This window comes from Coregonus lavaretus (assembly GCF_964263955.1).
Source record: "Coregonus lavaretus genome assembly, chromosome: 22".
NCBI lineage: Eukaryota > Metazoa > Chordata > Actinopteri > Salmoniformes > Salmonidae > Coregonus > Coregonus lavaretus.
This window is the reverse complement of record NC_140009.1, coordinates 3,975,813-4,119,991: the sequence shown is the minus strand read 5'-3', so window position 1 is coordinate 4,119,991 and position 144,179 is coordinate 3,975,813. Positions and strand designations below refer to the sequence as shown.

Here is a 144,179-nt window from a genome sequence, read left to right as displayed (position 1 = left end):
CCTAGCGTACGAGTACCAAGTGTTACCACGGCCTGTGGAGGTAGTTCAATGCTCAGGGTTTACATCCCAAGGTACACAGGTATTGTCACCTGACTGTGTCCAAGGAATGCACACGAGCACTGGCAAGATGGCGATCCCTGAAATTCCTTTCAGGAGGGATACACCTGGGCAGAGTCCATTGGAGGGAACTGGTTCAAACAGATGCCTCCTTGACAGGCTGGGGACCAATATTGAGGGAGAGGGCAGCCAGCGGGACATGGAGCCCCAGCTGGTCCAAACTCCACATCAACATGCTGGAGTTGAGAGCAGTCTGGTCAAATTTCTCCCACAACTGCGGGATGAACATGTGCTGGTGCAGACAGACAGCACCACAGTGGTAGAGGACATAAACCACCAAGGGGGTCTGGGTTCCATCCGCCTCCACCAGATGGCACACACCCTTCTGCTGTGGTCACAGAAGAATCTGGCCTCAATAAGCGCTGTACACCTCCCAGGGATCCTGAACACTGCAGCGGACATGCTGTCTAGGGAACACTCCGGAAGGGGAGTGGCGACTACATCCCTGAATAGTCGCATGTGGGGATTCTTTGGGGAAGCGAAGGTGGATCTGATTGCATCAGAGAGGAACACACAGTGCCCCCCTGGCCCACGAGTGGCCGAGGATGCCCTGGCCCACGAGTTGCAGAGGAAGAGGCTATACGCCTTCCCCCCCTGATCTCGAATCAAGGAAGCGGGCCACCAGGTTATTCTGATTGCCCCGAGATGGCCGAGACGCCACTGGTTCAGCACAATACTGTCACTCCTAGCGGGGACAGCATTGAACTACCTCGGAGGCCAGACCTATTGTCACAGGCAGAGGGCACATCCGAATCTCTCCCGCTTACAGCTGTGGGCCTGGCCGCTGAACAGCGAAAATGGTCTGGTTTAGATCTTAAGCCCTCTGTTGTTAACATCTTACAGAGTGCCAGGGCCCCGTCCACCACGTCAACCTATGACACGAGTTGGTGCGTGTTCTGCCAGTGGTGTGGGGAGCAGAGGGTTGCTCCAGAATCTTGAGGCATAAAAACTGTGCTCCAGTTCTTGAGGTCTTTGTTTGATGCTGGCAGGGCTGCATCCACACTTAAGGTGTACGCAGCAGCCATTTCAGCATGTCATGATGAAGAGCAGGATGGTCCGCTTGGCAGCCATCCGCTCATGGCAAGGTCTCTTAAGGGAGTCCGTCGATTATGCCCCTCGAGAGCCCTCTAAGTTCCCAAAATGGGATTTGGATCTGGTTCTTGGAGTACTATCCAGACATCCCTTCGAACCATTAGACGCTATAGACTGGAAACATCTCTCTCTTAAGACTGTGTTTCTGAGGGGGCGGAGCTAGCATGTTGGAGTGAACGGCTGTGTGTGAGAGGCTCCCGCAACTTTTTTTGCGAAAAAATCTAACCGAACTTACTTTATTGCACTTGTTACAACAAACTTTTCTTTCTAATACAATATTGTAACTTTCTATGTGAAAATACCGAGTAATAAGCGACCAAAGGACAATAAATCCACATCAGAGGCCTACTCCCCACCAAACAACGAGACAAACATGGCGGAAGGCACAGGTAACAACGTGACACTTACAGAACTTACCCGGGCTTTGGGAGAACTACGTGTTGCTATAGCGGAGGATCTTAAGGCTACTATTGCTGAACTGGACACTAAAATCGAGAGCACCATTCGAACGGTCGCTTCGCAGGGCCAGAGTATTGTGGACCTTGAGAAAGCTTCTGAATTCAACGCTGGTAGGATCGACGAGTTAGAGAAGCTATGCACGTCATTGCAGGATAATGTGCAGAGGCTTTCTGTGAAAGTGGTCGACCTGGAGGGCAGATCCAGGCGTCAGAACCTCCGCGTTGTGGGTCTGGCAGAAGGGGTGGAGGCGGGCTCTCGCCCCACCGACTTCTTCGCCAAGCTACTGAAGGATGCAATGGGACCGGATGTTTTGGCGTCGGATCCCCTACTGGACCGTGCACATCGCACCCTTGTCCAGACGTCGGTTCTCTTGTAGCCTCGGTAAGAGTCTCGAGGAAGTGATGCTACGCACCAAGGCATTTATAGGGGGTTGGGGAACGTGCATCACACCCCGCGGCATGGAATTACTCTGATATGAATATCTCGTCTCATCCTGCCGCCAGGCGTAAGGATATCCCATTGAGTGACTAGCATAGTCCCTAGCTCATAGAACCTTCGTTCTCTTTTCACATCCTCATTCCTCAGGAGCCCTTCTACGTGTCTGAGGAGAAGAATGTCCCCTGCAAGTGGAGTTCCCCAGAGGCCATCAGCCACGGTCGTTTCTCCAACAGGTCAGATGTCTTGTCCTTTGGGGTTCAGAGCCACGGTCGTTTCTCCAACAGGTCAGATGTCTTGTCCTTTGGGGTTCAGAGCCACGGTCGTTTCTCCAACAGGTCAGATGTCTGGTCCTTTGGGGATCAGCTCTACGAGATGCTATGGTGGGGACCCATATCCAGGTATGTCATGATCACCCAGTGGTTCTCAAACCTCTCCGTGTTCTAGCCCTCATCTAGCTCACCTGATTCACCTATTCAAGGGCTTGGATGATTAGTTGACAAGTTAAATCAGGTGTTCTAGAATAGTTCAAATACATGGAACGGCTGGTGGTTTCCGAGGAGAGGTTTGAAAAGCCTGAAGACCCGACGATGAATTGCATAGAATTCTACGTCGGGCAGAAATGAACGTTTGGATCAGGAAAGTTTCCTCTCACGACCGTTAAGGCACTTTGTGACAACTAGTGATGTAAAAAGGGCTTATTAAATACATTTCATTGGTTGATTCATTGATCTTATAGCTTTTCTCTGTGATCCAGGCTACAGCGACATCATTGCTTGCTACAGGATGCCGGCTCCAGATAAATGTCCAGACTTCCTCTACAAACTCATGCCGACCTGTTGGAGTGACAACACTGTAGACAGACCGGACTTCAAGGAAACTCAGGCCCAAACTGGAAAAAGTCAACCGCTCTGAGCTTGAACAGTGACCGTTACCCTAACCCTAACCCTGGCCTGCAGTGAATATCCCTGGCCAAAGGAGGGCAGCAGAGTCATAGTCTCTCAGAGAAAAGCTAGCGTGGGGATGAAGGAACCGGTGGATGGGTAGCCTGGCATGTCCAATACGGTATGTACTGTAGCCAACTCTCTTAAACACATAGCTCTGACTGTTCTCTGGTTGTTGGAAACTCAAGTTTGACTTAAATGTGTTTCCGTTGACAATCCTGAGGCACCATTCAACATATAAGTACTCATAATCAGGGTTTTAATCAGTTACAGATGTAGGATCTTAAATTGGAGGCAGTTTATTATGTGGATTATAATTAATGGCCATTTTTGTAGGGATTGATACATTTTTCGTTAGGGCAAATCAAGTCTGAAATTTCAAAATTGAAATGACAAACTTTAGAAGCCTTTTTAAAACTGTTCATCTCTGTACAGGGAAACCTCAACAGTCCATGAGGACGTGTCAACACAGAGAAAGAGAGAGAAAATAAAGATTCCCATGCCAATAAAGCCCTTTGAATTGAATTGAGAGAGGGAGAACTGAACATTTATTTTTATTTATTTTATTTCACCTTTATTTAACCAGGTAGGCCAGTTGAGAACAAGTTCTCATTTTCAACTGAGACCTGGCCAAGATAAAGCAAAGCAGTGCGATAAAAAACAACAACACAGAGTTACATATGGGGTAAAACAAAACATAAAGTCAAAAAAATACAACAGAAAATATATATACAGTGTGTGCAAATGTAGTAAGTTATGGAGGTAAGGCAATAAATAGGCCATAGTGCAACAGAAAACCTGCTCTCCTGCTCTGCCCACCTACCTCTACGTATCTCTCGCTCGCTCCCTCACCTTTTCAATGAGGGTCACATGCCTAGAGTAATACCAGTCTAAATGACTACGTGACCAATGTGCTGACTCTCAGCCATGAAGATAAACACTTGTATATTTTTGATGTCATGTCCATAAATATTTCCATCTTTCTCCGCTAAAGTTGACTTCCTGTTGAACTTTAACCCCATCTCAAATCTTACCGGCTCTGACTTTCTCTCTTTTCACAAACACCTGCTTTCTGTCTTTATTGTTGCTACAGAAAGAGAGAGGGAGGGATGTCTTTAAACATACTTCAGCAGGGGTCTACTCCCCTCCCTCCCTCTCTCTCTCCCTCCCTCCCTCAGAGAGTGCAAGCCAAGAAGCCCTACAAAAAGGTCAAGACAGGGGGAGGAGGGGTGTGAGGAGGAGGAGGAGACGGCAAGGCGGCCTCCTCAGCCAAACGGAGAGCGGGTGTCTCTGTGCCGCTAGGAGCACATGAGGGCTGTTGATAATATAAAGTTGTAGTCTGTCTGGAGAGTTGACTGTGTGTGTGGGTTTCCCCTCCGTTCCACCAAGCCATCCACTACCCTGGGCTACCTTCCTGTGCTACGCTACGCTACGCTACGCTACGCTGACACTCTTGTTCCTGGTTCAGGTTCTAAGAGATATCAGACTGACCTAACGAAGCACTCACAACTCAACTGAGGACAGTTTTGAAGAAGGATATCAGACCTGGAAGGTGAGAGTTTTTTTTTATAATTTAAAAAAAGCCTGTAGAATGCCTTGAAGTAGTCTAACTAAGTGTTGGTTTATAGGGTCCTGATTGTTGCACCTATGACTTGTTAGAGTGGCTTTAGACTGAGGGAGCACCCAGGTATGGTGTAACACTACTCTGGGTTAGAAAGTATTTCATCATCAGCTACACTCTACATGCTACATGCTACATGCTACCTGGTTCCAGATCTGTTTGTGTTGCTCCTATAGTCGTTGTCAGGCCAAACAGATGCAAACAGAACTGGGACCAGGTTAGAAGAAGAGTCCTGCCTTCTATCCACTGTCCCCTCAGTGTTGACCAGGAGAGAGAGGTCACTATGATGGGTGAGAGAGAGAGAGGTCACGATGGTGGGTAAGAGAGAGAGGAGGCCACGATGGTGGGTAAGAGAGAGAGAGAGGTCACTTTGGTGGGTAAGAGAGAGAGATCACTATGCTTGGTAAGAGAGAGAAAGAGAGAGAGGTCACTATGGTGGGTAAGAGAGAGAAAGAGAGAGAGGTCACTATGCTGGGTAAGAGAGAGAGAGGTCACTTTGGTGGGTAAGAGAGAGATAGATAGGTCACTATGGTGGGTAAGAGAGAGATAGAGAGGTCACTATGGTGGGTAAGAGAAAGAGAGAGAGATCACTATGGTGGGTAAGAGAGAGATGACTATGGTGGGTAAGAGAGAGAGGTCATTATGGTGGGTAAGAGAGAGAGGTCATTATGGTGGGTAAGAGAGAGAGAGGTCACAATGGTGGGTAAGAGAGAGAGGTCATTATGGTGGGTAAGAGAGAGAGAGAGAGATCACTATGGTGGGTAAGAGAGAGATGAGAGGTCACTATGGTGGGTGAGAGAGAGGTCACTATGGTAGGTAAGAGAGAGAGAGGTCACAATGGTGGGTAAGAGAGAGAGGTCATTATGGTGGGTAAGAGAGAGAGAGAGAGATCACTATGGTGGGTAAGAGAGAGATGACTATGGTGGGTAATAGAGAGAGAGGTCATTATGGTGGGTAAGAGAGAGAGAGAGAGTTCACTATGGTGGGTAAGAGAGAGGGGTCACTATGGTGGGTAAGAGAGAGATAGAGAGGTCACAATGGTGGGTAAGAGAGAGAGTTCACTATGGTGGGTAAGAGAGAGAGGTCACTATGTTGGGTAAGAGAGCGAGGTCACTATGGTGGGTAAGAGAGAGAGAGGTCACAATGGTGGGTAAGAGAGAGAGAGGTCACTATGGTGGGTAAGAGAGAGAGGTCATTATGGTGGGTAAGAGAGAGATAGAGAGGTCACTATGGTGGGTAAGAGAGAGAGAGGTAACTATGGTGGGTAGCGAGGGGGTCTTTCAGCAGAATCACTCTGGACCTTGTTTCAGAAGGCCTCATCTCTACAGCAGGCAGAAGTAGGTCAAAGAAAGTGGGTGACTGGGTGTCAGAATGTGGGTGTCACTCAGAATTAAAACAAAGTAGCTGCCAATTACCCAGTAGCCCCTTGGGTTTGGACGACAGTCCTGCAGAAACACAGGGTCATAACATTATTATGTGTGAGAATGTCACAGCTGACAGCGACAGAAGGGAACTCAGACAGTGAACAACCTTATTTGTGTTGATAGCTGATGTCCCGAGACAGTGGAGCAGCCGGTTCCTCAATACATTCTCTCAGTTACATATTCAAAAACACACGAGGTAACACCGTGTGTGAGAATCTCACACCTGGCAGACATAACAAGGAGAGTTTAGAACTCACATGTGAAAAACACAATTGGTACTGCTGGGCAGCTGTACTGCAGTTATTGGGGCTGTGCAGCTGGCATGGAGCATGGAGCCTGCTGGCATGGAGCCTGCTGGCATGGAGCATGGAGCCTGCTGGCATGGAGCCTGCTGGCATGGAGCATGGAGCCTGCTGGCATGGAGCATGGAGCCTGCTGGCATGGAGCATGGAGCCTGCTGGCATGGAGCATGGAGCCTGCTGGCATGGAGCCTGCTGGCATGGAGCCTGCTGGCATGGAGCCTGGAGCCTGCTGGCATGGAGCATGGAGCCTGCTGGCATGGAGCATGGAGCCTGCTGGCATGGAGCATGGAGCCTGCTGGCATGGAGCATGGAGCCTGCTGGCATGGAGCATGGAGCCTGCTGGCATGGAGCATGGAGCCTGCTGGCATGGAGCCTGCTGGCATGGAGCATGGAGCCTGCTGGCATGGAGCATGGAGCCTTCTGGCATGGAGCATGGAGCCTGCTGGCATGGAGCATGGAGCCTGCTGGCATGGAGCCTGGAGCCTGCTGGCATGGAGCATGGAGCCTGCTGGCATGGAGCATGGAGCCTGCTGGCATGGAGCATGGAGCCTGCTGGCATGGAGCCTGCTGGCATGGAGCATGGAGCCTGCTGGCATGGAGCATGGAGCCTGCTGGCATGGAGCATGGAGCCTGCTGGCATGGAGTATGGAGCCTGCTGGCATGGAGTATGGAGCCTGCTGGCATGGAGCATGGAGCCTGCTGGCATGGAGTATGGAGCCTGCTGGCATGGAGCATGGAGCCTGCTGGCATGGAGTATGGAGCCTGCTGGCATGGAGCATGGAGCCTGCTGGCATGGAGCATGGAGCCTGCTGGCATGGAGCCTGCTGGCATGGAGCATGGAGCCTGCTGGCATGGAGCATGGAGCCTTCTGGCATGGAGCATGGAGCCTGCTGGCATGGAGCATGGAGCCTGCTGGCATGGAGCCTGGAGCCTGCTGGCATGGAGCATGGAGCCTGCTGGCATGGAGCATGGAGCCTGCTGGCATGGAGCATGGAGCCTGCTGGCATGGAGCCTGCTGGCATGGAGCATGGAGCCTGCTGGCATGGAGCATGGAGCCTGCTGGCATGGAGCATGGAGCCTGCTGGCATGGAGTATGGAGCCTGCTGGCATGGAGTATGGAGCCTGCTGGCATGGAGCATGGAGCCTGCTGGCATGGAGTATGGAGCCTGCTGGCATGGAGCATGGAGCCTGCTGGCATGGAGTATGGAGCCTGCTGGCATGGAGTATGGAGCCTGCTGGCATGGAGCATGGAGCCTGCTGGCATGGAGCATGGAGCCTGCTGGCATGGAGCATGGAGCCTGCTGGCATGGAGTATGGAGCCTGCTGGCATGGAGCATGGAGCCTGCTGGCATGGAGCATGGAGCCTGCTGGCATGGAGCATGGAGCCTGCTGGCATGGAGCATGGAGCCTGCTGGCATGGAGCCTGCTGGCATGGAGCATGGAGCCTGCTGGCATGGAGCATGGAGCCTGCTGGCATGGAGCATGGAGCCTGCTGGCATGGAGCATGGAGCCTGCTGGCATGGAGCATGGAGCCTGCTGGCATGGAGCCTGCTGGCATGGAGCATGGAGCCTGCTGGCATGGAGCATGGAGCCTGCTGGCATGGAGCCTGCTGGCATGGAGCAAGGAGCCTGCTGGCATGGAGCATGGAGCCTGCTGGCATGGAGCATGGAGCCTGCTGGCATGGAGCATGGAGCCTGCTGGCATGGAGCATGGAGCCTGCTGGCATGGAGCATGGAGCCTGCTGGCATGGAGCATGGAGCCTGCTGGCATGGAGCCTGCTGGCATGGAGCATGGAGCCTGCTGGCATGGAGCATGGAGCCTGCTGGCATGGAGCATGGAGCCTGCTGGCATGGAGCCTGCTGGCATGGAGCATGGAGCCTGCTGGCATGGAGCATGGAGCCTGCTGGCATGGAGCATGGAGCCTGCTGGCATGGAGCCTGCTGGCATGGAGCATGGAGCCTGCTGGCATGGAGCATGGAGCCTGCTCCTCCATACATCAGTGTAGGTGGGAGTGAAAGGCAGCTGTCTGCCATGCATGACCTGTGACCTACATATCCTTAAAACACATTGGCTTTATACAATTGTAACGCCCCACTTTCACTCTATCTCTGCATGTGTGCCGTGTGGGTTCCACAGCCCAGAGGGACTCTATGGAGGGGTGCAGATGAAGAAGATGAAGCTGTCTGCATGCCAAATGGCACCCTATTCACGTCATAGTGAACTACCCGCAGACATGTAACTAATAGCGATCTGATGGAAAATCCACTTTGAGTGTGAGAGAGAGGGGAGATTCATCAAATGAAAGTGCAAGAGGACTGTAGTTGTCACTATGGTTCCCTTACACACTCAGACTGTAGTTGTCTCCATGGTTCCCTTACACACTCAGACTGTAGTTGTCACTATGGTTCCCTTACACACTCAGACTGTAGTTGTCACCATGGTTCCCTTACACACTCAGACTGTAGTTGTCACCATGGTTCCCTTACACACTCAGACTGTAGTTGTCACCATGGTTCCCTTACACACTCAGACTGTAGTTGTCACCATGGTTCCCTTACACACTCAGACTGTAGTTGTCACCATGGTTCCCTACACACTCAGACTGTAGTTGTCACCATGGTTCCCTTGCACACTCAGACTGTAGTTGTCACCATGGTTCCCTTACACACTCAGACTGTAGTTGTCACCATGGTTCCCTACACACTCAGACTGTAGTTGTCACCATGGTTCCCTTACACACTCAGACTGTAGTTGTCACCATGGTTCCCTACACACTCAGACTGTAGTTGTCACCATGGTTCCCTTGCACACTCAGACTGTAGTTGTCACCATGGTTCCCTTACACACTCAGACTGTAGTTGTCACCATGGTTCCCTACACACTCAGACTGTAGTTGTCACTATGGTTCCCTTACACACTCAGACTGTAGTTGTCACCATGGTTCCCTTACACACTCAGACTGTAGTTATCACCATGGTTCCCTTACACACTCAGACTGTAGTTGTCACTATGGTTCCCTTACACACTCAGACTGTAGTTGTCACCATGGTTCCCTTACACACTCAGACTGTAGTTGTCACCATGGTTCCCTTACACACTCAGACTGTAGTTATCACCATGGTTCCCTTACACACTCAGACTGTAGTTATCACCATGGTTCCCTTGCACACTCAGACTGTAGTTATCACCATGGTTCCCTTACACACTCAGACTGTAGTTGTCACCATGGTTCCCTTACACACTCAGACTGTAGTTGTCACCATGGTTCCCTTACACACTCAGACTGTAGTTGTCACCATGGTTCCCTTACACACTCAGACTGTAGTTGTCACCATGGTTCCCTTGCACACTCAGACTGTAGTTGTCACCATGGTTCCCTTGCACACTCAGACTGTAGTTGTCACCATGGTTCCTGCATGGATGAGTTTGTCTGAACAGGAAGTGTGGTGTGGAGTGTATGGGGCATTATGAGCACTGAACCATGTGACTGTGCTGCCAGAAACAGGAAGTGTGGTGTGGAGTGTATGGGGCATTATGAGCACTGAACCATGTGACTGTGCTGCCAGAAACAGGAAGTGTGGTGTGGAGTGTATGGGGCATTATGAGCACTGAACCATGTGACTGTGCTGCCAGAAACAGGAAGTGTGGTGTGGAGTGTATGGGGCATTATGAGCACTGAACCATGTGACTGTGCTGCCAGAAACAGGAAGTGTGGTGTGGAGTGTATGGGGCATTATGAGCACTGAACCATGTGACTGTGCTGCCAGAAACAGGAAGTGTGGTGTGGGGTGTATGGGGCATTATGAGCACTGAACCATGTGACTGTGCTGCCAGAAACAGGAAGTGTGGTGTGGAGTGTATGGGGCATTATGAGCACTGAACCATGTGACTGTGCTGCCAGAAACAAACTCAGTTACACCTCACTATAGGGAGAACCACTCTCCTGGCAAACTCAGTTACACCTCACTATAGGGAGAACCACTCTCCTGGCACTAATCACTCAGGATGTACACCTCACTATAGGGAGAACCACTCTCCTGGCACTAATCACTCAGGATGTACACCTCACTATAGGGAGAACCACTCTCCTGGCACTAATCACTCAGGATGTACACCTCACTATAGGGAGAACCACTCTCCTGGCAAACTCAGTTACACCTCACTATAGGGAGAACCACTCTCCTGGCAAACTCAGTTACACCTCACTATAGGGAGAACCACTCTCCTGGCACTATAGGGAGAACCACTCTCCTGGCAAACTCAGTTACACCTCACTATAGGGAGAACCACTCTCCTGGCACTAATCACTCAGGATGTACACCTCACTATAGGGAGAACCACTCTCCTGGCACTAATCACTCAGGATGTACACCTCACTATAGGGAGAACCACTCTCCTGGCAAACTCAGTTACACCTCACTATAGGGAGAACCACTCTCCTGGCAAACTCAGTTACACCTCACTATAGGGAGAACCACTCTCCTGGCAAACTCAGTTACACCTCACTATAGGGAGAACCACTCTCCTGGCACTAATCACTCAGGATGTACACCTCACTATAGGGAGAACCACTCTCCTGGCACTAATCACTCAGGATGTACACCTCACTATAGGGAGAACCACTCTCCTGGCAAACTCAGTTACACCTCACTATAGGGAGAACCACTCTCCTGGCACTAATCACTCAGGATGTACACCTCACTATAGGGAGAACCACTCTCCTGGCACTAATCACTCAGGATGTACACCTCACTATAGGGAGAACCACTCTCCTGGCACTAATCACTCAGGATGTACACCTCACTATAGGGAGAACCACTCTCCTGGCACTAATCACTCAGGATGTACACCTCACTATAGGGAGAACCACTCTCCTGGCACTAATCACTCAGGATGTACACCTCACTATAGGGAGAACCACTCTCCTGGCACTAATCACTCAGGATGTACACCTCACTATAGGGAGAACCACTCTCCTGGCACTATAGGGAGAACCACTCTCCTGGCACTAATCACTCAGGATGTACACCTCACTATAGGGAGAACCACTCTCCTGGCACTATAGGGAGAACCACTCTCCTGGCACTAATCACTCAGGATGTACACCTCACTATAGGGAGAACCACTCTCCTGGCACTAATCACTCAGGATGTACACCTCACTATAGGGAGAACCACTCTCCTGGCACTAATCACTCAGGATGTACACCTCACTATAGGGAGAACCACTCTCCTGGCACTAATCACTCAGGATGTACACCTCACTATAGGGAGAACCACTCTCCTGGCACTAATCACTCAGGATGTACACCTCACTATAGGGAGAACCACTCTCCTGGCACTAATCACTCAGGATGTACACCTCACTATAGGGAGAACCACTCTCCTGGCAAACTCAGTTACACCTCACTATAGGGAGAACCACTCTCCTGGCACTAATCACTCAGGATGTACACCTCACTATAGGGAGAACCACTCTCCTGGCACTAATCACTCAGGATGTACACCTCACTATAGGGAGAACCACTCTCCTGGCAAACTCAGTTACACCTCACTATAGGGAGAACCACTCTCCTGGCAAACTCAGTTACACCTCACTATAGGGAGAACCACTCTCCTGGCAAACTCAGTTACACCTCACTATAGGGAGAACCACTCTCCTGGCAAACTCAGTTACACCTCACTATAGGGAGAACCACTCTCCTGGCAAACTCAGTTACACCTCACTATAGGGAGAACCACTCTCCTGGCAAACTCAGTTACACCTCACTATAGGGAGAACCACTCTCCTGGCAAACTCAGTTACACCTCACTATAGGGAGAACCACTCTCCTGGCAAACTCAGTTACACCTCACTATAGGGAGAACCACTCTCCTGGCACTATAGGGAGAACCACTCTCCTGGCAAACTCAGTTACACCTCACTATAGGGAGAACCACTCTCCTGGCACTAATCACTCAGGATGTACACCTCACTATAGGGAGAACCACTCTCCTGGCACTAATCACTCAGGATGTACACCTCACTATAGGGAGAACCACTCTCCTGGCAAACTCAGTTACACCTCACTATAGGGAGAACCACTCTCCTGGCACTAATCACTCAGGATGTACACCTCACTATAGGGAGAACCACTCTCCTGGCACTAATCACTCAGGATGTACACCTCACTATAGGGAGAACCACTCTCCTGGCACTAATCACTCAGGATGTACACCTCACTATAGGGAGAACCACTCTCCTGGCACTAATCACTCAGGATGTACACCTCACTATAGGGAGAACCACTCTCCTGGCACTAATCACTCAGGATGTACACCTCACTATAGGGAGAACCACTCTCCTGGCACTAATCACTCAGGATGTACACCTCACTATAGGGAGAACCACTCTCCTGGCACTATAGGGAGAACCACTCTCCTGGCACTAATCACTCAGGATGTACACCTCACTATAGGGAGAACCACTCTCCTGGCACTATAGGGAGAACCACTCTCCTGGCACTAATCACTCAGGATGTACACCTCACTATAGGGAGAACCACTCTCCTGGCACTAATCACTCAGGATGTACACCTCACTATAGGGAGAACCACTCTCCTGGCACTAATCACTCAGGATGTACACCTCACTATAGGGAGAACCACTCTCCTGGCACTAATCACTCAGGATGTACACCTCACTATAGGGAGAACCACTCTCCTGGCACTAATCACTCAGGATGTACACCTCACTATAGGGAGAACCACTCTCCTGGCAAACTCAGTTACACCTCACTATAGGGAGAACCACTCTCCTGGCAAACTCAGTTACACCTCACTATAGGGAGAACCACTCTCCTGGCACTAATCACTCAGGATGTACACCTCACTATAGGGAGAACCACTCTCCTGGCACTAATCACTCAGGATGTACACCTCACTATAGGGAGAACCACTCTCCTGGCACTAATCACTCAGGATGTACACCTCACTATAGGGAGAACCACTCTCCTGGCACTAATCACTCAGGATGTACACCTCACTATAGGGAGAACCACTCTCCTGGCACTAATCACTCAGGATGTACACCTCACTATAGGGAGAACCACTCTCCTGGCACTAATCACTCAGGATGTACACCTCACTATAGGGAGAACCACTCTCCTGGCACTAATCACTCAGGATGTACACCTCACTATAGGGAGAACCACTCTCCTGGCACTAATCACTCAGGATGTACACCTCACTATAGGGAGAACCACTCTCCTGGCACTAATCACTCAGGATGTACACCTCACTATAGGGAGAACCACTCTCCTGGCACTAATCACTCAGGATGTACACCTCACTATAGGGAGAACCACTCTCCTGGCACTAATCACTCAGGATGTACACCTCACTATAGGGAGAACCACTCTCCTGGCACTAATCACTCAGGATGTACACCTCACTATAGGGAGAACCACTCTCCTGGCACTAATCACTCAGGATGTACACCTCACTATAGGGAGAACCACTCTCCTGGCACTAATCACTCAGGATGTACACCTCACTATAGGGAGAACCACTCTCCTGGCACTAATCACTCAGGATGTACACCTCACTATAGGGAGAACCACTCTCCTGGCACTAATCACTCAGGATGTACACCTCACTATAGGGAGAACCACTCTCCTGGCACTAATCACTCAGGATGTACACCTCACTATAGGGAGAACCACTCTCCTGGCACTAATCACTCAGGATGTACACCTCACTATAGGGAGAACCACTCTCCTGGCACTAATCACTCAGGATGTACACCTCACTATAGGGAGAACCACTCTCCTGGCACTAATCACTCAGGATGTACACCTCACTATAGGGAGAACCACTCTCCTGGCACTAATCACTCAGGATGTACACCTCACTATAGGGAGAACCACTCTCCTGGCACTAATCACTCAGGATGTACACCTCACTATAGGGAGAACCACTCTCCTGGCACTAATCACTCAGGATGTACACCTCACTATAGGGAGAACCACTCTCCTGGCACTAATCACTCAGGATGTACACCTCACTATAGGGAGAACCACTCTCCTGGCACTAATCACTCAGGATGTACACCTCACTATAGGGAGAACCACTCTCCTGGCACTAATCACTCAGGATGTACACCTCACTATAGGGAGAACCACTCTCCTGGCACTAATCACTCAGGATGTACACCTCACTATAGGGAGAACCACTCTCCTGGCACTAATCACTCAGGATGTACACCTCACTATAGGGAGAACCACTCTCCTGGCACTAATCACTCAGGATGTACACCTCACTATAGGGAGAACCACTCTCCTGGCACTAATCACTCAGGATGTACACCTCACTATAGGGAGAACCACTCTCCTGGCACTAATCACTCAGGATGTACACCTCACTATAGGGAGAACCACTCTCCTGGCACTAATCACTCAGGATGTACACCTCACTATAGGGAGAACCACTCTCCTGGCACTAATCACTCAGGATGTACACCTCACTATAGGGAGAACCACTCTCCTGGCACTAATCACTCAGGATGTACAGTGTATTGTTCCTTTTGCCTCGTATAACCCCCCCCCCCCCCCCCCCCACCCCTCGCATCTGCAGCGTTTGTCAGACCATGAGACATCCCGAAAAATGGGTTTTCTCACGACAACGTCTGTAGCGTTCCGAACCATTTGCTCTGTGTGTGTCAGCCTCTCAACATCTCATAATGACAACATACATATGTGCATAATCATCAGATTATTTCATACTTATGAAGAAACGTACCTGCATTTTAATACAACGTGCCACAACTTGTGCAAGCCAGACACTGTTGAGCAACAAGAAAAATACTTTGTCAGGTAGTGCCTGTTTTTCTGAGCATCCAACAGAAAACAAATATTTTTGAAAGGTCCTATGATACACAGAGCAACTTTTATCTAGAGTCAATAAAGTTCTGCTTTTTTTAGCCGGAGGGCGGCTGGCTGATTCCAGACATGGAATCAAAGGAACACGCCACCCCCACGTTTTGGCGTATCATGCCTTTGTCTGGGAGATTAAACCTGGTTTAGTTGTGTGTTTGAGTTTCCATTGAGAGTTTACTCTCTGTTTCATTATCAAACCAGACCTTGAAGGTCAAGTGAGTTATGCAACAAGTCGAGGATACAGACGATTTTATTAGTGTATCAGTGAAGAGGTTAACATTACTGACAAATCTGTTGTATACTAGACAGCTTTACAGTTGATTTCCTCAATACTACAAAAACAATTTCAGCTCAGTGACTAAGGAGATTTTGGTTACTGGAACTGGGACCGAAACTATACAAGACTAGTTACTAGTTACTGGGACCGAAACTATACAAGACTAGTTACTAGGAACTGGGACCGACACTATACAAGACTAGTTACTAGGAACTGGGACCGACACTATACAAGACTAGTTACTAGGAACTGGGACCGACACTATACAAGACTAGTTACTAGGACCTGGGACCGACACTATACAAGACTAGTTACTAGGAACTGGGACCGACACTATACAAGACTAGTTACTAGGAACTGGGACCGACACTATACAAGACTAGTTACTAGGAACTGGGACCGACACTATACAAGACTAGTTACTAGGAACTGGGACCGACACTATACAAGACTAGTTACTAGTTACTGGGACCGACACTATACAAGACTAGTTACTAGTTACTGGGACCGACACTATACAAGACTAGTTACTAGGACCTGGGACCGACACTATACAAGACTAGTTACTAGGAACTGGGACCGACACTATACAAGACTAGTTACTAGTTACTGGGACCGACACTATACAAGACTAGTTACTAGGAACTGGGACCGACACTATACAAGACTAGTTACTAGGAACTGGGACCGACACTATACAAGACTAGTTACTAGGAACTGGGACCGACACTATACAAGACTAGTTACTAGGAACTGGGACCGACACTATACAAGACTAGTTACTAGGAACTGGGACCGACACTATACAAGACTAGTTACTAGGAACTGGGACCGACACTATACAAGACTAGTTACTAGGAACTGGGACCGACACTATACAAGACTAGTTACTAGGAACTGGGACCGACACTATACAAGACTAGTTACTAGGAACTGGGACCGACTATACAAGACTAGTTACTAGGAACTGGGACCGACACTATACAAGACTAGTTACTAGGAACTGGGACCGACACTAATACAAGACTAGTTGTCTTCAAATGTTGATATTTGGTTTCGTTGACAACCAAACACAATTCAATATCACTAAATATCATTACATTTGAAATCAACCAGAGCTTGAAACCCTAGACCTATTGTATTGTCTATTGTTAGTTGAATTCTGGGTTGAATTGAAACAACAGCTGTTGATGTCTTTGCAAATGCTAAATAGTCGTCCTAAATAACACCATTGATGATATCAGTGACAAAGTATGGTAACATTACATTTGCTTTGTTAAACCTACCCTTTGGAATGATTTCGATAGTAACAGTGAATCTGTTTAGTTTTTAAGTGGAGCTCTCTCAACAATCATTCTCATGATAGCACATCGGTAATAATCAGTAACAGATATCTTAGCTAAGCAGGGCTTGGATAAAACTCTGGATGGGAGAGTGAACGGTACCTGTAGATACATCAACTCTCCAGTAGGAGGTGCTACCCAGCCTATTGTTTTTTTCTTCTTCTGATAGTGGATATAACTTTGAAGATCTGACGTTTTAAATGTACAAATTCAACATATTTTATACATGTTGAAATTTGGTTACCATGATGACATAATCCTGTGGTTGAAATTTCACCCTCAAATCCAACGTATTTTCCACATAGATTCCACGTCACAATACGTTGAAACAATGTTGATTTCAACCAGTTTTTTGCCCAGTGGGATACCATTAATAGAACTCACAGTACCCTCAACAGCATCATTGGTTGTTTTACCTACTTTAGTTCAATGTTCTGATTGTCAACCTGGAGAAGAGCATCTGATAAATGACAAACGTACTGTAAAATTAAATAGCTGAAAACAGCAGCAGAGGTTGCTGTACTATTGGTTAAACAAACTGTTCCAGAATTCAGGATGTAAAATCCACGACTCTGTTTGTCCACGTCTAACCAGCCTGATCGCCCAATCTCTTTCTTTCTCTCTCGCTCTTTTTTTCAGGGAATTGAACTGTCGACCGGGCCCGAGGGGAAGCACCATGACTGGTGTTAACTCCCCCGCCTGCCTCCTGGCTCGCAACCAGTTCTATGGAAGTAAGGAGAAAGCCTATTTTTAAACCTTGACTTTGTAACTTTGTCTCGTCCATAAAGTAATTATTGAACTTGGACAAACAACTGGTGTGGTGTGTGTGTGTGTGTGTGTGTGTGTGTGTGTGTGTGTGTGTGTGTTTGATAGATGATGTGAAGAGTGACAGGAGGACACGTGTTAACTTAATGGAGAATTACTGTCAACCTATGCACTTTGTCTTTTGAACCATCGTGACAAATACTTAGAACAGGGTTTCTTTTATATTCTCCTGTTTTTTGTTTGATGAACATTTTGTTGGCTGAGCGGCAACTTCACTGTGGAACCACGTTATCAACACCTGGTCAAAAGAATAAATTACTCATTTGTGTTGACTGTAGTCTAGTTCATCTGCTATTTAAACAGTAACCTCTGATTCTGAGGATGAACTCCAAAAAACGTAACATTTCAGAGTTGGAGATGATTCAACCTTTTATTTTAACCAGGTTGTCCCATTGAAGTCAAAATAACTCATTTTCAAGGGAGACCTGGCCAAGAAGGCAGCTCAAGTAAAAACCAAAGCAGACATCGCTCTTCATCTGTCATTAATAATTTGATTACGCACACAACATTCAAATTCACCCTAAGTATGTCCATCCATCCAGCCTCGGCCTACAGTACATTCTAATCCCATCCAGCCTCGGCCTACAGTATATCCTATTCCCATCCAGCCTCGGCCTACAGTACATCCTAATCCCATCCAGCCTCGGCCTACAGTACATCCTAATCCCATCCATCCTCGGCCTACAGTACATCCTAATCCCATCCAGCCTCGGCCTACAGTACATCCTAATCCCATCCAGCCTCGGCCTACAGTACATCCTAATCCCATCCAGCCTCGGCCTACAGTACATCCTAATCCCATCCAGTCTCGGCCTACAGTACATCCTAATCCCATCCAGCCTCGGCCTACAGTACATCCTAATCCCATCCAGCCTCGGCCTACAGTACATTCTAATCCCATCCAGCCTCGGCCTACAGTACATCCTAATCCCATCCAGCCTCGGCCTACAGTACATCCTAATCCCATCCATCCAGTCTCGGCCTACAGTACATCCTAATCCCATCCATCCAGTCTCGGTTTACAGTACATCCTAACCCCATCCATCCAGTCTCGGCCTACAGTACATCCTAATCCCATCCATCCAGTCTCGGCCTATAGTACATCCTAATCCCATCCATCCAGTCTCGGCCTACAGTACATCCTAATCCCATTCATCCAGCCTCGGCCTACAGTACATCCTAATCCCATCCAGCCTCGGCCTACAGTACATCCTAATCCCATCCATCCAGTCTCGGCCTACAGTACATCCTAACCCCATCCATCCAGTCTCGGCCTACAGTACATCCTAACCCCATCCATCCAGTCTCGGCCTATAGTACATCCTAATCCCATCCATCCAGTCTCGGCCTACAGTACATCCTAATCCCATCCATCCAGTCTCGGCCTACAGTACATCCTAATCCCATTCATCCAGCCTCGGCCTACATCTTAACTCCATCCATCCAGCCTCGGCCTACATCTTAACCCCATAAATCCAGCCTCGGCCTACAGTACATCCTACAGCAAGTGCCTTGCTCAAGGGCACATCGACAGATTTTTTTTTTTTTTGTTCACCTAGTCGGCTCAGGGATTAGAACCAGCGACCTTTCGGTTACTGGCACAACGCTCTTACCCACTAAGCTACCTGCCGCCCCATAGGTATCTATGGTAGTCTTGGCTTGACATCCAGGTGTCTATGGGAGTCTTGGCTTGACATCCAGGTATCTATGGGAGTATTGGCTTGACATCCATGTATCCAAAGGAGTCTTGACTTGACATCCAGGTATGTTTTCAGTGCTAGATTAATTATCTGATCCTTTGATTGGGTCGATATGTCAGCTCATACTGCAAGAGCTGTGATAGGTTGGAGGACGTCCTCCTCAAGTTGTCATAATTACTGTGTATGGAAGGGGGTGAGAACCATGAGCCTCCTAGGTTTTGTATTGAAGTCAATGTACCCAGAGGAGGATGGAAACTAGCTGTCCTCCGGCTACACCATGGTCCATGGTGCTACCCCAGAGAGTGCTGTTGAGGCTGCTGAAGACCTTCATTGTTTAAATCAATTATTTGGTGACGTGAATATATTTAGTATAGTTTTATCTAAAAAGGATAACTTTTTTTTATTGTTTCACTATTTTTATGAAATTCACTGAGCAGGATGCTCCTCCCCTTCTTCCTCTGAGGAGCCTCCACTGCTGAAATCGTTGCTGTGAGCCAAACATGCCAGTCTGAAAGGCTTTACTACAGATTTCAGTCCAACACGCTCAAGTCTCAATCGGCTGAGAACAGGGCAGGTTTAGTGAAGGTCACTCACATACAGATCAGTGGCGAACCGTGACTATAGGACCTAGGCCTTCAGAGGGACCACAAATCTTCCAAAACATTGTATCAAACTCAAAAATCAAGAAAACATTAAACATAGCATCACTTCATGCATCATAACTTCTGTAGTCGGACCATTCTAGTTCTAGTGAAGGAGGAACAATGATTTTTGATGACATTATGAATTAATCAAATATAAAGCGTGAGCTGGCGCACAACCCAGAGAACATTATTTAGTGTAGAGGTGCTGATTAAAGGAGAATAAACTGTAAGCTATGAAACCAAATGAAGAGAGTCTCACTCTATGTATAAACTCCCAGTAATTTATTGGGTAAGAAACCACCAATGTTTCGGAATCACTGTGCCTTCTTCAGGGTTATGAATGAATCAATGAATCATTACGAATGAATCAAACGGGCCTGGCTGCGCTTCGGGCTGCCTCACACACAGAGACAGAACCGGCATGGACACAACATGACACTCAGCATAACATGATGTGACCAGCAAAACAAAAACACACTGTTTACACAACCTATGGTAGCCAACACCACTATCACACTATCACCAATAGCAACAACAGTGTCACTTCAAAGGTGGCAGGCTCATGGTGCTGAAAGGACAGCGACCATAATACCTGTGCACTCCATGGCGCTGAAGGAGAGACAGTTTTGGTCAAACACATAGACACTGGCTGATAGACAGTCGACAGCAGTCACACACTGCATCAAATAATGTTAAACAAGCACCCATTCACTCCAGTAGGCCCCATGAAATCAGAACAATATGAAATCACATCCATTTCATTTCCAAAATGAAATTAACAAACCAGCTATTACTTCCCATAGCAAATATATTCGTTCATCACACTAACCGGTGATCTAAAGTTACATTTTCAAAGAGATAGCGACCAGCAAGCGAGCTGCAACAAAAAACAGTGCCAGATGATGATAATTTGTAAACAAAAGTTGAAATAAGTTTAAAAGTTAATCTTGAAAAGGGTTATGCTAACAAATTAGCAACAACATCCACCTTGAAGTTGATATCAGCTGCTGCAGCCATCACCATTGCCACACTACTACAACACAAGCTAGCTAACATTGTCACACTACCACAACTCAAGCTAGCTAACATTGTGACACTACCACAACACAAGCTAGCTAACATTGTGACACTACCACAACACAAGCTAGCTAACATTGTCACACTACTACAACACAAGCTAGCTAACATTGTGACACTACCACAACACAAGCTAGCTAACATTGTGACACCACTACAACACAAGCTAGCTAACATTGTGACAGTAACACAACACAAGCTAGCTAACATTGTCACACTACCACAACACAAGTTAGCTAACATTGTGACACTACCACAACACAAGCTAGTGTTGATAATCACAAGTTTACTGGAGAACGGAGACCAAGTAGAGACTTTTGGACAAGGTGGATAATTGTATAATATAAGGCAGTTTATTCAGAGGTAAAGATATCTGAAATCGCGTGCACGGACCCGTTCGTCAACCTCGTAGGGAGATATCTGAGAGAGCGAGCCCCTAAACATTGTGTGCTGACATTTTATACAATAAAATAAAGTAGGTTGATTCTAGTAGTTCTGATCTTCTGATTGGTCCTGATGAGTTGGTCGAGGTCACCTCCATTGCATTGGCTCTGAGTCGGGTTCTCTGTCTTCAGATGTTCAGCCTAAGAGAAGGGGGTTTTTGTGTGTGTGTGCTTAACAATGATGATGTGTGTGTGTGTGTGTGTGTGCGTGTGTGTATGTGTGTGTGTGTGTGTGTGTGTGTGTATGTGTGTGTGTCTGTATGTGTGTGTATGTGTGTGTGTGTGTATGTGTGTATGTTTAACAATGATGATGTGTGTGTGTGTGTGTGTGTGTATGTGTGTGTGTGTGGGGGGGTGTGTGTGTGTATGTCCTCAGAGCAATAACTCGTGAGTTTGGGAGAACTGAGAGACCTATGGCGTGGGTGTTGTCCATGGCCACCTGCTGATAAGGCCGACAAGATAGAAGTCTTTGTGCATTGTATTAAATACAAAGGCCCAACACAAGATGGGTCATGCACAAGATTTTAGTCAGACCAAGCTATAACATTATATATTTACTACGACACTAGCTAACATTGTGACAGTAACACAACACAAGCTAGCTAACATTGTCACACTACCACAACACAAGCTAGCTAACATTGTCCCACTACTGATTATTCTCTCTTGTGCTCTCAGTAGTGGTCTCTAGGCCTAAAACCCTAAAACCCCACCCTTTGCAAGTCAAAATGTGATTGGTTCATTCCACTGTCACTCCAAAATGCTGCTCTAATACAGTTGAATCAGAGATTGAACAATGAAATAGCTAGGTTAGTTATAGCTTCTGAAGGACTAGCCAATGGCTGGCTGAGCTAGCTAGATTTGTCTACCCGGAGACCACCAAAGAAAGTCCTGATTGGATCTTTTTTCCTGATGAAATCAGAAGATGATTATTAAGATTATTGTAAAGATGAAATAGAAATTAAAACGACATTTAATTAAAAAAGACATACATTTTTATAAATCCTTAGGCCTTCTCTGAAGCCCTAGAAGGCCCTGACGGTTCCCCACTGATACAGATAGACTGAGCAACCAGGAATGTCTCTGAAAAGCCGCATGTGAATGTGCATATCTGAAATGTGATAAAGTTACTGTTTTATCTTCCGCCATAGACACAACAAGCCCTACAGAGAGTATAAAGCCTACTGCAGTCTATAGCCTCTCTGATTGGTTGACGCTACGACCCAAACAAAGCCAAGTAATGGTCTGGGTGACCATGTCAACACAACCAGGTGACTGAACCATCATATTCTCCATCCTACTCATTTAAGGATCACTCAGTGGTTCAACTAGGCTGGTGCTGTCTGTCTTGTACTTAGTATTGGCGCCTGTCATTTTCTACTGCTTGAGTATCGGCACCTCTTTTAGAATATTTGCTCTAGAATATGAACTTCAGTAAGCTAATATAAAAATGTGTAACCGGCACCTTTTACATTCCACTTCAGACACACAAGACATCACTTAAATTTGACCTTACTAACCACCCCTTCATATCCTCCTCAGGGTTCCCAGGAGCAGGGGGGATATCTAAAGGATGGTGGGTCAGTGGGGTTCTGGGGAGCCCCACACCCCGTCCAGTGCCCCCCAGCCCAGCGCCCCCCGTCCAGCGCCCCACACCCCGCACCGCCCCCGTCCAGTGCCCCCCATCCCAGCACCCCCCGTCCAGCGCCCCCGTCCAGCGCCCCATTCCAGCACCCCTGTCCAGCATCCCCTGTCCAGCGCCCCCCAGCCCAGCGCCCCCCGTCCAGCGCCCCATCCCAGCACCCCTGTCCAGCACCCCTGTCCAGCATCCCCTGTCCAGCGCCCCCCAGCCCAGCGCCCCCTGTCCAGCGCCCCCCCAGCCCAGCCAACAGAGTGGTCAAGTAGAGACACACCACCACACAGAGGGAAAGACTCCAAGAGGAAGATGAGGGAGAAGACATCTTCCATCTCTGTCTGTCCTCTCAGCACAGAAATATGGACTTGATCAAGCCAGTCAGTGTTGGACATGTTTTAAATTTTGCGTCACTCCCTACCCTGACTCCTGTTTTTGGAGGCAGAAGGAAGGGCGAGAAAAATAAGCAATTTCTGCAAGCGCTCTCTAAAACAGACGATAGGCTCTATTCAATCTCTATTCGCTGAAGCATTTCCGATTGCGTCGACATCTGCAGCGTTTACCGTGAATGCAGTCTCCGCTAACGCGGGAACATTGCCTTTAAATTTAAATAATGGCGTAACGAGGAACGTCCGCAATACGGATTGAAAAGGCCTCTGTGTATATTATTCCATACATTGACATAAGATATGAATTCAATCAAACACACAGCCCAGTTATACCCCACCCTCTTTTGTTAATTACCCCCTCCCATCTTTTCTTCCTTTCATAACTTGGCCACAGCCGGTCCTCCTCTCCACAGCCTGTCCTCCTCTCCACAGCCTGTCCTCCTCTCCACTTGGCCACAGCCTGTCCTCCTCTCCACAGCCTGTCCTCCTCTCCACAGCCTGTCCTCCTCTCCACTTGGCCACAGCCTGTCCTCCTCTCCACTTGGCCATAGCCTGTCCTCCTCTCCACAGCCTGTCCTCCTCTCCACAGCCTGTCCTCCTCTCCACTTGGCCACAGCCTGTCCTCCTCTCCACAGCCTGTCCTCCTCTCCACAGCCTGTCCTCCTCTCCACTTGGCCACAGCCTGTCCTCCTCTCCACAGCCTGTCCTCCTCTCCACAGCCTGTCCTCCTCTCCACAGCCTGTCCTCCTCTCCACAGCCTGTCCTCCTCTCCACTTGGCCACAGCCTGTCCTCCTCTGTGCAGCACAACATGTTCCTTTTTCTCCTGTTACTGGCTGGTTGCCAGGCAGCAATATGGGAACATTACTTCACACACACGAGTCAAATCCTACAGCCTCCTAGAGCCAAAAGCTATAGACATGACCCCAATAAGATCTGATTTCAGATCAGATTCACCAATCTCGTACAGCGGGCAACCTGTTGACATGAGACACAGATTCAGATGTGTTTACTGTAACACAACCAAAGGTTGGTGGTATTTCCTATCGGAGCAGCTGGGTAGTTGAATAAGATCAGCAGAAACCTGTTGCTGGGTGCAGAGCTAGAAGGACAGGCTGACAGGCAGCAGAAACCTGTTGCTGGGTGCAGAGCTAGAAGGACAGGCTGACAGGCAGCAGAAACCTGTTACTGGGTGCAGAGCTAGAAGGACAGGCTGACAGGCAGCAGAAACCTGTTACTGGGTGCAGAGCTAGAGGGACGGGCTGACCATGACTGACCCACCGCCAAACCGATCATGCTGGAGGATGTTGCAGGCAGCAGAACGTTCTCCACGGCGTCTCCAGACTCTGTCACGTCTGTCACATGCTCAGTGTGAACCTGCTTTCATCTGTGAAGAGCACAGGGTGCCAGTGGCGAATTTGCCAATCTTGGTGTTCTCTGGCAAATGCCAAACGTCCTGCACGGTGTTGGGCTGTAAGCACAACCCCCACCTGTGGACGTCGGGCCCTCATACCACCCTCAAACCTGTTACCGGGTGCAGAGCTAGAAGGACAGGCTGACAGGCAGCAGAAACCTGTTGCTGGGTGCAGAGCTAGAAGGACAGGCTGACAGGCAGCAGAAACCTGTTGCTGGGTGCAGAGCTAGAAGGACAGGCTGACAGGCAGCAGAAACCTGTTACTGGGTGCAGAGCTAGAAGGACAGGCTGACAGGCAGCAGAAACCTGTTACTGGGTGCAGAGCTAGAAGGACAGGCTGACAGGCAGCAGAAACTTGTTACTGGGTGCAGAGCTAGAAGGACAGGCTGACAGGCAGCAGAAACTTGTTACTGGGTGCAGAGCTAGAGGGACAGGCTGACAGGCAGCAGAAACCTGTTACTGGGTGCAGAGCTAGAAGGACAGGCTGACAGGCAGCAGAAACCTGTTACTGGGTGCAGAGCTAGAAGGACAGGCTGACAGGCAGCAGAAACCTGTTACTGGGTGCAGAGCTAGAAGGACAGGCTGACAGGCAGCAGAAACCTGTTGCTGGGTGCAGAGCTAGAAGGACAGGCTGACAGGCAGCAGAAACCTGTTACTGGGTGCAGAGCTAGAAGGACAGGCTGACAGGCAGCAGAAACCTGTTACTGGGTGCAGAGCTAGAAGGACAGGCTGACTCTCTCCCTCCCTTTCTCTCTCTCTGTGAGAAGGGCTTCCCCACCCACACACTCAACAACCCAGTGACCTGGAAAAACTGCTGCTCAGTCTAAAGATAAAAGTACTTCAGGAACATAAATGATCCCTGTATTTGTTTTTCCCTGGTCCCTTCTGTTTGGTTCCTGGGTAGCAGGGCATGACGCACTCACATAATCTAATGGCTTCAACTCTAGTATTGTAATCTATGGACCGACAATAGCACTTAGTTAGCGTCTGGTTCAATCCCCAAGACAGATCCGTCACTGTATTGACTGATATGTAAATGCTTTATGTATTCAGACGTTAACCTCTGTTGTATGTGTAGTTCGTAGATCGTAAAATAGTCTTTCATACTTCTATTGTATGCAACCATCCTCACTTGATTTCCCAAATAAAAACACAATCGAAAGATAATCTGCAGATCATCAGCGGTTTACCTTTCTTTGAGCTATAGAAATGCATCTTCCAGTATAAAATTGCAGAACGTTGGAGAAAGCGTTTCCCGACATTGTGAGACAAATGGAATGGTGTTTTTGGAGACCGTTATGATCCGAGCACCTTTTCTTGTATAATCTGTAGTAATGATCCTGTTACGGGTTAGGGTGAATCTATATACACTGCAAAAAAATAATAAAGGGAACACTTAAACAACACATCCTAGATCTGAATGAATGAAATAATCTTATTAAATATTTTTTTCTTTACATAGTTGAATGTGCTGACAATAAAATCACACAAAAATGATCAATGGAAATCAAATGTATCAACCCATGGAGGTCTGGATTTGGAGTCACCCTCAAAATTAAAGTGGAAAACCACACTACAGGCTGATCCAACTTTGATGTAATGTCCTTAAAACAAGTCAAAATGAGGTTCAGTAGTGTGTGTGGCCTCCACGTGCCTGTATGACCTCCCTACAACGCCTGGGCATGCTCCTGATGAGGTGGCGGATGGTCTCCTGAGGGATCTCCTCCCAGACCTGGACTAAAGCATCCGCCAACTCCTGGACAGTCTGTGGTGCAACGTGGCGTTGGTGGATGGAGCGAGACATGATGTCTCAGATGTGCTCAATTGGATTCAGGTCTGGGGAATGGGCGGGCCAGTCCATAGCATCAATGCCTTCCTCTTGCAGGAACTGCTGACACACTCCAGCCACATGAGGTCTAGCATTGTCTTGCATTAGGAGGAACCCAGGGCCAACCGCACCAGCATATGGTCTCACAAGGGGTCTGAGGATCTCATCTCGGTACCTAATGGCAGTCAGGCTACCTCTGGCGAGCACATGGAGGGCTGTGCGGCCCCCCAAAGAAATGCCACCCCACACCATGACTGACCCACCGCCAAACCGATCATGCTGGAGGATGTTGCAGACAGCAGAACATTCTCCACGGCGTCTCCAGACTCTGTCACATGTGCTCAGTGTGAACCTGCTTTCATCTGTGAAGAGCACAGGGTGCCAGTGGCGAATTTGCCAATCTTGGTGTTCTCTGGCAAATGCCAAACGTCCTGCACGGTGTTGGGCTGTAAGCACAACCCCCACCTGTGGACGTCGGGCCCTCATACCACCCTCATGGAATCTGTTTCTGACCGTTTGAGCAGACATGTGCACATTTGTGGCCTGCTGGAGGTCATTGTGGTCCTCTGTAGCTCAGCTGGTAGAGCACGGCGCTTGTAACGCCAAGGTAGTGGGTTCGATCCCCGGGACCACCCATACACACAAAAAAAAATGTATGCACGCATGACTGTAAGTCGCTTTGGATAAAAGCGTCTGCTAAATGGCATATTATTATTATTTTGCAGGGCTCCTCCTGCTCCTCCTTGCACAAAGGCGGAGGTAGCGGTCCTGCTGCTGGGTTGTTGCCCTCCTACGGCCTCCTCCACGTCTCCTGATGTACTGGCCTGTCTCCTGGTAGCGCCTCCATGCTCTGGACACTACGCTGACAGACACAGCAAACCTTCTTGCCACAGCTCGCATTGATGTGCCATCCTGGATGAGCTGCACTACCTGAACCACTTGTGTGGGTCGTAGACTCCGTCTCATGCTACCACTAGAGTGAAAGCACCGCCAGCATTCAATAGTGACCAAACCATCAGCCAGGAAGCATAGGAACTGAGAAGTGGTCTGTGGTCACCACCTGCAGAACCACTTCTTTATTGGGGGTGTCTTGCTAATTGCCTATAATTTCCACCTGTTGTCTATTCCATTTGCACAACAGCATGTGACATTTGTCAATCAGTGTTGCTTCCTAAGTGGACAGTTTGATTTCACAGAAGTGTGATTGACTTGGAGTTACATTGTGTTGTTTAAGTGTTCCCTTTATTTTTTTGAGCAGTGTACATTGCATTTAGGCGTAGGGAAAGTACAGAAGGGGACTGTCTCAAGAGTGCAAGAATGATTCCATAAAAAGGTAGCCATCGGTCTGGGTTATGATAAGGTCGAGTTGCTGTCCAACTGGCTAGTTTCTGTGGGAAGCGAGGAGATGGCTTTCAATGTCGTAGTTGGGGAGAGGAGTGAGGATAAGAGGATGCAGATAGCGGAATCATATCTCAAAAAGGAGAACAAGAGGCAGACAGCCATCTGACCCAACCTGGGTCATCCACTCCATGTACTGTAGATAAGATTGACTCTGTAGCACTACGCTATGCAGGGGAGGCCTCCTGTTGGGTGAATAAATAAATACATCTGGTTTGAGCTTTTCTCTGCGTCTGTATCGGGAGTACTGTACCGGAGTAGAACCTATCAGCGTCGGCGCAATATTGGGTCTTGACTCAAGAGAAACAGCGTAATGGAAATTCGGACAGTACGGTGCCTTGCAGCAGGAAGCCACCTCCACTAGACATACTTCTCACGTCGCTGTTAAATCTCACATGGCAGTTGGCTGTTCTGGATCGTCCTAAGCCTCCAGAAGAACCGTCACACAGCATGGCAGGAATGGACATCCCCATTTACTTACTCTACTTGGTAGAGGGATGGTCTGTTTCTAGCATTTCAGATCCATAACTGCCTAAAGGATCCATAAGTCACAGACAAGAAGGTAAGAGGATGCATGCATATCAATGGTCGGTTTCCAGTATTTATAATAATAATAATAATAAGCCATTTAGCAGACGCTTTTATCCAAAGCGACACAGTCATGTGCGCATAAATTTGCGTATGGGTGGTCCCGGGGATCGAACCCACTACCCTGGCGTTACAAGCGCCGTGCTCTACCAGCTGAGCTACAGAGGACCTCTGTTTCAGCATGACAGTCGGACACTTGAGTGCCCAGGTTTAATGTTGACTCTGTTTGGCATACGGAGATTGTTTTCAGTATTTTTTTCAGAGCGATAAATTCCTTTTGAAAGAAACAGAAAATGACAGACAAGTCCATAATTAGGCTGAGGCAACTTTTACTGGACATCTGCGATCACAGGGTGACAAAGTGACGAGGTTAACAAAAGTTGTGAGTGCGCCACGTTGTCACAGACAAGTACAAATGTAAAAAAAAAAAGGTAGTTTAAAACTTTATTTTTTATATATTTGTTCATAGATACAAAAAAACAGATACAAAAAAAAATAAAAAATTCATTGGCAGCCTGTCCTACTAAAAGACAAAACTAAAAGAGGGGTGTCTTCCAATATCCATACTACTTAGCATGAAGCAATATAACAGGCATGCATTCTATGTAGCTAATGTGGATAACGCATTACTTTTGACCAGAGCCCAATGGATCCTGGTCAAAAGTAGTGCACAAAGAAAAAAAAAAAATGGGGAACAGGGTGCCATTTGGAACAAATCCACAGTCAAGGGTTAAGGGGGTCTGTTCCAATATCTACACTAGCATACTACCTAGTATGAAGCGATGTAAACAGGCATACATTCTATGTAGTGTGCTAGTGCGGAGGACGGAACAGAGTCAAGTGTCTAGGGGACGGGGACGCAGCCTCCGTCTCCTAGCGTTTGTCCCCTCTCTCAGGAGGGGGGTGGACTCCCCGGCTGGGACCTCACGGCTTCGCTGCCGTCGCTGACCTGCCTCGTCATCGCCATCTCCCTGGCAACGCAGGTCACCTGGCCGTTGGTCACGGTCATGGCCGCCGCCCTGGAAGAGAGCGGAGGGAGAGGTTGAGTGTGAGAGGTCAGGTAATGAACGTCCCGTGTAGCTCAGACTTTAGCACTAGCAATGCAAAAGGTCTCCGGTTCAATTCCCAGGGATAGAGGAGAGGTTGAAGACAGGGAGGGGGGGGAGGAGAGGTTGAAGACAGGGAGGGGGGGGAGGAGAGGTTGAAGACAGGGAGGGGGGGGAGGAGAGGTTGAAGACAGGGAGGGGGGGAGGGAGAGGTTGAAGACAGGGAGGGGGGGAGGGAGAGGTTGAAGACAGGCAGGGGGGGGAGGAGAGGTTGAAGACAGGGAGGGGGGAGGAGAGGTTGAAGACAGGGAGGGAGGGAGGAGAGGTTGAAGACAGGGAGGGGGGGAGGAGAGGTTGAAGACAGGCAGGGAGGGGGGAGGAGAGGTTGAAGACAGGCAGGGAGGGGGGAGGAGAGGTTGAAGACAGGGAGGGGGGGAGGAGAGGTTGAAGACAGGGAGGGGGGAGGAGAGGTTGAAGACAGGGAGGGGGGGAGGAGAGGTTGAGTGTGAGGGCAAGGAAAACCAGGGTTGTATTCAGCAGGGTGCACCTTGCTTAATGTTGTAGATAGAACTGCCATGAGGATAATGACCTACTGTGTCAGAAAGCTGTCTGTCATAGTGACGGACCCTTGCTAGCTAACGTTAGCTTACTGAGGGAGAGCTGGGTGTTCTGCTTGGCTACGGGGAGATTCTCCTCTCACCGCGCTCTCCATTTGATGAAACTAAAAATCAAAACTTTAATAAAATTGAAACCCCAGGTTCTTAGTAACAATTTGATATGCAGCAACTGAGACTGCGACCGGTGATGACAAGCTGTGTCGAGCAAGTCTGCGTGGAGGGGACCGTTGCTTGGAGCCAGTCTCTCGTCGAGAGAGAAAAATAGGCGAAAAAAAATGACCAAAAAATGGGGGAGAAGTGATGGGAGGGAGGGAAGGAGAGGACCACTGGCTCATAAATGCCCTCAGCAAGCACTGCCAGTATACACACCAGGGTTTCCATTATGAAAATGTGGCACCGGACATTTGACCGGCAGCATTTTAAATTTACTGGACATTTGAGAAATCTACTGGATCATATGCATTGGGTGCATAACCTGATTAGGGCGTCCACCCACTGTGCTCAGAATGACAGAAATCACATTTAGATTATGGCAATTCATATTAACAGGATGCAACGATGTGCGGTCATTTTTTTAAAAACCGAATTCTGATGTGCACTTTGAACATGTTAGAATAACTGCACATTTACTTTCTCAGCCAACAAGACGAGTAACGAACAGCAAAATCATTAGCCTATGCGTAGGCGTGCCAGAGTGTAAAGTTTAGGACAGCAAATTTTCACCATAAAAATGCAACCTTTATAATAAAGCATTTTACATTTTAGTCATTTAGCAGACGCTCTTATCCAGAGCGACTTACAGTTAGTGAGTGCATAAATTTTTTCATACTGTAAATGTGTAATATTGCGATATGACGCTCTACTTCTCACTGACAGTCGCAAACTCAAAACCATCTACTTTGTATTTGCCGCGCGCTGCCCAAATGGTGTGCTCCGTCTTTCCTTCAGGACTTTAAGGCTTCGGAAAGCGAACGATCCTCTGGGGCCAAATCATGATTTAGTAGCCCATTTTGAATTATTTTTCTGCATGGCAATTTAATTCAATTTACTTAGGGAACGCTTAGCTTCCCCTTGCTTTGTGGATGAGCCGCCTATGAGCCAGTCAATCCACTATCCCCCATAGAGTACGTACACTTTCCTACTATTGGTCAGGTTGTCGTGAAAGAAACAGCCCAAACAGACTCTGGGACAGTTGTGGGAAGCTAGATCCCACAGTCATACAGCCAGTAAGCCTAGGATACATTAAATACAAACCTTAAAAAGTAAATGAATCAGATGCAACAGAGATCAGAACGTTTAGCTTAAAAAAAGGTTGATAAACTAGCATTTCTTAACACAGCAACGCACACAAGGTATTAGGCGGTATACTGTATTTACCAGGGTATTAGGCGGTATACTGTATTTACCAGGGTATTAGGCGGTATACTGTATTTACCAGGGTATTAGGCGGTATACTGTATTTACCAGGGTATTAGGCGGTATACTGTATTTACCAGGGTATTAGGCGGTATACTGTATTTACCAGGGTATTAGGCGGTATACTGTATTTACCAGGGTATTAGGCGGTATACTGTATTTACCAGGGTATTAGGCGGTATACTGTATTTACCAGGGTATTAGGCGGTATACTGTATTTACCAGGGTATTAGGCGGTATACTGTATTTACCAGGGTATTAGGCGGTATACTGTATTTACCAGGGTATTAGGCGGTATACTGTATTTACCAGGGTATTAGGCGGTATACTGTATTTACCAGGGTATTAGGCGGTATACTGTATTTACCAGGGTATTAGGCGGTATACTGTATTTACCAGGGTATTAGGCGGTATACTGTATTTACCAGGGTATTAGGCGGTATACTGTATTTACCAGGGTATTAGGCGGTATACTGTATTTACCAGGGTATTAGGCGGTATACTGTATTTACCAGGGTATTAGGCGGTATACTGTATTTACCAGGGTATTAGGCGGTATACTGTATTTACCAGGGTATTAGGCGGTATACTGTATTTACCAGGGTATTAGGCGGTATACTGTATTTACCAGGGTATTAGGCGGTATACTGTATTTACCAGGGTATTAGGCGGTATACTGTATTTACCAGGGTATTAGGCGGTATACTGTATTTACCAGGGTATTAGGCGGTATACTGTATTTACCAGGGTATTAGGCGGTATACTGTATTTACCAGGGTATTAGGCGGTATACTGTATTTACCAGGGTATTAGGCGGTATACTGTATTTACCAGGGTATTAGGCGGTATACTGTATTTACCAGGGTATTAGGCGGTATACTGTATTTACCAGGGTATTAGGCGGTATACTGTATTTACCAGGGTATTAGGCGGTATACTGTATTTACCAGGGTATTAGGCGGTATACTGTATTTACCAGGGTATTAGGCGGTATACTGTATTTACCAGGGTATTAGGCGGTATACTGTATTTACCAGGGTATTAGGCGGTATACTGTATTTACCAGGGTATTAGGCGGTATACTGTATTTACCAGGGTATTAGGCGGTATACTGTATTTACCAGGGTATTAGGCGGTATACTGTATTTACCAGGGTATTAGGCGGTATACTGTATTTACCAGGGTATTAGGCGGTATACTGTATTTACCAGGGTATTAGGCGGTATACTGTATTTACCAGGGTATTAGGCGGTATACTGTATTTACCAGGGTATTAGGCGGTATACTGTATTTACCAGGGTATTAGGCGGTATACTGTATTTACCAGGCTATTAGGCGGTATACTGTATTTACCAGGCTATTAGGAACTAGCCAGGGGATGGTTTTCCAATATTGTTTCAAAACTTAAATAAATATTTATATTTGTAGCTACTTTAAGTAAATCCCTGCAGTCAACTTGTGCAGTACATTAGGAGATAAAACAGAACGCGTTCTTCCTTTCACTGGTCACATTATGAAGCTTATTTACATTTTAGTCATTTAGCAGACGCTCTTATCCAGAGCGACTTACAGTTAGTGAGTGCATACATTTTCATACTGGCTGGCAGCTACACAAGTAAATGAGCTTACAATGAAAAAAGCAAGGTATTTCTTGCAAAACCGATGCATGGCCAATATATTTCTAATGTTTATCATAGAAAGAATGTAAGCAGCTACATTTCCTAATGTTTTGCCTAAAAGTAAAAAAATCTGGCATTTTACCAGAGAAGTGTTTTGAAGATGTTTCACAAGAGAAAGTCCAATCCCCCACATTTCTCCCAGTTACCCACTTCAACTTACTTCTGCTGGGCCTCCTCTGTCAGAGGGGTCATTCCTGGCTGGTTCTGCTTCCCAAAGAAAAAACTTGCCCACCAATGTCCCGAGTCTTGTTTGGGCAGACCTGAGAAACGGATTACAACTAGGTCAAATGCGAATCTATAAAACTACACAACGCCTCAACATCTGTCATTGCTTGTCACATACATACATAAATCCCATTCCTTACTAGTTTTGTGTGTATTGGGTATACGTTGTGAAATTGTTAGATATTACTGCACTGTCGGAGCTAGAAGCACAGGCATTTCGCTACACCTGCTATAACATCTGCTAAACACGTGTATGTGACAAATACAATTTGATTTGAGATCGACAGCACTCAGTATTTAGCGGACTGTGTACTTTGTGAGTGTGGTAGGTGGGACTAGGCACAAAGTGGGGCAGTCAGTGTAGAATTCTGACGTACCATAAAACCAAATGGAATAATACTGCTTGAATTTAGGATCATAATAATTACCGCTTTCAAACAGGTCATTGGTCCAACTAAGTGCCATGTCACATTTAAAACAACTGTAGTTCATAATGTCTAAATTAGTAAACATAAGACATCCAGGACCTCTATACCAGGCGGTGTCATAAGACATCCAGGACCTCTATACCAGGCGGTGTCAGAAGACATCCAGGACCTCTATACCAGGCGGTGTCAGAAGACATCCAGGACCTCTATACCAGGCGGTGTCAGAAGAAGGCCCAAAAAATGGTCAAAGACTCCCAGCCACCCTAGTCATAGACTGTTCTCTCTGCTACTGCACGACAAGCGGTACCGGAGCGCCAAGTCTAGGTCCAAAAGGCTTCCCAACAGCTTCTACTCCCAAGCCATAAGACTCCTGAACAGCTAATCAAATGGCTACCCGGACTATTTGCATTGCAAATCATCAACTGTTGCAGTTTAAGGTTGTAAGAGGACATTCATTGTTCAACTCAATTTCCTTTCCCCACCACACACACACGGTTGGCTATTACATTTACATTTTAGTCATTTAGCAGACGCTCTTATCCAGAGCGACTTACAGTTAGTGAATACATATATATATTTTTTATACTGGCCCCCCGTGGGAATCGAACCCACAACCCTGGCGTTGCAAACACCATGCTCTATCAACTGAGCTACATCCCTGCCGGCCATTCCCTCCCCTACCCTGGACGACGCTGGGCCAATTGTGCGCCGCCCATGAGTCTCCTGGTCGCGGCCGGCTGCGACAGAGCCTGGATTCGAACCAGGATCTCTAGTGGCACAGTTAGCACTGCGATGCAGTGCCTTAGACCACTGCCCCACTCAGGAGACCAACCAAGCACCCCATGGAAATGATGTGCATTTGACTTTATAATCATATCCTAGAATCACATAGCCAACTGTATACAATACAACTTCACTGTTCAAACTGGATGGGAAATTCATATTCTAGCAGTCTTGTGTTATTCCCAACCCCTCATGGACAAAGCCATTCATCACCAACAGGTGGCATCTTACATTACATAGCAGGGTGGTAACCTATTATGTGCCATATGATGACATCACAGTTCGTGAACTCCCAGTACCACCCCCTGGACACGGTCCCTTCCCCCCACCGTCGCCCATATGCTTGCTTTATGTACCTGGATGGTGTGGAATGACTTCCCCGCTGTACTCTGAACTCCCAGTACCACCCCAGGACACGGTCCCTTCCCCCCACCGTCGCCCATATGCTTGCTTTATGTACCTGGATGGTGTGGAATGACTTCCCCGCTGTACTCTGAACTCCCAGTACCACCCCAGGACACGGTCCCTTCCCCCCACCGTCGCCCATATGCTTGCTTTATGTACCTGGATGGTGTGGAATGACTTCCCCGCTGTACTCTGAACTCCCAGTACCACCCCAGGACACGGTCCCTTCCCCCCACCGTCGCCCATATGCTTGCTTTATGTACCTGGATGGTGTGGAATGACTTCCCCGCTGTACTCTGAACTCCCAGTACCACCCCTGGACACGGTCCCTTCCCCCCCCCGTCGCCCATATGCTTGCTTTATGTACCTGGATGGTGTGGAATGACTTCCCCGCTGTACTCTGAACTCCCAGTACCACCCCTGGACACGGTCCCTTCCCCCCACCGTCGCCCATATGCTTGCTTTATGTACCTGGATGGTGTGGAATGACTTCCCCGCTGTACTCTGAACTCCCAGTACCACCCCTGGACACGGTCCCTTCCCCCCCCCCGTCGCCCATATGCTTGCTTTATGTACCTGGATGGTGTGGAATGACTTCCCCGCTGTACTCTGAACTCCCAGTACCACCCCAGGACACGGTCCCTTCCCCCCACCGTCGCCCATATGCTTGCTTTATGTACCTGGATGGTGTGGAATGACTTCCCCGCTGTACTCTGAACTCCCAGTACCACCCCAGGACACGGTCCCTTCCCCCCACCGTCGCCCATATGCTTGCTTTATGTACCTGGATGGTGTGGAATGACTTCCCCGCTGTACTCTGAACTCCCACAGGAGCTGCTGCTGGAGGTGGAGCCGATGCGCCCTGGGGAAAGTTAACACAACAGGAATGGAAAAGGTCTCGTTCAACACGTTCAACACCCTCAACACAAGCCCACTCTCAGCCTAGGCTATCGTCACAGGATCAATCCACACTCCGGTCACTGTATCAGGATAGGACTGGACAATAAAAACGCATTCATGACCAAGAGGTGTGATCCCCAACAAGTTCACGTTGCTCTGTCTATCATCAGAAAATGTACTCTCCTGTTGGTCTGCGTCAAGACGCCGACACCAGAGAAGAGGAAAAAGGCTCCTAGTCAGACTCAGGAGACCTGCACGCCATCCACCGCTTCAGAGTACATTACTCGCTAACGTTCAGTCCCTGGACAATAAAGTAGACGAGCTCCGGGGCGAGGATCTCCTTTCAGAGAGACATCAGGGTCTGTAACATACTCGGTTTCACAGAATCATGGCTCTCTGGATATAGTATCCCCGTCCATTCAGCCGTCTGGGTTCTCCAGCCATCGCGCAGACAGGAATAAAGAACTCTCCGGGAAAAATAAAAGGTGGAGGTGTACGTTTCACGATTAACTACTCATGGCGTGATCGGTCATCGTCACGGCTGTGTATATCCCCCCCCCCAAGCAGACACTGCGACGGCTCTCGAGGAACTACACGGGACATTGCGCAAACTGGAAACCGCATATCCAGAGGCTGCATTTATTATAGCTGTGGTCTTTAATAAAGGAAAATGCTACCGAAGTTCCATCAACATCTCCTGTGCTACTCGCGCATCGAAAACAACCATTTCATACCTAGATTACATTGAGACACAAGCACATCTCTTTTTTATTTTAATTTGTGGGAATACTTGGGAACAGATTTCATACATTAAACACATTTTTGGATGAATTCCTTCCTGGTGATTGTGGTCCTCTGTAGCTCAATTGGTAGAGCATGGCGCTTGTGACGCCAGGGTAGTGGGTTCGATCCCCGGGACCACACATACGGAAAAATGCATGCGCACATGACTAAGTCGCTTCGGATAAAAGCGTCTGCTAAATGGCATATTACATTTTAGTCATTTAGCAGACGCTCTTATCCAGAGCGACTTACAGTTAGTGAATACATATTTTTTTATACTGCCCCCCCGTTGGAATCGAACCCACAACCCTGGCGTTACAAACGCCATGCTCTATCAACTGAGCTACATCCCTTCCGGCCATTCCCTCCCCTACCCTGGACGACGCTGGGCCAATTGTGCGCCGCCCATGAGTGTCCCGGTCGCGGCCGGCTGCGACAGAGCCTGGATTCGAACCAGGATCTCTAGTGGCACAGCTAGCACTGCGATGCAGTGCCTTAGACCACTGCGCCACTCGGGAGTACTCCACTCATATTAATTATTATTAAATTGTACAGTTTGACAAAACTAAAATCCCTTCCAAAAATGTTTGGGGGGCCCAAAGACTACAAAATAAAGATTTTGTATTTTATTTTATCACCTAGTAGGCCAGTTTTGTTGGCGGCCCCTGGTCTAGGCAGTAGACATGGCAACAAATGCACTGCAGAGATAAGATAACCCATTCACCTCACAAGGCCCCTCTCTGCCCAATACAAGAGAGTATGAAAATGTATTCCCTCACTAACTAAGTCGCTCTGGATAAGAGTGTCTGCTAAATGACTAAAATGTAAATGTAAGAGAATACACTAGTCAGTTGCACAACTGAATGCATTCAACCGAAATGTGTCTTCCGCATTTAAATGAACCCAACCCTCTGAATGAGTACAGTCAAGAGATCCGACTAGCCCGAGTTCCAGATCTGTTTGTGCTGTCTTGCCAACTCCTTGCATTGTCATATTTGGTGTGACTGACAGAATTGTTGGCAAGATAGCACAAACAGATCTGGGACTCAAGCTAGGTTTATCAGAGGACATTAAGAGGGCTTGAGAAAACAAACGACTGTTGAAGGCTGAAGTGAATTATGATGGAGCTCGATTGAGTTAGGGCCTGAGGGCTAAGTTTGTAAAGACATGCCCCGGCCCGAGAGCTACTCACTTCGGTAGTAGTCATGGGTAGCCACAAGAGAACCGCCTGCGTTGATCGCTGCCATTCTCCCGACCTTGTTGAATCGTGCGTTAGATAGAAACCCTGGAAGAACGGGAGACATTTGGACATAGCCAGACATTAATTGCACACGTTTTTGGCAATGATTTAGCTCCTATTAAGTTCTTCAGAATGCATGGCTGGCTAAGTGCATACAGTAACAAGCAATAAGTAACTTCTCACACTTAGCTAAAATGATCAATATTGGAGGCAATCATTACTGGCAAGGCTGCCTCAAAATGTTTAGTAAATAGGCCACTATCTGTTCTGTGACTTTTAGGCATCCAATACTACTAGACACAAATGACAATTTCTCACTAATGTGGGGGTGCTAAACCTAGGGACCAAGGGCCATTCGATTTAAGCCTAACCCATGATTTCAATCAACAGCGGTACATAACTACGTTAGCTAACGTTAGATAGCTACAATTTCCCCATTCTTAAAAATGTGAATGAAAATGACAAAGTCGGGTTTAGAAAAATTACAGAACATCATTTGGTGGGTCTGTTGCTGAAGAAAAAGCCAACTCGACTACCTAACGTTAGCTAGAAGAACATGATGTCCATTTGGGACGAAAGGCCAAAAAAAAAATGACATTCTCGGGTAAAATGTCAAAAGGAAATCTTGCAACGTTGGCAAACAATAACATGAAAATGAGCGTAGTTGAAAACAAATTACATACAAAAAAATTTTCGTCTGGAAGATTGAAATCACGATGACTTCGTGCCGTTGTCATACAAAAGCAAAATGTCCAAAACAACAACCACATATTCTCCGAGCATCACTAGCATTAGCTAGCTAACTTAGCATCGCTGCATTCTCCATCTTCAAACTGCCATTTCGAGCGGATCTCACCTTTTTGTTACCCAGCGACGTGCTGATGTTAAACAGCACCCAACTCAATCGGCGAGGCTGGTAGGGGAGTTAACGCTAGGCGACGGGGCCCATTTGAAAATAAATTGTGGGTAAATAAAACCCTCTAACGACCTGCCACAGTCAGCTTTGTCTGCAGTAAATGTTTTACCGGAATGAAGGATTGGGGAGCGGTTTTATACTAGGTGACAGCGCTGGTGAGACTAGGCGGGACTTGATCGTCGATCGTGCACGACGTGCAGTGGGTTGACTGAATTTGTTTGCTCAGAAAATTTGAGCCAACTAGATCTCTGTGACAAACTATTTATAAAGTATAGTAAATAAATAAATATGTATCTGTCAACAGCTATCACATTATTAATACGTTTTGTTTTATGAACATCTGCTTTAGAAACGTTTAGGTACGTTTAGGTCTCCAATATATTACTACTTCCCTGGTGGTCTAGTGGTTAGGATTCGGCGCTCTCACCGCCGCGGCCCGGGTTCGATTCCCGGTCAGGGAACAACTGTTTTATCAATAGGCTAAGGAAGAAACTTAGTGGGGTGTTAATGTCTACAGCTTTTATAGCCCTTCTAGCTGTAACGGGTATGTTCAGTGGGTTTAGGGTATAAATGGAGAACATTCATTGTTCGGCTACATTAAGGTCTGTGAATTGTATGGTATTTATTTAGGCTTTGTGCGGATTGGCATTTGGTACTGTAACAGCTCAAGACATGTAACTTACCCTTAGCTTTAAAACAAATATATTATAGGTCACCACAAAAGCGCCCAAGGAAACAATTTACACCCATATATTACCAAAGTAATGAATTATCTGTGGGAATGGCTCGTTTTGGTCTCTGGGTGTTACAATAAGACCCGAGAAACTGCAACGTGTTAGTTACAAATACTATTTCCGCTACTTTCACATTGAAATCGGCCAGGGTTCCCCAACCCGAATTTGGCCCAGGGGTGATTTTATTTGGCCCCCAACTTTTACGCGCAAAAACATTTATAATAAAACATTTGTGTGTTTTAATTTTCATTCGCTGACATCAAAGACTGTAAAAACACCAGGAAATCAGCCCCAAGTGATTTTAATTTTGGAAATCTGTCCCAAAGTATTCCCAAGCATAAAATATGTATGCCTATGAGATCGTATAGAAATGTAAGACAGGTTTCTAATTAAATTATGTTTTAGTCACTACACTACATGACCAAAAGTATGTGGACACCGTCGGACTGCCAGATGGTGAAGCGTGATTCATCACTCCAGAGAACACGTTTCCACTGCTCCAGAGTCCAATGGTAGCTAGTTAGACCACTCTTGCGCATGGTGATTTTAGGCTTTTGTGCGGCTGCTCCGCAATGAAAACCCATTTCATGAAGCTCCCGACGAACAGTTCTTGTGCTGACGTTGCTTCCAGAGGCAGTTTGGAACTCGGTAGTGAGTGTTGCAACCGAGGATAGACGATTTTTACTCGCTACACGCTTCAGCACTCAGTGGTCCCGTTCTGTGAGCTTGTGTGGCCTACCGCTTAGCGGCTGAGCTGTTGTTGCTCCTAGATGTTTCCACTTTACAATAACACCACTTACAGTTGACCAGGGCAGCTCTAGTATGGCAGAACTTGGACTTGTTGGAAAGGTGGCATCCTATGACAGTGCCACGTTGAAAGTCACTGAGCTCTTCAGTAAGGCCATTCTACTGCCAATGTTTGTCTATGGAGATTGCATATATGTGTGCTCTATTTTATACGCCTGTCAGCAAGGGGTGTGGCTGAAATAGCCGAATCCACTAATTTGAAGGGGTGTCCACATACTTTTGTACAGTATATATAGTGTATGCCAGGATATAAAGTCCTGTGTAGCTCAATTGGTGGAGCATGGCGTTTGCAACGCCAGGGTTGTGGGTTCAATTCCCACGGGGGGCCAGTATGAAAATGTATGCACTCACTAATTGTAAGTCGCTCTTTTACCAGACGCCTTTTATTAAGTTGACATTGTTAAACGTTTTCCCCTCAATGAATACCATTTAATCAGCTTCTTGATAAACCACACCTGTCAGGTGGATGGATTATCTTGGCAAAGGAGAAATGCTCACGAACATGGATGTAAACAAATGTATTCACAAAATCTGAGCGAAATACATTTTGTTCATATGGAACATTTCTGGGAACTTTTATATCAGCTCATGAAACCAACACTTTACATGTTTCATTTATATTTTTGTTCAGTGTAGCTGATCCCTGTTCTAGGGCATTTCCTGACCACTGCACTCTTGCTTTTGGGTATAGGCCAGGTAACTGTAGAGCACTTCATGAACTGTTGAGGGAAAGAAAGGGCTTTATAAAAAATATTTTGGATTGAATGATCAAATTCGAACATTAACAACAACTCTTCTTTGTTTAAAGGAATGCTTTATTGATAGCCAAATATATGACAAACCAACATTTAAATTCATCCACCATTCTCCCATCTGATCCATTTAATGTGTACAACTAGGCTCACATCCTAAATAAAGCTATATATATTCATTCTTTCATCCCCGACATTGGCTTAGCACATTGTACATGCCCTCAATAACTTGTTTTAACAAATGCAGCTGTGGCGTCCCAAAAAAAAAACGTACATTAGACCAAAACATGTTTTTTTGCAGCTCTACATAAGCTATGGATGCATCTGCCATGTCATAACCAGAGACAACAGGAACCTACTTATCCATCAGCTGTGTTTACACACAGGCAGCCCAATTCTGATCTTTTGCCACTAATTGAACAAAACATCTGAATTGGGCTGCCTTAGAGGGCCGGTCTGCCAACACAGATAAAGCCTAGTCCTGGACTAAAAGGCCTTCTGAATGGAGATTATCTGTGTCTTGGAAACCGGTCCAGATAGTAGGTTTACTACTATCTATGGAATAACTCTAGTATTCCGTTGAGAGAGAGCAAGAGATCTGTAACAGGCAGGTATTAAATATTGGCAACGATTTACTAATGGCAATTAAATTTAAAAAAATGACACTTATTTAAACTTCACCCAAGAGAGAGATCAAAAACACATCACCTAAATATGATCATCACTACTAAAAATGATCAAAAAACCCACAAGTTAGATAGATAGAAGGGTAAATTAATATTCCATCCCCTGGCTTACCTGGTTAAATAAAAAAAAAGAATGTAATAACAATAAATTGGGAAAAACAATACAATCTACGTAGATACTTCATGTTGAAAATAACAAACGTGAGACGGTGTCACCAAACCAATTGAAGCCATTGTGTTGAAGGTTATAAGCTTGGGAACAGCTACTGCTAGTTGTTCTTTGTAGTGTAAAGAGGCTGGATTAGTGCACACTGGCTAAACAGGAAGTGTTGTTGATATAATAACAGTAAAACTAGTCACGGAGTGTGTAAGAGTACGTGTGTACGTACGTGTGTGTGTGTGTGTGTGTGTGTGTGGTGGGGTTAGTGCTGGGGCACGGGGACAATTCTTATAATAAAAATGGTGGACAAAGAGAGCCGTCTGGACTGTGTTTGACAGTTGATCATTTCAGATGTGGCACAACAGCATCAAGCACTTGAGCCTACAAAAGAGAGACAGAAAAACCCTATTCTATAACTTCCAGAGAAAGAAAAACCCTCCCAGTTTAAACCCTATTCTATAACTTCCAGAGAAAGAAAACAAAAACTAACATTTATTTTCTACCAGCAAAGCAACAGATAAAGCAATAAGACAGAAAGAGTGTACGGCCTAAATATAGTTTCTACATTCACCAGATAGCTAGCTAGCTATACAGCAAAGCATTGCGTCACATTGTAAAAAAAAACAACAAACAAATAGAATGCTCAGCATGGTACCAAACTGAGATCATTGTTGTATTCATAACGTTTTTATTTTCCTTTAAGCTTTCCTTTCTTGTTTTCGAGACTCCACGTTCGCCTTACCTACCGATGAACGCCGACTGGCAGGATTGTTTACAATATATTTATTCATATAGATAAGTCATGTAAAAACATTATGCAAAGCAGTGTAAAATTGTTTTATAATACAAAATGGTTTAACGTAGTTTAAGTTTTTTTTTTTTTACAAGCTGTGGTGATTTGATGTTATGTAACCTCAGTTGTATTTTGCGGTAGTTTATATTTGTACAGTGAGATGAGATATGCACATGCTTTTCGTAGGCGAGGGGGCTGAGGGAGACTTTTAGCCCTTAATACACTAGGCCAGGGTTCTTCAATTCCGGTCCTGGAGGGCCGAAACACTTCTTTTTTTTTCTTTTTTTCTACCTGGTAGTTAATTGCACTCACCTGGTGTCCCAGGTCTGAATTAGCCCCTGATTAGAAGGAGAGGATGAAAAACAGAGGTGTCTCGGCCCTCCAGGACCGGAATTGAAGAACCCTGGCCTAGGCACTTGTGGAGATCTGAAGGGACTAGATAAGAGTAAGCAATATGGTAGTGGCTCCACCTTACCCTGCCATAGGATAGGTGGAATTGGTGCCATATTGCATACATCAATCAAGTCCTTTCAGATCTCCACAAGGGAGAGCTTAGGGTGTAGGGGGCTAGAGGTTGATTTAGGACTGGGCAGTAGCTGACAGAACTCTGTGCCATAAAGTCTGTGCCATAAATGGTACCCTATTTATTATATAGTGCACTACTTTTTGCCGGTCAGGTGGAGGGAGGCAGTAGTGAGTAATGGCGTATGTGTGGGGAGTGGAGGGTGACTTCATTAGGCCAAAGGTCATGGGGTCACTCAGTGATGAGGCGCTTAATGATGATGTCACAGTCCCGGTGACGAGAGAGGGGAATAGCTTCAGAAGGGTGCGTTGTCCTGAACGGGGTTAGTTTCGGTCGGGGACTGGACAGCTTCACCGTTACCTCTGGCTCCAACCACCTTGTACTGAGGAGAAAGGGGGAGGAGAGCGAGAATGGTATGGGATCAACGTGATGGTAAATCTGCAGTGAACAAGTCATTTCATTTAAAAAGGAGCTGTGTGAGAGACAGTGGAGAATAGGATAAGTACATGCAAACTGTTCTGAGATTTGTATAGATTATGCACCTGTTAAAAAGTCGTACACTGCTGCAGCACCGGTAAAAATCGTTAAAATGTGACACTCTTCCGCAGGGTGAATGACACCAAGCGCAACACATCACCCAAGTTTGTTAGCTTCTATCAACAACCCAGAGGTATTGTGGCATATGCCCATGATGGTATATTTGACCCATAGCCCTTATCAGATTCACTTTGCCACACACCTTTTCTTTATTATGTGCTGCAGTGCAGGGATACTTTAAAATCAGCCCAACTGTGAATAGAATAAATGGGAAAACTTAAAGGGAGTCAGTCATTTCATTTTCACACCATTTATTTAAAAAAGGAGTTGTTTGAGACAGTTGAGAATAATCCAATAGTAATAAAAATCCCAATGCAGGAACAGAATAAAGCACTCCTAACCTCTACCTCGTCTGTAGGGTGTTAACAACACAGCAAAGTCTATGCTGCAGTGCACAACGAAGATACAAAATGAAAATGTACAAAACTATAAAAAATATACTTTTCCATTTGACCAGTTGTGAGTTGCCAGGGTTTGATAGTACTCTGCGTCATCTTCCCATTTCAACAACCCCTTTCAGCTCTCACCTTGATGTTTCCAACTTTGTCCTCGAACGACTTGAAGGTTGGAGAGTTTCTATAAAAAATAAAGAAATAAAAAACATTCCACAAATGAGCACATGGGAATATCATTGAATTAGCAACACAACTTTCACAAGTGTTCATTCGTGAGATAAACACCGGACTCAAACAAAGTTTTATCCTCTCCCATAACAGGTTAAGGTGCACTACAAAAGGTAAGCGGTAGCCTCCATTTGATAATACTTCTATCCTCCACTGCCAGACACACTGATCCAGGGTTACCTGTGGGAGATCACAGCTTTATGGATTATAATAATATGCCATTTAGCATATTCTTAGCAGGAGTTGATTTACATTGAAATTACCGGTCATATGATGTGTATCACTAGATTTGTTTGAGTTAGCTCACAAAAATATCCACAGGGAAAAGCGCAAACACAGGATATCAAAAAGTTGTATGCTTAGTATTTTCATTTCGTTAGAGCCAGCACAAAAAACACCCAACGTTTCCACTAGGTGTTTTTCAATGCTGTGCCATCAAATGATGTGAATCATTATATTGTTTGCATTGTTTATGGGGACGCCGACAATCCTCACCAGCAACCTTCAATTTACAAGAAAACAACAATTCAAAAAAAGACATAAAAACATCACCATCACAAACAAGACCACAACAGCTGTTAATCTAAAACCACTAAAATGTCATAATGACTTAAAGCGATACTTAAAAAAAAAAAAAACTAAATAGAATAAGTGTAAGTTAAATTTACCTCATCGCTGGCATACTTATCGAATGGCGAATGGAGTAGTTGCTACTTTGTAAGCGTTTAAAGGGAGGGAGACAAAGAAGTGAGAGCGTTAGGAGCCAAGCAGAGGGGCAGGCCCAGGCCCAGGCCGGGGCCCAGGCCGGGCCCACCACTGGAGCAGCCACACACCAAGCAGGAGAACATGGTTATATCGTGACAGCAGTCGGTCAGGAGGACACCGCCATCTAGTGTTTACTTCAGTCAAACACAATCAAGGTTCACTGTGATTCATCATCAAATAATGAATAATTCAAATACGCAGGGAATTAATTTATATGAACCGAACTCCTCTTAAATAATAATCAAGTAATTCATTAAATCATAACGAGGGGGAACAAAAATGTATCTTATTTTTTTTTTTTATATATATATATATATATATATATATATATATATATATATATATATATATATATATATATATATATATATATATATATATATATATATATATATATATATATATATTTTTTTTAAAGCAAACGGTACCAGAGCATCGGCTCGCAGACCAACAGGCTCCGAGATAGCAGTCTTACGACTAGGGGGTAGAAGTTAATTAGCCATAAGACTGCTAAGTAACTCATTGGTTACCCAGACTATCTGCACTGACTCTATGCACACTCACAAGACTACACACTCAGTGGCCAGTTCGGTACACTCATCTAGTACTGGGTTGGACACACCTGCTTTCGCTTTGTCATTATGGGGTATTGTGTGTAGATTGATGAGGAAATGTTTTATTTAATCCATTTTAGAATAAGGCTGTAATGTAACAAAGGGGTCTGAATACTTTCCGAATGGACTGTACATATCTACCTATAATATATAATATAATATGCCATTTAGCAGACGCTTTTATACAAAGCGACTTACAGTCATAATTGAAATACCCCGTACCCCTGCACATTGATCTGGTACTTCCTGTATATAGCTTCACATTGATCTGGTACTTCCTGTTTTATTCCTTGTGTTACCCTTTTTTAAACTCTACATCGTTGGGAGGGGCTCGTTGGGAAGGTCTCGTTGGGAAGGGCTCGTTGGGAAGGGCTCGTTGGGAAGGGCTCGTTGGGAAGGACTCATTGGGAAGGACTCGTTGGGAAGGACTCGTTGGGAAGGACTCGTTGGGAGGGACTCGTTGGGAGGGGCTCGTTGGGAGGGGCTCGTAGGGAAGGGCTCGTTGGGAAGGGCTCGTTGGGAGGAGCTCGTTGGGAATGGCTCGTTGGGAGGAGCTCGTTGGGAAGGGATCGTTGGGAGGGGCTCGTTGGGAAGGGCACGTTGGGAGGGGCTCGTTGGGAAGGGCACGTTGGGAGGGGCTCGTTGGGAGGGGCTCGTTGGGAAGGGCTCGTTGGGAAGGGCTCGTAGGCATTTCACAGTAAAGTCTACACCCGTTGTAGTCGGCGCATGTGACAAATACATTTGATTTGAGAAAGCAGAGTTGCAGCATAAATACTAAAGCTCTATTAACAGTCAGGGATGATGAACCTCAAGGTAAAGTTATCATAGCGGTTGATAAAGTAGCTAATTGGGGTGTTCCAGCAGTACAGAGTCATCTTACCCGAAGGAGTTAGAGAAAGGCAGCGCTCTGTGGACCGGCCGCAGCAATTCAAAACAAGGAGAAACAAAAACACAGTGAGGCACAAAGCAGCGTCGAGCGGAGCAGAGCTGGGCTATTCGTCAAAAGGGGCCGCTTTCAGAGGATGCTTCCCAAATGGCATGGAACCCTATTTAGTGCACAACCTTTGAACATTGGGTTCAGGTCAAAAGTAGTGGACTATATATTAGGGGAAAGGTTGCCATTTGGGACACAGACAGATATTGACATGATTTAAGGGGTCCAGAAAATATATTTGCAATGCGCAGGTCAGACATTTTATTTATTTATTCTAACCTGGTAGCACTGATGGTTACATGATAGATGGCGTTGCACCTGGTAGCAATGATGGTTACATGATAGATGGCGTTGCACCTGGTAGCAATGATGGTTACATGATAGATGGCATTGCAACGCACACCAGGGTCCCATGTTGTGCAACCCTGCTGTATGAAGCGAACAGACCTATAGTCTGGTCTTACTCAGACTTGGTGAAGGATAGTGCTAGATGAAAATTAAAAGACAATAACAAAATGATCAAACGGGTCAAACAAAACTAAGGCCATTGATATGGAGCGGAGCAAGCAGGAAGGAAAGGGAAGGAATGAAGAAGGTGCATTGCTGCCGGGGTAATGGATCACGAAACAGGAAACAAAGGGAGGCCAATGACACACACGTAGACTTGTAAATGTTAAATGGACAAGCATATTCTCAGATCACGTAGATACTTGAGTTAGTACGCTATTAGGGTTGCTTTTCAAGTGTTGGTGTTGAATGGATAGCTGGATTATTTATAATATGAATGACTAAAATGATGAATTGAACCATATAAAAACCAAGGATGGGCATTTTGGTTAGATTACAATTTATAACATGACTGTAAACAGTATGGTCCACCACAGCTAGTATCTAGCTAGTAACTAGTTAAAGTTGGAGCAACCAAGTTGGATTGACTGCAGGCTGTTGTCAGTCAAGTCTAGGGGGTTAGTGTAAATTCTACGGCGTCTGCTACGGTAGTCTTCTAGGATAGTGTTTTCTACATCAGGGCTGGCAAACACTCTTCCTGGAGAACTACTGGGTAGGCAGGCTTTTGCTCAAACCCTGTAAAAAAAGCAGCTAATCAAGGTCCTGGGTCCTCATTCATAAACGTTGCGTACGCACAGAATATGCCCCAAAACATGCGCGAGCCAGTTTAAGCAAAATGTTGGCATTTACAGTACCAGTCAAAAGTTTGGACACACTTACTCATTCAAGGGGTTTTCTTATTTAAAAAAAAATAACTATTTCTACATTGTAGACATCAATAGTGAAGACATCAAAACTATGAAATAACACATATGGAATCATGTAGTAACCAATAAAGTGTTAAACAAATCAAAATATATTTTATATTTGAGATTCTTCAATGTAGCCACCCTTTGCCTTGATGACAGCTTTGCACACTTGGCATTCTCTCAACCAGCTTCATGAGGTAGTCACCTGGAATGCATTTCAATTAACAGGTGTGCCTTCTTAAAAGTTAATTTGTGGAATTTCTTTCCTTCTTAATGTGTTTCAGCCAAATCAGTTGTGTTGTGACAAGGTAGGGGTGGTATACAGAAGATGGCCCTATTTGGTAAAAGACCAAGTCCATATTATGGCAAGAACAGCTCAAATAAGCAAAGAGAAACGACAGTCCATCATTACTTTAAGACACGAAGGTCAGTCAATCCGGAACATTTCTAGAACTTTGAACGTTACTTCAAGTGCAGTCGCAAAAACTATCAAGCGCTATGATGAAACTGGCTCTCATTAGGACCACCTCAGGAAAGGAAAACCCAGAGTTACCTCTGCTGCAGAGGATAAGTTCATTAGAGTTAACCGCACCTCAGATTGCAGCCCAAATAAATGCTTCACAGAGTTCAAGTAACAGACATCTCAACATCAACTGTTCAGAGGAGACTGCGTGAATCAGGCCTTCATGGTCGAATTTCTGCAAAGAAACCACTACTAAAAAGGACACCAATAAGAAGAAGAGACTTGCTTGGGCCAAGAAACACGAGCAATGGACATTAGACCGGTGGAAATCTGTCCTTTGGTCTGATGAGTCCAAATTTTAGATTTGTTTCCAACCGCCGTGTCTTTGTGAGACGCAGAGTAGGTGAACGGATGATCTCCGAATGTGTATTTCCCACCGTGAAGCATGGAGGTTGTGTGATGGCGTGGGGGTGCTTTGCTGGTGACACGGTCTGGGATTTATTTAGAATTCAAGGCACACTTATCCAGCATTCTTATTCTGCAGCGATACGCCATCCCATCTGGTTTGCGCTTAGTGGGACTATCATTTGTTTTTCAACAGGACAATGACCCAAAACACACCTCCAGGCTGTGTAAAGGGCTATTTGACCAAGAAGGAGAGTGATGGAGTGCTGCATCAGATGACCTGGCCTCCACAATCACCCGACCTCAACCCAATTGAGATGGTGTGGGATGAGTTGGACCGCAGAGTGAAGGAAAAGCAGCCAACAAGTGCTCAACATATGTGGGAACTCCATCAACACTGTTGCAAAAGCATTCCAGGTGACTACCTCATGAAGCTGGTTGAGAGAATACCAAGAGTGTGCAAATCTGTCATCAAAGCAAAGGGTGGCTACTTTGAAGAATCTAAAATATATTTTCATTTGTTTAACACTTTTTGGGTTACTACGTGATTCCATGTGTGTTATTTCATAGTTTTCACTATTATTCTACAATGTCAAAAATATTAAAAATAAAGACAAACCCTTGAATGAGTAGTGTCCAAACTTTTGACTGGTACTGTATAAAAACGGAACTTGACGTGAGCATGTGCTTATCCTCCCGCAAACTTTAGACCATGCATATGCACAGTGTCTAGTGGTTGAAGTATTGCATTCCCAGAAGGCAACAGCAGCCTATAATAGCCTTGTGCAGGAATATGAGAATTATTCATAAAAAAAAATATATAATATATATATATATATAATATATATATATATATATATATATATATAATATATATATATATATATACACACATTTATTTAAGGAAACTAAATATAATAACATGCAATAATTTGATGTTAGTGAGATGAGCGAAAAAAATAAATTGATTATCTTTGCATTCTAAAATAATTAGAAATAGGCATCCATTTCATTTTTTTTTTTTTTATGTCAATTCCTGACATATTTCCTTTAGATTGTGTCTTGTCCTAATAAGTACACAGCAAAAAACGAGACAATTGAGCAGATTGTCACCAAAAAAAAAACGTTGACGCACGCACAGTTTAACGACAGGTCTGATTCATAACAGGAAATATACGTTGTATGGCATACGGCAAGTTTATAAATCAATATTTTCGCACACAGTTTTTTCAGAAATGACACATGCAGATATTTGGTGTCAAATTTACCCAACGGTTATAAATGAGGCCCCAGGTGAGCAGCTGACTAGCTGAATCAGGTGAGCTAGGTAAGTCAGAGCAAAATCTGGCAGGAATAACTCTCACCAGAAAGAGGGTTGTTGTGGCCACACCAAACAAACTTATACAACCTAGTGGGAAAGAGGACTGAGGTGAGACCTCTAGGTTTTTAGAACTTGTCCAACCCTGTTCTACAGAAAGGGCTTGAGGGGGGCCATTTTGGGTCTTGGTCTGTACCTCATGTCTCCCAGTTTCCTGCTGAGGGCAGTTCCCATGGTGGAGAAGGCAGCGGTGGTCTTCTGTCCTGCCACAGACAGGGTCTCCTGAGTCTTCTTATATCTGGCGGGAGAGGACAGATGGAGAGAGATAGTGTGTATATATATATATCATTAAAACATGATTGACAACATATCGAAAACAGGGCTCACTTGGTTTAGAATAGATTACGCCTCCGTCGCAAGCAGAAGGAAGGAAGAGTCTTTGCCACTAAAGGGTTAATAAGTCTAACAGACAGAACAGAAAGAAAAGTCTGCAGAAATACAGAGGAAAACACTCCAGAAACAAGAGAATTTAGCAACAGCTTGTATCCAATACTTGACTAAAGGTCTCAACCAAGACATTTTAATGAAATATCATTTTAAAAATGTAGGCCCATGTGCCGGCCGCGACCGGGAGACCCATGGGGCGGCGCACAATTGGCCCAGCGTCGTCCAGGATAGGGGAGGGAATGGCCGGCAGGGATGTAGCTCAGTTGGTTGAGCATGGCATTTGCAACGCCAGGGTTGTGGGTTCAATTCCCACGGGGGGCCAGTAAAAAAAAAAATATATATATAAAAAAGAATAATGTATGCACTCACTAACTGTAAGTCGCTCTGGATAAGAGCGTCTGCTAAATGATTAAAATGTAAATGTAATGACCTTGAGACTATACGGCTCTATCTGCACAAAGCATAGGTCTGAGATACTGAGCATCAAAGTTCACATCCCAGATCTCAGAACTGTTTTGTAATTAATTGTTCAGTAGGATGAGGTGGACTACCAACCCAGTAGGATGAGGTGGACTACCAACCCAGTAGGATGAGGTGGACTACCAGCCCAGTAGGAGTTCAGTAGGATGAGGTGGACTACCAACCCAGTAGGATGAGGTGGACTACCAACCCAGTAGGATGAGGTGGACTACCAACCCAGTAGGATGAGGTGGACTACCAACCCAGTAGGATGAGGTGGACTACCAACCCAGTAGGATGAGGTGGACTACCAACCCAGTAGGATGAGGTGGACTACCAACCCAGTAGGATGAGGTGGACTACCAACCCAGTAGGATGAGGTGGACTACCAACCCAGTAGGATGAGGTGGACTACCAACCCAGTAGGATGAGGTGGACTACCAACCCAGTAGGAGTTCAGTAGGATGAGGTGGACTACCAACCCAGTAGGATGAGGTGGACTACCAACCCAGTAGGAATTCAGTAGGATGAGGTGTAGTGTTAAAGAGATCAGGTATTGCGCAACACAGCTTAAACCAAAAACTCTGAATTTACAAACTGGGAATTTTTCAGGCTTATTTCAGACGGTATGTTTAAAACAGAAAATGAATAACCCAGACAGAAGAACTTAGACCCATTACTATTACAGCACCAACCAAAAGCAGGAATCTACCCAGACACGTCGCTGTGCTTAAACCCCACACTGAGTCACAATAGAAAGCCACAGAAAGATCAAACTGCAGGCTTCTTAACAAGTTACAACACACACATTCCTGCCCATAGTATGTTATATCCCCATCACACCAATACCCCTCTGAATGGATGGCTGTTAGGCATATACAGGGGTGGCACCACAAAAGGTAGTGGGTTCGATCCCCGGGACCACCCATACACAAAAATGTATGCACGCATGACTGTAAGTCGCTTTGGATAAAAGCGTCTGCTAAATGGCATATTATTATTATTATATTATTTACATCATTTGGCAGACGTTCTCATCCAGAGCGACTTACATAGCCAATTGGAATTTGTGGTCTGTAGATTGTATCATTTCATTGAGGATACCATCAACACCACAGGGGCCTTTTAGGGTTGGAGGACTTGTATTCTGTCCTGTAGTTCATTCACCACCAGCGCTCCAACACTCCACACGAGCAGGTGATCGTCTCTAGCATGGAGTCAATAGTTAAGTCACCCATGATAGAAGCAATCATCTCTTACTAAGCCATCCGTTCAGTACACAGGTCCATATGTCCAAGTCCCATAAGATTGATTTCTATTCAGACTGACCAATACAGTGGTATTGATAACCGTTTGATAACACTGAAAAGACAGTTAGGAAACTATGAAGCTGGTGGACAATCAATGAATGATATCAGCTTGTTACACTTTGTACAGCGGGTCAGACGGTCCCCCAGGACACGTGATGACTACGGCAGGCCCCCCCAGGACACGTGATGACTACGGCAGGCCCCCCCAGGACACGTGATGACTACGGCAGGCCCCCCCAGGACACGTGATGACTACGGCAGGCCCCCCCAGGACACGTGATGACTACGGCAGGCCCCCCCAGGACACGTGATGACTACGGCAGGCCCCCCCAGGACACGTGATGACTACGGCAGGCCCCCCCAGGATCACTGAAACCAGCCTCTCAAATTCAGTCCTCACGTAACCCACAACGATACCCATTTTTGTTGTTGCCCCACACAAGCTCACACGATTTAGGTGAATAAGGTTGGCGTGTGCAAGGCCATCCAAAACACCACCAGCCAAACAGAAGAGAAGCATGAACAGTCAAAAACAACATAAGAAGCCCCTTCTCCCCCCCAAGGACAGTAAGAAGCCCCTTCTCCCCCCCAAGGACAGTAAGAAGCCCCTTCTCCCCCCCAAGGCCAGTAAGAAGCCCCTTCTCCCCCCAAGGACAGTAAGAAGCCCCTTCTCCCCCCCAAGGACAGTAAGAAGCCCCTTCTCCCCCCAAGGACAGTAAGAAGCCCCTTCTCCCTCCAAGGACAGTAAGAAGCCCCTTCTCCCCTCAAGGACAGTAAGAAGCCCCCTCTCCCTCCAAGGACAGTAATAAGCCCCTTCTCCTCCTGCTGAAACAAAATGCAACTCAGGCAAAACAAAAACAAAAATGTAGGCAAAAACAAAAATAAATAGTTAATATAGTAACTCACGCTTCCGATTGGGCAATGTCATCCAAAGTTGCAGACGCTGTAAGAAATCTACGGACAAACAGTGACATCGAAAAAATGAAATGACTAACTGACTTCTTACAGGGGAGGAAAGAGACAGTTAGAGACAAAGTTCACATAAGAAATTGAAACCTTCTACACACACACACACACACTAAAAACAACAGACAATCCCCCCAAAAAACTTAGCACAATACTAACTTGTTTGAATACTGCATTTACTGAACAATAGTATCACTACACTATGACAAAGCATCAGTCTTGGTTTGGAAAGTGGCAGAAGTGCCAAATACCCAACTCTGCCGAATATCTAGGGTTTATTACAGCAGGGCTTCCCAAACTCGGTCCTGGGGCCCCCTAACGTTTTAGTTTTTTCCCTAGCGTTACACAGCTGATTCAAATAACCACGCTTTGACGATTTGAATCAGCTGTGTAGCGCTAGGGCAAAAAACCCAAAACGTGCACCCAGGGGGGGACCCCAGGACCGAGTTTGGGAAACCCTGTGTTAGAAGACCCAACGCAACCCTTCCTCAAGCTTGGACATGGGTGGAAGTCACATCTCTTGCGCTTTTATTGATTAAAACTCCCATAGTAATACTTTTCACAAACATCAAAAAAAGGGTTAATGTGTCAAGCATCAGATAGATACTATTTATTTGATTAGTCTTCATTGAGCACAAACCATACAGTGCCTGAATCAAACCATGTAGATCCTGTCAGTACAGTAACCTGCATGGGAAAAGGAGGACGTGGCTTTAGTTCTGCTGACTAGAATGGAAATGGAATATATGATAAGCATGGCTGTAGCTGCAGTCTGACTAAAAATAAATAAACATTCATTCTGACTATTTTCTGCATCTATAAAAACACTGACACAAATGATTCTGTCTAGTCCCAATTAAAATCTCCCAATGCAACACACAGACATACCAAATAAAATAACTATTCTAGGGCCGGGACCATACCAGTATCGCGATACTCGTTAGTATCGGGGGCAAGGAAACAAAACACAAAGCGGATTTTACTTCTTTAGGAAAAAAAGTCCTAATGTTGGAAACAAACATGTTGTCATCCAGAGTCACATTTATTTATTTTCCAAGGTATAAAAAAAACCCACAATATTTGACATACAGCAGGTTTTAAAAAGGACCAAGGAGTTTGGTCTGCTTCGTGTTTTCATTTTTGCCATGGAACAAAATATTGCGATACTGGGCGCGTCACAGCCCTTACACAGACACTGTCCTTCACGTGGCATTCTTCCACATCCTCCCTCTGGGTGAGTCATGTGACTAATCAAGGAAGACTACAATTTTTGGGCCAGCCCACCATCGTCTCTCTCCGTCTCCGGTTGTTTAAATCGCTCCCTTTCGGTCTCTCACATTCCAATCCTCCCCTCCTCTCCCACACAATCCTGTGGCAGGTCTGGGCTGTGTGCATATGTATGCTGAAAGGACAGTGCAAGAGATAGCTCACAAATAAGCACCCTGCCAAGTCTGTTAATGTAGGCCTTCAGCCACCCAGAAAATTCAAAATTTGCTGTAGCAAAACGGTGGTCGTGGTGTGATAACTTTACTTTGACTACCTTTTCCCACCGTTGAAGTCGGAAGTTGACATACACCTTAGGCAAATAGATTTAAAACGCAGTTTTTCACAATTCCTGACATTTAATCCTAGTAAAAATTCCCTGTCTTAGGTCAGTTAGGATCACCACTTTATTTTAAGAATGTCAAATGTCAGAATAATAGTAGAGAGAATGATTTATTTCAGCTTTTATTTCTTTCATCACATTCCCAGTGGGTCAGAAGTTTACATACACTCAATTAGTATTTGGTAGCATTGCCTTTAAATTGTTTAACTTGGGTCAAACGTTTCGGGTAGCCTTCCACAAGCTTCCCACAATAAGTTGGGGGAATTTTGGCCCATTCCTCCTGAAAGAGCAGGTGTAACTGAGTCAGGTTTGTAGGCAGTGGTGGCTCCTGAAAAAATTCTCAGGGGGGGCAATTTTTCTGATGATTTAGGTGACCTACACACATTTAAAAAAAGATATGTCCAGCAACAACATGAAGACAGGGGCAGCATATAAGTCAATACCAGAAGCATTTATTGACTGATCTCAAAAGTGTTGGCTTACCAGGGTTGGTGGAGCCCTCAGTTTCATCTTTGCCTCGCAAAGCTAACTCAAACACTCCGCAAAACTTCACACACTGGATTAGCCGGCTGAGGATGTGGCGGTTCTTGCTAATGTCGTAGTAAATATATTTGTTATAGTGAATATGGAATATGAAATGTTGAGTAAAATGTTGTGCTAAGATCTATTTAGGTCAGGAGCTGGTTATAAGTTCTGTTCCTATCCAATAACAATGGACAAAAGGGTCCTATCTTGTCAGTTTCAGTTCTCCAGTAAACTTGTGATTATCAACACTAACCTCATCGTTGTGGCGGCAGACAGCTAGCCTGTATCCCTCATCCAGTTGAGTGGGAATGTTCACTCTCCCCAAAGCAGACAATCTCAAACAGCTATCCATGTGGGTCTTTGACAGCTCATGTTTCTTAATCTTTCCTGAAAGATGGTGCATGTCCGTTACACACCAGTCGCTGTCCAAGCGGTGCTGTCTGCCGTGCCGCCTTCAGGGTGAAAGAGTAAGCAGGGGGTAGCAGAAGACTGCATTAGCTACATCGCAGCCTGCTAGCCAGGTTTTTCGTTCGTACCAATTTTTGGAAAATCCTCGGGTGTAGGACTTCCCCCCTTTAGTAGAAACCTGTTGAATTATTAAATTTGGTCTGGGAGGTCCTAATTGTTTCGTTGCCAATTTATCTTCATTTGTTCGCCGACAAAAAGGAACTTCTTTCAAAGACACAATCGAGTTGCACTGAAGCCTAGCCATTTTGATAGTAGTAGTGAATTGATTGACGAGGCTACCCGCTCTTTTCTTAGTTACGTTCATGGTTATGTTACGTATGACGAAAGCGCGTAAGTGCAAGCCCTCAGAAACCCATAGAGATTGTATTGAAAGCTCTGATATTTGAAAAAAAATAGATTTTACATGGGAGTCTATGACAGACTTCTGGGCGATTTTCAACCTGACTGAAATCGCCCCAAAAGGGGGGGGGGCCATTTGAAGCACGACTTTAGCCTGATTGGACATTTAGTGGCACTGTGGCAGATCAGACGTCTAGATTACAACACTGATAACTACTGTTGCCGTGATATAATTGATTAGAAAAAAATTCCCTTCCTTTTCCCGTTTGGCAGTGCGTCGCCCATATCGCCCTATTGAACACACCGCCCCTGTTTGTAGGCCTCCTTGCTCGCACACGCTTTTTCAGTTCTGCCCACAAATGTTCTATAGGATTGAGGTCACGGCTTTGTGATGGCCACTCCAATTCCTTGACTTTGTTGTCCTTAAGCCATTTTGCCACAACTTTGGAAGTATGCTTGGGGTCATTGTCCATTTGGAAGACCCATTTGCGACCAAGCTTTAACTTCCTGACTGATGTCTTGAGATATTGCTTCAATATATCCACATAATTTTCCTTCCTCGTGATGCCATCTATTTTGTGAAGTGCACCAGTCCCTCCTGCAGCAAAGCACCCCCACATGATGCTGCCACCCCCGTGCTTCACGGTTGGGATGGTGTTCTTCGGCTTGCAAGTCCGCCCCTTTTTCCTCCAAACATAACGATGGTCATTACGGCCAAACAGTTCTATTTTTGTTTCATCAGACCAGAGGACATTTCCAAAAAAAAGTACAATCTTCGTCCCCATGTGCAGTTGCAAACCGTAGTCTGGCTTTTTTATGGCGGTTTTGGAGCAGTGGCTTCTTCCTTGCTGAGCGGCCTTTCAGGTTATGTTGATATAGGATTTGTTTTACTGTGGATATAGATACTTTTGTACCCGTTTCCTCCAGCATCTTCACAAGGTCCTTTGCTGTTGTTCTGGGATTGATTTGCACTTTTCGCACCAAAGTACGTTCATCTCTAGGAGACAGAACAAGTCTCCTTCCTGAGCGGTATGACGGCTGCGTGGTCCCATGGTGTTTATACTTGCGTACTATTGTTTGTACAGATGAACGTGGTACCTTCAGGCGTTTGGAAATTGCTCCCAAGGATGAACCAGACTTGTGGAGGTCTACAATTTTTTTCTTGGCTGATTTCTTTTGATTTTCCCATGATGTCAAGCAAAGAGGTACTGAGTTTGAAGATAGGCCTTGAAATATATCCACAGGTACACCTCCAATTGACTCAAATGATGTCAATTAGCCTATCAGAAGCTTCTAAAGCCATGACGTCATTTTCTGGAATATTCAAAGCTGTTTAAAGGCACAGTCAATTTAGTGTATGAAAACTTCTGACCCACTGGAATTGTGATACAGTGAATTATAAGTGAAATAATCTGTCTGTAAACAATTGTTGGAAAAATTACTTGTGTCATGCACAAAACTATAGTTTGTTAACAAGAAATTTGTGGAGTGGTTGAAAAAAACGAGTTTTAATGACTCCAACCTAAGCGTATGTAAACTTCTGACTTCAACTGTATGATGTGGGTCATAAATAATGAAAGAGGGGAAAACATTAGTCCATGTATTTCTCTGTTTCCCTAGTTTTAACCAACCAACCACCAAACCAACAGAAGTTAAGCGTTAAGTAGCTGAATTTAAAAAAAGTGACGGGGCATCAGTGTTAGCTTTCTGCCGTGTTGGAGAAGTCAAAGCCCTTTGGATGAGTTATTTGCTGCCACCATCTTGATTTCTTTGCGCCCTTTTCTCCTCTCCACGTCTTCTCCGAGCAGAGCAGGCAGGCCCGTTGCCCTGGCGACTCCAGAGTGTACACGTTGCTGCTTCAGAGCCAGTACTGTTCTTCCTTCTGACAAACATGCGTCAAAACGTTCTCTCGTTCACATCCGCTTGTAAAATGTCCACTCACCAAAAATGACATTCACTCGCTCCTACACACACACACACACACACACACACCTTCATGAGCTGGATTGCCTGTTTTGGAAATTCGTTTATTTTCGTTAGCATATTTAGCTAGCAGCCTTCATGGAAATGTGCTATTACTCGTGTTAATTTTGTTAGCATTCTGGTAATTGACGCTTAAAATTGGCTTTTTGAGTGGTTTTTGGCACCCTCTTGTGTACTAAAGCCAGTAATACCGGGATGAGAGTAGGACAATATGACAGTCTGGATACCGCCCAACCCTAGTTAAAACCATTAGGACGTATTGGTTGTTGGTTCACAGGAAGTGGGAATGAGGATGTCACCTTATCACTGAGGAGCCTCGGGACAAGGCCCTTGCTTTAACAGGACATTACAGTACAGGGATGGGTGGCTAACTGGAAATGACTCACTCTTACACGAAGTAATCAAAAAAAGGGAAAGAGATGGGCCTAAAAGCTCCCTCCTCGAGTGGAGTACCACACACCATTTCCCAGCCTCGTGTAGCATGCTTTTAGAGTTTCCCCAAGCAGGATAGGCAGCAACTCTTTGGGAAAACCAACAGTGGCGCGTTAAAGCGAGGCAGAACTTTGTGGAACGTTCAAATAGAAATATATTACGTAGAACAAACAAGCTTCTGACACGTAGAATATTACAACTTCGTTACAACGACACCAGGATAACTGGGAGACCCAGCATCTCTTGGTTACAACGACACCAGGATAACTGGGAGACCCAGCATTACAACGACACCAGGATAACTGGGAGACCCAGCATCTTCTGCCAAGGTAAAGCCAGACTGTATTATTATATAACAGATGGTCTCATGGGAATGCACGTTTTCACACGCAGCAGGCAGAGGAAACCACAAAGGACAAGTGTTATAGAATCAAGACCACAATGATACAGTAGCCAGGTTACACTGCAGACACTAGTTGCCCACGGCAGGTGTTCTGAGAGAGAGAGACAGACAGACAGAGAGACAGAGACAGAGAGACAGAGAGAGACAGAGAGAGAGACAGAGAGAGAGACAGAGAGAGAGACAGAGAGAGAGACAGAGACAGAGAGACAGAGAGAGGGACAGAGAGAGGGACAGAGAGAGGGACAGAGAGAGAGAGAGAGAGAGAGACAGAGAGAGACAGAGAGAGAGACAGAGAGAGAGACAGACAGACAGACAGAGAGACAGAGACAGAGAGAGAGAGAGACAGAGAGAGACAGAGAGAGAGACAGAGAGACAGAGAGAGACAGAGAGAGACAGAGAGAGAGACAGAGAGAGAGACAGACAGACAGAGAGACAGAGACAGAGAGAGAGAGAGAGAGAGAGAGAGACAGAGAGAGCACTAGTTGCCCACGGCAGGAGACAAACAGGAGACTCACAACTGAGTTTCTCAGTGGTTTGGACAAAGCTAGAAACAGAGACTGGGTCAGAGATGTCGAGCTCAGCACTGTGCCAGGCTGGCTGTCTGATTCACGCTACAGGGCCAAACCGTACTGTCCCGACTCGGTTATAAAAGTCGGCCTTATTTACTTTGAAGAACTACTAAAATAGTGATTTAGTCAGACAGCACAGGCAGCAGCTCTGTAGAGATGAGATGATGACTTGGAATGAAATAATATAGTCATCAAATAAAACAAATGTAATATACACAACTGAAATATTTATTGATGGTTAATAAGTGATCAGCATTAAATGATGTCAGTCACTACCATCATGGGACTTTTATTCTGTGTTGTTACAACATTCAACCCACATAAATAATCAAAAACCGAAAACCGTGATTTAAAAAGAAATAATCAAACTGACCTCAAAAAGCACTAATTGCTCAGCACTACCTTTCCAGAACGTTCCAGAAATGTAACCAGGCCCTACAGTAGGAGTCAGGCATACAGTATGCAAGAGGCTTAGGTTTTGTAGAGCCATGATATCTGGTGAGAGTGGTCCTCTGTTGCTCAATTGGTAGAGCATGGCGCTAGCAACGCTAAGGTTGTGGGTTCAGTTCCACATACACAAAAAAAATGTATGCACTCACTGTACTGTAAGTCTCTTTGGATAAAAGCGTCAGCTAAATGAAATATATATGAGGAGGGGACAAGAACGTTCCATTAACTAGACTCCGTCAGAAACCTGAATCCATTAACTAGGCTCCCTCAGAAACCTGAGTCACTGATGACGACTGATACACTTTCACTACCAACATCTAAAAAAAAAAAAGTATTTCCCTCCCTCACATTTTGACTTGGTAACATAAGTGTCACTGTAAGGCTTTGAACTGTTTGACAGGATTTAACGAAGCCTCGATTTAAAAATGGCTTCTTCATCTTCACTCAATCTAAGACGCTAGGAGTTTAATCATACTACTTATATAAAACACAATGGGCCGTTTTGAACGTTGAATTACAGTGTTAAAGCATGAGTCGTCAAAAAACGCAATAGGAATACTTGAGCCAGAAGTTGAAGTAGAGCGACATGATTCTATAGCCCCACCGATCACATCCGCCTCGACGTTCACCTCAGTGTACTAATAGCGGAGGACCAGCACTCACAGGGCCACTCCGTCTACACTAACAGCCTTGAGTCCGTCTGACCAGGCCAGAATACGATAGAAAGGGAACAGCAGAGAGCTTCTAGAATAATCTATTAACGGACGTTACTGCAAGTGATCACCTGATGTTTATCGTTACAACCTAAAGATAAGATTAGACTAACTCTATTGTCCCCGAAGGGAAGTATGTATTAAAACCATTTAAAGTGAGTGATATTTGCTTGTTCACCTGGTTTAAAAAAAAAAAAGAGACTACATTTTTGAAGGATCATCTACTTACGCGTTGGAAGTCTGGACGTCCTGCCATCCCTTGGTGAGGTTCTGTTTGAGCTCGTTGAGGTGGCTCAGGCCCAGCTTCCTCTTCAGATCGGCAGAATGTTTCTCTTTGGCCAGGAGCACCTGTCTCAGGGTGTTGATCTCCTCTTCCACCTGAGGAGGAGTCATGCGAGGTATAGCGACATTACAGGATGCTGTCAGCGCTCTCTGTCATGTATATACACTGTAGCTACTGAAGAGAGATATTCTTCAACCCTGATCTCCTCCTCCACCTGACAGCAACACAGGAGCGTGGTCAACCACTGGCTGGGCCAATCATAGCTATGAACATCCCCATTGTCTGAAACAAAAAGTTCCCCCTCAATGTTTGTGGAACAGATTATTTTTAGTAATCCAAAACAGGGCTGTGATTACATTAGCGCACAGGGACAACAGACAGACAGGACACGAGGCCTGTATTGGTGAGTTCAGGCCAACAGACAGACAGGCCAGACAACAGACAGGAGGACATAGAGACGACAGGAGGACAGACAGGCCAACAGACAGGGAGGACAGACAGGCCAGGACCATCCCTTTTCTAGCTCAGAGCAGAGCTCCTCTGTGAGCCCTGGGGGCAGCGTGTTGACGGATCCTACCCCCATGGCTACCTCTAACTGGGGGCAGTGTGTTGACGGATCCTACCCCCCATGGCTACCTCTAACTGGGGGCAGCGTGTTGACGGATCCTACCCCCCATGGCTACCTCTAACCTTAACAGGGCCTACCTTGACTAGCTCAGAGCAGAGCTCCTCTGTGAGCCCTGGGGGCAGCGTGTTGACGGATCCTACCCCCATGGCTACCTCTAACTGGGGGCAGTGTGTTGACGGATCCTACCCCCCATGGCTACCTCTAACCTTAACAGGGCCTACCTTGACTAGCTCAGAGCAGAGCTCCTCTGTGAGCAGCGTGTTGACGGATCCTACCCCCATGGCTACCTCTAACTGGGGGCAGTGTGTTGACGGATCCTACCCCCCATGGCTACCTCTAACCTTAACAGGGCCTACCTTGACTAGTTCAGAGCGGAGCTCCTCTGCCTCCTCCTCTGTGAGCCCTGGGGGCAGCGTGTTGACGGATCCTACCCCCATGGCTCCGCCCTCCACGGGGACGTCAGTCACGGGGTCTGCTCCTCCTTCAGGGCCCAGGCCCTTGTTGGGGGAGTTCAGGTTGATGTCTGGGTCAAGAGAGAGAGTGGGGGCGGGGGGGCATGCTGAGATGAGAGAGTAGAAGGCCTTGAATTGATTGAAGTGTTAGTGTCATCACCAGTAATAATAATAATGATAATAATAGTAATAATAATGACTATTGGTATAGCGCTTTTCAATACAAGTAACAAAGTGCTTCACATCATAAAAGTGCTAACAAAAACAGGAGAAATAAAATAAGATAGCTCATTAAAATCATAGATTAAAATCATCTCTGTGGGGCGGCAGGTGGCTTAGTTGTTAAGAGCGTAGTGCCAGTAACCGAAAGGTCGCTGGTTCTAATCCCCGAGCCGACTAGGTGAAAAATCTGCCGATGTGCCCTTGAGCAAGGCACGTAACCCTAATTGCTCCTGTAAGTCGCTCTGGATAAGAGCGTCTGCTAAAAAAATTAAATAAAATAAAAACATATTTTAAAAAATTCTTTATAAAAAGTGGTTTCAGCAGGGATATAAAAGAGGCACTGAATCTACGAGCCTGATCTCCTCTAGCAGACCACTCCAAAGTCTAGGGGCCCTAATGCCCGGTCTCCTTTCATTGTCAACCTAGACTTTGGAGTGGTCAACAGTGCCCTGCCGGAGGATCTCAGGCTGAGTCCTGGCTCGTGGGGAGGTAAAAAGAGCAGAGACATAGGACGGGGCTAAACCAAACCAGGCCTTAAACGTGATTAATAACATTTTAAAATCTATTCTAAAAAGTGACTGGTAGCCAGTGTAGAGAAGCTAAAATAGGTGTGATATGGTTCCATTTCCTGGTGCCTGGTAAAAGCAGAGCGTTTGGAACTAACTGTAGACTAAGTGATTTCTGACTGAGACGGGTATACAGAGTGACTGAGACGGGTATACAGAGTGACTGAGACGGGTATACAGAGTGACAGTAATCTGAGGAGATAAAAGCATGTATACGTTTTATCCAAATCAGTGACTGAAATAAAAGTATTGACTTTAGCGTTATTTCTTAAGATGATAAAACATGCATCTCGTGGTTTAGGTTAGGGTCAAAGAAGACACCAAGGTTCCTGGCTGAAGGCTTTACATTTGTGGACAAATGACAAAGGTTATTTACAATCTGAGTTTTAGCAAGGTGTGGGGCCAAATACACCAACCTCAGATTTGTTATCATTGAGCTGGAAAAAATGTTGATGTCAGCAAGACGCTTGTGAAGGGTAGCTACGCTAGCTTGGTCACTGGGTCTGATGAGTAAATAGTGCTGGGAGTCATAGCAGCGAAACTGAACGTTATGATTGCGGATGATGTCACCAAGGGGAAGCATATACTGGGGGGGGAAAAAAAGGATTGGTCCCAGATTTGACCCGAGGGACACCATAGTGAATAGGCGCTGGGGACGATTCGGAACCACCCATGCTCACTGAGAAAAGTCTGCCACAAAGATATGACCTGAACTAGTTGAGGGCAATGCCGGAGACCCCCAACCACCTCGCCAGACGGGCAACAAGGATGTTATGATCAATAGTAGCAAAGACGGCAACAAGATCCAAAATAAATCAAATCGAGCATTCACCAGCAGCCAAAAGGCCATTACTTACTTTCAATAAAGTCGTTTCCGTGCTGTGAAGAGAGCAGAAGCCCGACTGGAATTTTTCAAATAAGTTGTTCATACTCAAATTAGCCACTAATTGCTTGAAAACAACTTTTTCCAAAATCGTGGGGGGAAAAAAAGGAAGCTTAGAGAAAGGTCTAATTATTTAGTGAGGAGTGGTTTAGATTGGGCTTTTTAAATGAGAGGTTGGACCAGAGCCAGAGTTCAGGGAACTATTTACAATAGACAGACTGTTGGGGCCAACAGTAAACAACCTCTGCTAGTAGTCTAGTAGGGACCACGTCCATCGTCCAAGGGGCAGGAGGTCGTCTTCATGTGAGCAACCGTATCAAGGAGGGACTCAAAGGATATTTGCTCAAAAAAGGAAGCAGCAAACTGTCTCAAAGTAGTTGCCTCAAGTGCCTCCTGAACAGAAATAATGGTATGGGGCCAGCTACTGTCAATCCGGGATCTAATATTTCCTATATTTCCTGTAAAGAATCGTAAAAAAATAAAAATAAACAGTTTGCAGAGATCAGGGGACGCGAGCGAGTCATTGTAATTTACGTTCAGCCTTTCTAAGTTAACTTTTTAAAGCGCAAGTCTTTTTAAAATCCGTTTATTATTGGTATTCTAAAGTAGCCTAGACATTTTTAAATATTTTTTGTCATTTAGCAGACGCTCTTATCCAGAGCGATTTACAGTTAGTGAGTGCATACATTTTCTGATACTGGCCCCCCGTGGGAATCGAACCCACAACCCTGGCGTTGCAAGCGCCATGCTCTACCAACTGAGCTACAGGAGGCCTGTGTCATCGAAACTGTTCACCAAGTCATCAGTGTGAAGAAAAAGTACAGGCTCAATGGTAGGGGATGGAAAAGCAGTTGTGGAGTTCATTTCTCGAGAGCGAGTGGGGACAGACATTTTTAGGAGGAGGAGAAAGCATTACAAAAAAAATAAAAATAAATGGTCAGACACATGTACAGTTGAAGTCGGAAGTTTACATACACTTAGGTTGGAGTCATTAAAATTTGTTTTTCAACCACTCCACAAATTTCTTGTTAACAAACTACAGTTTTGGCAAGTCGGTTAGGACATCTACTTTGTGCATGACAAGTGATTTTCCAACAACTGTTTACAGACACTTATAATTCACTGTATCACAACTCCAGTGGGTCAGAAGTTTACATACACTAAGTTGACCGTGCATTTAAACAGCTTGGAAAATTCCAGAAAATGATGTCATGGCTTTAGAAGCTTCTGATAGGCTAATTGACATAATTTGAGTCAATTGGCGGTGCACCTGTGGATGTATTTCAAGGCCTACCTTCAAACTCAGTGCCTCTTTGCTTGGCATCATGGGAAAATGAAAAGAAATCAGGCAAGACCTCAGAAAAAAATGGTGGACCTCCACAAGTCTGGTTCATCCTTGGGAGCAATTTCCATACGCCTGAAGGTACCACATTCATATGTACAAACAATAGTACGCAAGTATAAACACCATGGGACCACGCAGCCGTCATACCGCTCAGGAAGGAGACGCGTTCTGTCTCCTAGAGATGAACGTACTTTGATGCAAAAAGTCCAAATCAATCCCAGAACAGCAGCAAAGGACCTTGTGAAGATGCTGGAGGAAACAGGTACAAAAGTATCTATATCCACAGTAAAACAAGTCCTATATCGACATAACCTGAAAGGCCGCTCAGCAAGGAAGAAGCCACTGCTCCAAAACCGCCATAAAAAAGCCAGACTACGGTTTGCAACTGCACATGGGGACAAAGATCGTACTTTTTGGAGAAATGTCCTCTGGTCTGATGAAACACTTTTCTAAACCATCAAATATGCTACAACCAGCACTGCAGCTGCAATGAATGAGTATACACTACCGGTCAAAAGACCTTCATGTCTTAAAATAATGACGGACTGTCGTTTCTCTTTGCTTATATGAGCTGTTCTTGCCATAATTTGGACTTGGTCTTTTACCAAATAGGGCTATCTTCTGTATACCCCCCCTACCTTGTCACAACACAAGTGATTTGGCTCAAACGCATTAAGAAGGAAATCAATTCCACAAATTCACTTTTAACAAGGCACAACTGTTAATTGAAATGCATTCCAGGTGACTACCTCATGAAGCTGGTTGAGAGAATGCCAAGTGTGCAAAGCTGTCATCAAGGCAAAGTGTGGCTACTTTGAAGAATCTCAAATATAAACTATATTTTGATTTGTTTAACACTTTATTGGTTACTACATGATTCCATACGTGTTATTTCATAGTTATGATGTCTTCACTATTATTCTACAATGTAGAAAATAGTAAAAAATAAAGAAAAACCCTTGAATGAGTAGGCGTTCTAAAACTTTTGGCCGGTAGTGTATATAGCAAAGTGTTTTCGATAAGCTTGCATTATTATTATTAGCGGTGTGTCTCGGATTAACAACATGAATTGGTGCATCAGGCAGAAATAATGCAGTGCGACTTGAGTTGCCATCAGCTGGAAGACATTGTCCCCTTTTCTCAGTGGAGGGAGGGAGGGAGGGAGGGAGGGAGGGAGGGAGGGAGAGCGGAGGGACGGTGAGGCAGCCTCACCCCTGCTCCCGCCCTCCCCTCAGCCTGACCATCAGATGCAGGCCATCAGTCCAGTGAAATTTTAAAAAAGCAAATTTTGATAACTCAGCTATGCCTCACAAGTAATACAACAAATTATCTATTACCTGTGTGATCACATAACTAACATGTTGAAATATAATTTCTAAATGGTCTGAGAAGAACAACATTGGCAGGACAATTCAAGCATAGCCAATATGCAGTGATAATGTATTGGACCTATAGCCTACTGCACAAACCTCATTGCTACAGAACTGTTTTTAATTGGTTAATGTCAGTGGAGGTTCCTCAGAGGAGCAAGATTCTCCTCAGTGAATTTCATAAAAATAGAAAGAAATTTAAAAAAGTTATCCTTATTAGAGAAAACTATACTAAATATATTCACGTTACCAAATAATTGACTAAAACACACTTTTGCAATGAAAGTCTACAGTAGCCTCAACAGCACTCAAAGAATCAGAGAATAAATCTAGTACTGAAAGCATAAGCTACATTTGACTCAAAGAGAGAGAAAGAAAATAGTTGAACAGTTTCAAATAAATTAATTTCTTCCAAAATTAAGGATAGAGAGCGAGACGGAGATGGCTATATTTGGTTGCATTTTTTTTCTTACTTTCACTAAGCTAGCGAATGCAGCTAGCTAGTTTAGCCTACTCAAAACACCCAGCTCAAACAGAAAGGGACGCTATGTTAGCTAGCTGGCTATGGCTATCCAACACTGGAACTCTTCCAAGTCAAGGTAAGCTTTTGGTTTTATTAGTTTATTGCCACAGGGCCCGCCGGTGTAACTGCTAAACTGCTTGCTAACTGTACCGCATGATTGTAGCGGTTTTACTAACACGTTAGTTCTATTAGCCATGTTGACTATGACGTGACAACGATGTAGCGGTCAAGATATGAAGGTTTGTCTTGAAAAGGTTATCTCGCCTGGTCACAGACAGCTGATGTGTCGTGCACTGAAGTCCACAAGCGAAGGGAAAAGGTGAGAGGAGGAGGAGAGCGCAAAGATAGTTTGCGAGAAGGAATTATATATACACACAACGAACAAAGTGATCGTACTGTTTTTATGTGGCTGCTATGAAAGTGAACTGTGTTTGCTCTGTGATCAGGGGTCTATTTATTCCGCCGATTCTGTTGAAAAACATTTCTTAAAAACGGAAGCAAACGGAACGGGGATAAACATACCTGAATTTGTCCAATAGAACCTTACATTTGCAACTGTTGGCAAGAGTGTGCAAGGCGGTATTGAATGTGTCACCTTGGTTACTCAAAATTCTCTCGACCTGTGCACCTAAGTTGTAAACTTTAATTCATAGGCTAGGTAAAAGGAACCTCATTACATTTACATTTTAGTCATTTAGCAGGAGACGCTCTTATCCAGAGCGACTTACAGGAGCAATTAGGGTTAAGTGCCTTGCTCAAGGGCACATCGACAGATTTTTCACCTAGTCGGCTCGGGGATTAGAACTAGCGACCTTTCGGTTACTTGGCACAACACACTTAACCACTAAGCTACCTGCCACCCCTCATGATGGGTACAGGGAAATGTTGAGTATCATGTAGTAGCCTAAACCTATCGATGTTACATTGAGCTGGGTGAATGGAATATGCGTGACAGTCATCCAATTTGCTATAATAGAAATAAGGCCATGCTCATACAATTTGTTAACATCCTCCCTCATCTTAAACGGCACAGACTGCCACTGGTCTGCGCATGTCTCTGGAGATGCTGAGTGTGTATTAAAATGGGCAAGGCGCTACATTGGGTCAATCTGTCTTCTGCATAGGACGTGCAGCATTTACAGTGATACGGCCTCTGCAGAAGTCAGGGCATTAATACTTCTTGCCCAGAGCTGTTGTGAAGGAAGTGAGTTTGTGTTTATACAAGACCTCCTGCCCCTCACCTACCTTCAACCAATCATGGGATACAGAGCTCAATATGGCCTCTGCAAAGCCTCCGCCATTGCGTCACTCCGTCCATACGTCACCTAGGACTACATTTTTCGGATCAAGCATAAATTGCCTTTTAATCCTGCTGTAGGACTCATTGCAGCCAGCACTAGCAGGTCAAAGGTACGACTAAAATGAACGAGTCACTCAGAAAAACGAATCATGACTCGAGTCAGTAAAAAATAGTCGTTCAATCAGAACGAATCGTTCGCGGACTGCACATCACTAGTAGATGTGTCACTGTCAACTAAAACCATATGAGCTGGCAGTGGCAAGCTAACAAGCTAGCTGGGTGCGTTCTTGGCTGGTCCCTGCAATCCTGGATCATTGGGACGTCCCAACTGGTGTTAACGTTACTCCATTGAAGTTTACAACTCTAATGGTTAAAATGTCAAACTCATTCCACGGAGGGCCGAGTGTCTGTGGGCTTTCGCACATCCTTTGTACTTGATTGATTAATTAAAAAGGTCACTCATTAAAATAACTTCCCCTCACCTGGTTGTCTAGGTCTTAATTGAAAGGAAAAAACAAAGACGTGCAGACACTAGGCCCTGAGTTTGACACCCCTCGGGAATGAGTTATTGTGGGGACGTCCCAAGGATCCCGGGTAACACACACCGTTCTTGGCTAGCTAACGTAACAAGTATGCTATTTAGCTCACGCAGGCTAACTAGCAAAGTAGCCTTTGTTTACAAAAATATGAGCTATTAAAAACGCAAATACCGTCTATTTTTAGTAAGATCATAAAAACGAATTAATATCTACGGCGTGAACCAAGTTAATTGAGAGGTTAACAAAGGAATGTCATCATAGTAACTCGATCTCTGCCCTGCGCTCCACGGCCCTTGCGCATCTGACATTTCCACAACCGCTGTTACTGCGTCGGGCCCACATTGAATTCATAGCTATAGTGTGCACAATCACAAACAATAAATGTGTAATACATTTCTTCAAAAATCAACCAACGTCAGCCCAAACACGTCTCATATCCAACAACAATCATATCAATAATTTACGTTACCTTGACCAACGTCCATGGCGTCGAATGAGCGGAGTGTTTGGCCGCTTTACGCAAAAGCTCAATCAGTCGAAACCTTTGAGACTCTCCGGTTGTGTGACAGGATTCCACAATAACAAACTGGTCGAGGGAGATGTACACCAACAGGGGTGTATTCATTACGTCTTGCACCGGAAACCGTTTACAGTTTAAGAGCCAAACGGGAGCAAACGAAACGGGGTGGGACCTACCGCTGAGGTATAATAAGAACGGGACCTGCCTGAATTTGTCCAATAGAAACTCTTATTTCCTTGCAAAACGTTTTCCGTTTAGAGTAAACGGTTTCTGTAGAATCGGCGTAATGAATATACCCTAGGTACTACCTACTCGCACCAATAAAGGGACACACTCTTTTCACGCCACTTCGATAAGAAGTGATTTTCGTAACAGGTTAGGAGAGCATTTTCCTAACCTTAACATCAGTCTCCTAACCTGCTACGTAAATTATCCTAACCTGCTACGTAAATTATCCTAACCTGCTACGTAAATTATCCTAACCTGCTACGTAAATTATCCTAACCTGCTACGAAAAAGTCACTTCTGTATCAAAGTGGCGTGAAAAGTGTTAGTTACCACAGCCACAGAGTCACAAACCCCGCCCATTTCTACTTCGTTGTTGGCTGATTTTAAACCTGACAGTGCAAACCTTGTGTCTTACCTTAAATTAAGACCCCTCCCCCCCATTCATTTTAGTGTTCATGAATATTTAGTCAATTATGAACTTCCAGCGTGTGCCTTTTCCGGCGTCAGTGGATGACGTTGTCAAAGCGTCTCCCCTGCCCCGATTTTACAGCTGACAGAGAGAGCACTGAATGACTTGAAAATACTGTGTTCAGGTATATACTGTAGCTACAATTACATGAAATCGACGTGGTCCTACTCTTTCTAAGCTAAATTACTGTTGAGTAATAAGTCGATTGTCATTATTACATCCACACTGTTTTATATCACCAGGTTCGTAAATGTGAAAACGGGTACATCATTTTGATCACAACACAACTACCTCGGTTAAGGGTGGTCCAGTTCTTTCTCTAAAATCAGGGTTCTTTACTAGCTACCTGGCTCACTAGTTCAACTAGTTAACCATTTATTCACAACACTGTATTTGTTTTCTTATTATTTGTTTTATTTTATTCTCAGGTTATGATAAGCTTACTGAGCTGCAAAACAAGAATACAAATGCATGGCTAATAATAGCTGGAGACTTCAATGAAACACCTGGTAACTCTTTAGATAGATTTTCACCTAGAATAGCTCAGAGATCTCAGAATAGTGACATCATCACCTCATTTTGCAGTAGTGACAGTGATCGATACATGGTGTTTCTTTAATACAAACTGACAGTGGTTGATGCGTGGTGTTTCTTTAATACAAACTTAAACAAATACACCAGGTGTAATAGGTGAATGATGGTCAGATCAAGAATTTATCTGTTTCTCATTTGTCCCCACTTTTACAGTATGTACAAGAAGTAAGTTATAAACATACTCCTTTGACTGATCATAAAAATGATATCATTGAAGTTAGAAAGTTCTGAAAAATCCAGTGACTTTCGAGGATACTGGAAACGTAATAATTCACTCCTAAATGATCCAGTCTTTAACAAGAGGATAAAGAGCTTAATCAGGGACTCATTTAAAACATTCTAGAACCAAAGCATGGAAGTAACTGGGAAATATTTAAATTCAAAGTAAGATCTATCACCATTACACGCAGTAAGGAACTAAAGAAGCAAAACATTTTAAAAGAAGATGAGCTTATTAATAAATTGACTGTTCTTTTAGAAAATTATACCCTTTCGGCAGAGGAAGAAACCGATTTGAAAACATCTCGAATAGAACTTGATCAAATGTGCATTGATTTAGCTCAAGGGGCCTTTATTACATCTAGAGCTAAATGAGGAGGCTGAGAAAAAAGCAAGACATTTATTTTGCTCTTGAAAAAAAGGAACTATAAGAGAAAATCTCTTTCTTCCTTAAATATTGACAATACCTTGTGTAAAGACCCTAAGATCATCTCTAACTTGGTGTATTCTTTCTATGAAAATCTGTATAAATCTAATTTTAATGGGATTGAACGTGAACATTTTATGAAACACGTCCATGGTCTTGTTCCAATTATTTCTGATGAGTTCAAGTCCGTATGTGAAGACGAGTTGGGAAATATCCTTGATACCAAAACCTGATAAAGATCCACTTTTCATAGATAATGGGAGACCTATTATTAAATACAGATTATAAATGGATAACTTTAGCATATGCTAATAGATTTAAAATGGGTCTAAACACCTTATTAATTAAACCCAAACTAGTTTAATGAAAGGTAGCCACATCAGCTGTAATATTAGGTTCGTTTTAGACTTGATTGATGCTGATTCAATTGACTCAGAGGCTATTATTTTATTCCTAACCCTAACCAGGGTTGGGGGGTAACTGTCTGGAACCAGGGTTGGGGAGTAACTGTCTGGAACCAGGGTTGGGGAGTAACTGTCTGGAACCAGGGTTGGGGGGTAACTGTCTGGAACCAGGGTTGGGGGGTAACTGTCTGGAACCAGGGTTGGGGGGTAACTGTCTGGAACCAGGGTTGGGGGGTAACTGTCTGGAACCAGGGTTGGGGAGTAACTGTCTGGAACCAGGGTTGGGGAGTAACTGTCTGGAACCAGGGTTGGGGAGTAACTGTCTGGAACCAGGGTTGGGGAGTAACTATCTGGAACCAGGGTTGGGGGGTAACTGTCTGGAACCAGGGTTGGGGAGTAACTGTCTGGAACCAGGGTTGGGGAGTAACTGTCTGGAACCAGGGTTGGGGGGTAAATGTCTGGAACCAGGGTTGGGGGGTAACTGTCTGGAACCAGGGTTGGGGAGTAACTGTCTGGAACCAGGGTTGGGGAGTAACTGTCTGGAACCAGGGTTGGGGGGTAACTGTCTGGAACCAGGGTTGGGGGGTAACTGTCTGGAACCAGGGTTGGGGGGTAACTGTCTGGAACCAGCATTATCAGATTACAGATACTTTTTAATAAATAAAAAAAGATTACTTCTTGGATTACTTTTAAATTCAGAAAGGTAATTTGCGAGAAAAAACCCACATTATGACACCTTTCTGTTTTCTCAATGAAAAAAGGCACAAGTTTAAGTTTGTTCCACCTGCGTGAGTCTGACCACCAATCAGAGACCACTATGATGACCACCAATCAGAGACCACTATGATGACACACCAAATGATGACCACAAGTCAGAGACCACTATGATGACACACCAAATGATGACCACCAATCAGAGACCACTATGATGACACACCTAATGATGACCACCAATCAGAGACCACTATGATGACCACCAATCAGAGACCACTATGATGACACACCAAATGCGTTTGATGGATGCTTTTAGTCTTCTTCTAAAGGCTCTTAAAGGGAAAGTAATCCAAAAGTAATCAGATTACATTACTGAGTTTGTGTAATCCAAAAGTTACGTTACTGATTACAATGTTGGACAGGTAACTAGTAACTGTAACGGACTACCCAACCCTGTCTGTAACGGTGTCGTGTGTCAGAGATACTGTATCTAGTGGGGCTTTGTTGAGAGGTTTTGGCAGTTAAAAGCTGTGTACCATTGGAGGGTTCGTCCTGCCAAATAAACTTCAAATAAAAACACAGCTATAGAGATGGTAAAAAGTCACAGATGCCGTTCATGATCATCTGATAGAGGCTTCACCTTGACTAAGAATGGATTCCTCTTTCGTCTCTCTCATTATAGTGTGATAATACCGTTGTCTGTCTATGGCTGGAGTCTGGGCTTAACATGGGCTTAACGAACTGAACATCAGGAAAAGTAGGTCATGTCCTCCATTATGAACATAAGATCCCTGATGTCTTCACGTGGCTCAAATTAACAGTTCATAATCCATACACCTGTTAGGGGCTTGTGTGTGTCTGCTGTACAGAGATGAAACATTCCTCTCTAACCCCTGTATGGAAATAGGCAGACTATGTGTATCTGTTTGGATAAGAGGGTCTGAGTTAGACTGAAGGGTGTGATGGAGGGTGAGGGGAGAAGGGTGTGATGGAGGCTGAAGGGTGTGATGGAGGCTGAGGGGAGAAGGGTGTGATGGAGGCTGAAGCGTGTGATGGAGGCTGAAGGGTGTGATGGAGGCTGAGGGGGAGAAGGGTGTGATGGAGGCTGAGGGGAGAAGGGTGTGATGGAGGCTGAGGGGGAGAAGGGTGTGATGGAGGCTGAGGGGGAGAAGGGTGTGATGGAGGCTGAGGGGGAGAAGGGTGTGATGGAGGCTGAGGGGGAGAAGGGTGTGATGGAGGCTGAGGGGGAGAAGGGTGTGATGGAGGCTGAGGGGGAGAAGGGTGTGATGGAGGCTGAGGGGGAGAAGGGTGTGATGGAGGCTGAGAAGGGTGTGATGGAGGCTGAGGGGGAGAAGGGAGTGATGGAGGCTGAGGGGGAGAAGGGTGTGATGGAGGCTGAGGGGAGAAGGGTGTGATAGAGGCTGAGGGGGAGAAGGGTGTGATGGAGGCTGAGGGGAGAAGGGTGTGATGGAGGCTGAGAAGGGTGTGATGGAGGCTGAGAAGGGTGTGATGGAGGCTGAGGGGGAGAAGGGTGTGATGGAGGCTGAGGGGGAGAAGGGTGTGATGGAGGCTGAGAAGGGTGTGATGGAGGCTGAGGGGAGAAGGGTGGGATGGAGGCTGAGAAGGGTGTGATGGAGGCTGAGGGGGAGAAGGGTGTGATGGAGGCTGAGGGGGAGAAGGGTGTGATGGAGGCTGAGAAGGGTGTGATGGAGGCTGAGGGGGAGAAGGGTGTGATGGAGGCTGAGGGGGAGAAGGGAGTGATGGAGGCTGAGGGGAGAAGGGTGTGATGGAGGCTGAGGGGAGAAGGGTGTGATGGAGGCTGATGGGAGAAGGGAGTGATGGAGGCTGAGAAGGGTGTGATGGAGGCTGAGGGGGAGAAGGGAGTGAGGCTGGCTTTGATCCCAGGCATGTGCCAGCTGTATTAGTGACCGCTGTTACTGTTTTATTCACAGTTGTTCACCGTTCAAGGCGTTCTGCGAAACCAAGCTCCTTGTGTTCTCTGGGTGTGGACTTCTTCAGTTTGTTTATGCCAATACATACAATACAGAATGCAAAAGACATCATTACTTTCTAAAAGGAGTCACAAATGAGACGTCATAGCATCAGAAACATTTATTTTACAACGGCACAGACAGTAGATGACCCAAAACAGACATTCTGTTTACTTCCACTGTACAGGAGATCTCAACCATTCATTCAAATGGCCACACACCTAGTTACATACCATTTAAGCTATATATTCATTTATTAAAAAGATACAAAATAAAATAAAATGCTTAATTATTATCTTACCACTATATTTGCACTAACATTTTGTTTTTTTAAAGTTTCTAAAATAATGTTGTTTCTTGATCCGGTAGAACTTGTATACACATTGCATTCACTCCGACAAGTTGTATGTATTTCAACATCTCAAAAGAGGAGAAAGAAGCCACAGCAAGGATTTGTGGGTAACAGAAATGGCATTTTCATTTGTCAACATATTCACCCAATAAATGACTGGGAGGTTATACATATGGAGACTCTTGTTTTTATAGCTTAAAAATTGTAAAAACAGATATTCTGATAATACAACCAATCAAATCAAAATGAGAGAGCAGTGGGCGGGCTAATGAAGAACTACAACCAATTAAAAAATGTTTGACTTGATAATAGAACCTTAGGAAATGAAGGAAATGAAATGAAAGGAGTGAGTAAAAAGGAAAAGGCTCTTAGACGTCCTGCTCTTTCTGACCCCTGGAGCTCAACAAAATCAGGCTGGTCACAGATCCGTTTGTGCTCTTGCCAACTCCATTAATGTCCTTGTCAAGCCGAGTGCCAAATGAGTGACAAGGAGTTGGTATGATAGCACACACACGGACTGGGTACTCAGGCTAGGACAAAATGACAAGTGGATAAAATGTTAAGACTGACACCGAAAAGTCTCTAGTATAACAGACTCCTACCACGAGGTAAAACAAAGGTCGTCTAACGACAATACATCGAGAAAAAAAAACACAAAATGAGATTCATCATCGCATTACATCAACCACCAACGCTGCTCGAAGATGATTGGCTAGAGTGTGAGTGACTACTGAGGGTGCTGGGACACCTGGAACCTGATGATGATGATGATGATGATGATGATGATGATGATTCATTGCAGTAAACTGGTATTTTAGTATACGTCCCAAATGGCACCCTATTCCCTATATAGTGCACTACGTTTTACCAGGGCCCATTGGTAGGGCTCTGGTAAGAAAATAAAAGTAGTGCACTACATAGGGAATAGGGTGCCATTTGGGCCACAGATATATATATATATACTCTTATAAATCAGTTGCAGTCTGACTACATACAGAGCTGTAGCCAACAGACATAACCACCACTTTGGATAAATATAAAACCTCATCCTTCTCCGACAACATAAATATGAACAAATACAATCTATTGGGAAAAAAAACTAACAAAAAAAAGCAACATTCGGTTTTTTGCGAAACTCAAATATACACACACACACACACACGCAACATAATAAAATCTAAACCTATACATTCTCATTACTTCCTCAAAGACAATCTAAAACCAAAACAGTTGAATATATTGGTGGTAATAGTAGGTGTATATAAGGAGAGGTTTTGTCCAGCTTTTACCCACTGAACTCTGAACTCTGAACTCTGAGCTCCCGGCACACGCATTCATACACACGTGGTCGTCTACGCAGTTTTCCCCACGCACAAACAGAGCTGCTAAGAGACTCATTTCAATGATGTCAGTAAATCCTTCAGAGCTCAAATAAATGTATTGTTTCATCAGTAAGGACAAACAAGACTGGATTGGAAAGAGAGGAGGAGAATAGTAGTGGTATTGGAGAGAAAACAGAGGGTAGTAGTAGTAGTAGTAGTAGTAGTAGTAGTAGTAGTAGTAGTAGTAGTACAGAAAACAGAGGGTAGTAGTAGTAGTAGTAGTACAGAAAACAGAGGGTAGTAGTAGTAGTAGTAGTAGTAGTAGTAGTAGTAGTAGTAGTAGTAGTAGTAGTAGTAGCAGTAGTAGTAGTAGTAGTAGTACAGAAAACAGAGGGTAGTAGTAGTAGTAGTAGTAGTAGTAGTAGTACAGAAAACAGAGGGTAGTAGTAGTAGTAGTAGTAGTAGTAGTAGTAGTAGTAGCAGTAGTAGTAGTACAGAAAACAGAGGGTAGTAGTAGTAGTAGTAGTAGTAGTAGTAGTAGCAGCAGTAGTAGTAGTAGTAGTAGCAGTAGCAGTAGTAGTAGTACAGAAAACAGAGGGTAGTAGTAGTAGTAGTAGTAGTAGTAGTAGTAGTAGTAGTAGTAGTAGTAGTAGTAGCAGTAGCAGTAGTATTGGAGAAGTGAGGAGGAGGACGATGAAGAGGAGGAAGAGGGAAAGTATCCAAGTGTTGACATTGAGTTAAATGGAGATATTGTTCTTAGAGAAATTAATGGAAATAATTCTGGCTTAAAAGACACTGTTCATATTATACAGCAGGGATCATCAACTAGATTCAGCCGCGGGCAGATTTCTTTCTTGAGCGGATGGTCAGGGTGCCGGAACATAATTACAAATCATTTGTACAGATATAATAATTGACTAAATACATAATCATTTCAAACCTTGGTTACATTTGTATACGATCACATGTCAACCGGCAGTTGGGGAACCCTGCTATACTGTCTCCACGGTAACAGTCTAGGTAGGCCTCGGTGTAATCACCGTTTACCCATCCTCATAGTGTGGTCCCCTGCTTCCTTTTCCATCGAGTCACATGCTTCTCATATTTCACAAGTCTTATGGAAACTATGATCAAAACTACTAGGAACGACGCAACAAAAGGAAAACAAAATCTGAAAGCAGTGCAAGTGTTTTAGCCCAAGAGCAGAATACCACGTGCCTTTTATCAGTACATGGTTAGGGAGGCAATGATTCACACCGTCTACAGTACACAACGATAAACTAAATCAACGTTCTTTGTGGGTTTGTGCGTGGGTTTTCTGTACTAAGAGAACCTGTTGACATGTAAGTCGCTCTGGATAAGAGCGTCTGCTAAATGACTAAAATGTTTTAAATAATGTAATGGTAGCTGAGGACCTAATGACCATGGCAAGTTGCAACACATATCTTTGTTGCTGCCCGAGGAAGGGAACAGGGTCAAAACATCTACAGCAGTCGAATCACGGTCCAAACAGAAATGGTAGAATATGGCTCAGAACTCAGGAAGAATAAATCGGGGTCCACTTCCCTAAATTTGAAGTCGATCAAGTTGATCGAGCCACTGAGGAAAAGGAAATGTGACTGTTAGTAAAGGGTCTCCAAACGGTCAAAAAAATATTCACTTAACAAAAATATAAAAAAGGCAACATGTAAAGTGTTGGTCCCATGTTTCATGAGCTGAAATAAAAGATCCCCGGACATTTTCCATAAACACAAAAAGCTTTTTCTCTCGAATGTTGTGCACAAATGTGTTTACATCCCTGTTAGTGAGCATTTCTCGTTTGCCAAGATAAACCATCCACCTGACAGGTGTGGCATATCAAGAAGCTGATTAAACAGCATGATCATTGGCTGGGGCCAATAAAAGGCCACTCCAAAATGTGCAGTTTTGTCACACAACCCAATGCCACAGATGTCTCAAGTTTTGAGGGAGCGTGCAATTGGGATGCTGACTGCAGGAATGTCCACCAGAGCTGTTGTCAGATAATTGAATGTTCAATTCTCTACCATAAGCCGCCTCTGTCGTTTTAGAGAATTTGGCAGTACATCCAACCGGCCTCACAACCGCAGACCACGTTTATGGCGTCGTGTGGGCGAGGGGTTTGCTGATGTCAACGTTGTGAACAGAGTGCCCCCTGGTGGTAGTGGGGTTATGGCACGGGCAGGCATAAGCTACGGACAACGAACACAATAGCATTTTAACGATGGCAATTTGAATGTAGAGAAATACTGTGACGAGATCCTGAGGCCCATTTTTTATACAGGTATCTGTTATGCATATCTGTATTCCCAGTCATGTGAAATCCATAGATTAGGGCCTAATTTATTTATTTCATGTTTTTACATTTTAGTCATTTTAGCAGATGCTCTTATCCAGAGCGACTTACAGTTAGTGAGTGCATACATTTTCATACTGGCCCCACGTGGGAAACGAACCCACAACCCTGGCGTTGCAAGCGCCATGCTCTACCAACTGAGCTACAGGGGACATATGAACTGTAACTCAGAAGAATCTTTGAAATTGTTTCATGTTGCGTTTATATTTTTGTTCATTATATATATGTCGAAGTTAATGTAATGTCCATAATGTAATGTATGTCCAGGAAAAGCATCAACACCCAAGTCACCCTCTACTCCTCTCCCTACCGCACTGAGAATTACCTAGTTAAAGCTCAGGAAACGACCTAGTTAAAGTCCTAGCTCAGAAAACTACCTAGCAGAGCATTATGACATCATATTCCCCCTCTCTGGTGGATGGAGAGGCTGGTGGATAGAGGAGATGGAGAGGCTGGTGGATAGAGGAGATGGAGAGGCTGGTGGATAGAGGAGATGGAGAGGCTGGTGGATAGAGAGGAGATGGAGAGGCTGGTGGATAGAGGAGATGGAGAGGCTGGTGGATAGAGGAGATGGAGAGGCTGGTGGATAGAGAGGAGATGGAGAGGCTGGTGGATAGAGAGGAGATGGAGAGGCTGGTGGATAGAGAGGAGATGGAGAGGCTGGTGGATAGAGGAGATGGAGAGGCTGGTGGATAGAGGAGATGGAGAGGCTGGTGGATAGAGGAGATGGAGAGGCTGGTGGATAGAGAGGAGATGGAGAGGCTGGTGGATAGAGAGGAGATGGAGAGGCTGGTGGATAGAGAGGAGATGGAGAGGCTGGTGGATAGAGAGGAGATGGAGAGGCTGGTGGATAGAGAGGAGATGGAGAGGCTGGTGGATAGAGGAGATGGAGAGGCTGGTGGATAGAGGAGATGGAGAGGCTGGTGGATAGAGGAGATGGAGAGGCTGGTGGATAGAGGAGATGGAGAGGCTGGTGGATAGAGGAGATGGAGAGGCTGGTGGATAGAGAGGAGATGGAGAGGCTGGTGGATAGAGGAGATGGAGAGGCTGGTGGATAGAGGTGCTGGTGGGAATTATGTCAGAGTGAAATGGGGTGTTGTTGATAATACCAGGCTAATATTTCAAGTTGCAGTCAAAGTAACAGAAACCTTCTCTCTGGCAGGACCGAGTCGTGTAGGGGTACGGGGGGGGGTGTAGGGGGGTTAGGGGTATAGGTAGGGGTACAGGGGGGGTGTAGGGGGGTTAGGGGTATAGGTAGGGGTACGGGGGGTTTAGTTGTATCCAGTGTCGGTCCGGTAGCTGGAGTGGCTGTCTGACGTCAGCCTGGTGGTCTCTGTTCCGGACGGCTGCACCATGATGGGGTCACCACCAACGTCTGGGGGAACAACACACACACACACACACACACACACACACACACGTTACCAATCGAAATAACTGTGTGACAGGCAGGAAGCGTTAACTGCATGACCAACCCACAGGCCCAGGTTGCAGGGGACGGACCAGAGTTCATCTGTTCTAATGTACAGTTCCCTTGCCTGCCTGGGATCAAATCCCCTCTATCGGTCTTCCCTTCATTCAACCAAGTGAAAATCCACTCTACTTAAAGGACTAGTGCAGTCAAAAACGTGATTTTCCTGTGTTTTATATATATTTCCACACTGAGGTTGGAATAATACTGTGAAATGGTGAAAATGCCATTTTAGTGTAAGAGCTGTTTGAAAAGACTGACTGAGATTTCAGCTTGTTTTGGTAGGATGGAGATTTGGCCTGCCTGGTGACATCACCAGGTGGTAAATTAGTTAATAGACCAATAAGAAAAAGAGTTCCAAACCTCTCTGCCAATAACAGCTAATTTTCAGTTTTCCCCTCCCCACTCAGACCACTCCCAGACAGTACTAGCAAAAGTCTTGCTTGAGAAATGTATCTTTGCTAAGAAGCTATTTTTGTTGATTTTTGACCATTTTAATAGAAAACAATCACAGTAGGGTACTTTCATTGTTACCCTGAAATTCTTTGATTTAAACAAAGGCCTCTGTAACAGTCTCTCCATCTCTAGTTCTATTGATAATTGATTGGTTGATTAAGCTCTCTCATCTCTAGTTCTATTGGTTGATTAAGCTCTCTCATCTCTAGTTCTATTGGTTGATTAAGCTCTCTCACCTCTAGTTCTATTGGTTGATTAAGCTCTCTCACCTCTAGTTCTATTGGTTGATTAAGCTCTCTCATCTCTAGTTCTATTGGTTGATTAAGCTCTCTCACCTCTAGTTCTATTGGTTGATTAAGCTCTCTCACCTCTAGTTCTATTGGTTGATTAAGCTCTCTCACCTCTAGTTCTATTGGTTGATTAAGCTCTCTCACCTCTAGTTCTATTGGTTGATTAAGCTCTCTCACCTCTAGTTATATTGGTTGATTAAGCTCTCACCACTCATCTCTAGTTCTATTGATTGATTGGTTGGTTGATTGATTGATTGATTAAACTCCTCACCTCTCTCGTCAGACTGCATCTGTGCCTCCAGGTCTTCAGGGGAGACGTAGAACTCTGGTTCCTGGTCCATGGGCGGCCGTGGTTTACACTTCCCACAGCAGCAGTTACAGCAGCAACACAAACAACAGCAGAAGTAGCAGCCAGTCGCCAAGCCACAGAAGATGAACAGGCCCTGCAGACAGAGGAGACCGTCAGGGAGATGGAAGGAGGTAAGAGGTGGGAATCGAGAGGTGGGAGTCGAGAGGTGGGAGTCGAGAGGTGGGAGTCGAGAGGTGGGAGTCGAGAGGTGAGAGTCGAGAGGTGAGAGTCGAGAGGTGAGAGTCGAGAGGTGGGAGGAGGGAGTCGAGAGGTAAGAGGAGGGAGTCGAGAGGTGAGAGTCGAGAGGTGGGAGTCGAGAGGTGGGAGTCGAGAGGTGGGAGTCGAGAGGTGGGAGTCGAGAGGTGGGAGTCGAGAGGTAAGAGGTGGGAGTCGAGAGGTAAGACGAGGGAGTCGAGGTGAGAGTCGAGAGGAGGGAGTCGAGAGGTGGGAGGAGGGAGTCGAGAGGTGAGAGGTGGGAGTCGAGAGGTAAGAGGTGAGAGTCGAGAGGTGAGAGTCGAGAGGTGGGAGTCGAGAGGTGGGAGTCGAGAGGTGGGAGTCGAGAGGTGGGAGTCGAGAGGTGGGAGTCGAGAGGTGGGAGTCGAGAGTCGGGAGTCGAGAGGTGGGAGTCGAGAGTCGAGAGGTGGGAGTCGAGAGTCGAGAGGTGGGAGTCGAGAGGTGGGAGTCGAGAGTCGAGAGGTGGGAGTCGAGAGTCGAGAGGTGGGAGTCGAGAGTCGAGAGGTGGGAGTCGAGAGGTGGGAGTCGAGAGGTGGGAGTCGAGAGGTAAGAGGAGGGAGTCGAGAGGTAAGAGGAGGGAGTCGAGGTGAGAGTCGAGAGGTGGGAGTCGAGAGGTGGGAGTCGAGAGGTGGGAGTCGAGAGTCGGGAGTCGAGAGGTGAGAGGTGGGAGTCGAGAGGTGGGAGTCGAGAGGTGAGAGGTGGGAGTCGAGAGGTGAGAGGTGGGAGTCGAGAGGTAAGAGGTGGGAGTCGAGAGGTAAGAGGTGGGAGTCGAGAGGTAAGAGGTGGGAGTCGAGAGGTGTGAGTCGAGAGGTGTGAGTCGAGAGGTGTGAGTCGAGAGGTGGGAGTCGAGAGGTGAGAGGTGGGAGTCGAGAGGTAAGAGGTGGGAGTCGAGAGGTAAGAGGAGGGAGTCGAGAGGTGGGAGTCGAGAGGTGGGAGTCGAGAGGTCGAGAGGTGAGAGTCGAGAGTCGAGAGGTGAGAGGAGGGAGTCGAGAGGAGGGAGTCGAGAGGTAAGAGGAGGGAGTCGAGAGGTAAGAGGAGGGAGTCGAGAGGTAAGAGGAGGGAGTCGAGAGGTAAGAGGAGGGAGTCGAGAGGTGAGAGGAGGGAGTCGAGAGGTAAGAGGTGGGAGTCGAGAGGTGGGAGTCGAGAGGTGGGAGTCGAGAGGTGAGAGTCGAGAGGTAAGAGGTGAGAGTCGAGAGGTAAGAGGTGAGAGTCGAGAGGTAAGAGGTGAGAGTCGAGAGGTAAGAGGTGGGAATCGAGAGGTAAGAGGAGGGAGTCGAGAGGTAAGAGGTGAGAGTCGAGAGGTAAGAGGTGGGAATCGAGATCCATCACAACGCCACATCACTACATTTCCTGGGGACTCCATCATAACATTTACTGGGGACTCCATCATAACTCCACATCAGTACATGTACTGGGGACTCCATCATAACGGCACATCTATCTCTAAATGTAGGTGTTGACGTTCTCCTCTCCAAACACAACACACACACAGACGTGGTCTTACCTTAGCCCACCAGGAGGAGAGGACAAAGTAGGTGTTGACGTTCTCCTCTCCAAACTGTTCGGCCACATAGAGTCCCAGGGAGCCGTACTTATCATAGATGTTCCTCTTGGTACAGTCGTTCAGGATGGCGTGGGCGTTGTTGATCTCCTTAAACTTATCAGCAGCCTCGGGGTTGTCTGGGTTCTTGTCTGGGTGGAACTTCAGAGCCAGTTTCCTGATTGGACAGAGAACAGGAAGACGTTATGACTGGTGTGTGTGTGCCAAATATCCCCCCATTCTATAGTCCTAGAACCCTGATTTAACACCATCACTTCAGTCCTATCACATAAATTTACATTGAGTGTACAAAACATTAGGAACACCTTCCTAATATTGAGTTGCACCCCCTCTTGCCCTCAGAACAGCCTCAATTCGTCGGGGCATGGACTCTAGAAAGTGTTGAAAGCGTTCCACAGTGATGCTGGCCCATGTTGACTCCAATGCTTCCCACAGTCATGTCAAATTGGCTGGATGTCCTTTGGGTGACACAAACCGGTGCGCCAGGAACATTTTACATTTTAGTCATTTAGCAGACGCTCTTATCCAGAGCGACTTACAGTTAGTGAGTGCGTACATTTTTCATACTGGCCCCCCCGTGGGAAACGAACCCACAACCCTGGCGTTGCAAGCGCCATGCTCTACCAAATGAGCTAAAGGGGGGCCTACTACCATACCCCATTCAAAGACACTTCAATCTTTTGTCTTGCCCATTTACCGGTGGTGGAAAAAGTACCCAATTTATCATACTTGAGTAAAAGTAAAGATACCTTAATAGAAAATGACTCAAGTAAAAGTGAAAGTCACCCGGTAAAATACTACTTGAGTAAAAGTCTAAAAGTATTTGGTTTTAAATATACTTAAGTATCAAAAGTAAATGTAATTGCTAAAATATAGTTAAGTAGTAAAAGTATAAATTCTTTCAAATTACTTATATTAAGCAAACCAGATGGCACCATTTTCTTGTTTTTAAAATGTTTATTTACGGATAGCCAGGGTCACACTCCAACACTCAGACATAATTTACAAACGAAGCATGTGTTTAGTGAGTCCGCCAGGTCAGAGGCAGTAGGGGTGACCAGGGATGTTCTCTTGATAAGTGTGTGAATTAGACGATTTTCCTATCCTGCTAAGCATTCGAAATGTAACGAGTACTTTTGGGTGTCAGGGAAAATGTATGGAGTAAAAAGTACATTGTTTTCTTTAGGAATGTAGTGAAGTAAAAGTTGTCAAAAATATTAATAGTAAAGTAAAGTACAGATACCCAAAAAAACTACTGAAGTAGTACTTTAAAGTATTTTTTCACCACTGCCATTTACCCCCTTAAATGGCACATATACACAATCCATGTCTCAATTGTCTCAAGGCTTAAAAATCCTTCTTTAACCTGTCTCCTCCCCTTCATCTACACTGATTGAAGTGGATTTAACAAGTGACATCAATAAGGGATCATAGCTTTCACCTGGTCAGTCTATGTCATGGAAAGAGGAGGTGTTCCTAATGTTTTGTACACTCAGTGTAGTTCCGCAATAGCAGCACGCCACAGCTCTCTGTTGAACTCTAGTGGAACTCGTCTCACAGTGAACTATGTTAAAATAACATTGAGTATTTTTACATTTTAGTCATTTGCAGACGCTCTTATCCAGAGCGACTTACAGTTAAGTGAGTGCATACATTATTTTTTATTTTTCATACTGGCCCCCCGTGGGAATCGAACCCACAACCCTGGCGTTGCAAACGCCATTCTCTACCAACTGAGCTACATCCCTGCCGGCCATTCCCTCCCCTCCCCTGGGCCAATTGTGAGCCGCCCCATGGGTCTCCCGGTCGCGGCCGGCTACGACAGAGCCTGGATTCGAACCAGGATCTCTAGTGGCACAGCTAGCACTGCCATGCAAATAAGTCCATTCTCTCTATGTTGTGTCCTGTGGCTAGTCCTGTAGGACTTGTTGATGTCCTCTGCCGTGGCTAGTGGTTCTGTGTAGTAACGGTGTGCTGTAATATGTTGTGTCCTGTGGCTAGTCCTGTAGGACTTGTTGATGTCCTCTGCCGTGGCTAGTGGTGCTGTGTAGTAACGGTGTGCTGTAATATGTTGTGTCCTGGTGTAGTGGTGTATATAGTTACCTGTACGATTTCTTGATGTCCTCTGGCGTGGCGTTCTTGTCGATCCCCAGGACCAGGTAGAGCGAGTCTCCTGACGTAGAGAGAGAACGCTGTCTCTGCGCCTCAGCTGCCATGACGACCACTCCTCTCTCTCTCTCTCTTTCTGTCTCTCACACTTCTCGCTCACAGCCTCACCAGTCTGAGAAAGAGGGAGAGAGAGGGGGAGAGAGAGAGCGAGAGGGGGAGAGAGCGCGAGAGGGGGAGAGAAACAGAAAGTCAGTGACAGAGATTCTAGAAATATCTATGACCAAGTAAAACATGACTCTACACTAGCAGGTGACAGACGGACGCCCAGACAGACTACACTAGCAGACGGACGCCCAGACAGACAGACTACACTAGCAGACGGACAGACCAACATTTATGATGAGACCTGGGTTTAAAATCCCTGATACAACTCCTGTTTTTGGTCTGAGAGAAAGACGCAAAGTACATTCACCAACCTCCTGCAGAGGATACAGTCAGTCAGGAGTGTACAGACTACCAGGGCCCAAATTCATGAAGTGTCTCAGAGTAGGAGCGCTGATCTAGGACCAGTTTAGCCATTTTAGATCATCATTAATAAGATTACATGGAGAGGGTGGACTTGATCCTAGATCACTCTGAGAATGTTGATGAATATGGGCCCAGGAGATCAGGGGAAAAAAAAAGCATTCCTAATAAAGCTATGCTAATGTAGATATGATACAGCCCAGGGGTCTTAAACCTTTCCTTGATAAGGGACCCCCAACACCCAGGTAAACTGGCGACCCAGGGACCCCATATGTTAGGATTATTATTTTTTTCTTCACGTCTTGTCTTATCATCAGGTAAATGATAAATGGCAAGGAGAAGTAATCAACATTTTAAAATGAATCGATTTGGTAGATAGTTCTTCATTATTTTGACCTTCCCACATTATAATTGGAAGAGGAAGGACCAAAAAATTGTCAAAGACTCCAGTCAATCAATCAATCAATTTTATTTTATATAGCCCTTCTTACATCAGCTAATATCTCGAAGTGCTGTACAGAAACCCAGCCTAAAACCCCAAACAGCTAGTAATGCAGGTGTAGACTGTTCTCTCTGCTACCGCACGGCAAGCGGTACCGATGCGCCAAGTCTAGAACCAAAAGGCTCCTTAACAGCTTCTACCCCCCCCAAGCCATAAGACTGCTGAACAATTAATCAAATGGCCACCCGGACTATTTACATTGACACCCCCCCCCCCCCTTTGTTTTTACACTGCTGCTACCCACTGTCTATTATCTATACATAGTCATTTTACCCCTACCTACATATACAAATTACCTCAACTAACCTGTACCCCCGCACATTGACTCAGTACCACCTGCATATAGCCTTGTTATTGTTGTTTTAATTGTGTTACTTTTGATAATTTTTTACTTTAGTTTATTTGGTAAATATTTTCTTAACTCTTTCTTGAAGTGCATTGTTGGTTAAGGGCTTGTAAGTAAGCATTTCACGTTAAGGTCTACACCTGTTGTATTCGGCGCATGTGTACCTACACCAGTAACTAGCTAACACCAGACAGATGAAGACCTAGCTAACCAGTAACTAGCTAACACCAGACACATGAAGACCTAGCTAGCCAGTAACTAGCTAACACCATACAGATGAAGACCTAGCTAGCCAGTAACTAGCTAACACCAGACACATGAAGACCTAGCTAGCCAGTAACTAGCTAACACCAGAGATGAAGACCTAGCTAGCCAGTAACTAGCTAACACCATACAGATGAAGACCTAGCTAGCCAGTAACTAGCTAACACCAGACAGATGAAGACCTAGCTAGCCAGTAACTAGCTAACACCATACAGATGGAGACCTAGCTAGCCAGTAACTAGCTAACACCATACAGATGAAGACCTAGCTAGCCAGTAACTAGCTAACACCAGACAGATGGAGACCTAGCTAGCCAGTAACTAGCTAACACCAGACAGATGGAGACCTAGCTAGCCAGTAACTAGCTAACACCAGACAGATGAAGACCTAGCTAGCCAGTAACTAGCTAACACCAGACACATATGAAGACCTAGCTAGCCAGTAACTAGCTAACACCAGACAGATGAAGACCTAGCTAGCCAGTAACTAGCTAACACCAGACAGATGAAGACCTAGCTAGCCAGTAACTAGCTAACACCAGACAGATGAAGACCTAGCTAGCCAGTAACTAGCTAACACCAGACAGATGAAGACCTAGCTAGCCAGTAACTAGCTAACACCAGACAGATGAAGACCTAGCTAGCCAGTAACTAGCTAACACCAGACACAGATGAAGACCTAGCTAGCCAGTAACTAGCTAACACCATACAGATGAAGACCTAGCTAGCCAGTAACTAGCTAACACCAGACAGATGAAGACCTAGCTAGCCAGTAACTAGCTAACACCATACAGATGAAGACCTAGCTAGCCAGTAACTAGCTAACACCAGACACAGATGAAGACCTAGCTAGCCAGTAACTAGCTAACACCAGAGATGAAGACCTAGCTAGCCAGTAACTAGCTAACACCATATAGATGAAGACCTAGCTAGCCAGTAACTAGCTAACACCAGAGATGAAGACCTAGCTAGCCAGTAACTAGCTAACACCAGACAGATGAAGACCTAGCTAGCCAGTAACTAGCTAACACCAGACACATGAAGACCTAGCTAGCCAGTAACTAGCTAACACCAGACACAGATGAAGACCTAGCTAGCCAGTAACTAGCTAACACCAGACAGATGAAGACCTAGCTAGCCAGTAACTAGCTAACACCAGACACATGAAGACCTAGCTAGCCAGTAACTAGCTAACACCAGACACAGATGAAGACCTAGCTAGCCAGTAACTAGCTAACACCAGACACAGATGAAGACCTAGCTAGCCAGTAACTAGCTAACACCAGACAGATGAAGACCTAGCTAGCCAGTAACTGGCTAACACCAGACACAGATGAAGACCTAGCTAGCCAGTAACTAGCTAACACCAGACACATGAAGACCTAGCTAGCCAGTAACTAGCTAACACCAGACACCGATGAAGACCTAGCTAGCCAGTAACTAGCTAACACCAGACAGATGAAGACCTAGCTAGCCAGTAACTAGCTAACACCAGACACAGATGAAGACCTAGCTAGCCAGTAACTAGCTAACACCAGACACCGATGAAGACCTAGCTAGCCAGTAACTAGCTAACACCAGACAGATGAAGACCTAGCTAGCCAGTAACTAGCTAACACCAGAGATGAAGACCTAGCTAGCCAGTAACTAGCTAACACCAGACACAGATGAAGACCTAGCTAGCCAGTAACTAGCTAACACCAGAGATGAAGACCTAGCTAGCCAGTAACTAGCTAACACCAGACACAGATGAAGACCTAGCTAGCCAGTAACTAGCTAACACCAGACACAGATGAAGACCTAGCTAGCCAGTAACTAGCTAACACCATACAGATGAAGACCTAGCTAGCCAGTAACTAGCTAACACCATACAGAAGAAGACCTAGCTAGCCAGTAACTAGCTAACACCAGACACAGATGAAGACCTAGCTAGCCAGTAACTAGCTAACACCAGACACAGATGAAGACCTAGCTAGCCAGTAACTAGCTAACACCAGACACAGATGAAGACCTAGCTAGCCAGTAACTAGCTAACACCAGACACAGATGAAGACCTAGCTAGCCAGTAACTAGCTAACACCAGACACAGATGAAGACCTAGCTAGCCAGTAACTAGCTAACACCAGACACATGAAGACCTAGCTAGCCAGTAACTAGCTAACACCAGACACAGATGAAGACCTAGCTAGCCAGTAACTAGCTAACACCAGACACAGATTAAGACCTAGCTAGCCAGTAACTAGCTAACACCATACAGATGAAGACCTAGCTAGCCAGTAACTAGCTAACACCATACAGAAGAAGACCTAGCTAGCCAGTAACTAGCTAACACCAGACACAGATGAAGACCTAGCTAGCCAGTAACTAGCTAACACCAGACACAGATGAAGACCTAGCTAGCCAGTAACTAGCTAACACCAGACAGATGAAGACCTAGCTAGCCAGTAACTAGCTAACACCAGACAGATGAAGACCTAGCTAGCCAGTAACTAGCTAACACCAGACACAGATGAAGACCTAGCTAGCCAGTAACTAGCTAACACCATACAGAAGAAGACCTAGCTAGCCAGTAACTAGCTAACACCAGACACAGATGAAGACCTAGCTAGCCAGTAACTAGCTAACACCAGACACAGATGAAGACCTAGCTAGCCAGTAACTAGCTAACACCAGATACAGATGAAGACCTAGCTAGCCAGTAACTAGCTAACACCAGACACAGATGAAGACCTAGCTAGCCAGTAACTAGCTAACACCAGACAGATGAAGACCTAGCTAGCCAGTAACTAGCTAACACCAGACACCGATGAAGACCTAGCTAGCCAGTAACTAGCTAACACCAGACACCGATGAAGACCTAGCTAGCCAGTAACTAGCTAACACCATATAGATGAAGACCTAGCTAGCCAGTAACTAGCTAACACCAGACAGATGAAGACCTAGCTAGCCAGTAACTAGCTAACACCAGACACATGAAGACCTAGCTAGGCAGTAACTAGCTAACACCAGACAGATGAAGACCTAGCTAGCCAGTAACTAGCTAACACCAGACAGATAAAGACCTAGCTAGCCAGTAACTAGCTAACACCAGACACAGATGAAAGGGGAAACATAAGTATATTTGCCATAGATGAATAGGGTAAACTTATAATTATATTTGCTGACACCCTACAGTCAAATGTTGGCATCAGTAGAGTAGCTATCTAGCTATATAAACCACACCCCTCTGCAAACACACCTTCTCCGATGTTGGTTACAAGGCAGTACTTATTTAAAATTAGGTAAAATAATGTTACCATTGGTGTATTAAAATGAGAGTTAAGGTGATGTCACCTTGTCCCCTTAATAATGAATCCAAGTGTTTGACATGGGGGAGGACAGTCATTTGTAATCTCGTTTCCTTCAAATATCATCACATTTAATGAAAAACATGATTGACTGTTCATAAATATTTTTGAACCGCCCGCATCTCAGACAAATACTCACACTGTTTACACACTTAAATGGACCATGATAACCTCATAGCATTGGCCTACATAACATATTTTTGTGAGAGAGAAATATGTGTGTCGGTCTATGTGAGTGTGAGGGATTTGTGTGTGTGTGAGAAAGGCCAGCCTGCTCACCACTCACAACCACCGAGGGCCAGCCTGCTCACCACTCACAGCCACCGAGGGCCAGCCTGCTCACCACTCACAGCCACCGAGGGCCAGCCTGCTCACCACTCACAACCACTGAGGGACAGCCTGCTCACCACTCACAGCCACCGAGGGCCAGCCTGCTCACCACTCACAGCCACCGAGGGCCAGCCTGCTCACCACTCACAGCCACCGAGGGCCAGCCTGCTCACCACTCACAGCCACCGAGGGCCAGCCTGCTCACCACTCACAACCACCGAGGGCCAGCCTGCTCACCACTCACAGCCACCGAGGGCCAGCCTGCTCACCACTCACAGCCACCGAGGGACAGCCTGCTCACCACTCACAGCCACCGAGGGCCAGCCTGCTCACCACTCACAGCCACCGAGGGCCAGCCTGCTCACCACTCACAACCACCGAGGGAGTAAACAGAGGAGAGAACATGAGAAGTTGAGAGAAATGATGGAGCAGAGGGGTAGCTATGGCTATGAGCCGGTGGAGTGTGTGTTTGTGTGTCACGCCGTGACTTCAAGGCTCTCCAAGGCTGTCTGGTGTGCTTGGGAGGGGACAGGCCAAACCCTGGTTCATTGGTTCATTTAGGAACCTGGGACTGTGTTACTGACTGACTGGTGCTTAACACAAGACCCTACCCTGGTTCCCTTCCTCTCAGCTCTGGTTTTAATAGATTACCCTGGTTCCCTTCCTCTCAGCTCTGGTTTTAATAGATTACCCTGGTTCCCTTCCTCTCAGCTCTGGTTTTAATAGATTACCCTGGTTCCCTTCCTCTCAGCTCTGGTTTTAATAGACTACCCTGGTTCCCTTCCTCTCAGCTCTGGTTTTAATAGATTACCCTGGTTCCCTTCCTCTCAGCTCTGGTTTTAATAGATTACCCTGGTTCCCTTCCTCTCAGCTCTGGTTTTAATAGATTACCCTGGTTCCCTTCCTCTCAGCTCTGGTTTTAATAGATTACCCTGGTTCCCTTCCTCTCAGCTCTGGTTTTAATAGATTACCCTGGTTCCCTTCCTCTCAGCTCTGGTTTTAATAGACTACCCTGGTTCCCTTCCTCTCAGCTCTGGTTTTAATAGATTACCCTGGTTCCCTTCCTCTCAGCTCTGGTTAATAGATTACCCTGGTTCCCTTCCTCTCAGCTCTGGTTTTAATAGATTACCCTGGTTCCCTTCCTCTCAGCTCTGGTTAATAGATTACCCTGGTTCCCTTCCTCTCAGCTCTGGTTTTAATAGATTACCCTGGTTCCCTTCCTCTCAGCTCTGGTTTTAATAGATTACCCTGGTTCCCTTCCTCTCAGCTCTGGTTTTAATAGACTACCCTGGTTCCCTTCCTCTCAGCTCTGGTTTGAATAGATTACCCTGGTTCCCTTCCTCTCAGCTCTGGTTTTAATAGATTACCCTGGTTCCCTTCCTCTCAGCTCTGGTTTTAATAGATTACCCTGGTTCCCTTCCTCTCAGCTCTGGTTTTATTAGATTACCCTGGTTCCCTTCCTCTCAGCTCTGGTTTTAATAGATTACCCTGGTTCCCTTCCTCTCAGCTCTGGTTTTAATAGATTACCCTGGTTCCCTTCCTCTCAGCTCTGGTTTTAATAGATTACCCTGGTTCCCTTCCTCTCAGCTCTGGTTTTAATAGATTACCCTGGTTCCCTTCCTCTCAGCTCTGGTTTTAATAGACTACCCTGGTTCCCTTCCTCTCAGCTCTGGTTTTAATAGACTACCCTGGTTCCCTTCCTCTCAGCTCTGGTTTTAATAGACTACCCTGGTTCCCTTCCTCTCAGCTCTGGTTAATAGATTACCCTGGTTCCCTTCCTCTCAGCTCTGGTTTTAATAGATTACCCTGGTTCCCTTCCTCTCAGCTCTGGTTTTAATAGATTACCCTGGTTCCCTTCCTCTCAGCTCTGGTTTTAATAGATTACCCTGGTTCCCTTCCTCTCAGCTCTGGTTTTAATAGATTACCCTGGTTCCCTTCCTCTCAGCTCTGGTTTTAATAGATTACCCTGGTTCCCTTCCTCTCAGCTCTGGTTTTAATAGACTACCCTGGTTCCCTTCCTCTCAGCTCTGGTTTTAATAGATTACCCTGGTTCCCTTCCTCTCAGCTCTGGTTTTAATAGATTACCCTGGTTCCCTTCCTCTCAGCTCTGGTTTTAATAGATTACCCTGGTTCCCTTCCTCTCAGCTCTGGTTTTAATAGATTACCCTGGTTCCCTTCCTCTCAGCTCTGGTTTTAATAGACTACCCTGGTTCCCTTCCTCTCAGCTCTGGTTTTAATAGATTACCCTGGTTCCCTTCCTCTCAGCTCTGGTTTTAATAGACTACCCTGGTTCCCTTCCTCTCAGCTCTGGTTTTAATAGATTACCCTGGTTCCCTTCCTCTCAGCTCTGGTTAATAGATTACCCTGGTTCCCTTCCTCTCAGCTCTGGTTTTAATAGATTACCCTGGTTCCCTTCCTCTCAGCTCTGGTGGGCTTCCTACTCAGTGTGACACATAGCTACTAGATCTGCCTTTGCTCATAGAGAAGGCCTGTACGCTTGCTGTTTGACAGTATAAGCTGATGGTTCACAGGAGTGGTTCAGCATATCAAAGCCATGAAGCCTATTAGCCAATAGACATAGAGTTGACCCTTTCTCACACTGTTTTAACAGCAAGTCCAGACTCCATGACCCTCTCAGTCATTTTTTTAGGCTATTCACGGCCTCACTTTGCCTGCCTGTCCTGACAGGGCCTGTGCACGGAAATAACCCCAACAGGCAGGCAGTAAGACAGGCTCACCACCCTGTAGCAGGACGACGGCCCGCTGGTTCAGGATAATCTGATCATTTCCTCTGACAGCCCCGTGGGATTAACCAGGGGTGGAGCCAGAGACAGGGGGGCCCTAGACACCGACTGATCTGGGGTCAATGTTTTATATTCCTCCAGAGTGGTTCAGGTTAGGCTATGGGGAGGGTAAACTGGTCCTAGATCAGTGACTACAGGCCAGTGTGTGGAGCCCGTAGTGTTAAGGGGGAAGGGAGGCGAGGGGTTAAAGTGTGGCACACCCCCTCACGTGACACCCGGGCAGAAAGCTGGTTCCTTAATTACACTGTTGCCTCTTACTGACGTGTGGATTAACCTACTACACCCACTCTCCCTCTTCACATGCACAGAAACACACCACTAGCAGCCAGTCATAGCAGCTCACAGGGTGTTTACAATTCTCCCTGTCTAGCAGCTATTCAAGTTAGATGTACAGAATAAAGAGGTGATGAGAGGAGAGAGAGAGAGAGAGAGAGATCAGCTGTTGAGAACAAAAAGACAGTGAGTGATAGAAGTATTGTCACCGTGGTTACAGAATCCTGTTGCAACAGCTGCCATTAGGAGTGTGTGTGTGGGCCTGTCCACTAAAACCCTCACCAGATGGTTGCCACCCCACCACGTCTCCCTTAACAACCCTCACTAGGTCTAAACACACTGATACAACACACAGACTGACAAGGCTGAGGCTCCGCTGCCTGGTTGGAGCCACTAAAGCCTAGTCAGTCAGTCAGTCAGTCAGTCAACCAGTCAGTCAACCAGTCACCCAACCAGCCTGCCAGTCAGTCAACCAGCCTGCCAGTCAGTCAATCAGCCTGCCAGTCAGTCAACCAGCCTGCCAGTCAGTCAGTCAGTCAACCAGCCTGCCAGTCAGCTAGTCAGTCAACCAGCCAGCCAGTCAGTCAACCAGCCAGCGGCGTGTTTCTACGTTTTACAGCTTTCACAGACAGTATGCATGGACAGGTCAGTACGTGTTGATGGTTAGGCGTGTTTGTTTGTGTGTATAGGGCAGACTTAGGGAAGGTCGGTACGTGTTGATAGGGGTTAGGGCCGGGAGATACCAGTATCGCAAAAACTCTTTGGTCCTTTAAAAACCTGCTGTATGTAAAATATTGTGCTATAGCCTGGAAAATAAATACCTGTGACTCTGGATGACAACATAATGATGTTTGTTCCCAGCATCAGGGCTGTGTTCCTAAAGAAATAAAATCCACTCTGTGTTTTGTTTCCTTGTCACGATACTAACGAGCACGGTGATGCTGGTATGGTCCCGCTCTAGTGGGCGCGTCTGTGTGTTTGTGTGTAAAGAGCACACTATGGACAGGTCCCTGTCTATGGACTGCTAAGTGTGTTGGTAGCTGTGTGTTTGGGGCAGGTCAGTGTGTGTTCTTGGACTGGCCTGTCATCCTTCGTTACGGTCACAGGCTCAGCCCTCCGCTCCACCTCAGGTCTCTCCCTCTACTACTATACCACAACAGGGGGATTTCCAGAACCAGCACTGACAGTCAAACAGGGGAGGCAACTACTCAAGACCTCGTCCTCCTAAAACATGACGACAGCAGATCAGTTTGTCCTTCGTCTCACACACACACTGTCCATATACCCATACTGGTATAACTACATACTTAAACTCCATACTATGTACTCATTGTCGCATACCATTTAGCAAGTACCATTTAGTTAAAAGTATGCAGTATGCTACGTCCGCAACACAGTAGTGGTTCCTGACAGGACTCCCTCAGGCCTGAGATTGAATCGTACTACACCGGCTCCGACGCTCGTCGGATGTGGCAGGGCTTGAAAACTATTACAGACTACAAAAGGGAAGCACGGCCGCGAGCTTCCCAGTGACACAAGCCTACCAGACGAGCTAAACCACTTCTATGCTCTCTTCGAGGCAAGCAACACTGAAGCATGCATGAGAGCACCAGCTGTTCCGGATGACTATGTGATCACGCTCTCCGTAGCCGATGTGAGTAAGACTTTTAAGCAGGTCAACATTCACAAGGCCGCAGGGCCAGACGGATTACCAGGACGTGTACTCCGAGCATGCACTGACCAACTGGCCAGTGTCTTCACTGACATTTTCAACATGTCCCTGACTGAGTCTGTAATACCAACATGTTTCAAGCAGACCACCATAGTCCCGTGCCCAAGGACTCAAGTGCTTTGAAAGGCTGGTCATGGCTCACATCAACACCATTATCCCAGAAACCCCAGACCCATTCCAATTTGCATACCGCCCCAACAGATCCACAGATGATGCAATCTCTATTGCACTCCACACTGCCCTTTCTCACCTGGACAAGAGGAACACCTACGTGAGAATGCTATTCATTGACTACAGGTCAGCATTCAACACCATAGTGCCCTCAAAGCTCATCACTAAGCTAAGGATCCTGGGACTAAACACCTCCCTCTGCAACTGGATCTTGTACTTCCTGACGGGCCGCCCCCAGGTGGTAAGGGTAGGTAACAACACATCTGCCACGCTGATGCTCAACACGGGGGCCCCTCAGGGGTGCGTGCTCAGTCCCCTCCTGTACTCCCTGTTCACCCATGACTGCATGGCCAGGCACGACTCCAACACCATCATTAAGTTTGCCGACGACACAACACTGGTAGGACTGATCACCGACAACGATGAGACAGCCTATAGGGAGGAGGTCAGAGACCTGGCCGTGTGGTGCCAGGATAACAACCTCTCCCTCAACGTGACCAAGACAAAGGAGATGATTGTGGACTACAGGGAAAAAAAGAGGACTGAGCACGCCCCCATTCTCATCGACAGGGCTGTAGTGGAACAGGTTGAGAGCTTCAAGTTCCTTGGTGTCCACATCACCAACGAACTATCATGGTCCAAACACCCCAAGACAGTCGTGAAGAGGGCACGACAAAGCCTATTCCCCCTCAGGAGACTGAAAAGATTTGGCATGGGTCCTCAGATCCTCAAAAAGTTCTACAGCTGCACCATCGAGAGCATCCTGACTGGTTGCATCACCACCTGGTATGGCAACTGCTCGGCTTCCGACCGCAAGGCACTACAGAGGGTAGTGCGTACGACCCAGTACATCACTGGGGCCAAGCTTCCTGCCATCCAGGACCTCTATACCAGGCGGTGTCAGAGGAAGGCCCTCAAAATTGTCAAAGACTCCAGCCACCCTAGTCAGACTGTTCTCTCTGCTACCGCACGGCAAGCGGTACCGGAGCGCCAAGTCTAGGTCCAAAAGGCTTCTCAACAGATTCACCCCCAAGCCATAAGACTCCTGAACAGCTAATCATGGCTACCCAGACTATTTGCACTGCCCCCACCCCATCTTTTTACGCTGCTGCTACTCTGTTAATTATTTATGCATAGTCACTTTAACTCTACCCACATGTACATATTACCTCAGCACTGGTACCCTCCTGTATATAACCTCCCTACTGTTATTTTATTTTACTTCTGCTCTTTTTTTCCTCAACACTTTTTTGTTGTTGTTTTATTTTACTTTTTTATAAAAAAATTAATGCATTGTTGGTTAAGGGCTTGTAAGTAAGCATTTCACGGTAATGTCTACACCTGTTGTATTCAGCGCATGTGGCAAATAAAATTTGATTCGATTTGATTTGACTGGCTGAGTAGGTGGGGAGGGGCTGAGTGCGGGTGGATTTTTCCAAATTCAACAGACATGCATCACATTAACCAGCCTGATAATAGCTCATTTACAATTCTCTAAACTCGGAATAGAATAGGAATGGAGTTATAGGCCTACTCAGGCTGGTTATAAACAGACGATCACATTCGACCTGTAGCCTACTGTAGCCCATCTATCCTATTTAAAAAGGACTGAAGACAGAAACAGAATTTGGTTCCATCTCAACATATGTATTAGTGAAATTAAAGTGCTGTAGGATATATAAATTAAATCAAATAGCCTAGTAGACACCAAAACTTTTCAAAATGTTCAAATAAAAAGGCTATTGCACAGTAAACCGTGGACAGTCGAGTGCATCAGAACCACTGGAGCAACATAATAAAGTAAAGCACTGATCATTGGGAACGAGATCAGAATGAGGCTTGATCCATAAATTAAAATAATTAAAATAGGTAGCCTAGCCTACAAAACAAACAATCCATGTGTTCAAATCAAAAGGACTGGTTAACATGATATCAATAGCGCAGCCACATCCCGAGTCCCCGGTGCCGACACATTAAGAAATCAAAAGATGGTTTAGTACTCAGAATAGACTCTAGGGGGTTTAAGTAACATCATTAAAAAAATCCCAATGAAAATCCATCAGTTTAAGCTAGAGATGTTGTTTTTTTTTGTATGGGCTGCGTCTCAATCCACCCCATCCGCCTATGTCGCCCTTCCGCATCTGCGGTGGAAGGTGGCAGAGCTACAGTGCTGTTTGTCAGACCAGGGGACATCCCTAAAAATCGGCCTTCTCACGAAAACGTCTGTAGCATTCGAACAGTTTGGCGTACAAAAACTAATTTGACTACTCTACAGAAAGGGGAGACTCTCACGAACACAGTGGTTTGTGTATTTTTAACTAAAGGGGTCCATCCAATTCAAAATGATCCATGGTATGACCTTAAAATTAGAAAACAGAAATCCACTTTGGGTTAAAAAAAATATATATATATATAAAAGAAAAGGTGTAGCCTACAATACTGTGATCATTTTAACGAGTACAAAAGCTACTTAGCCTACATTTTAACACCACCGCAGAAACTTCGCTATTCAGCCTTTTCCCAATTAAGAAACCTAGTTTTGTTTGGCTACTTAAAGAGAACTAGGGCACTTCACTCGCAACCCACCTCTTTCAAAATGGTGCATTGAATCCTACTAGATGTAGAGCCGAAATGAGTATAACATCCTGGTATTTAAACCACTCTCGATTTGAGAAAATTCACATAATACGAAACAGAATGCATCGTTGCAATGTGTACCGCTATTTGTTGATTTCGGTAGCGCATCCCCAAATATATAATTGATTAGCTGTTGTCAAAGGTGAAATTAGTATGACATCCGGGCATTTAAAGTATACTTGATTTTCGAGAAATGTTGCATACTATTAAACGCAAAAATTTCGCAAGGCCACTTTGTCTGCCACACAAGCCTGGGAGGAAGCCTGGGAGGAGGGATTTCTAGGACCTCTCATACAGTTTGCGACATCTCTGCACTGTATAACCACACAAATGCCCTATGTAAGTGTTTCCCCTAGTAACTTTCCTACATACTTTGTCTGGTTTTAGTCGTTTAAAGTTTACACAAAGCATTTTTCCACAGAAAGCTTTTTTTTTCTTGGGTGTGACGGCTAGAGTTCTCTCATCCTGGGATTTACGGTATTACCTGCTTAGTACACAAAGGGGCGGCAGAAAACGCAAAAAAAACGCCAAAACATTTGCACAAGGAATAGTGAATTTCCAAGGAGGCTGCTAGCTAAATATGCTAACGAGCATGACATTGTTGCTAAATATGCTAACGAGCGTGACATTGTTGCTAAATATGCTAACGAGCATGACATTGTTGCTAAATATGCTAACGAGCATGACATTGTTGCTAAATATGAATCGACAAATACGAATCCACAACCCTGGCGTTGCAAACGCCATGCTCTACCAACTGAGCTACATCCCTGCCGGCCATTCCCTACCCTGGACGACGCTGGGCCAATTGTGCGCCGCCCCATGGGTCTCCCGGTCGCGGCCGGCTACGACAAGAGCCTGGATTCGAACCAGGATCTCTAGTGGCACAGCTAGCACTGCGATGCAGTGCCTCAGACCACTGCGCCACTCGGGAGACTAGTTGTCACTGTATTAGACTAAGCAGAGGTGATTTGATGATGTTGAAGTTGAAATGGTGGAATAGTGGAGGCAGCTCCGGTTTTCTTTGTGAGTTGCGGTAATTCTCTGTGGTTCTAAATCAATAGTTGTTTAGTGGTCCGAAAATGTCGGAAACATTAACTTGCTTAACCATGCTGTAGGTCATGTAACTGTTTGTTACACACAATATGCTTTGTGGACGTCATGGGACAGAGTTTGCTTTCCGGGTTGTGTGATGAAACAAAGGTGTGGTTGAATTTATTCTGCCACTGTCTTCTCATTGTCTCGGCCTTTAGATCTATATATCACGGTGTCAAGGCATATGAACTAACAGGTTATAGAGCAAACAATGCATTTATCACAACACATAGGTTGTAATATGGCTTTTTTTTTGGGGGGGGGGGGCTTGGCTTCCCCAGTGATTTTAATGACGTACCGCTACTGGCTTCATAATGTAAAATAATGTGACAGGTGAAATGATGTACTGCAGAAGTTGACTGCAGGTATTTATTTAAAAAGTAGCTACGAAAAAAGTTTCCCTCTAAACTGCGCGCGGTAGCCCTGAGAACGCAGCGCGGCTCCCCATGACCGCAGCGCAGAAGAAATATCAGCCCACAGAGAGAAGCGCGAGATCGAACTTCACTCAACTTTCCAGAGCGGGGGTCACCAACCGGTCGATCTCCAAAAGGCATTCCTAGTCGATCGCCAAAAGGCATTCCTAGTCGATCGCCAAACGTTTCTGGAAAAACCAACGATAAAGCCTTGTGTTCCTATTTTGTTGTTATTCGTCTCAGGCTGTTGGCGGTAGGTGCACCCGATTCAGCTGCCCTGCGCGCCGGGTAGGCAAACTGTTGCCACTTTGTACCATTTCATGTGTCTGAAGGTACAAACTCTGCCTTCCCGGCTGGCCCGGGAGAGCAAATCAAGTGCACTATAGGCCTACCGCTGGCCAATCAGATTACAGTGTCTGCATTAACGTAGCAGGCATAAAAAAGAAAGCTACAGCGCCTCCGGAGTGGCGCAGCGGTCTAAGGCACTGCATCGCAGTGTTGCGGCGTCTCTACAGCCTGAGGTTCGATCCCAGGGTGTGTCACAACCGGCCGTGAACGGGAGTCCCATAGGGCGGCGCACAATTGGCCCAGCGTCGTCCGGGTTAGGGAAGGGTTTGGCCAGGGGGGGCTTTACTTGGCTCATCGCGCTCTAGCGACTCCTTGTGGCGGGCCGGGTGCCTGCAGGCTGACCACAGTCGTCAGTTGAACGGTGTTTCCTCCGACACATTGGTGCAACTGGCTTCCTGGTTAAGCGAGCGGGTGATAAGAAGCGCGGCTTGGCGGGTCACGTTTCGGAGGACGCATGACTCGACCTTCACATCTCCCGAGCCTGTTGGGGAGTTGCAGCGATGAGACAAGATCGTAATTGGATATCACGTAACTTGGGGGAAAAAGGAGGTAATAAAATATATATATATATATATATATATATAAAAAGAAAGCTACAGCAAAGTTGATACAGTGAGATTTCCAAAACGTTTAAAACCATGACTAGAGAGACTGTCAACGAATACAGCAAAGAGCTGCTGTTATGAGTGAGTTCATGTTTAACTTCTTACTCGGCACTGTCAACACTTTGTATTCATCACTTTTATAAAGTCATAACATGCGCTTTCTTCCTATTTCCACTCAGCGCTACAACAAGCACTGCAGCAGTAATGAATGAGTACTCATATCCTTTGCTAGTTAGTGAGTTATTAGCCCAGTTATAGATCATTTGTAGTCAGCAATGGGGGAGTGATTGCTTCCTACAAGATGACAAAACGTGTACATTTCTAGACATCTTTGAAAAGTGAGTCAGGTAAAGAGCTATTTTTTGTCTTAAAAGGGGCAGTGTTGTATTTTCAGACAGGCTTCAAAAAGCTAAGTAGCCAATAGGCAAAGGGTAGCATAATTTGTCTGATTCTCTGTAATAATGGTATGAGAATAATAATGCATTTTATTTTGTAAAGTGGTTTCTGGCATCAAACCACACAACAACAACATTTCCAGTCACCACCTTGTCTGAAGGACAGGTGGATAAGCAGGTTAATGTCAAGCCCTGCATGTTTTTGTCAAAAGTCTAATGGAATGTAGGCTTACATTGAACACTGAACGTTGGCTGCTACTGTAGGCTGAACGATAGAACCGCTAGTTACACGTTAAAATGTTACGGGATGCATTTTCTCCATAGTTTTTGATGGTAGGCCACTCTGGTAGGCCTACATTATGATCAAATAGCCACAGTAGCCTACTTGGCCAATGTTAAAACTGAAAGCGAGTACAGCCTCAGTGATCACAGTAAACGCGAGCCGGAAGTTGCACAGAATTTTCACAACGTTCAAGTTCGCGCTCAGCAGACCTGAAATTTGCTCAGTGCCCAAGAAAATTACATTTTTAGTCATTTTTAGCAGACGCTCTTATCCAGAGCGACTTACAGTTAAGTGAGCGCATACATTTTTCATACTGGTGATGGAACATTGGCTACAAATATTAAAAAATGTGTTGAAAAACTGCACCGCTGCTAAATGAATACATGGGAAACATTGGCCTACGTGTCCATGAGTCATGAACAATATAACATGGACTGATCAACCTTGCTTCACTAAATTCATCAACCATTCTTATATTGTATATTAGCTCACATTATAATTTAATAAAAAATGGAAAATGCAGCTCTGATTCACCCACCACAGATCAATGATCATTATCTTTACTCCATCCACCACCCCATAATACCCCAGAAACCCTAATGTAATCCCAGCTAGACAAAGGAGGCCTGAGGCCATTCCGGATCATTCTGCCTAATGAGATGTAAAACAGAACAATAGACAGTCAGCGGTCTGAGCGCCCTGGTTTATAGAAACAACCAATATGGATTATTTTAGGGCCGATGACGAAACCGATTTTTTTTTTTGGGGGGGGGGGGGGGGATCAAGGAGGCAGATGGCCAATAATTTAGGCCGATATTCAGCATCATTAAAACAATTTAAATGTTGATGACAAAATGTACAAGAGACAGCCATGATTGCGTACACTTTAAAATCAAACAATAATTTTATTTGAATGGTAAATATTTGAATAAACTGGGTAAATTAAGATGACATAGGTCTACTCACTGTACAGGTGAACGCATATTCAATAGGAGTGTGTGCACGCATTGAGTTATTGAGCTTGTTTTGGCTGATCAGTGGAGTTTATGGTGCTAGAGATGACAAACAATCGGTTTGCCTTCCTTTTGTGACTTATATTAGCCTTTTGATTAACAACATTTGCATAGAAGCATAATATATAATAATAATAATAATATGCCATTTAGCAGACGCTTTTATCCAAAGCGACTTACAGTCATGTGCGCATACATTTTTACGTATGGGTGGTCCCGGGGATCGAACCCACTACCCTGGCGTTTACAAGCGCCGTGCTCTACCAGCTGAGCTACAGAGGACCACAGCTGTCACAGCTGTATGGACGGTCATCAATCAAGCACTGCTATTAGTTTGAGAATATAAAATATCTATTCAATGCAAATGGTACCACACAGATGCAGATCTACAGCTTTTTTGGTCCATAAACATGCAGGAAGATTCTTCGCTAAACCTATTGCCAATCTTTATTTAGGCATTTTAAAACACTTCCTTCTTTCCCTATTACCACAATCATCTAATCCGACTATCAACTGTTCAATTTACGGATACGATTGCGGCAGGTTAGATCAGCACACCTGTAAATTGCAAGTCAGACTGCTCGTTGCTGAAAATCGTTCAAAATGATAACCAGCTAACGTTAGCTAGCTACGTTGGCCTATTAGCTCCTGTCTGATATCTTAGCACCATGTTCATCTAGCTAGCCAACACCGCAGATAAAAGGGTCAGTTACCGTAATCTTTGCTAACGGGTCACATAGCCATCTGCTTAGCTAGCTAGCTTCCTCATTGCATGCATGTCCGGGCAAACTAAATTAATATTTGCAGCCGGAGTTACATTTTGGTCACTGTGTCAATTCATCCATGTCTCAACAACTTCCTGTTGGAGAATGAGCTAGCTAGCTGCTGCTGATCTTCCCAGATAGACATTCCTCGGCACTGTGCAGAGATCATGGCCAGTGGTGTCATGTACTTCAGTAAAAATACTTTAAAGTACTACTTAAGTAGTTTTGGGGTATCTGTACTTCACCATTTATATTTAACAATGTACTTTTTACTCCATACATTTTCCCTGACACCCAAAAGTCCTTGTTACATTTAGAATGTTTAGCAGGACAGGAAAATGGTCCAATTCACGCACTTATCAAGAGAACATCCAAGGTCATCCCTACTGCCTCCGATCTGGCCGACTCACTGAACACAAAATGTGACTCGTTTCAGGAAACTAGGCGTATGACGCACATCACTACTTCACAGGAGAGGCATTTGAATGTAATCCTTATTATTTTTAAATAAAAGTTCATTTTTTTGGCAGAAATACCTTATGTAACCTGTGAACTTTCATGTGCCTTTAATTACAAACTTGTATGGAATCTGTAAATACGAATACAATTGTTAAATTACAAGCCTAGTTGGTTTAGCCACACTAGCACAGAGAGGCTGCTGCCTACACACAGACTTGAAAATCAATCACCGGCCACTTTAATAATGTTTACATATCTTGCATTACCCATCTCATATGTACAGTGGCTTGCGAAAGTATTCACCCCACTTGGCATTTTTCCTATTTTGTTGCCTTACAACCTGGAATTAAAATTGATTTTTTTGGGGTTTGTATCATTTGATTTAAACAACATGCCTACCACTTTGAAGATGCAAAATATTTCTTCTTGTGAAACAAACAAGAAATAAGACAAAAAAACAAAAAACTTGAGTGTGCATAATTATTCACCCCCCCAAAGTCAATATTTTGTAGAGCCACCTTTTGCAGTAATTACAGCTGCAAGTCTAGCCACTGGGATTTTTGCCCATTCTTCAAGGCAAAACTGCTCCAGCTCCTTCATGTTGGATGGGTTCCGCTGGTGTACAGCAATCTTCAAGTCATACCACAGATTCTCAATTGGATTGAGGTCTGGGCTTTGACTAGGCCATTCCAAGACATTTAAATGTTTCCCCTTAAACCACTCAAGTGTTGCTTTAGCAGTATGCTTAGGGTCATTCTCCTGCAGGAAGGTGAACCTCCGTCCCAGTCTCAAATCTCTGGAAGACTGAAACAGGTTTCCCTCAAGAATTTCCCTGTATTTAGCGCCATCCATCATTCCTTCAATTCTGACCAGTTTCCCAGTCCCTGCCGATGAAAAACATCCCCACAGCATGATGCTGCCACCACCATGCTTCACTGTGGGGATGGTGTTCTCGGGGTGATGAGAGGTGTTGGGTTTGCGCCAGACATAACGTTTTCCTTGATGGCCAAAAAGCTCAATTTTAGTCTCATTTGACCAGAGTACCTTCTTCCATATGTTTGGGGAGTCTCCCACATGCCTTTTGGCAAACACCAAACGTGTTTGCTTATTTTTTTCTTTAAGCAATGGCTTTTTTCTGGCCACTCTTCCGTAAAGCCCAGCTCTGTGGAGTGTACGGCTTAAAGTGGTCCTATGGACTGATACTCCAATCTCCGCTGTGGAGCTTTGCAGCTCCTTCAGGGTTATCTTTGGTCTCTTTGTTTTCTCTCAGATGAATGCCCTCCTTGCCTGGTCCGTGAGTTTTGGTGGGCAGCCGTCTCTTGGCAGGTTTGTTCTGGTGACATACTCTTTCCATTTTTTAAATAATGGATTTAATGGTGCTCCGTTGGATGTTCAAAGTTTCTGATATTTTTTTATAACCCAACCCTGATCTGTACTTCTCCACTACTTTGTCCCTGACCTGTTTGGAGAGCTCCTTGGTCTTCATGGTGCCGCTTGCTTGGTGGTGCAGCTTGCTTGGTGGTGTTGCAGACTCTGGGGCCTTTCAGAACAGGTGTATATATACTGAGATCATGTGACACTTAGATTGCACACAGGTGGACTTTATTTAACTAATTATATGACTTCTGAAGGTAATTGGTTGCACCAGATCTTATTTAGTGGCTTCATAGCAAAGGGGGTGAATACATATGCACGCACCACTTTTCCGTTATTTTTTTTTGTGAATTTTTTTTAACACGTTATTTTTTTCATTTCACTTCACCAATTTGGACTATTTTGTGTATGTCCATTGAATTTTAGAGAACATTTTAGAGGCCCCCAACTGTTTTTTTTCAAGCACTTTTTGCATTTTAAGCCAATTTTCTGCATTTCTCTGAATTTCTCAATGGAGCCGAGATCCATTTTTGCAGTTTTAAATTTAATTTCCTTCAATTTTACACATTTTGTGATGGAGCTGAAAGAAAATGTTGCAGTTTTAAGCAAATTTCCAGGGATTCTACACAAAGTATTCTGCCATGGAGATGAGAGAAAATGTTGCAGTTTTAAAAATATCATTTTCTGCGATTCTATGTATTGCTGAGTTCTTTTGTCCAAACTTAAAAACAAAATCAATACGGTTAAATTCATTGTTTTGGGAATTTTCAATTCCGCTGACTGTCTAGCTTTTATTTTGGTGATTGTTAGTTCTCAAAGATAACATTTTCTACATACTTTATATGTGGTTTTAGTCTATTAAGTTTCCACTGAAAACGTTTTTCCCATCAGTACTCACTGAGTGACGAGACGAGAGTCACTCACTTTAACGTCGCTGTCTGTCAAGCCCTGACAAATCCTTTGGTTTACTTGTCCCGATGCGATACCACGGACATCCAGTATAACCACGTTGCATGATTTATGAATGGTAAAAGGGATATAGCAGATGGACTTTATTCAGTCAGTTAGAAACTTTTATAAACGAGTCAACACTTGCTGTTCAGTTGTCAGTCAACGCACAGTAAACATCCTAATATGCGCCATGACTCCCTGTGGCAGGCTATATGAAACAGGCAAAATAAAATAAATGGTGTCAGAAAACTGACTGACAGGCGCCTATCTTATCAATCGATCGCTAGAAAATGAATGTCATTCATTCTAGCGGGAGAGGGCTTGACGGACTAGCGAATTGAAACTTTTAAAATGAAAAGTAGCCTAGTTTAAAAGATGCACTATGCAGAAATCACATGGAAGTTAAAGGTAGCCTAAATACTCACTATTTAATATTTTTTAAAAATACTATTATTATGTGACTAAAATGGCTGACTAAAACTAGACTACAATTGTCCAGTTTTAGTCAACTGATAACTAAAACTAACCAAGGATGAAATTACTAAAATGTGACTAAGACTAAAAAGGGTATTTTAAGACATCTAAATTGTGGTCCTCTGTAGCTCAATTGGTAGAGCACGGCGCTTGTAACACCAGGGTAGTGGGTTCGATCCCCGGGACCACCCATACGAAAAAATGTATGCACACATGACTGTAAGTCGCTTTGGATAAAAGCGTCTGCTAAATGGCATATTATTATTATTATTATTACAATAGCTGCCACAAATTAACACTACTCAGTATAACAATGACTGGGCCCTGGACCGAGAGACAGTTATCCTATTACTACGATCGTTATAAAATATCAGGAGGATATAATCCGATAATGAAAAGGCCACTAATACGGTGCTCAGTTGATTAGCTTTTAATGGCCTCTCATAGTTTCATAATAATGGATGCAGATAGCATGCAGACAGCGTAGCCCAGACAAAATACACTGAACAAAAATATAAAAAAACGAAAGATGTAAATTGTTGGTCCCATGTTTCATGAACTGAAATAAAACAAGATACCAGAAATGTTCCATACGCACAAAAAGCTTATTTCTCTCAGATTTTGTGCACAAGTTCGTTTCCGTCCCTGTTCGTGAGCATTTCTCCTTTGCCAAGATAATCCATCCACCTGACAGGTTTGGCATATCAAGAAGCTGATTAAAACCACATGATAATTACACAGGTGCACCTTGTGCTGGGGACAATAAAAGGCCACTCACACAACACAATGCCACAGATGTCTCAAGTTGGGGAAGGTCCACCAGAGCTGTTGCCAGAGAATGTTATGTTCATTTCTCTACCTTAAGCCGCCTCTAACGTCCTTTTAGAGAATTTGGCAGTACGACCAACCGGCCTCACAACCGCAGACCACATGTAACCACGCCAGCCCAGGATAACGCACGGCCCCATGTCACAAGGATCTGTACACAATACCTGGAAGCTGAAAATGTCCTAGTTCTTCCATGGCCTGCATACTCACCAGACATGCCACCTATTGAGCATGCTTGGGATGCTCTGGATCAACGTGTACGACAGCGTGTTCCAGTTCCCGCCAATATCCAGCAACGTCACACAGCCATTGAAGAGGAGTGGGACAACATTCCACAGGCCACAATCAACAGCCTGATCAACTCTATGTGAAGGAGATGTGTCGCGCTGCATGAGGTACATGGTGGTCACACCAGATACTGACTGGTTTTCTAATCCACCCCCCTTACCTTTTCTTTATGGTATCTGTGAGTAACAGATGCATATCTGTATTCACAGTCATGTGAAATCCATAAATTAGGGCCAAATGAATTTGACTAATTTTCTTATATGAACTGTAACTCAGTAAATTCTTTGACATTATTGCATGTTCCATTTATATTTCTGTTCAGTGTGTATACACACAGCGCAGCAGACAGAGGCTATACGCGTGAAATTGTATTATTCAACCGATTTCCCCCCGTGGGTCCTGGTCAAAAGTAGTGCACTATATAGGGATTAGGGTACACTTTGTGACGCACTCAGACTGCCAGGCAACTAACGTGCCCTGCTGTGCTCTGGCCTAAATGGTGAGTGGATGAATGGGTTTCCCCTTTCAGTCCTATCAGCTGTCCCACCACCAATGCCGTCCTCCTTGTGTACAAAGTTATATGATACTGGAGCTACAAGGCCTGAGGTAAACACAGCTGCTGAAACCTCCGCACACACACACAGGTCGCTGGCTCTCACACACAGGTCGCTGGCTCTCACACACAGGTCGCTGGCTCTCACACACAGGTCGCTCGCTCTCACACACAGGTCGCTGGCTCTCTCACACAGGTCGCTGGCTCTCACACACAGGTCGCTGGCTCTCACACACAGGTCGCTGGCTCTCACACACAGGTCGCTCGCTCTCACACACAGGTCGCTGGCTCTCACACACAGGTCGCTGGCTCTCACACACAGGTCGCTGGCTCTCACACACAGGTCGCTGGCTCTCACACACAGGTCGCTCGCGCTCACACACAGGTCGCTGGCTCTCACACACAGGTCGCTGGCTCTCACACACAGGTCGCTGGCTCTCACACACAGGTCGCTGGCTCTCACACACAGGTCGCTGGCTCTCACACACAGGTCGCTGGCTCTCACACAGGTCGCTCGCTCTCACGTAGCCTGCTAAGCTCTATAATTTGACATTTTGGAAGAGACCTCTGAAGCAAAAGCATCCAATGAATGAACTAACGGGCAGCGGCCAACCAATCCTGCGTTATGGTCTGCGTCCCTTTTTTCCTATATATAGTGCACTACCCTTAGAGCCCTGATGAAAAGTAGTGCACTATATAGGGAATAGGGTGCCATTTGTGACAGAGCCACAGTATTTTCTCAATGAGATGCTTACTGTGCAGTGTGTTGATGGTATACAGTACCCTTCTGTAACGCTTCTATGCTGATTTACTAACCCTACCGTGGGCCCCTTTCCACATGTGGAAGCAGAAGCTTTGGGATTAATGTCATTCAGCGAGAGGAGAGAGAGTGTGTGAGAGAGAGCAGGGACAATGGAAGTGAAAGTTGAACAGTGTATTGGGACAGATTACAAGACACTAAGATCAACTAGCTAAAATGCTCTCAACATGCCTGAAAGGAGAAATAGGCCCATCCTTTCTGACCATAGAGAGAAGCTAGCCAGTAATGGAGGGTAAACGCAAGTAAACACAGTTTACTCAACTCTATTTTTCTCTCCGGACCAGTTTACCCATCTTTTGAAGAAAAATGCATTATTATTATAGAAAGCGTGACTTTTTTCACTGCGACCGGCAATCAGACTTCACCCACCAATTTGACCACTACATCACTGGTAACCATCACACAAACATATGTTGATCTTTGAGTTGCCTAACTGAGGGAGTCATTTTTCTGGGTCAACAACATTCAAACAGATACTGTAACTAAATGGTCAGCTCCACCCACATCTTGCCTGAAGCAGAAAGACTGTCAATAGCACAAGTTTTAGGCCTGTACACACAATGAACTTGTTGACACTAACTAGGATTTACCGCTAATCCACACCCTCAAATCAGCTCAAATAAAAGGTTGGCCATATTTGCATCCAGGCTTCTCCTCCTGGCTGTGACCTGCCTAATAATGAACCATACATTTGATTTACGATATCCTCTATAGTCACTAGTCAGCCATCGTCAGAGATGACGCTCTTCTTCATGATGACAGAATGAAACAACTCCCTTTAGATGTGAGTGCGTTTTGGAGGAAGTTAAAGGCACATCCACACTGTCTTGCCGTCCACATAACTAAATCATGCATCCAGTCTATATGAGAGCTATTATTTCCATTATAGTGATCAGATCCTTTGTAGAACGTGATGTGGAATCAAGGGCTCATGTTTGGCCCACAGACTTAAAGGGTTGGCCTCACTGAACTCAAGATATAGTGAGTTGAGCTGTTCTGTTATTCTAAATGACTAAGGCATGGCATGCTAACATGGCTAGTACTGGCATCAGCTGATCAGTTAAATAGGTAACTAGCTCGCAGGAACTAGATTCGTTTAAAAGGGTCCAAGCAAGGCTGACTAACACGAACCTAGATCTGATTTGTTTAGCTTGCTAGCTGGCTAAAGAATTTAACGAATCTATGGTCAGGGGGGCCTAAACATATAACTTAGTGTTTACTTGGACCAGTGAATGTAATATGGTTCTATACGAAAAGTAGCTAAAACATTTGTTGTGACAAACATCGACAACAACTAGCGTTAGTTAGCTAGGTAGCTATAATCACCGGTCACATTTATTGCAAATCCAGATTTACTCAACTCGCCGGAGTCCATGTTGGCTAGTTAACGTTAGCTGGATATCCTCAAATAGAAGATGTTTAGCTAGTTAACTGGTTTACTAAAATATAGCTAACGTTAGCCAATTCATCATGGCCTGGTTTTTTTTAACGAACCTACCAGCAATCTCCCACTCGCTGTCTAAAAACAGAAAGATCGGAAGACAAACAGTCAAGCGGATAATCTCTTGCTACCGCATCAAAGAAACACAGCATCCATGTTGGTTTAGCAGTTGCTAGTTAGAAGTGCTAGATAGTTAGCATGCTAGCTAACACCACCAGGCAACGATTCATTCGCTAACGTTAATCCAAGGACTGCGGAGAAGCCAGCCAGCTAGATAACTAGCATGGTCCGGGGATACGAAATGTACTATAAAATGCACTTCTTACCGTTTAGCTACTTGGGCACAGTGGATTTCCGATTTGAGATATTGAAAGGTATCTATGCTGCTCGCATGCCAAGCAACAATTCAGGCTAGCTTGCTTGGTTGAGCACTCATTTAAAAAATAAAAAGGAAGGTAGTAAACTAGCTAAACTAGAAGCGTTACTGTCCGGCTGTCAATCCCTCCCAAGCTCGCTCCCGATGATACGTCGCAGGCTGACGTGCGCGCGCCTGGGGCTGCCTTCATTACAAAAAACACGTAATGGACCGACCATTCAATGAAACGGAAACAAGTGCTGTACTGACCGACCATGGGTAAAAAACGGGGAGGGGTTTGCTTCGTTCCGTTTGCTTCCGTTTAAGAAATGTTTTGCAACAGAATTGGCATAATGAATATACCCCTGTTCAAGAACATACAAAGAACGTTTTTGGGAAACGTGTACATTTAATTTACATTTCAGTCATTTAGCAGACGCTATTATCCAGAGCGACTTACATGAGCAATTAGGATTAAGTGCCTTGCTTAAGGGCACATCGACAGATTTTTCACCTAGTCGGCTCGGGGATTAGAACCAGCGACCTTTCGGTTACTGGCACAACGCGCTTAACCACTAACCGTTCTGCAACGTAGCACAGGTTCAATCGAACTGAACACACATCGGGTGTTGGAAAAGTAGGAGGTAGGAGATAATTCGCACAGAAATCCAGAGGACATATTCATTTATATTTTAAAAAATCCCTCGTTTTGACGAGATCACAAAATAATTGTCTTGTGATCACGGCATAACAAAAGTTGTGTCGTGATCATGACATAACAAAAGTTGTTTTTATCGAGATCACACAATTATTTTGTGATCGCGACGACAAAACAAGGGATATTTATTTTCATATGTCCTCTCTGTTCTTCCGTAAATCTGTCTGAGTGATGTAATCAAGAAAAATGAAGGAGTGTTTCCACCTTTCCCAATTCCACTTACAATAGCTTTCTAAAACATCTATAAAACATCTCTGGTCTATCGTTCAACATTTCCAATAGCTAGTCTTTGATGGCGCAATACATGAAGCTGGACATGTTCCTGGATCAGATTGAGTAACTTGTATTTATAGGTCAAACCTCCTGGCAGTGTTTTATTAGAAGGTTTGCCTTGGTATGCTTGTTACTATCTCCCCCAAGTGGGTTAGCAAGTTCACCTAACAATGATTTATATATACACTAGACGACTGACAGGGGGCGCTGTTTTGAAGCCTCCATTTGGCACTCCCCCACCGTTGTAAAAAAAAAACAACGTTTGATGTTATAGAATATGGAGGACTAAAAGTGCCACAATTAAATAAATAAATACACCATTAAATAATTACTTAAATGTGTCATTAATTAATTAAAATTAGAATTAAATACATAAATGTGTTATTAAATGTGTCATTAATTAATTCAAATACCGATTCATTTTATGTAAAATACATATATAATAATTTCACTATTAAAATTTACATTTCATGGTCCTGCGTTGGAGTGCTTCCTGAATTACTTAAAACTGTCAAACTGACCCATCAAAAGTTGGTAGGCGGAACCTAACGCCTGATTGGTTACCCTCTGCATCAAGCCAAGACAAATCAATTCCGGATAATGTCAGCAGGTCCTGCTTCTACATCCTCTGCTAAGTTTAAAATGTCTCTAACCAACTCCCTGGAAAGTTCACGGAGATCCTCCATTGTCTCTATCCAGGTTGGCTTACTCTACTTCAGACCAAAGCAATGGATCAGACTAGATTCGCGTTAGCCCCGCCCACTGACTTTGATGGGTCAGTTTGACAGTTTTAAGTAATTCATGAATCACTGCAATGCAGGATCATGAAATGTAAATGTAAATAGTGAAATAATTATATATGTATTTTACATAAAATGAATCGGTATTTGAATTAATTAATGATACATTTAATTACACATTTATGTATTTAATTCTAATTTGAATTAATTAATGACACATTTAAGTAATTATTTAATGGTGTATTTATTTATTTAATTGTGGCACTTTTAGTCCTCCATAATAGAAAAGCATTACAATTATTAATGTCCCAAAATGTTTTGTACATGTTTATTCTATTACAGATACCTTAATGCATACTTTTAAATTACATTATGTGAGCTAAACATACAAATAAAACATGAACAAATATATTTTGTACCTTTATTTAACTAGGCAAATCAGGTAAGAACAAATTCTTATTTACAATGACGGCCTACACTGGCCAAACCCAGACGACGCTGGGCCAATTGTGCGCCGCCCTATGGGACTCCCAATCACGGCCGATTGTGATACAGCCTGGAATCGAACCAGGGGGTCTGTAGTGCCTTAGACCGCTGCGCCGCTCGGAAGCCCAATATAAAACCTTTTCCTTAAAGTATAATTTTTGGAAAGTTCTAATGTTACTGTCCCCATTACAAAAATACTTAAATACATGTAATTTTGTCCATTAAACATTTAATTGAAATACTGTAGAATTTCATTAAATCTTATGGAGAGGACCGCTTCCCAGTTTCCGTGCATACGAGACATTGGTGTCAGAAGTGGGAGGCCATCAGAGAGGCATGTACATGTAGAATTAAATAGAACTATATCCACCCTAGTGTTCTATTTACACACGTTTTTGGTGGCCTCGACCCACTTTTGACACTAGTGTAGCAAACGAGGACAGTGCCTATCTAAGCAAGGGGCGTTCGTTGTAATACACTTTATTTGTAGTGGTCAAGTCATGTATGACTTTCCACGAGACACTTTTTATACATTATTGGAAGCCTTTAATCTCTGTTTACAAAATATCACAGGACAACAAAAACAATTAAATTGAGCAGTATATCCTTGGTTTTGAGATCCAAGAAAATAAAAACCACACAGGAAATCCTGAGGCCAATGTGCTTGCCATTTCAAGTGGGTGGAGCTGCTGCTATTGTCTACTGGTAGAAATGCGAAGGAGTCACCATAGAAGAAGCAAACGTTCACGCACCCCACGAAGAAGACCAACGAGGAAGTCTGATACAAGAAATAACTTTTGTTGCCTGCTAAACTTCAGGTAATTCAAGAAAAATGTATACGGAATGTGAAATGTAGAGAGATTAAGTCTTCAGTTAAATTTGCGAGAAAATCGGTAAGTGTTTTTCTTGAGAATTACGGTTTTGAAAATCTAGTCCCGTCCTCATATTTGAGTTTTAGCCTTGTCATGAGCTAACGTTAGCTAGCTAGCTAGCTAGTTAGCTTATGCTAACTAGCTAGGAAGTATCATGACACAGCTAGACACGCTTTTTTGATAGCCAGCTAACGCTCTAATTTCAAAGGAAACATTAGCTAATTCGCCTGGAAACTACATTTATTTTTAGATGATTATACGTTTTCATCCTATGAATTTCTTCTTGATAGTTAGCCAAACATATTTTGGTTGATTTGTCTCATCTTGAAACTGCAGTTGAATTGTCCAATCAAATATTTTCCAGCTAACTAGCTAGCTATACTGAACAAAAATATAAACGCAACATGTAAAGTGGTGGTTTCATGAGCTGAAATATAGATCCCAGAAATTTTCCATATGCACAGTTTTTTTTCTCATTCTGTGCACAAATTTGTTTACATCCCTGTTAGTGAGCATTTCTCCTTTGCCAAGATAATCCATCCACCTGACAATGTCGCATATGAAGAAGCTGATTAAACAGCATGATCATTACACTGGTGCACCTTGTGCTGGGGACAATAAAAGGCTACTCTAAAATGTGCAGTTTTGTCACATAACACAATGCCACAGATGTCTCAAGTTTTGAGGGCGTGTGCAATTGGCATGCTGACTGCAGGAATGTCCACCAGAGCTGTTGCCAGAGAATTGAATGTTCAAATCTCTACCATAACCAGCCTATAACATCGTTTTAGAGAATTTGGCAGTATGTTCAACCGCAGACCACGTGTGACCACGCCAGCCCAAGACATCCACATCCGGCTTTTTAACCTGCGGGATCGTCTGAGACCAGCCACCCGGACGGCTGATGGAACTGAAGAGTATTTCTGTCTGTAATAAAGCCCTTTAGTGGGGAAAAACTCATTCTGATTGGCTGGGCCTGGCCTCCCAGGCCCACCCATTGCTGCACCCCTGTGAAATCCATAGATTAGGGCCTAATGAATTTATTTCAATTGACTTATTTCCTTATATGAACTGTAAAATCGTTAATTGTTGCATGAATATTTTTGTTCAGTATGCAATGTTCAAATAATTACACGGCACATCTTACATTTTTAGTCATTTAGCAGACGCTCTTATTCAGAGCGACTTACAGTTAGTGAATACATATTTTATATATTTTTTTCATACTGGTCACCCGTGGGAATCGAACCCACAACCCTGGCGTTGCAAACGCCATGCTCTATCAACTGAGCTACATCCCTGCCGGCCATTCCCTCCCCTACCCTGGACAACGCTAGGCCAATTGTGCGCCGCCCATGAGTCTCCCGGTCGCGGGCGGCTGCGACAGAGCCTGGATTCGAACCAGGATCTCTAGTGGCACAGCTAGCACTGCGATGCAGTGGCTTAGACCACTGCGCCACTCAGGAGACATCAATAGTAGTCTTATATCATGTGACACTACAGAACAATACTATGTCGTTAATAGTAATTTTAAGCATGCTTATGCAACTGTCAGCTAGGTCAGAATAAATCAATTATCTTGTCTCCTCCACTACAGAAGTAAAGCAACCAGCCTACGTGTCTGTCAACAACCCAAGGATCATCATGTCTTCAGGTGCTCTATTCCCCAGCCTGGTCTCAGGCTCCCGGGGCTCGTCCAGTAAATACCTGGTGGAGTTCCGTGCCGGTAAGATGACCCTGAAGGGCAGCACGGTGACACCGGACAAACGTAAGGGCAGTGTGTACGTCCAACAGACGGACGACTCCCTCATCCACTTCTGCTGGAAGGACCGGGGGTCTGGAAATGTTGATGATGTGAGTGGATTGCTGGATATTGATCAAGTTGAATCAGATGGCGCAGTGTCTCTAGCCTGATCCCAGATTGGTTTGCCAAAGACAGAAGCAATGGAGTTGGTAAAACAGCATAAACAGATCTTGTACCAGTCTATGATGTCTCTGGTAGCGAAACAGTATATAAACAGAAGAATGTCTAATGACTTATACAAGATTAACCCAGTAAAAAAAATGTGATGGTTTCAGGTAAGGTTTATATATATATCATTTCTTGGTTTTGTTTCCAGGACCTGATCATCTTCCCTGATGACTGTGAGTTCAAGAAGGTGAGCCAGTGTACCACAGGACGGGTGTTCGTGCTGAAGTTCAAGGCCGGATCCAAGAGGCTGTTCTTCTGGATGCAGGTGAGGGTTGAATAATTTTACATTTACACATAACGTATAACATAATAACATTTATTTTGACATGGAACTATAGCAGACAGGGTTGGGGATTAATTAGCCCAGTGGTCCCAGATCTGTTGGTACTGTCTTGCCAAATATGTGACAATGACCATAGAAGTTTGGCAAGACCGCATCAATGGGTCTGGGACCAGTCAAGGAAATAATGGGGTTTTGTAAGACCCTTTCTTAAAGGCCCAATGCACCTGTTTTTATATAAATATCATATGTTTTCTGGGGAACAATTAAGTACCTTACTGTAATAGTTTCCATTTAAAATGTGCAAAAAAAACAAAGATGTGCAAAAAAAAAAAAAATTATTTCTCAAGCAAGAATTTTGCTAGGGCGGTCTGAGTGGGGAAGGGAAACTGAAACCTAGCTGTTATTGGTAGAGCGGTTTGGAACTGTTAACCAATTTTACCGCATGGTGATGTCACCATGGAAAGCCGAAACTCCCACCCCATGCAAACATGATGATTTTAGAAGGTCCAGTGTTGATTGTATTTTCAACCAGCAACTATCAGGAAATAACACTGATCATATGTTTTCACACTTTTACAGTGTTCGTTTCATCAGCTGTTGTACAATGTGATATATAAAACACAGGAAAAACAGCATTTTGACTGCACGGGGCCTTTTTTAATACTTTATTCGTTCTTTATGTTAACCATTTCTCTTGTCACCATGAGTCAATACTTTGATGATATTGATCTCTTAATATTAATGTCATTTGATTCCTGTGATCACCAGGAGCCTAAATCGGACAAGGATGAGGAGTATTGCCGTAAGGTGAATGAGTACCTGAACAACCCTCCCATGCCTGGAGCTCTGGGCAGTGGAGGCAGTAGCAGCCACGAGCTGTCTGCTCTGGGAGGTTAGGACAGACACACACCACCTCGACATTCCTTAGAACAATTATTTGATTTGTTTTCGTCTCTTAAGTTCAGAATTGTCTTTTTCCCAGGTGAGGGTGGCCTGCAAAGCCTCCTGGGTAACATGAGCCATACGCAGCTGATGCAGCTGATTGGACCAACTGGTCTGGGAGGACTCGGTGGTCTAGGGGCCCTAGCAGGACCAGGTCTGGCCAGTCTGTTAGGTAGTGGAGGCCCTGCTACCAGCTCCTCATCTTCCAGGTAAGGGGCCCCAGCAGGACCAGGTCTGGCCAGTCTGTTAGGTAGTGTCTCCCGAGTGGCGCAGTGGTCTAAGGCACTATATTGCAGTGCAAGCTGTGCCACTAGAGATTCTGGTTAGAATCCAGGCTCTGTCGTAGCAGGCTGTGACCGGGAGACCCATGGGGCGGCGCACAATTGGCCCAGCGTCGTCCAGGGTAGGGGAGGGAATGGCCGGCAGGGATGTAGCTCAGTTGGTTGAGCATGGCGTTTGCAACGCCAGGGTTGTGGGTTCAATTCCCACGGGGGGCCAGTAAAAAAAATAATAAAAAAAATAATATATATATATATATTTTTATTTATTTATTTAAAAAGAATGATGTATGCACTCACTAACTGTAAGTCGCTCTGGATAAGAGCGTCTGCTAAATGACTAAAATGACTTAAATGTAAATGTAGTGGAGGCCCTGCTACCAGCTCCTCATCTCCCAGGTAATATTCTAATACCACCATTACTTCATATTAGCTAGCAGCTGTAGATTTTTCTTCAGATCTTACTTCATAATAAAGCAGTTGGAGGCGAGAGGGAGAGGGTGTGTGATACGACTTTTCTAGCACAGCCGTGCTGCAGTCGAGGCGGCTCCGGGTACCCTAGATCAGCACAGCCATGCTAAAGAAGTTGGATCACACAACCTTGAGTGTACAATTGCTTTTCTACAATGAAATAAAAACATTATTTTGCTAAATGTAATCATAGGCTGTTTCATGCTTCCACGAGAATACAGTCCCGACAAAAATCTAGGGTTGCCAGCCAAGCCGGCTGGTCGTTTGTCCATTGGCTCCGTTGCTAGCCAAGCTGACTGGTTGTTCGCTCCGTTGCTAGCCAAGCCGGCTGGTTGTTCGCTCCGTTGCTAGCCAAGCCGGCTGGTTGTTCGCTCCGTTGCTAGCCAAGCCGGCTGGTTGTTCGCTCCGTTGCTAGCCAAGCCGGCTGGTTGTTCGCTCCGTTGCTAGCCAAGCCGGCTGGTTGTTCGCTCCGTTGCTAGCCAAGCTGACTGGTTGTTCGCTCCGTTGCTAGCCAAGCCGGCTGGTTGTTCGCTCCGTTGCTAGCCAAGCCGGCTGGTCGTTTGTCCATTGGCTCCGTTGCCAGTCAAGCTGACTGGTGGTTCGTTCTATTGGCAGGTTGCTATGCCAAACAAATATGGTTGCTTTGCAGGCTCTTCTTCCTTGCTAGCTAGCCAACTACACAGCTAACACAGTCACGTCAGACTGAAGCTGACCTGTACAGTATTTTAGCGTAGACCATTACATAGATATAAGCTATGCTACGTGTACAGTACACACCATAACGATCACTATAACGCCTCCGCTCTTCCCTCCCCAACCACAGTTCCCGTAGTCAGTCTGCGGCCGTCACCCCCTCCTCCGGCTCTGCCGCCACCAGGATCAGTTCAGCCGCGGCCCCCACCACTCCTGTTACCCCTGCTGCCACCTCCGCTGCCTCGCCCACTGTCACCCCCACCACTCCTGCTGGTAGTGTTATCACCGTATTTTCTATCTGTAGTATTGCACCTTATTGTGTTAGTGTTGTTACCATTTGTACTTTGATATTTTATTGCACTGTTTACACCCCACTGTATTCTATCTCACTCACAGTGGGGTGTAAACAGTGCAATAATGTATCTGTGTGTATACATATATCTACATACATACAGTTGAAGTCAGAAGTTTATGTACACCTTAGCCAAATACATTTAAACTCAGTTTTTCACAATTCCTGACATTTAATCCTAGTAAAGATTCCCTGTCTTAGGTCAGTTAGGATCCCCACTTTATTTTAAGAATGTGAAATGTCAGAATAATAGTAGAGAGTGATTTATTTCAGCTTTTATTTCTTTCATCACATTCCCAGTGGGTCAGAAGTTTTACATACACTCAATTAGTATTTGGTAGCATTGCCTTTAAATTGTTTAACTTGGGTCAAACGTTTCGGGTAGCCTTCCACAAGCTTCCCACAATAAGTTGGGTGAATTTTGGCCCATTCCTCCTGACAGAGCTGGTGTAACTGAGTCAGGTTTGTAGGCCTCCTTGCTCGCACACGCCTTTTCAGTTCTGCCCACACATTTCCTATAGGATTGAGGTCAGGGCTTTGTGATGGCCACTCCAATACCTTGACTTTGTTGTCTTTAAGCGATTTTGCCACAACTTTGGAAGTATGCTTGTGGTCATTGTCCATTTGGAAGACTCATTTGCGACCAAGCTTGGTGTTCTCTGGCAAATGCCAAACGTCCTGCACGGTGTTGGGCTGTAAGCACAACCCCCACCTGTGGACGTCGGGCCCTCATACCACCCTCATGGAGTCTGTTTCTGACCGTTTGAGCAGACACATGCACATTTGTGGCCTGCTGGAGGTCATTTTGCAGGGCTCTGGCAGTGCTCCTCCTGCTCCTCCTTGCACAAAGGCGGCGGTAGCGGTCCTGCTGCTGGGTTGTTGCCCTCCTACGGCCTCCTCCACGTCTCCTGATGTACTGGCCTGTCTCCTGGTAGCGCCTCCATGCTCTGGACACTACACTGACAGACACAGCAAAACCTTCTTGCCATAGTGCCATCCTGGATGAGCTGCACTACCTGAGCCACTTGTGTGGGTTGTAGACTCCGTCTCATGCTACCACTAGAGTGAAAGCACCGCCAGCATTCAATAGTGACCAAAACATCAGCCAGGAAGCATAGGAACTGAGAAGTGGTCTGTGGTCACCACCTGCAAAACCAGTCCTTTATTGGGGGGTGTCTTGCTAATTGCCTATAATTTCCACCTGTTGTCTATTCCATTTGCACAACAGCATGTGCAATTTATTGTCAATCAGTGTTGCTTCCTAAGTGGACAGTTTGATTTCACAGAAGTGTGATTGACTTGGAGTTACATTGTGTTGTTTAAGTGTTCCCTTTATTTTTTTGAGCAGTGTATATACTACCATTCAAAAGTTTGGGGTCACTTAGAAATGTCCTTGTTTTCGAAAGAAAATAGTTTTTTTTGTCCATTAAAATAACATCAAATTGATCAGAAATACAGTGTAGACATTGTTAATGTTGTAAATGGCTATTGTAGCTGGAAACTGCTGATTTTTAATGGAAAACCTACATGAGCGTACAGAGGCCCATTATCAGCAACCATCAGTCCTGTGTTCCAATGGCACGTTGTGTTTGATAATCCAAATTTATCATTTTAAAAGGCTAATTGATCATTAGAAAACCCTTTTGCAATTATGTTAGCACAGCTGAAAACTGTTGTGCTGATTTAAAGAAGCAATAAAACTGGCCTTCTTGAGACTAGTTGAGTATCTGGAGCATCAGCAATTGTGGGATCGATTACAGGCTCAAAATGGCCAGAAACCAATAACATTCTGCCAGTCCTGTCTGGTCCAGTGATGGTGGGTTTGTGCCCATAGGCGACGTTGTTGCCGGTGATGTCTGGTGAGGACCTGCCTTATAACAGGCCTACAAGCCCTCAGTCCAGCCTCTCTCAGCCTATTGCGGACAGTCTGAGCACTGATGGAGGGATTGTGCATTCCTGGTTTAACTCGGGCAGTCGTTGTTGCCATCCTGTACCTGTCCCGCAGGTGTTATGTTCGGATGTACCGATCCTGTGCAGGTGTTGTTACACGTGGTCTGCCACTGCGAGGACGATCAGCTGTCCGTCCTGTCTCCCTGTAGCGCTGTCTTAGGCGTCTCACAGTACGGACATTGCAATTTATTGCCCTGGCCACATCTGCATTCCTCATGCCTCTTTGCAGCATGCCTAAGGCACAGTCATGCAAATGAGCAGGGACCCTGGGCATCTTTCTTTTGGTGTTTTTCAGAGTCAGTAGAAAGGCCTCTTTAGTGTCCTAAGTTTTCATAACTGTGACCTTAATTGCCTACCGTCTGTAAGCTGTTAGTGTCTTAACGACCGTTCCACAGGTGCATGTTCATTAATTGTTTATGGTTCATTGAACAAGCATGGGAAACAGTGTTTAAAACCCCTTACAATGAAGATCTGTGAAGTTATTTGGATTTTCACAAATTATCTTTGAAAGACAGGGTCCTGAAAAAGGGATGTTTATATACACACAAAGTTCAAAGGTCAAAAGTTTTAGAACACCTACTTATTCAAGGGTTTTTCTTTATTTTTTACTATTTTCTACATTGTTTAATAATAGTGAAGACCTCAAAACTATGAAATAACACACGTCCTGTCTGTGACGAATAAACGTTGATTTGCTGCAGCCCAGACCCCAGTAGTGCCTGCAGCCGTCGGCTCCCCCACCCAGCCCATCCAGCTCAGCGACCTGCAGAGCATCCTGGCCACTATGAACGTACCGGCCATGTCCGCCGCCGTCGCGGCACAGGGAGCTGAGGGTAAGCAGACGACTGCGCCACTGAAATGGATGGGGAGAAGTAGTCATATTATTATTATTACACATGCTGTGAAAACGTTGGCTTCGTTTTTCATTTTTCACTTTGAACAATTAGCTTGTTTTAGATGGCTAAATAGGGATTTAAAAAAAAGATGGCATAGTTGCATAATGAACTGTAGGCAGTAAATAGCTGTAGTAGAGTTGCATAATAATCTACCTACCATAATAACTGTAGTAGAGTTGCATAATAAACTGTAGGCAGTAAATAACTGTAGTAGAGTTGCATAATAAACTACCTACCATAATGACTGTAGTAGAGTTGCATAATAAACTGACTACCATAATGACTGTAGTAGAGTTGCATAATAAACTACCTACCATAATGACTGTAGTAGAGTTGCATAATAAACTGACTACCATAAAATCTACCTACCATAATGACTGTAGTAGAGTTGCATAATAAACTACCTACCATAATGACTGTAGTAGAGTTGCATAATAATCTACCTACCATAATGACTGTAGTAGAGTTGCATAATAATCTACCTACCATAATGACTATAGTAGAGTTGCATAATAAACTGTAGGCAGTAAATAACTGTAGTAGAGTTGCATAATAAACTACCTACCATAATGACTGTAGTAGAGTTGCATAATAAACTGACTACCATAAAATCTACCTACCATAATGACTGTAGTAGAGTTGCATAATAATCTACCTACCATAATGACTGTAGTAGAGTTGCATAATAAACTACCTACCATAATGACTGTAGTAGAGTTGCATAATAATCTACCTACCATAATGACTGTAGTAGAGTTGCATAATAAACTGACTACCATAATGACTGTAGTAGAGTTGCAGAATAAACTGACTACCATAATGACTGTAGTAGAGTTGCAGAATAAACTGACTACCATAATGACTAGACATTTACTTTAGATTTTTCTGCATCTTCATATGAGAAGACCGTAACATCTGGCGTTATGCTGTGTTGTCTCATGAAGTAATAGTGTATATTTATCACCCTCTCCTCAGTGGACCTGGCCAGTGTGTGTGTCTAATAAATATACTGAACAACAACATATAAATGCAACAATTTCAAATATTTTACTGAGGTACAGTTCATATAAGGAATTCAGTCAATTGAAATAAATGAATTAGGCCCTAATCTATGAATTTCACATGACTGGGAATACAGATACAGTGCCTTCGGATAGTATTCAGACCCCTTGACTTTTTCCACATTTTGTTACGTTACAGCCTTGTTCTAAAATTGATTAAATATATACTTTTTTTCAGCAACCTACACACACTACCCCATAATTACTAAGCAAAAACAGGCTTTTAGAATATTTTGCTAATGTAAATGTAAAAAAACATACCTTATGTACAGAGGTATTCAAACCCTCTGCTATGCGACTTGAAATTGAGCTCAGGTGCATCCTGTTTCCATTAATCATCCTTGAGATGTTTCTACAACTTGATTGGAGTCCACCTGTGGTAAATTCAATTGATTGGACATGATTTGGGAAAGGGACACACCTGTCTATATAAAGGTCCCACAGTTGACAGTGCATGTCAGAGCAAAAACCAAGCCATGAGGTCAAAAGGAATTGTCCGTAGAGCTCCGAGACAGGATTGTGTCGAGGTACAGATCTGGGGAAGGGTACCAAAAAATTTCTGCAGCATTGAAGGTCCCCAAGAACACAGTGGCCTCCATCATTCTTAAATGGAAGAAGTTTTGAACCACTAAGACTCTTCCCAGAGCTGGCCGCCCGACCCAATCAGGGGAGAAGGGCCTTGGTCAGGGAGGTGACCAAGAACCCGATGGTCACTCACTCTGACAGAGCTCCAGAGTTCTCTGTGGAGATGGTTGTCTTTCTGGAAGGTTCTCCCATCTCTGCAGCACTCCATCAATCAGGCCGTTATGGTAGAGTGGCCAGACGGAAGCCACTCCTCAGTAAAAGGCACATGACCACCCGCTTGGAGTTTGCCAAAAGACACCTAAAGGACTGTAAGACCATAAGAAACAAGATTCTCTGGTCTGATGAAACCAAGATTGAACTCTTTGGCCTGAATGCAAAGTGTCATGTCTGGAGGAAACCTGGCACCATCCCTACGGTGAAGCATGGTGGTGGCAGCATCATACTGTGGGGATGTTTTTCAGCGGCAGTGACTGGGAGACTAGTCACGATCGAGGGAAAGATGAACAGAGTAAAGTACAGAGAGATCCTTGATAAAAACCTGCTCCAGAGCGCTCAGGACCTCAGACTGGGGTGAAGGTTCACCTTCCAACAGGACAACGACCCTAAGCACACAGCCAAGACAACGCAGGAGTGGCTTCGGGACAAGTCTCTGAATGTCCTTGAGGGGCCCAGCCAGAGCCCGGACTTGAACCTGATCGAACATCTCTGGAGAGACCTGAAAATAGCTGTGCAGCGACGCTTCCCATCCAACCTGACAGAGCTTGAGAGGATCTGCAGAGAAGAATGGGAGAAACTCCCCAAATACAGGTGTGCCAAGCTTGTAGCGTCATACCCAAGAAGACTTGAGGCTGTAATCACTGCCAAAGGTGCTTCAACAAAGTACTGAGTAAAGAGTCTGAATACTTGTGTATATATGATATTACCGTTTTTTATATTTAATACGTTTACAATTTCAAAATTAGCAATTATTCTTCGTCATTTTGGGGTATTGTAGATTGAGGGAGAAACTATTTAATCAATTTTAGAATAAATCTAATGTAACAATGTGGAAAAAGTCAAGGGGTCTGAATACTTTCTGAATGCATCTGTTGGTCACAGATCCCTTAAAGAAGGTAGATCAGAAAACCAGTCAGTATCTGGTGTGACCACCATTTGCCTCCATGAAGTACGACATCTCTTCGCATAGAGTTGATCAGGATGTTGATTGTGGCCTGTTGAATGTTGTCCCACTCCTCTTCAATGGCTGTGCGAAGTTGCTGGATATTGACTGGAACTGGAACACGCTGTCGTACACGTCGATCCAGAGCATCCCAAACATGCTCAATGGGTGACATGTCTGGTGAGTATGCAGGCCATGGAAGAAGTGGGACATTTTCACCTTCCAGGAGCTGTGTACAGATCCTTACGACATGTGGCCGTGCATTATTATGCTGAAACATGAGGTGATGGCGGCAGATGAATGGCCCGACAATGGACCTCAGGATCTCTTCACGGTATCTTTGTGCATTCAAATTGTGAAGCCGGTTGGTCGTACTGCCAAATTCTCTAAAACAACGTTAGAGGCGGCTTATGGTAGAGAAATGAACATTACATTCTCTGGCAACAGGTCTGGTGGACATTCCTGCAGTCAGCATGCCAATTGCACGCTCTATCAACTTGTGCCATTGTTTTGTGACAACTGCACATTTTAGTGGCCTTTTATTGTCCCCAGCACAAGGTGCACCTGTGTAATGATCATGCTCTTTAATCAGCTTATTGATATGCCACACCTGTCAGGTGAATGGATTATCTCGGCAAAGGAGAAATGCTCACCAATAGGGGTGTAAACAAATGTGTGCACACAATTGAGATTTTTTTTTTTGGTGCGTATGAAAGATTTCTGGGATCTTTTATTTCAGGTCATGAAACATGGGACCAACACTTTTTACATGTTGCGTTTTTTATATTTTTGTTCAGTATATAAAAGTGTGTGAAACTCCGTATTAGGAAGGTGTCCTTCATGTTTTATACACTGTGTATAACCCTCTCTCTCGTCAGTGGACCTGGCCAGTGTGTGCACCCCGGAGATCATGGCTCCTATCCTGTCTAACTCTGAGGTTCAACAGAGGCTCCTGCCTTACCTGCCCTCTGGAGAGTCTCTACCTCAGAGTGCAGAAGAGATCCAGAACACTCTCACCTCGCCGCAGTTCCAACAGGTGAGGTTCTAAACAATCACAACAGTATATCTCCTAGTTTACAGAGAAACATTTTGATCGGTATGACTGACAAAGAACCTCCATAACATTCCCTTATTCAGGTAAACGCTAAACTCCTGTCTCTGTCGCTCTCTTCCCCCCAGGCGATGAGTATGTTCAGCAGTGCCCTGGCATCAGGACAGCTTGGACCTCTCATGAACCAGTTTGGTCTGCCCTCAGAGGCTGTTGACGCAGCTAACAAAGGAGGTGAGAACCCCACAAACACACACACACACACACACACACGTCATTTACACATCCTCACACGAGCAGTAAGCACACATGCCAACAGGGGGCAGCAGTAGCCTTGAGGTGAGAGACAGGCCAGTAACCAGAGGTGAGAGACAGGCCAGTAACCAGAGGTGAGAGACAGGCCAGTAACCAGAGGTGAGAGACAGGCCAGTAACCAGAGGTGAGAGACAGGCCAGTAACCAGAGGTGAGAGACAGGCCAGTAACCAGAGGTGAGAGACAGGCCAGTAACCAGAGGTGAGAGACAGGCCAGTAACCAGAGGTTAGCGTCAATATACCATCTACTGCCTACTGCTTTTGTGCCCTTGAGCAAAGAACTGAACCCCCCCCCCCCCTCCCCTTTTCTAAATTCTGATTTAGATGTGGAAGCGTTTGCCAAAGCCATGGAAGGGACTGACAAGGATAAAGACAAGAAGAAGAAGAAGGAGGATGATGATGAGGATATGAGTCTGGATTAGATTATGTCACATCCTGTTACTTACTACCGCTAGTCTGTAGTGTTGCCTAAACTAATGTTCTGCCTTTCTCTGATGCGTCTCATAGATAATGTGCCAACGGACCAATCAGCTTGACGTGAACATAAATTAGTAAAATAATGAAAAATGACCAATGCCTTTTTTTTGTTTCTTATTGAAAAGCAAACAATTGATCACTAAAATACAAAGAAGTTGACTCATGCACATTTTTTTGTTGTTGTATCAAATAAGGCTTTATTTAAAAATTGATTTAGGACTATAGTTCTTCTTAAGGGGGGGATCAGCTTATGTTATGAGTGAAATATTATATAATAACATAAAACAGTAGTTGCTTGTAGTTTTAAACTCTTGTGATATAATCCATACATTTTCCCATTTATACCAACTATATAAAATGTACAATTCCATAAAATACAGTAGATATGGTGTGGATGCTAACGCTAACGCTGACTGATTTATAGTATTTTAAAGCTGGAATCCTTAATGGTGAAACTGACACCGTCCGTTTTGGGATATTACAACAGAATATCAACTTACTGACAACAACAAACAGTCCCGTCCCCCCCCCAATGGAACAGAAGAGTATGTACTATTTATTTTAACACACTGCTCACCTCCATTTCCTCCATAAAACAACAAAAGGTGCTGGGGCGGACAGTGGCGCGGTTTCCATCTTGAAGGGATGAGGGGCAGCAGGTAGCTTTAGTGGTTAAGAGCGTTGTGCCAGTAACCGAAAGGTCGCTGGTTCTAATCCCCGAGCCGACTAGGTGAAAAATCTGTCGATGTGCCCTTGAGCAAGGCACTTAACCCTAATTGCTCCTGTAAGTCGCTCTGGATAAGAGCGTCTGCTAAATGACTAAAATGTAAAATGTACCACAGTATTACTGAGGGCTGGTTTCATAGACATTTAGTATTCTCAACATGAAAGCATTTTCATGGAGCTAAAGTCAAAATCAATGTATCTAAAGCAGAACAATATTGATCAAACCACATTTTCTACTAAGGGGATTCTTAATATTTTTTTTTTACTTTTTTTAAGCAGACTTTCCAGGACTAGTTGCAGTCTGGAAGTGTATTCTAACCATGGCCAAACAACCATAACATTTTCAGTGGTCTGTATAAAATAAGTGCAGTTTGGTCCAGTTAGGTTTAGGGCTCGATTCAACCCGGATCAAGGAAGTTATAGGGCGACCGAAATTGAAAGGTAATTTCCGACTGAGCCGACATATGCAGCATTTACTGTGAACGCAGTCTCCGCAAAACACGGGAACGTTGCCTTTACATTTATATTGACGCTGTAGAGCGGATCTTCAGCGCTACGGATTGAATTGAACCCTTAATCTATGTCTGTGAAACCAGCCCCTGAGAGATGTAGATTCCTGCTACGGTACTAACGAAAGACATCTTTAGCCATCTTACGCTCTAGCCCGGGTACCGGTCTGTTTGTGCCATCATTCCACTCCCTTGTATGACACGGAGGTCTAGATTTTCAAGCTATCGTTACTCTAGCACTTGAAGTGTTTAGTTTTTTTTTTTTTGCATACTGGAACTCGAGATGGAAAATAAAAACGAATATATTTAAATTAACTAATGTACATCACCCAACACCAGTGATTGTATGGTAGACGTGTACAGTGTACACTGTGTTTTTATATTGATCCTTTTGGAGATGAGTAGTAGGGGCATCGGGGCTGCATCCAACAGGGCTAACACCGTTGTGGAATGTTCAGATAGAAATACAATATCTAGAACACACATGCCTCTCTGACGTGTGTAGAATACAGGTATCACATCAGCTCTATTCATAACATTCCTATCTGCAAAGCTCCACAACATTGTCCTACTGAACTTGCCCCAGGGGTGCATTCAGGGAGGTGAAACGTTTAAAAAAAAAAAAAAAAAAAGATAGAGCTGGCCTATTCTACATGACAGACAATCATATTGGTTCTACATAGAAACACCTATCTGAACTTTCTGTAATGTTGTCCTTTTTATGAACGCGACCCAGCTGGGTGTAACGGGGCTAAAAAAGGGGTCTACATGGCTGGACAGCCCTGTGTGCCCACAGCTCCGTGTACCGACAGGGGTTTAGACAGCATGACTGGTCGCTGGTTCAGGACCGCTCTCCGTACGCAACCATGGAAGGAGGGCAGGGCAGTGGGGAGGCCAGGCACGTCAACACCCCCTAGAGGAGAGAAGAGGAAGAACACAGTGAATGATGAGTTGCAGAATACAGAAAGATAATTTAAAGATGGGTTTTGTATGTGTGGCGAAAAAACACTGTCTCCATTTCACTTATCTGTATCCCGCAAGGTACCCACGCACGGTTTAAGATTTAAAACCATTGTATCATTACCCTAACTATTCAAATGTTTTGACTTCTGAGATAAAATGTTAGTTCTGACTCCAGTGAGTAGCAGAGAATGGAGTTAGGGGATTCCTCACAGAACCACTAAATAAAGAGTCATTAAAGAGTATTATATTGTATGCGTTTACACAGGCAGACCCAATTCTGATATTTTTCCAGTAATTGGTCTTTTGATCAATCAGATCAGGTCTTACCAATAAATTGGGCAAAATATCGGAATTGGAATGCCTGTGTAAATGCAGCCTCTGTATTGTATGCATGTTTTTACAGTGCATTCGGAAAGTATTCAGACCCCTTGACTTTTTGCAAATGTTGATATGTTACAGGCTTATTCTAAAATTGATAAAATTATTTATTTTCCTCATCAATCTACACACAATACCCCATAATGACAAAGCGAAAACAGGTTTAGACATTTTAGCAAATTTATAAAAAACAAAAAACAAATACCTTATAAGTATTCAGACCCTTTGCTATGAAACGTGAAATTGAGCTCCGGTGCATCCTGTTTCCTTTAATCATCCTTGAGATGTTTCTACAACTTGATTAGAGTCCACCTGTGGTAAATTCAATTGATTGGCCATGATTTGGAAAGGCACACACCTGTTTTATATAAGGTCCCACAGTAGACCGTGCATGTCAGAGCAAGAACCAAATCATGAGGACGAAATAATTGTCCGTAGAGCTCTGAGACAGGATTGTGTCGAGGTACAGATCTGGGGAAGGGTACCAAATCTGGCCGCCCGACCAAACTGACCAATCAGGGGAGAAGGGCCTTGGTCATTGAGGTAACCAAGAACCCGATGGTCACTCTGACAGAGCTCCAGAGTTCCTTCCAGAAGGACAACCATCTCTGCAGCACGCCACCAATCAGGCCTTTATGGTAGAGTGGCCAGACGGAAGCCACTCCTCAGTAAAAGGCACATGACAGCCCGCTTGGAGTTTGCCAAAAGGCAGCTAAAGACTATCAGACCATGAGAAACAAGATTCCCTGGTCTGATAAACCAAGCTTGAACTCTTTGGCCTGAATGCCAAGCGTCACGTCTGGAAGAAACCTGGCACCAAGCCTACGGTGAAGCATGGTGGTGGCATCATCATGCTGTGGGGATGTTTTTCAGCGGCAGGGACTGGGAGACTAGTCACGATCAAGGGAAACCTGCTCAGGACCTCAGACTGGGGCAAAGGTTCACCTTCCAACAGGACAACTACCCTAAGCACACAGCCAAGACAACGCAGGAGTGGCTTCGGGACAAGTCTCTGAATGTCCTTGAGTGGCCCAGCCAGAGCCCGGACTTGAACCCGATCGAACATCTCTGGAGAGACCTGAAAATAGCTGTGCAGTGACGCTCCCCATCCAACCTGACAGAGCTTGAGAGGATCAGCAGAGAAGAATGGGAGAAACTCCCCAAATACAGGTGTGCCAAGCTTGTAGCGTCATAACCAAGAAGACTCGAGGCTGTAATCACTGCCAAAGGTGCTTCAACAAAGTACTGAGTAAAGGGTCTGAATACTTATGTAAATCTGATATTTCAGTTTATTTTTAATACATTTGCAAAAATGTCTACAATCCTGTTTTTGCTTTGTCATTATGGGGTATTGTGTGTAGATTGATGAGGAAAAACAAGATTTTAATAAATTCTAGAATAAGGCTTACCTAACAAAATGTGGAAAAAGTCAAGGGGTCTGAATACTTTCCGAACATGTATATGTATTATATAGTATCTCTGGTATGGGGTTGTATATACACTGAACAAAAATATAAATGTAACATGTAATGTGTTGGTCCCATGTTTCATGAGCTGAAATAAAAAATCTCAGAAATGTTCCATATGCACAAAAAGCTTATTTCTCTCAAATGTTGTGCACAAATTTGTTTATATCCCTGTTAGTGAGCATTTCTCCTTTGCCAAGATAATCCAGCCACTTTGACAGGAGTGGCATATCAAGAAGCTGATTTAAACAGCATTATCATTACACATGTGCACCTTGTGCTGGGGACAATAAAAGGCCACTTTAAAATGTGCAGTTTTGTCACGTGTAATGATAATGCTGTTTAATCAGCTTCTTGCCACAGATGTCTCCAGGAATGTCCATCAGAGCTGTTGCCAGATAATTGAATGTTCATTTCTCTATCATAAGCCGCCTCCAACTTCGTTTTTAGAGAATTTGGCAGTATGTCCACCTCACAACCGCAGACCATGTGTAACCACGCCAGCCCAGGACCTCCACATCCGGCTTCTTCACCTGCGGGATCGTCTGAGACCAGCCACCCGGACAGCTGTTAGTTTGCAAACTGTCAGAAACCGTCTCAGGGAAGCTCATCTGCGTGCTCGTCATCCTCACCCGGGTTTTGACCTGACTGTAGTTTGGCGTCGAAACCGTCTTCAGTGGGCAAATGCTCACCTCCGATGGCCACTGGCACGCTTGAGAAGTGTGCTCTTTATGGATGAATCCCGGTTTCAACTGTACCGGCCAGATGGCAGACATTGCGTCGTGTGGGCGAGCGGTTTGCTGATGTCAATGTTGTGAACAGAGTGCCCCCTGGTGGCGGTGGGGTTATGGCATAAACTATGGACAACGTACACAATTGCATTTTATCGATGGCAATTTGAATGCACAGAGATACCGTGACGAGATCCTGAGGCCCATTGTCTGTAACTCAGTCAAATCTTTGAAATTGTTGCGTTTTATATTTTTGTTCAGCTTTTTGAGGAGGAGTGGAAGAACATCCGGGTGCGTTTGTAAACAACAGCTGAGTTAGCTAATTCTAGTCTAGTTGTTTTTTGCCCATAGTATTCCCTTACGACCAGGGATGAATCTATTTTTGAAAATGTAATTTGATAGATTTCCCCCAAAAAGCATTGCATTGTAACATTAGCAGCAGGAGGTGGCGGTGCCAGGATGATGTGTAGCACACGGGTAAGTTGTTTATCAAGTTAACCATCTATACTAGATAACAGAATAGAAAGCCAACATTTAGTTTTTATATCAAATGGTATATCACTTTGAGAATAATGAAGCAAGACCTGGTCTAATTTCTGTTTCCTAACCTCAGATATAGAGACCTGTGTAAGCTGCTAAAACCTTGTCTGCCGATTTAAATGTCCCAAAGAAAGTACCAAGTCCTGGAGAGACTGAAGGGTATATCTCAAATGGGTTATATATGCTATTGGTTTACTGTTAGAATTGGTTGTAGGACTACAACAATGTTGTTAAAGCAACAATGTATAGACCTAGAACATGCATGGCCAACCTTACTGCTAGAGATCTAGCTACTGGGTGTGCAGGTTTCTGTTCCAGCCCTGCACTAACACCTGACATTCTGCTGATTATTTCTATTAGTCACCATTCATTTCTCACTATTCAATCATCTCTTGTTTTGGAGTAAGATGGATGGCTAAACCCACTCTTATTTACATAGGCGTCCTTGTATGATATGAAATAAAGTGTTGATTCTTTTAATTAAGGATGGTGTATTTGTCTGTTTTATTTGGTTGTCACACTTTCATTTTGTCTGATAATATTGAGCAGATTTGCAGCTGAATCTGATGTCCTTGATCACTGGTGTGGGTGTAACAATCCCCGTATGGCTGACCTAGGATGCAACCCCTGTCCACAACTGCACTTCATACCCACAAAGCAGCGTCCATTTATCCTACAAAAAAAAACCATGATCTTGGATGGTATAGGATGACAGTACTTTATGTCTCAGGGCGGGTGACAGCACCACACAATGGCTCCTAGGGCTTTGTCTCACGTGTTCCTTCCTTGATTACTCGCATCCTGTCTCCTCACCTGTATTGTATCACGACTGTGTTGGAGGAGAAGGTACAAGGTCCCTCCCCTCTGACCCTTCTTCTCCAATGGGTTTTGAGAAGGAGGCGAGGAGAGGAATCGAGGAAGGATGGATTGAGAAAGAGCCTAGCACTCACCTGTCAACTAGCTCACGTGTGTTACACACTCACTGACCATCCTCCTCCTCCTCCGCATCAACCTCAGCAGCCAGCAGAGCAGACTGTGTGAATTGGAGTCAATCTATCACCCACAGAATTAATGTTGTGGGTATTCAATTTAGCTACATTGACTCAGATCACACAGTCAGCGGCCGAGTTATACTGTTGGTGGCGTTGGAGAAGGTGAAAGGGGTGTGACTGGCGCAGAGGTGAGCTGCAGGGAAGTTCTAGTAGCCAGTGTGATGTCATCATCCTGAGACTTTAAGTAGTCTCCCCTCCTGTCTATCATGAATGCATGTATATAAGTAGTGATGTTGAGGGTGCAGCACCCCTTGATAAATTGAAATAATTTTTTTTGTATATTTGTTTAAATTAAATTACCCCCCCCCCACCCCCTCAAAATCAGTGAACTAGGCCTTTATTATTCCTGTATTAGTGTAGAAAAATACTCCTTAAATTGGGCATGTCCAATGCAGACATATGATGGGATTAGTCTGGATTAGGGCATGTCCAATGCAGACATATGATGGGATTAGTCTGGATTAGCCTCGTGGTCCAATGAACTTGTACATGTGGCTTGTCATTTACTTGTCATACTGCAACTGTATTGGCAAATCCGAACACACTGTTTCCATTTGAAATGATACTGTTAGAAACATGAAAAGCACACGCATTTGAGATAACTTGGGCGTGGGAATCATTACTGGCAAGAGCAGTGTGTGGGTTTGTCTTTTTCATTAGACAATTAATGAGGCTAACCATGTTGAAGGATACCAGATTAGACTACTACAGCTCCTGCCGTCATTAAATGGATTAGTGCAATTTACATTTACGTCATTTAGTGTAGTTCCGCAATAGCAGCACGCCACAGCTCTCTGTTGACCTCTAGTGGATCTCGTCTCACAGTGAACTGTGTTAAAATAACATTTTATATTTTTAAATTTTAGTCATTTAGCAGACGCTCTTATCCTGAGCGACTTACAGTTAAGTGAGTTCATACATTATTTTTTATTTTTCATACTGGCCCCCCGTGGGAATCGAACCCACAACCCTGGCGTTGCAAACACCATGCTCTACCAACTGAGCTACATCCCTGCCGGCCATTCCCTCCCCTACCCTGGACGACGCTGGGCCAATTGTGCGCCGCCCCATTGTCTCCCGGTTGCGGCCAGCTACAGCAGAGCCTGCAATGAAGGTAGGCTTTAAGGATGACATGCACAGGAGAGAGACATTATTAGCAAATATCACTATCATGAGGGTGTGCAGAACGGAATATTTTAAGGTTAATTTGATTTAAATTCAAAAACACATGTTGCTTGAAATAAAGTAGCAATTTGTTTGCTTCATGTTAATGTCTCATCCTGGTGTAATTAATATGCAGTTCAACATCCTCGCCACAAGGTGTCAGCGCTGGCATTTGTATTATAGTCCAGCTTTACTAGCTACATGTAGTTGCTAGCTAGGTCTCGTAATGGGAGGTCGATAATACATGCCGAGCACAAAGCTAGCGGTTCATTACAACTACATTTACATTTTTAGTCATTTTAGCAGACGCTCTTATCCAGAGCGACTTACAGGGGCAATTAGGGTTAAGTGCCTTGCTCAAGGCCACATTTTCCACCTAGTCGGCTCGGGGATTAGAACCAGCGACCTTTCGGTTACTGGCACAACGCTCTTAACCACTAAGCTACCTGCCACCCCATTACAACTACAGTATGTATCTTAACTGAAACTAAGTGGGCAATGCACCTGGGTAAAATATAGTTGCGTTTTGGAGGACAAAGACAGAGCTAGGAGAGACAGATTGGTGAGTGGGGAGAGAGAGGGGTTGATAGTGGGGTAATTACTGCCGCTAGCTAACTTTTGATGTAAACAATGTGGCCGTCAAACATTGGACTCGTATACTAGCTACATTTAGTTTGGTTATATTGTTGGCTGTCGTGAGGGAAATGAATATATCTAACTCGCTAACACGGTAAGCTGATCTTTCTCGAACTTCACATCACGCTAGCTTTGTGGTTATTTACTGTGCTAGCCAAATGTAGCTAACACCACCCGAGCAAACGGATAATAAATGGGAAACTAACGTTATTTGATCATTTTGTTTAGTGGAACTGGTAGCAACAAATCAATGTGTGTATATAACTAGTTTTGTTCCGTTTTTTTGGTTGGCTCAAGAAATACTAATTTGTCATTTTGCACTAGCTAGCCAACTAACTAGCTAGCTAGCTAGCTAGTAATTATGGCGCGATGCATTGGCGGATGTTTACTGGGGAACCTTTTGGTTTGCGCGTGCATACAGAACGTGATATTGTTTTGACAGTTGAAAAGCTCTATAGTATCTCTCTATATGGGGGGTGTCCTCACCTGGTGCTCCCCCCAGGTACACAGCCCCCTTGGCCCCTGAGGATCGGCCCTGCTTGGGGCCCACACTGTGTTCACTGGCTGCATCCACATGGAGCTGGAGCACGTTGCTCTTCTTCACAACTACAGGGAGAACAGCGGAACACAACACTCACACAGTCAATCAACCAATCAATCAATTAAGCAATCATTCAATACATTATTAAACAAATATACAATTATTAGAAAACTTCCAAGCATTAATATCATATTGTTGCAAATCTCAAATGACAGGACGTTACAGTGCTAAAGAAGGTGAAACAATTCATTCTTTAAAACATCAAAGTGTGTGTGTGTGTGTGTGTGTGTGTGTGTGTGTGTGTGTGTGTGTGTGTGTGTGTGTGTGTGTGTGTGTGTGTGTGTGTGTGTGTGTGTGTGTGTACACCACTCACTTGTGATACTGTGCCAATGCCCGTCACACAAGGATTCCTCTGGTGTGAAGGAAGTGGAGAACTCTCCATTGCCACTGTTTACTATGACAGCTACCGCTCCCTGGTTGAGGTGGAGGCTGAGCTGTTGCCCAGCCCCGGTGCCAGCATAGAGCAGGAGACCAGAGTCTGACACCGGCCTGACCTCCAGCTGGACCTCCAGGTCCCGTCCCAACATCAGGGACTCATCTAGACAGAGAGAGATTATTCAGTGTGCCTCGGACTGTTAAAACAACACGGTGTCTTTTAGTTGTGCTGTCTCATAATCCTGGGTTTTTCATAGATTATTTTCTGGACCCCAAAATCAACATCCCAAATGTTACAGATTTTTGTAAAAAATTCCAATCCAACATTTTCAAGAGTAGCCAATTGAATCCAAATGGTTTCAGAGAGGGGGCAACAGAGTTAGACAGGCGGGAGAGAGGAGGTAGTTTATACCTATAGCCATGTGACCTCCCTGGGAGGAGAAGTATGCCCCGGGCTGCAGAGTGGTCTGGAAGCAGGGTACAACCCCCAGGCTGGTGGAGGGACTGGCTGGGCTCTCCTCATTCAGCCTCAGGTCCCTCACACAGCCCACAAACCCTCCTGGACCTGGCACCTACATGGAGGGAAACAGACCATTGGCAAGGCACTACATACCAGAGTGGTGAGGAGAGGAGAGGAGAGGAGAGGAGAGGAGAGGAGAGGAGAGGAGAGGAGAGGAGAGGAGAGGAGAGGGGAGTGGAGTGGAGTGGAGTGGAGTGGAGTGGAGTGGAGTGGAGTGGAGAGGAGAGGAGAGGAGAGGAGAGTGGGGGAGAGCGGAGGAAAGGAGAGTGGGGGAGAGCGGAGGAAAGGAGAGTGGGGGAGAGCGGAGGAAAGGAGAGGGGGAGTGGAGGAAAGGAGAGTGGGGAGAGAGTGGAGGAAAGGAGAGTGGAGGAAAGGAGAGTGGGGGGAGAGTGGAGGAAAGGAGAGTGGAGGAAAGGAGAGTGGGGGAGAGCAGAGGAAAGGAGAGTGGGGGAGAGCGGAGGAAAGGAGAGTGGGGAGAGCGGAGGAAAGGAGAGTGGGGGAGAGCGGAGGAAAGGAGAGTGGGAGAGCGGAGGAAAGGAGAGTGGGGGGAGAGCGGAGGAAAGGAGAGTGGGGGAGAGCGGAGGAAAGGAGAGTGGGGGAGAGCGGAGGAAAGGAGAGTGGAGGAGAGCGGAGGAAAGGAGAGTGGAGGAGAGCGGAGGAAAGGAAAGTGGAGGAAAGGAGAGTGGAGGAAAGGAGAGTGGAGGAAAGGAGAGTGGAGTGGAGAGTGGAGGAAAGGAGAGTGGAGGGGAGCAGAGGAAAGGAGAGTGGGGGGAGAGTGGAGGAAAGGAGAGTGGAGGAAAGGAGAGTGGAGGAGAGGAGAGCGGAGGAAAGGAGAGTGGAGGGGAGCGGAGGAAAGGAGAGTGGAGGGGAGAGTGGGGTAGAGTGGAGGAAAGAAGAGTGGAGGAAAGGAGAGTGGAGGAGAGGAGAGTGGAGGAAAGGAGAGTGGGGGAGAGTGGAGGAAAGGAGAGTGGGGGAGAGCGGAGGAAAGGAGAGTGGAGGAGAGCGGAGGAAAGGAGAGTGGAGGAGAGCGGAGGAAAGGAGAGTGGAGGAAAGGAGAGTGGAGGAGAGGAGAGCGGAGGAAAGGAGAGTGGAGGGGAGCGGAGGAAAGGAGAGTGGAGGGGAGAGTGGGGTAGAGTGGAGGAAAGGAGAGTGGAGGAGAAGAGAGTGGAGGAAAGGAGAGTGGGGGAGAGCGGAGGAAAGGAGAGTGGAGGAGAGCAGTGGAAAGGAGAGTGGGGGAGAGCGGAGGAAAGGAGAGTGGGGGGAGAGCGGAGGAAAGGAGAGTGGGGGAGAGCGGAGGAAAGAAGAGTGGGGGGAGAGCGGAGGAAAGGAGAGTGGGGGGGAGAGCGGAGGAAAGGAGAGTGGGGGAGAGCAGAGGAAAGGAGAGTGGGGGAGAGTGGAGGAAAGGAGAGTGGGGGAGAGCGGAGGAAAGGAGAGGGGAGTGGAGGAAAGGAGAGTGGGGAGAGAGTGGAGGAAAGGAGAGTGGAGGAAAGGAGAGTGGGGGGAGAGTGGAGGAAAGGAGAGTGGAGGAAAGGAGAGTGGGGGAGAGCAGAGGAAAGGAGAGTGGGGGAGAGCGGAGGAAAGGAGAGTGGGGAGAGCGGAGGAAAGGAGAGTGGGGGAGAGCGGAGGAAAGGAGAGTGGGGAGAGCGGAGGAAAGGAGAGTGGGGGGAGAGCGGAGGAAAGGAGAGTGGGGGAGAGCGGAGGAAAGGAGAGTGGGGGAGAGCGGAGGAAAGGAGAGTGGAGGAGAGCGGAGGAAAGGAGAGTGGAGGAGAGCGGAGGAAAGGAAAGTGGAGGAAAGGAGAGTGGAGGAAAGGAGAGTGGAGGAAAGGAGAGTGGAGTGGAGAGTGGAGGAAAGGAGAGTGGAGGGGAGCAGAGGAAAGGAGAGTGGGGGGAGAGTGGAGGAAAGGAGAGTGGAGGAAAGGAGAGTGGAGGAGAGGAGAGCGGAGGAAAGGAGAGTGGAGGGGAGCGGAGGAAAGGAGAGTGGAGGGGAGAGTGGGGTAGAGTGGAGGAAAGAAGAGTGGAGGAAAGGAGAGTGGAGGAGAGGAGAGTGGAGGAAAGGAGAGTGGGGGAGAGTGGAGGAAAGGAGAGTGGGGGAGAGCGGAGGAAAGGAGAGTGGAGGAGAGCGGAGGAAAGGAGAGTGGAGGAGAGCGGAGGAAAGGAGAGTGGAGGAAAGGAGAGTGGAGGAGAGGAGAGCGGAGGAAAGGAGAGTGGAGGGGAGCGGAGGAAAGGAGAGTGGAGGGGAGAGTGGGGTAGAGTGGAGGAAAGGAGAGTGGAGGAGAAGAGAGTGGAGGAAAGGAGAGTGGGGGAGAGCGGAGGAAAGGAGAGTGGAGGAGAGCAGTGGAAAGGAGAGTGGGGGAGAGCGGAGGAAAGGAGAGTGGGGGGAGAGCGGAGGAAAGGAGAGTGGGGGAGAGCGGAGGAAAGAAGAGTGGGGGGAGAGCGGAGGAAAGGAGAGTGGGGGGGAGAGCGGAGGAAAGGAGAGTGGGGGAGAGCAGAGGAAAGGAGAGTGGGGGAGAGTGGAGGAAAGGAGAGTGGGGGGAGAGTGGAGGAAAGGAGAGTGGGGGAGAGTGGAGGAAAGAAGAGTGGAGGAAAGGAGAGTGGGGGAGAGTGGAGGAGAGAAGAGTGGAGGAGAGCAGTGGAAAGGAGAGTGGAGGAGAGCGGAGGAAAGGAGAGTGGAGGAGAGCGGAGGAAAGGAGAGTGGGGGGAGAGCGGAGGAAAGGAGAGTGGGGGAGAGCGGAGGAAAGGAGAGGAGAGGAGAGCGGAGGAAAGGAGAGTGGGGGAGAGCGGAGGAAAGGAGAGTGGGGGAGAGAGCGGGGTAGAGTGGAGGAAAGAAGAGTGGAGGAAAGGAGAGTGGAGGAGAGGAGAGAGGAGGAAAGGAGAGTGGAGGAGAGCGGAGGAAAGGAGAGTGGAGGAGAGCGGAGGAAAGGAGAGTGGGGGGAGAGCGGAGGAAAGGAGAGTGGGGGAGAGCGGAGGAAAGGAGAGTGGGGGAGAGCGGAGGAAAGGAGAGGAGAGGAGAGCGGAGGAAAGGAGAGTGGGGGAGAGCGGAGGAAAGGAGAGTGGGGGAGAGAGCGGGGTAGAGTGGAGGAAAGAAGAGTGGAGGAAAGGAGAGTGGAGGAGAGGAGAGCGGAGGAAAGGAGAGTGGAGGAGAGCGGAGGAAAGGAGAGTGGGGGAGAGCGGAGGAAAGGAGAGTGGGGGAGAGCGGAGGAAAGGAGAGTGGAGGGGAGAGTGGAGGAAGGAGAGTGGGGGAGAGCGGAGGAAAGGAGAGTTGGGGAGAGCGGAGGAAATGAGAGTGGGGGAGAGTGGAGGAAAGAAGAGTGGAGGAAAGGAGAGTGGAGGAGAGGAGAGTGGAGGAAAGGAGAGTGGGGGAGAGCGGAGGAAAGGAGAGTGGGGGAGAGCGGAGGAAAGGAGAGTGGGGGAGAGCGGAGGAAAGGAGAGTGGAGGGGAGAGTGGAGGAAGGAGAGTGGGGGAGAGTGGAGGAAAGGAGAATGGAGGAAAGGAGAGTGGAGGAGAGTGGAGGAAAGGAGAGTGGACGAGAGTGGAGGAAAGGAAAATGGAGGAAAGGAGAGTGGAGGAGAGAGTGGAGGAGAGTAGAGTGGAGGAGTGGAGGAAAGGAGAGTGGAGTGGAGGAGAGTGGAGGAAAGGAGAGTGGGGGAGAGGAAAGGAGAGTGGGGGAGAGTGGAGGAAAGGAGAATGGAGGAAAGGAGAGTGGAGGAGAGTGGAGGAAAGGAGAGTGGAGTGGAGAGGAGAGTAGAGTGGAGGAAAGGAGAGTGGAGGAGAGGAGAGGAAAGGAGAGTGGGGGAGAGGAAAGGAGAGTGGGGGAGAGAGCGGGGTAGAGTGGAGGAAAGAAGAGTGGAGGAAAGAAGAGTGGAGGGGAGCGGAGGAAAGGAGAGTGGAGGAGAGCGGAGGAAAGGAGAGTGGAGGAGAGCGGAGGAAAGGAAAGTGGAGGAAAGGAGAGTGGAGGAAAGGAGAGTGGAGGAAAGGAGAGTGGAGTGGAGAGTGGAGGAAAGGAGAGTGGAGGGGAGCAGAGGAAAGGAGAGTGGGGGGAGAGTGGAGGAAAGGAGAGTGGAGGAAAGGAGAGTGGAGGAGAGGAGAGCGGAGGAAAGGAGAGTGGAGGGGAGCGGAGGAAAGGAGAGTGGAGGGGAGAGTGGGGTAGAGTGGAGGAAAGAAGAGTGGAGGAAAGGAGAGTGGAGGAGAGGAGAGTGGAGGAAAGGAGAGTGGGGGAGAGTGGAGGAAAGGAGAGTGGGGGAGAGCGGAGGAAAGGAGAGTGGAGGAGAGCGGAGGAAAGGAGAGTGGAGGAGAGCGGAGGAAAGGAGAGTGGAGGAAAGGAGAGTGGAGGAGAGGAGAGCGGAGGAAAGGAGAGTGGAGGGGAGCGGAGGAAAGGAGAGTGGAGGGGAGAGTGGGGTAGAGTGGAGGAAAGGAGAGTGGAGGAGAAGAGAGTGGAGGAAAGGAGAGTGGGGGAGAGCGGAGGAAAGGAGAGTGGAGGAGAGCAGTGGAAAGGAGAGTGGGGGAGAGCGGAGGAAAGGAGAGTGGGGGGAGAGCGGAGGAAAGGAGAGGGGAGGGGAGAGCGGAGGAAAGGAGAGTGGGGGAGAGCGGAGGAAAGAAGAGTGGGGGGAGAGCGGAGGAAAGGAGAGTGGGGGGGAGAGCGGAGGAAAGGAGAGTGGGGGAGAGCAGAGGAAAGGAGAGTGGGGGAGAGTGGAGGAAAGGAGAGTGGGGGGAGAGTGGAGGAAAGGAGAGTGGAGGAGAGAAGAGTGGAGGAAAGAAGAGTGGAGGAAAGGAGAGTGGGGGAGAGTGGAGGAGAGAAGAGTGGAGGAGAGCAGTGGAAAGGAGAGTGGAGGAGAGCGGAGGAAAGGAGAGTGGAGGAGAGCGGAGGAAAGGAGAGTGGGGGGAGAGCGGAGGAAAGGAGAGTGGGGGAGAGCGGAGGAAAGGAGAGGAGAGGAGAGCGGAGGAAAGGAGAGTGGGGGAGAGCGGAGGAAAGGAGAGTGGGGGAGAGAGCGGGGTAGAGTGGAGGAAAGAAGAGTGGAGGAAAGGAGAGTGGAGGAGAGGAGAGCGGAGGAAAGGAGAGTGGAGGAGAGCGGAGGAAAGGAGAGTGGGGGAGAGCGGAGGAAAGGAGAGTGGGGGAGAGCGGAGGAAAGGAGAGTGGAGGGGAGAGTGGAGGAAGGAGAGTGGGGGAGAGCGGAGGAAAGGAGAGTGGGGGAGAGCGGAGGAAATGAGAGTGGGGGAGAGTGGAGGAAAGAAGAGTGGAGGAAAGGAGAGTGGAGGAGAGGAGAGTGGAGGAAAGGAGAGTGGGGGAGAGCGGAGGAAAGGAGAGTGGGGGAGAGCGGAGGAAAGGAGAGTGGGGGAGAGCGGAGGAAAGGAGAGTGGAGGGGAGAGTGGAGGAAGGAGAGTGGGGGAGAGTGGAGGAAAGGAGAATGGAGGAAAGGAGAGTGGAGGAGAGTGGAGGAAAGGAGAGTGGACGAGAGTGGAGGAAAGGAAAATGGAGGAAAGGAGAGTGGAGGAGAGAGTGGAGGAGAGTAGAGTGGAGGAGTGGAGGAAAGGAGAGTGGAGTGGAGGAGAGTGGAGGAAAGGAGAGTGGGGGAGAGGAAAGGAGAGTGGGGGAGAGTGGATGAAAGGAGAATGGAGGAAAGGAGAGTGGAGGAGAGTGGAGGAAAGGAGAGTGGAGTGGAGAGGAGAGTAGAGTGGAGGAAAGGAGAGTGGAGGAGAGGAGAGGAAAGGAGAGTGGGGGAGAGGAAAGGAGAGTGGGGGAGAGAGCGGGGTAGAGTGGAGGAAAGAAGAGTGGAGGAAAGAAGAGTGGAGGAAAGGAGAGTGGAGGAGAGGAGAGGAGAGCGGAGGAAAGGAGAGTGGAGGGGAGAGTGGGGGAGAGCGGAGGAAAGGAGAGTGGGGGAGAGCGGAGGAAAGGAGAGTGGGGGAGAGCGGAGGAAAGGAGAGTGGAGGGGAGAGTGGAGGAAGGAGAGTGGGGGGAGAGCGGAGGAAAGGAGAGTGGGGGAGAGCGGAGGAAAGGAGAGTGGGGGAGAGCGGAGGAAAGGAGAGTGGGGGAGAGTGGAGGAAAGGAGAGTGGAGGAAAGGAGAGTGGGGGAGAGGAGAGTGGAGGAAAGGAGAGTGGGGGAGAGCGGAGGAAAGGAGAGTGGGGGAGAGCGGAGGAAAGGAGAGTGGGGGAGAGCGGAGGAAAGGAGAGTGGGGGAGAGCGGAGGAAAGGAGAGTGGAGGGGAGAGTGGAGGAAGGAGAGTGGGGGAGAGTGGAGGAAAGAAGAGTGGAGGAGAGCAGTGGAAAGGAGAGTGGGGGAGAGTGGAGGAAAGGAGAATGGAGGAGAGTGGAGGAAAGGAGAATGGAGGAATGGAGAGTGGAGGGGAGTGGAGGAAAGGAGAGTGGAGGAGAGTGGAGGAAAGGAGAGTGGAGGAGAGTGGAGGAAAGGAAAATGGAGGAAAGGAGAGTGGAGGAGAGAGTGGAGGAGAGTAGAGTGGAGGAGAGTAGAGTGGAGGAAAGGAGAGTGGAGTGGAGGAGAGTGGAGGAAAGGAGAGTGGGGGAGAGGAAAGGAGAGTGGGGGAGAGTGGAGGAAAGGAGAATGGAGGAGAGGAGAGTGGAGGAAAGGAGAGTGGAGTGGAGGAGAGTGGAGGAAAGGAGAGTGGGGGAGAGGAAAGGAGAGTGGGGGAGAGTGGGGGAGAGTGGAGGAAAGGAGAATGGAGGAAAGGAGAGTGGAGGAGAGTGGAGGAAAGGAGAGTGGAGTTGAGTGGAGAGGAGAGGAAAGGAGAGTGGGGGAGAGGAAAGAAGAGTGGGGGAGAGCAGAGGAAAGGAGAGTGGGGGAGAGTGGAGGGGAGAGTGGAGGAAAGAAGAGTGGAGGAGAGCAGTGGAAAGGAGAGTGGAGGAGAGGAAAGCAGAGGAAAGGAGAGTGGGGGAGAGCGGAGGAAAGGAGAGTGGAGGAGAGCAGTGGAAAGGAGAGTGGAGGAGAGTGGAGGAAAGGAGAGTGGAGGAAAGGAGAGTGGAGGAAAGGAGAGTGGAGGAAAGGAGAGTGGAGTGGAGAGTGGAGGAAAGGAGAGTGGAGGGGAGCAGGGGAAAGGAGAGTGGGGGGAGAGTGGAGGAAAGGAGAGTGGAGGGGAGAGTGGAGGAAAGGAGAGTGGAGGAAAGGAGAGTGGAGGAAAGGAGAGTGGAGGAAAGGCTGTATTACTGAGAGAAGTGAGCTGGTGAGTGCTGAGGGAACTCCTCCGATGTAGAGAGGGGGGCTGAGGGGGTTCTTCTCTCCCCCTGAGACCCTCTTAGACTGGGCATCGATCCCATCAACAATCAAACTGGCCTTCTCTCTCTCCCTCTTCACAAACACCTGAACAAACACACACAGATACACAAGTCAGATACACATAGACCTCAATCTCAATGTTGATTTCAATCAGGAAAGAAGTGACAAAGCGACGATGAGAGTGACAGTATGTGATCCTTCCGTACTGCAGAGCAGAGCTTTATATCTAAATAAAGAATCCAAATACAAGGATCTGCTCCACTGTATGCATGTGACAACGATCATGTCTTTATCACATGGCCTACCGTGTGCCACTGTCCGTCGTTGTACTTCCTGTGGCTGCGGATGCTGTGTTTCCTCTTCCCTCCGTTGACGAGGAGCAACAGGTGCCCGTCTGAGACAGAGAGGGTCACCACAGAGCTGCTACTAGAACGTTCTAGTGATCCTGACACGTAGAACACCAGGCCGTCTGACGAGTTCACACGTAGACCCATGGAGATGTGAGGCCTGGGGGGAAAGAAGAGGACAGGTGAGTTACAGAAGAGCGAGACGGGGCAGTGACAGGTGGGAAAGGTGGGAGAGACGGGGCAGTGACAGGTGGGAAAGGTGGGAGAGACGGGGCAGTGACAGGTGTTACAGGTGGGAGAGACGGGGCAGTGACAGGTGTTACAGGTGGGAGAGACGGGGCAGTGACAGGTGTTACAGGTGGGAGAGACGGGGCAGTGACAGGTGTTACAGGT

The 144,179-nt window shown here is 45.7% G+C and overlaps 5 protein-coding genes across 14 annotated transcripts in view; 1 reads left to right on the top strand and 4 right to left on the bottom strand.

Moving 5' to 3' along the window:
• Positions 1–29,308: 29,308 nt before the first annotated feature.
• Positions 29,309–39,418, bottom strand: LOC311149685 (pancreatic progenitor cell differentiation and proliferation factor B-like). Of its 2 annotated transcripts, XM_084186890.1 has the most exons (5): positions 39,244–39,418; positions 38,340–38,432; positions 36,249–36,326; positions 33,784–33,883; positions 29,309–29,884 (listed from the first exon to the last, which is right to left on the bottom strand). In XM_084186890.1, exons 2-5 carry the CDS (start codon positions 38,392–38,394, stop codon positions 29,758–29,760), a joined length of 360 nt encoding a protein of 119 aa, XP_084043016.1. In that variant the 5' UTR covers positions 38,395–38,432; positions 39,244–39,418; the 3' UTR covers positions 29,309–29,757. The 2 variants fall into 2 exon arrangements, with proteins under 2 accessions (XP_084043016.1, XP_084043015.1); XM_084186889.1 differs by lacking the exons at positions 36,249–36,326; positions 38,340–38,432; positions 39,244–39,418 and adding an exon at positions 35,416–35,717.
• A 3,709-nt stretch (positions 39,419–43,127) lies between these two features.
• LOC311149323 (tumor protein D54-like) lies at positions 43,128–70,210 on the bottom strand. 8 transcript variants are annotated; one of them, XR_014615016.1, is made up of 9 exons: positions 69,984–70,210; positions 62,671–62,873; positions 61,633–61,781; positions 53,856–53,903; positions 50,930–51,031; positions 44,883–44,931; positions 44,498–44,547; positions 43,804–44,140; positions 43,128–43,485 (listed from the first exon to the last, which is right to left on the bottom strand). XR_014615016.1 is itself a non-coding variant. In XM_084186472.1 (8 exons), the coding sequence occupies exons 1-7, from the start codon at positions 69,997–69,999 to the stop codon at positions 44,539–44,541; spliced, it is 576 nt and encodes a 191-aa protein (XP_084042598.1). In that variant the 5' UTR covers positions 70,000–70,210; the 3' UTR covers positions 43,128–44,140; positions 44,498–44,538. The 8 variants fall into 8 exon arrangements, 5 of the variants coding, with proteins under 5 accessions (XP_084042598.1, XP_084042599.1, XP_084042595.1 ...); XR_014615017.1 differs by having other exon boundaries at positions 62,671–62,837; positions 69,984–70,202; XR_014615018.1 differs by lacking the exon at positions 44,498–44,547 and having other exon boundaries at positions 69,984–70,201.
• Positions 70,211–75,186: 4,976 nt separating this feature from the next.
• LOC311150243 (dnaJ homolog subfamily C member 5-like) lies at positions 75,187–111,145 on the bottom strand. Its single transcript, XM_084187619.1, has 5 exons — positions 110,959–111,145; positions 85,593–85,770; positions 83,433–83,646; positions 81,617–81,788; positions 75,187–80,503 (listed from the first exon to the last, which is right to left on the bottom strand). The coding sequence occupies exons 2-5, from the start codon at positions 85,703–85,705 to the stop codon at positions 80,400–80,402; spliced, it is 603 nt and encodes a 200-aa protein (XP_084043745.1). The 5' UTR covers positions 85,706–85,770; positions 110,959–111,145; the 3' UTR covers positions 75,187–80,399.
• Positions 111,146–113,852: 2,707 nt separating this feature from the next.
• Positions 113,853–126,715, top strand: adrm1 (ADRM1 26S proteasome ubiquitin receptor). Of its 2 annotated transcripts, none has more exons than XM_084186887.1 (10): positions 113,853–114,022; positions 115,674–115,930; positions 116,197–116,313; positions 117,100–117,223; positions 117,314–117,482; positions 118,846–118,988; positions 121,719–121,850; positions 125,597–125,754; positions 125,898–126,000; positions 126,404–126,715. In XM_084186887.1, the coding sequence occupies exons 2-10, from the start codon at positions 115,721–115,723 to the stop codon at positions 126,499–126,501; spliced, it is 1,254 nt and encodes a 417-aa protein (XP_084043013.1). In that variant the 5' UTR covers positions 113,853–114,022; positions 115,674–115,720; the 3' UTR covers positions 126,502–126,715. The 2 variants fall into 2 exon arrangements, with proteins under 2 accessions (XP_084043013.1, XP_084043014.1); XM_084186888.1 differs by having other exon boundaries at positions 113,877–114,097.
• A 93-nt stretch (positions 126,716–126,808) lies between these two features.
• Positions 126,809–144,179, bottom strand: part of lama5 (laminin, alpha 5) — a gene marked incomplete at its 5' end in the record, with an annotated part of 129,042 nt that continues 111,671 nt past the window's right edge. Inside the window, 6 exons of the mRNA XM_084186664.1 lie at positions 126,809–128,704; positions 135,208–135,327; positions 135,636–135,860; positions 136,110–136,269; positions 143,371–143,523; positions 143,745–143,946. Coding sequence (XP_084042790.1) covers positions 128,556–128,704; positions 135,208–135,327; positions 135,636–135,860; positions 136,110–136,269; positions 143,371–143,523; positions 143,745–143,946 — 1,009 coding nt within the window. The 3' untranslated portion in view covers positions 126,809–128,555. The remainder of the gene's footprint in view (positions 128,705–135,207; positions 135,328–135,635; positions 135,861–136,109; positions 136,270–143,370; positions 143,524–143,744; positions 143,947–144,179) is intronic.

Excerpts from the sequence above, each read along its gene's own strand:
- LOC311149685 (XM_084186889.1), bottom strand. The coding sequence starts at position 35,710 with ATGGGCGACGGTGGGGGGAAGGGACCGTGTCCTGGGGTGGTACTGGGA. Across the intron at positions 33,884-35,415 it reads AGTCATTCCACACCATCCAG|GTCTGCCCAAACAAGACTCG; the intron begins GTACATAAAGCA and ends TCCGTTTCTCAG. Across the intron at positions 29,885-33,783 it reads ACAGAGGAGGCCCAGCAGAA|GGCGGCGGCCATGACCGTGA; the intron begins GTAAGTTGAAGT and ends GCTCTCTTCCAG.
- LOC311149323 (XM_084186469.1), bottom strand. Across the intron at positions 44,932-50,929 it reads AGGAAACTGGGAGACATGAG|AAACTCTCCAACCTTCAAGT; the intron begins GTACAGACCAAG and ends TATTTTTTATAG. Across the intron at positions 44,141-44,882 it reads ACAAAGTTGGAAACATCAAG|TACAAGGTGGTTGGAGCCAG; the intron begins GTGAGAGCTGAA and ends CTTTCTCCTCAG.
- adrm1 (XM_084186887.1), top strand. The coding sequence starts at position 115,721 with ATGTCTTCAGGTGCTCTATTCCCCAGCCTGGTCTCAGGCTCCCGGGGC. Across the intron at positions 116,314-117,099 it reads GGCTGTTCTTCTGGATGCAG|GAGCCTAAATCGGACAAGGA; the intron begins GTGAGGGTTGAA and ends TGTGATCACCAG. Across the intron at positions 117,224-117,313 it reads CGAGCTGTCTGCTCTGGGAG|GTGAGGGTGGCCTGCAAAGC; the intron begins GTTAGGACAGAC and ends TCTTTTTCCCAG.
- LOC311150243 (XM_084187619.1), bottom strand. The coding sequence starts at position 85,705 with ATGGCAGCTGAGGCGCAGAGACAGCGTTCTCTCTCTACGTCAGGAGAC. Across the intron at positions 81,789-83,432 it reads TCTCCTCCTGGTGGGCTAAG|GGCCTGTTCATCTTCTGTGG; the intron begins GTAAGACCACGT and ends CTCTGTCTGCAG. Across the intron at positions 80,504-81,616 it reads GATGCAGTCTGACGAGAGAG|ACGTTGGTGGTGACCCCATC; the intron begins GTGAGGAGTTTA and ends TTGTTCCCCCAG.